The sequence below is a fragment of the Mugil cephalus genome, chromosome 7, assembly GCF_022458985.1.
Source record: "Mugil cephalus isolate CIBA_MC_2020 chromosome 7, CIBA_Mcephalus_1.1, whole genome shotgun sequence".
Taxonomy (NCBI): domain Eukaryota; kingdom Metazoa; phylum Chordata; class Actinopteri; order Mugiliformes; family Mugilidae; genus Mugil; species Mugil cephalus.
In genome coordinates this window covers 22,119,900-22,264,078 of record NC_061776.1, presented here as the reverse complement: position 1 = coordinate 22,264,078, position 144,179 = coordinate 22,119,900, and the positions used below count along the sequence as shown (strand labels likewise).

Sequence of the window (144,179 nt, the reverse complement as noted above, 5' to 3'; positions counted from 1 at the left end):
CCTCTGAATAATGTGCAGCCTTCACTGCTAAATGTTTTCCGTGCAGTTATTTGAATATGAAGGAAAAGCTCCTATGAATGTGTACTTTGTAGAGAACCACCCACATCCTTTGTGCAAAGATGTCATTGTTGAATTCAGAGCAAAACACTTTTACAGCTTTTCACATCATTCACACTTAAACATTCGGGACACAGACAGCAGATATACTTTGCCTTCAGTATGACAATACTAATTATGGCTGTAAATGAAGTCTTTCAACTTAAAGGCGTGTGCACTGATTTTCTTTTGCCCCAAAATGCTCCACTCTGGAACTGAAATTCAATTAAGTTAAACCATCTTAAAAATACTGGAAACGTTCCATTTGAGTGAATTACAATGAGAAGCATTAGCCAGTAGGTCATGTGACATCTCAGTTGCTGAGCCACAGGAAAGTTTGAGGCTCCGCATCCAGCCAAGGAACACATTTTCACCCTTTTGCAGCGGTCAGCATCAGCCCCTTTGAGACACGGACTGGATCTTTTTTATAGCCCCCCACTTATTGTGTATTCAGAAATTCCCCTCGATTTCATTTACTACCATTTAGTCATAGCACAACAGAGCCCGCACCTGAGCCTTTTTCCTACTTGATGTATCAGCAGCTATATTTGCAGAGATCACCAAATCTGTCCACTGGAGCTGCTTGATTTGTCCTCATGCACTGTACGCTGTTATCACTGCGCAGGGCAGGCCAGGCATCCAGAGCACTGCTCTCATTGCAGCTTCATTGCAAATGTAATTAACATAATTGATCTGACCTGTGATAATGAAGTGTATTTATCTCGTTAGCTGTTCTTCATCTGACCAAATTATTACCTGCTGGCACGACCTCCCCAACGCATCACGGATAAAAGTCGATATAAGATGGATAGATAGATCATCATATTACAGCAGCATAATCAACCAAGGATTAAAAACATGTAACAGTAGTATTGAAACAGTAATAATACTAGGTGTGCAAGATGGCAGTAGATAATTTGCCCTGTATATGCGTGATAAAGGCATTATGTAGAGGTGGTAGTGTAATAGTGTGTTCAACTGCCACACAGTAGTGAGCTGTTGTGGTGAAATGTAAGTTTTAAAATATTCAAGAGTCATGCGACAGTAGCATAGATTTTTGCGTAATGAAGACACCTCTGATAGCTACGGCTTAGTGCTGGTATCTCTGCCATGGATGCTGCTCCCCCCAGCAGACAACAGTACAGTGGATCGCACTACCCACCAGAGGATGTTAGAAGATCTCCTTCTTCCATACACTGATAGATCTGAACTTTCTTTTTCTTTTTTCAGCTCATCCTCTTCTTGCACACAGCCTTGTTGCTGGTCCTCTAGTCCAGTCTGTTCTTTACCCAAGTACTTGCAATATTCAGCAGTTTACTCGTCCTTAATGTTTAGGGTCTTGGTTGCGGCCCTTGCATTTCATAGTGGAATGGAAACAGTCACCCTGTGGTGCTGCTGTATCAGACGGAGAGATCCCCAGCTTCACAAACTGCTTCCTACTCGAGAGATAATAGTCGGCTCTCCAGGAGACAGTAGACATGTTAGGCCCCATCCTGAGCATCCTCTCAGTAGACCAGATAATGGATGGATGATATTCTTCTTAAATGATATTGCAGTTTTTATTTGATGAATGCAATTTCCTCTGTAGACACTTTTTGTAGTGTAGTCGTGTGTGAATAGTTTGTCGTGCCTGATGCTGCGTTTCTGTTTCTGCTCGGTGGGGCACAGCTGAGATGGCCCTGGCCTGCAGTGTTGTGGACTGGTGAACTGCTGCAAGTGCATGCATGTGTACAGCGCACACTTCAGTTTGAGTAGTGGGGCCTGAAGTTCAGGGCCACAGAGGCTTCTCATTGGCTGATTTGAAACAAGGGACGGGCCCTGCGCAGGCCTCGCTAGCTCGGCTAACGTACTATCATAACATACCAGTAGCTAATTTACGTTTCATTCAATCTCATACAGCTGTTTACATGTCTGTGGAGCTGAAATGGCTGTTCAGCTATGGTTTATTATGTATGGTGACTTTGTGTATTGATTGCTGTGTATTGGGTGTGCGCTATTCACGCTATGAGCCGTGCATTATATTTTTATTGTTGGCACGTTACAGTTTCAATTCTGAGTATTTGATACAGTGAGATCTTGAACACTCCCGTTTGGTGGGGCTATTGACATGTTAATATATATCATCAGATTGCCATTGTTTGTGTGATGCCATTATTCAGCTGCAATTTAGTCGTCAGGTGCAATTTTGTCATCACCTGTTTATTGTCAGGTGCTGTGGTTCCCTCTCACTTGCTACTGTGTTTTTGTCGTGAGGGTATTGATTATGATATTTCTGGATTTTCATTACAAGGTTTTCCTGCAAGGCACCACCAGACTTTCGAAGCAAAAATCAGCACTGGCAACATAGTATTTGTAAATTTCCGCTGGTTTAAATTAAGTAAAGTATATTTTTATTTTTCCTAGAAAAATAAGGGTGAGGAAAGGTTAACCTTCCTTCTCATCCTGTAGACTGTAAACACTAAGCCCAAGGCCTGGTTACCATCAGGTTACCCTTATTGGTACCGCCGCTGTTGTTCTTGGCAGTAAATTTTTTTTGCAGCATTCAAGCCAGGGTTTCCAGAAAAAAAAATGTTTCCTGTTTTTTCAATTGAAACAGGGTCTATTTTTCACCTTTAGTGTGAAAAATAGTGTTTTTTTTTCTCTACTATTTCCAGGGCCCTAAACCTTAATTATGCATAATTGTCATACACAGTGTATGTGTTACCAAAGTTCCAGTGTAACACAATCTACTCACACACACACACTTTCAACTCATCTGTCACTGCAACCCGTCAACACACAACCCTGATTCAGGGCGTGTGTGTGTGCACAGCTGCTCTCTCCCCAGGCAGGCAGGCCAGTTGAATGCAGAATGAATTAACTAGCCAGCTTCGTCAAAATGTCAGGGTAGGACAATGTTGGACTTAAAAAACAAAATACACTTTCCAGTTTAAGCCAAGTTTGACTAACCTGTCTCATTATTATATTTTCTAGTCAGTGGCCATGCCTTTTGCAAAAAAATGACCAGAACCAACATGTCAACGTTCATCACCAGAGAACAGACATGACGGAGGAGGTCAAGATTAATACCACCAGCAGCCTTCATAGAGAAAACGTGTTCACCTCTGCCACATATACTTTAGTTCCCTGTTCTTCAAAGACATGGTTCCCCATGGCAGCACACCCATCCAACTGACAAATTGCCACCTATCGTCAGCTGTAAAGTGAAATTCTGATCTAAGCTTAGTCCTTTGAATACATTTTTAAAGATAGGCAGCCCCTTAAGCCCTATAAAGCGTTTCGCCTGTCACCCATCACTTTGGAACTGACTGGCTACTAGTGGACGTTCCAGCTTCTGATCTCCTATAGGTAACCAACTTCGAATGATTCCATGTGAAGTGTATAGTATGGATGGAGCTAGCCCTTCTTGCCATCACCTCTATTTAAAAAGAGAATACAGTCAGCAACCCTTTACCTTAGATAAACATCTGGAAAAAGCTCTGTGCTTGTGTCAATTGTCAGTCACCCATATTAGATGCTCCCATTGGTCGTAGCTTCAATCACATCGGCTCAAAGTTGAGATTAGCTCTGTTTGGTACCTGTAAAAACTATTTTTACCCCATCACTACATCTCAGTGAATTTTAGATATTCCATGGTCTATTTGACACTTTGCTGCTAGTCTTTTCCTGTGTGCACCTCTTTAGGCAACAATGCTTAAATCCTAAAAACAAGCAATTCCTCAAATGGCCACTTTGGTGCTGGCTCTAAAAGTGAGTCAGACCTCTACGTTGGGATACTCAACCCAAATGTATTAACTTTGAGTGATATTATGGTGCCATCTCAAGTTGCTAGTTACTGGATCTCCCCCTTCATCACGTGACCTCTTAGCTCAACTGGAATACGGTGCTCAGTTCCTGTTTTTCGTAGAGACTTGGGGAATTTAGAGACCAGGTCAACTCCTTGTGCTTGTTTGTAAATGTGTGGGTAGATGCATCATCGAGGCTGTAAAATGCTTCCATACCAATAGGTATAAAGACACTTTATAAATACAGCACCATTTGCCATTACCATTCTAAAGGAGCCGATCCATCCATACATCTGCAGGCTCTACAGTTGACTGTGCTTTCATGTTGTTCCTGGTCCAGCCAGCACAACAGCATTGTACTGATGTCATTCATAATCATACGCTCGAAAAGGTCTGATCACACAACTATGAAGATGTTGGTTTTTATTTGGTAAGTGAAAAATATTCACAATATTCACAAAAACAACAACTTCAAGTTCATTTTCATTTCACCTTTACTTGTCACTTTTTTTAAACCAAACTTTTATCGATCTGTTTTGTCTTTTAATTCTACAAGGGCGAACTTTGTTTTCCAGTGTCAGCAAATTTCCATCAAAGCTACTCGGGATGAGACTGTGTCCCACTAGGCAGCTCAGAAACATTGCACTTTATATCATTCCTTAAACCCTGATAGACTTGATCATGGTCACCTTATATAACAACCAATATATCTCCACACCAGATGATTGATAGATCTCATCACAGATGCCTTCGATCCTCCAGTGTTTGCTTCATATGGCGGGAGGAGGGCAGAGGACATCTTCACGTACTCTGACCTTCTATGTTTAAGTTTGTGCTCTCCTGGGGATTTTTGTAACATCTCGTCACGCTTCAATCAGCAGACCATCAGTCTTGGAGCATGTGAGATGACGGGCAGTCCTCTTGTCCTAAGACCTCTTTAACCAACAGCATCCTTGGAGCATGCTGGTAACTGCACTGATTGCTTGTCATTCTATATTTATCACTGTCACCCATTTATTTATGGCTCCCCGTTAGCCAGCTGTGGGCTCAGACATTAGCCCTGTTCTTCTATCCACCACTCTTCAATTAGCCCTATTCCCTGTCCACCTCACATTTACCCCCTTCTCATCTCACTCCCTGACTTTTCTCGTGCTTTCACCTCCCTTTTTCCACACTTTTTGTGCACTCTTTCCCTCTGTCCTCATCATCCCCTGCACCTTTTCACCGACCACTTACCCCCCAACATCAATGAATCCTTCCTGCTCCTCTCCCATCGTCACAGCCAGAGGGGTTGCATTTAAGTGACCGATCTCTCCTCAAACTCAACCTAACATTGGACGGCAATTGTAGCTTTGGCTGACTTTGTAAAACTTTTGATAAATGGCAGAGCTGGTGGCTAGTGTTTTTTAAAGCTGACTCCTTTTAGTCTGTCATTGAGGCATCTGTCATTATGCAGCACTTTCTGAATGTCCACCAAGGATTTTAGCTCACTCCAGTCTACTGTATACTTGATTCTCAATTCTACATGAGAATGGAAACGGTGGAGGACTGATGGTTGCAGATGAGGGTTGGCAGTCTGGTTGCAAATACTTCACCCTGGAGAACCGTAAATCATATGTTGTGATTTAATATCGCGGATCCTTTAAATGCCTAGAGGGCATTAGCATTGATATATGACACCGACACTAGCACTGTAATCACATAAACTTAACGATAAGCCGGCCTTGTTTGTTAAGAAGACTAAACTATTTAAGGTCGTATCATTTCATATGTATTTCGGTCCACCAGTTTTGATTTAGCTAAGTAGCAAAATCAGGTGAAATTTGTTGTTGCTAACTAATTTTATGAATCAAATTTGATTAAAAGCCATATTAATATCCTGTTGAGCAAAAATGTTTTGTTGGGCTTCCATTATATTACTATACCACTATACAGTACAACTGGCAAACATTCTGATTAAGGGAATAGTTTGAGAACAGTATGAGGAATCAAAATCTCTGATGCTTTTTTTCTTCGGTAATGCAAAAACAGTATGTACTGGCAGAGTAGAAATGGAGAGACCTTAATTACTGATACTACTCTGTAGTAATCAGGCTACAGGACAATGGTTTCCAAAAAAAAAAATGTACAATTGCAAAAAATATAACTATTTGGCCAAATTACGTTGGCATTGGATCGTGCCAAGACCACATCCTAATAGCTACAGTTGAATTCATTAGAGAGTGGAAAACAAGAAATTTGTTATCCTCTAGAGGGTCGCAAGAGGCTGGAGCCTATCCCAGTTGTCATTGGGACAAGAGGCAGGACAGATCGCAAGCCTACAGGGCTAACACAGCCACTGGAATCACCAATTAACTTAACAAGCACGTCTTTGGACTGAAGGAGAAAGCTGGAGCATCTACTGTGCCTACGTACAGGGAGAAGATGAAGACCCAAGAATTTCAGATTACAGCAAAACAAAAAGCGAGTTAATAGCCAGTGAACAAGGCGGCGCGTTCAGCAGCTAAAAAGCCAGACGTTTCTCACCAAAGACAGTCAGTTCCTCATTCATACTTCCATTCACTGGGTAGCCAGACATGTGACTCCAGATGAATGTTGCTCTGTGTCTGATGGATGGTTCTGGGACTTGTTAACCTTTTATGGGGCAAGGAACCATATTTGGTAACTTCCACACACGTTTTAACTTGCGCCTTTTACTCTCAGGTCAAATGTGATTTATAAGGTACCATAACGTCCTAGGACACAGGTCTTCAACAGGGGGTCTGTGACCCCTAGGGGGTCTGTGGAGGTACTGCAGGGGGGTTGCAAAATCTTTGGTTGATTAGACATTTTTTAATTTTCACCAAATTTAAAGAGAGCCTATAGAGTCCCCATGTGAAAGCAGTATGTCAAGTATGCTGACATACTGTTGCACAGCAAAAAAAAATAATAAATAATATTTGAACCTGTGCATTTGAACCTGTGCATTATTTGAATAGCTTAATATCTATCTATCTATCTATCTATCTATCTATCTATCTATCTATCTATCTATCTATCTATCTATCTATCTATCTATGTACAGTGGGGGAAATAAGTATTTGATCCCCTGCTGAATTTGTAAGTTTGCCCACTTCCATAGAAATGATCAGACTCTGGTTTTTATGGTTGTTTACTGGTTATGGGTATAGACAGAATATCAGTCGAAAATGCATAAAAAACACACAATCTAAAAGTTATAAATTGTTATGTATTTTATTAAGGGAAATAAGTATTTGATCCCCAAGCACAACACAAGTCAGTACTTTGTAGAGAAACCTTTGTTGGCAAGCACAGCGATGAGACGTTTCTTGTAGTTGGTCACCAGGTTTGCACACAGCGCAGGAGGGATTTTGTCCCATTCATCTTTACAGACAGTCTCTAAATCCTTCAAGTTTCTTGGCTGCCTCTTGGAAACTCGGAGCTTCAGCTCCCTCCACAGGTTTTGGATCGGGTTAAGGTCTGGAGACTGACTAGGCCACTCCATGACCTTAATATGCTTCTTCTTGAGCCACTCCTTTGTTGTCCTGGCAGTATGTTTTGGGTCATTGTCATGTTGGAAAACCCACCCACGAGGCATCTTCAGTGTTCTTGCTGAGGAAAGAAGGTTTTTGTCCAAGATGTTACAGTACATGGCTGCATTCATTGGCCCCATAATGCGGTGAAGTTGCCCTGTACCCTTTGCTGAAAAACAGCCCCAAAACATGATGTTTCCACCTCCATGCTTAACCGTGGGTATGGTGTTCTTTGGGTCATACTCACGTTTTTTCATCCTCCAAACACGGCGGGTCGAGTTAATGCCAAATAGCTCAACTTTGGTTTCGTCAGACCACAGCACTTTCTCCCAAGCCTTCTCTGAGTCATTTAGATGTTCACTGGCAAACTTAAGGCGGGCCTGTACATGTGCCTTCTTGAGCAGGGGGACCTTGCGGGCACTGCGAGAGTTCAATCCATAACGGCGCAGTGTGTTGCAACTGTTTTCTTGGTGACGGAGGTCCCAACTGCTTCCAGATCATTAACAAGCTCCTGCCGTGTTGTTTTAGGCTGCTCCCTCACCTTTCTCATCATCATCCTCACTCCATGAGGCGAGATTTTGCGGGGAGCTCCAGACCGAGGACAGTTGATGGTCCTTTTATGGGTCTTCCACTTGCGAATAATGGCACCAATAGTTGTCACCTTCTCACCAAGCCTTTTGCTGATGGTTTTGTAACCTATACCAGCCTTGTGCAGGTCTACAATCTTGTCCCTGACATCTTTTGACAGCTCTTTGGTCTTGCCCATGGTGCTGTAGAAGTTGGAATGTAAGAAACTGATTCTTAGAGCAGGTGTGCTTTATATACATGACGAGTTAAGATCAGGAGTATTGGTAATTAGTTGACTGAGCACAGCTCCGTGCCACATGCGCACCAGCCAATCTGTAGGAGCCTGAATTCTAAGTGAATTGTTGGGGATCAAATACTTATTTCCCTTAATAAAATACATAACAATTTATAACTTTTAGATTGTGTGTTTTTTATGCATTTTCGATTGATATTCTGTCTATACCCATAACCAGTAAACAACCATAAAAACCAGAGTCTGATCATTTCTATGGAAGTGGGCAAACTTACAAATTCAGCAGGGGATCAAATACTTATTTCCCCCACTGTATATATATATATATATATATATATATATATATATATATAGATAGATAGATATAGATATACACATATATATATATATTCACTAGGCCGAGTTTAATATAGAACACATACAGTAGGTAGGGGGTCACTACTTAATCTCTCCATCAGTTTGGGGATCCATGTCCTGAAAAACATTGATGACCCCGGATCTAGAGTTGAAATTTTGTATTTCCAAGTATTTCAATGAGGTTTGTGATTTTCCAGTTTTGTTTTCCACTCTCACCAGGAAAAGTTCATTTTACTTTCCTGAGTGATCAATGAGAGATTTGTCATTTACCAGTAGAAACACTGTCACCTGCTATCACACCTCAAATTCTCTGAGGCGGTGAACCACCTCAAGATTGCAACAAACACTGTTGAGTTTGCCCTTTTCCGCTAATGCCTGTACTTTTATTAGTTTTCATTTATTTCCCAGACTAATCTATGTTTTCCAGCCCGGGGGTGTGGCGCTTTTGAATTCTCCCTGTCAGAACACCAATGGCTCATCTTTTAAATGGCTTGTGCAGAGAACACATAACGACATCAAGTTATTTTTGAGAGCTGATGACTTTTTGCCCTAAACCAAAATAGCGGCGAGTGATTCTGTTGCGTAACCAGACATACATCCTAGTACCAACAGTCTGCGTGGCAATCAGAGAGACAAGATGTACCCGCAAAGATGTTTTAGGATGAAAGGTTAGATCTGCTCATGTGCAGCCATTTACAATAGCACAGATTTGTTCACCTGTCAGTCAGGTAAATACAACCCACTCATTCATACATTTCTTCTTGTACGAAATAGAAAGTACTCAGAATGACTGTCCAGATAGAATCATACAATAACGTGTGATGGGTTCAAGGTAGATAGTGCCAGTGCAAGTATACAGTCTCACCACAGGGGAGTGCTGTTAGACCCACTGGTGACAGTTTACAAGCTCCTTCTGGTTTGCTTTGATCCAAGTGTGAGTCTCACACATATCTACAAGCAAATTACTGCCTGGCTTGAGTCCAAAGAAGAGATCAGAGCTTAAACCACACACTGAAAAAGCAATGATCACAGAACCGTTTAGACATTCTTTTTGATATTTGCCAAGAAACTAGACCGAGAATCATAAATGTTGCTAAACAGGACATAAAAAAAAAGAGGTCCAACTCTTTCCTTTTATTAGAATATTGATGATCTCTCAAATTCTTTGACCTTTTGCGCAAATCTGCAAGGAAGCAACCTGGTATGGAGAGAGGTTACAGTTATATGAAAGCATACAATGCTGAGTAGTGAGGTTAGAAAGTGGAGGGAGGGCTGAGGAAGGCTGTGGGTATGAATCACAGATATCAGGCCCTCTCACTCCCCTTGCTTCAGGCAGACAGCCTTTGAAAGCGTACAAATGACTACTATTAAGGAAGTTAGCTCTGTTTAAAGACATAATTTTACATTTGATTCCTCTGCAGGGCCTCATTTGCATTAATTGCCCTAACAGTTAGCAGCTATGTGACCGGTGGCTGCAGGCTAGAAGGCAGCAATCTCTGCAGTCTTGTGGATAAGAGGAGTCATTTTTGCGGGGTCAGCGTGGTGTAGGTGTACAGGCTTGAACCGCTGGTGTGGGTTTTTCAAGACAGCACCACTATTGACATTGCAATTGACCCAGCTATAACTGGACTGGCCTGGCTAACAGACATAATGATATTCCTCCTCTTCTTTTTCTCCAACACACGGTCTGGCATGAAAAATTGTTTCTATGAATATGATTACAGTGTCAAGTCGTTTGTAAGCTGTTAGGGAACATTTTCAATGCTTTGACTTTTGTTTTACCCCACAGTCGTCCTCGGCACTTTCACGTACAGCACATCGACTCGCTCATATGGTAACGTGTAACACCTCCTCTGACTGATGCACCCAGCAATCAAATTTAACTATAGTTAAAGAAGAGTCGAGAGGAAAATCTAAACATCACTGACTAAGAGCCAGTATGACAAAACTTTGCTTGTTGTACAGCCACTGCTACTGCTCCGGTGTTGTCCTTCTTCTCAACCGTAGATGGGAGCAACATAGTTTGTGTGATTTATTGGAGACGAGATGCGTGGCATTTGCCTAACATTTGAGTGGGGTGTTACAAAAAGGTCATTTGTATTTTTCTTTTTATAACTCTGCACATATGGACAGTGGCTACTGTCTACAAATCCCTATTAGAACAATACGTGTTTGTGAAGTACAAAAGAAAAATCAGATGAGATCAACCTGTCTAATTCCACTGTGAAACAATTCAAAGAAAATCTTAAAAATAAAAAAAATATATAGAATATACTATGAACACTTTAGTAGTTGGCTGTGTTCAGAATAGTGTTCAGCCACAACATTAAAACCACTGATGGGAGAACTAAATAACATTGACCGTCTTGTCACAATTCTTTGTTTTTCTGTGGATGTTACCTAGACATGTAGCACCCACCTAGACCAGACCAGACACCCCCACCCCATAGCAATGATACTCCTTGACGGCAGCAGCCATCACATGTGGGATGCAGCCTGACACAGACACACACACAAAAACAGTTTAGGAACAACTCAAAAAACGTAAAAAACAGACTAAGGTGTTGACCTGGCCTCCAAATTCATGAGGGGATGATCCACAGAGGCCCCTCCCCTCACAAAAGTTTGGAGGCACAAGGAAGACCTACACAACATTAGGAAGGTGGTCACAGTGCAATGGCTGATTGGTGTGTATACGTCTTCAACAGAAGCAGGTCTGATTAACCTCAAATGAAGCTGTGCTGCTTTTTGTTTTTCACTTTTTAGCATTTTTCTTCTACAAGGGTCGTGGGCTCATATGAAGGCTCCAAAAAATCAGATCAACTGAAAGACGATGAAGAGAGTCATCATGGAACAACAGTGACATTTAGAACAGGACGCACCCAAATTTGATGAGACAACTAACAGGTGCAGGGACGCTGTCAAGAGGCTGAAAGCAACGTTAAAGCTGCAGAGGCTCTTTCTGGCAAGCACTGGCTGCTCCTCACATGCGACAACTGTCTCTGTTCTGTCTGGGCTATGGGGCACGGTGGCAAGGCACAAGCTTGTCCTGATGAACAACACAGACAAGCCCAGTTAAAACACTTGTCTAGTCTTCTAAAACCGTGAGCTGACAACTTTTTGCTCAATATTGCAAAGATGTGTGAAGACATCCATTTATTCATTATCTGGGGTATCCAGAGGTGTCAAACTCATTTTAGTTCAAGGGCCGCATACAGCCCAGTGTGATGTCAACAGGGCCGGAACTACAAATGTTTCTCTTTGGTTTAGTACCAATAAGTACAACCTGAAAATGTTCACATTTACTGAACTATCCTTCTACAAACCTATTTGTGAACAACCTCAGATTTTGTAAGAAAAGAAGGTGCAATTTCAGCCCATTTGCTGTTTAGTTCTGGTTCTCAGCATTGTGTTACATCCACAACACTCACCAGAGCCACACATTAGAGAGTCTGGCCAACTAGGGAATGGACCGTCTGAGGTATCCTGCTTTGCTGATTGGTTCTGAGCTGGTCACATGTTTCATGGGCGCTATGTTAGATACATCTAACCAATATTCATCCATAGAGAGAGGGCAATAGCAAGGAGTAAAATTGGATTAAAAGCTAAAATATGTTACAGTGCTCAGCGTACAGCGCCAGCACCTTTTACATATTAACAGATGTTGGCAATAACATTCACAGGCCTGTTAATGGTGAAAATGAGACATTTATTTTAGCACAGCACATCCACCCCGTAGGGTCACACTGTAGAATCTTCCCTCCGTGGTAGCAAACATGCCGCCCATGAAAAGAGAGCGACCTCTAGTGGACGGAGTAGGACTAGCAGTTACTTCTATTGAAAAACTGCATTCCACATCTTCAGTGCAATTTTAACACAGGTTGGTCCCCACAGCTGGTTGATTTTGGCCCCCATCCCGTATATTGGCTGGAGAGGAGGGGCTGAAGTCTGTCCCAGCTATCATCACACGAGAGGTGCACCATCTGAACTCACCAGTCTATCGCAGGGCTAACGCAGAAAGACACGTCATGACTTGAACACAGAACCTTCTTGTTGTGTCACATCAGTGCTAGCCACTACGTCACTGTGCCGGCAATTGTAAATGATATGACATAACATATGGGCAAGAGAACATCATACACACATTTTGTACGTTAGTATTAGTTCATGGGCGGTACATACTTATGCAGTTAGGTTATTCTTCACTCCTTTTTTTTCTTAACTTTGTCACATTGGCCTTAAGACTTTTTTTTACCACTGTGTCTAGTGGAACAGCCAATCTCTTCATTTACTTTATTGTATTTCCCTGTAATCCCAGTACAGTTGAACCAATTACTAGAGTGTCATGTGGACCGTGAGACATGTTTTCAATAACCAGTGACCCGTCCAATGCTCAATGGGGACCATTAAACTCATTTCTGCCCGGCCAGTAGATTCACTTATTTCAAGTCGTTTCTCTCAAAAAAGCCTCTGCAGAAATACATCAGTGTGAATTAAAATGCCACGACACTATAGCCTACAGCTGGACTTTAAATGTTAATGCGTAATAAATATGAAGAACTGAGAGATCCTCCAACAGCATGACGCACTATCAGATCAATTAGCCTTCGGAGTGCATTTTAGAATAGTCACATGGCAAAATTGTTAACTGTGGCACTTCTGTACAGCTCAGATGTTTTACTTTGTGTGAAGTAAATGTAGTGCGGCTGAGCGGTCTAAGGCCACTGTGAAGTAGTTAAAGCAGTGAAGTGTTCTGCTAAAATAGTGAAGCAGCTTTGAGACCGAAGGGTCACAAGTTTGCATCCCACTCCATCCATGGTGCTTTGAGGAAGCTCCTAACCCCCAAAACTGATCCCTGTGTGCTGCACAGGTGGCGGCCCACTGCTCCAGGTGCATAGTACTAATGGAGGTCAAATGCAGGAAAAACCTTTCCCATCTGGGATCAGTGCATTATAACCGAAAAAAATAAAACAAAACCCCAAAACATAAATTATTCAGGCCTCCTACTTTAACGGGTGAACAGCTACAACAAATATAGTTGTTTCATTTGTTGTTTGGAACAAGTACACTGAATACAAAAAAGTCATATCTAGCAGGGCCTAGCAAAGATTGTCTTTCATTGCTTTGCTTTTGGACAGCTTTCCATCTGTAAGAGGTTATTTCCTTCCAAAGCCGTGATTTATGTCGTCACATAAATGAATATCAATGATCAAAAATCAACGTCCAATCAGTACATTCCCTCCTCCTTTATGCAGGGTTGATTTACAGCAAGAGCTAGCATGATTGAAATCCTACAGCCGCATCCCGAACGTTCCATGTATTTTCGCTGAGTCGTTCAGCGTGATTTAGTAGAAATGAAGGCTCATCAAACAATCTAATCAATACATGGCTTGTTTTCAGGCTTAATCAAAAGTTTTGCTGATTTGACCATGCTTCACAGCTCTTGAGCCACCGCCTCTCAGCTTCTTCATCCAAGTTTTTCTTTGCTCTCCGTCTTTGCCTCTAATGTAATGGCAGTCGATTCAGCATTAACGGAACCTCGCCGTCCTCTCTTTGTTCGTAATATAGAAAAATGTTTCCTGGAGGAAATCAAAGACGGTTGAGATAGAATACGTGTCTAAAAAGTCTTGGCTTGAAGCGAGGAGGTAGCGAGACTATTGATGATAAACTGCTCCCAGCAAACGTACCTCTTTATATGTGAATTAGATGGCAATTTGTACTCTGGTAAGGCATAACCAAGACGGCGCGTGGAATCCGCAGGTAAAGGGCTAAATAATAATCTCTGAAGTGTGCAGCTTTTGATCATTTGACAAAAACAGTGTTAAATGCTGATTCACTGTGATGTGTCCATGAAGCTGTCTGGCTACCAATTTCTCTCGGAGTGGATTAGCATCTAGTCCTGATTCCATATTACAGGCTTGGACAACACTAGCGTGATGTCAGTTGCAAGGAATGTTCAGCGGAACAACAAAACACTTATCACGCTGCGGACCTACTTCTGTACAAATCTCTGGCGTCAGAGCTGCAGCCGTCATCGTGATGTGCGTGTTTGGATGGGAGGGAAGCTTTGAGGCAACCTTAAGTACATGCAAGGCCTGTTATTGGAGCGTCTCGAGAGGGGAGATTGCGCTACTTTGCCCGCTTTTCTTGTCCTTGTGTGAACATTGTATCAATAAACCACGAGTGGTCTGCTACTTTATAGGCTTTGCAAAGTACAAAAACTTGCTGAATATCTGGCTTGCTGGCACAATGAACGGACAAGCAGAGCCGGCTTATCGCTTTCCTTACCAGACTGGATGTACAATCAATTCCTACCCTCGACAGAGACGTGCGGCCACAGTGGGATCCTTTAAAAGTGTTCTCTCAGTTTGTTAGGCACAAACAGAGATAAATAGAGCAGAGGCAAAAGAAAAAGCAAAGATCACAGTGAAAAAAAAAATAAAAAAATAGTATGCTTTTGGATAATAGTGTTGTGTTATAATGATACACTGATAATCAAATGAAGTTTGTACACCTAAAGATGGCCGAATGCTCCTCTAAATTGAGTATTGATCTGTCCCTGCGCTCGGAGCTCTACCGAACAGACGTACATGTGTGAAAGCAGGTGAAACTCTTTGTGTTCTGGTTTTCTTTCTGTTCCCTCGTTTAGCAGATTCTTCTCTGCCATCCACTCGTCTTGAGGCCACCTGCAGAGGCAAGCTCCAAATAGGAGTTTCTCATCCAGTGCAATATCCAACCACGATCAATTTAATGACATAAACCAACATTAATGACCCTGCCACTTCAGAAGCTAGTGAGTGCAAATGATGCCATCAACCTGGCCCACCAATCAAACCGGTTTTAATCCCGTATTCATCTCATGTGATGGGAAAAAAATTGATTAGAAGCTCAAGGTAAGCCCTGAATGGATGTTGCTCTAAATCTGCTGTATGACTTCAGGGAGTACACACAAGGCATGACAAATGGCGTGACGGCTCCACAGCAGCACTTATTCAGGATCCCATCATGTCCTGCCTCTGGATGTTGCGTCCTCCAGCTTCATGCATTTAATAGAAGTACCACTAACAACAAATGGAGGACCAGAGGAAAAAGATGGACGGCGGCATCTTCCTTTGCGGTACGGTGTGATGTAGCAGCAATTGGCCGAGTTAAACAGTATCTCACACCCCCTCATTGAGACGCTTCATTCTTCAGTCGTAGACCTGAGGCAAACGCGGCGCATCTCCTCGGCCTCACCACAGTGGTACTGAATAAATTAAAAGGGCATCACCATGAGAAATAAATTACTCTGCCTCCCTTCCCTAACACGTCCCAACAGGTATTCGTTATAGCTCATCCTGTCAGTGGCTGTCCACGGAAGACAATCCTGGTTGTGTTTGACTAAATTGCACAAGGACCGCTTCTGCGACTTTCCGCCGAGCGTACATCGATACCTTCCAAATGAATGCAGCTTTGCATGGAGAAGAGTAACATGTCTGAGCTTTAAAATCCAATACAGGAGTGCTGAACAAACAAATGAGGCTCACTTGGGAAAGCTGTGTCTCTGGTCGACTGCGTTAGTCTAATTTCATTGCATGTCACAGCATTACTGGGTATTGCTTACAAAAACAGTAAATCTACAGTACATATGGATGTATGTTAGTTACCTGTGAAGGTTCTCAGTCTTCCAGATCATAGTATATCCAAAAAAATAATAGCTTGGATGATTATTTTCCCTGTGGGAAAACCCTCCCTTGAGCCAGGGGATGTTCAAGCCTTGTTCAAGTCTTTCACATTAATGTCACTTCAATGAGGAAGGACAACGAGATCAAAACAGATTCCTCCAATCACAAGTGAGTATTCAGTAAAGTAGTTACAGACCCTAGTCGAATGAGCTTCTGGTGGACACCACCCACAGAAGCTACTTGGATGAGTGGTTGAACATCTTCTAGAAAGTCTAGCTGCCCTTATTCAAGCTTCCTTTTTGGACATGGTAGTTTTATGGTATATATATAGTTTTGTGCCATGAATTACACATTCATGTTTCCAATTCATAAAGGTGATTTTTTAAGTCAAGTCAAAGTTTGACATAAAAATAATAAAGTTGTACAAAAGTTGTATCTGTTTCTTCTCTCAAACTTGGTATTTGCGTTTGTAATTCCTTTGCATTTGGAACAGAACTTGGGCAGCATATGACAATGTTTCACAGCCCAGACAAGAATGCATATTGATAAATGTGTCTCTGTGGACATGGCTGTCTCACTTGCACCAGCTCCACTCGTGGCTGTCACACCTGTAGCTCATCGATCCATCACTGCCAGCAGTACTTAAACCCTGGTTCCTCCAGCACACCTTGCCAGATTCTTACCTCACCTCTAAATGTACTCCTGGTCTCTGTTCTAGTTCCTGCTGTCTGCCTTTGCTCTAATCATTTGTGTCCAATTTTCCTCATGTGCCAAGTCAGCCTTCAACAAGCTCTCCGTTTTTTCTGCTAGACCTGCCATCCTCCAGCCACCTGCATGCCCACTCATTACTGCCAAATTGACTCCACTCTTCAACTAACTTTGGAAACTCACTGCATCTCCAGCACAATTTTAAACTTTGAACAATAAACCACTGGAACTGCTCCCCTGTATCTGCATCTGGCTTCTTCTCGCACTAGAGCCAGACCCAACACTCTCATCTTGCAGAACCTGGAACATATCACTGGATTCTGCCAGAAAAGAGTGAAAGAAAACAAGAGAGTGAAAATGCTTATTATTAATCTGTACCATACCATCAAAGCATTACACAACAATACAAAAAACTGTGACTTTATTGACTGTGTGAAATTATTTTTTCAATTCAGCCGACAGACATGTAATTGGCTAATCCACTGTTTTTAGAGAAGAAAATATTATGTTTGGCAGCTATCTCTAGCAACAGCTTGAGGACAAGTGTTTAAGGGTAGTAATATATTAAAAATCTAATATATATAATAAAATCTCTGTCATCTACAATACTACTTTTGATGGCATTTGAAGGGTGGGAGTGCATGCAGGGGTGCTGGCTGCCACACCGTACACACGGTACCTTCGTAGGTTAACACACTCTCCTTGGTGCAGCAGTAAAATCTATTAGGAGAGGATGAGGGAGTCTCAGCGTTCTCAGAAAAAAGAGACACTTCTGGGCCTTTTTAATAAATGTCCAGCCCAAGTCCTCTGAGATGTGCAGGCCGAGGATTTTTAAGTCTGTTTCCCGCTCCACCACCTCAGCAGCATTGTCCTCAACCTCCTGAAATCAATGATGATCTCTTTGGTCTTTCTGGTATTGAGGATGAGGTGGTTATCACTGCACCAGGTCACTAGTGTCTGGACCTCCTTCCTGTGTGGAGCCTCATTGCCTCATTGATCAGTCGCATGATGATCATGTCATCAGATAATTTGATGAAGGTGTTAGTGTACAGCCGGCAGAGGGCGGGACTCAGGACACTGTCCTGCAGCACTCCGGTGTTGAGGACGATGATGGAGGATGTGGAGGAGCTCATCCTGACATGTTGAGGTCTGCCTGTCAGTAAGTACAGGGATCCACCGATAGAGGTGGCGGGGGTCCAGGCTGCAGTTTGTGCAGTTTGTTGACCAGTCGACTGGGGTTGTTGGAGTTGAATGCCAAACAGCATCCTGACTTATGCATCTGGGCTTTCAATGTGGCTGGGAGCGGTATGGAGGGCTATGGAGATGGACCTGTAGGCAAACTGGTCCAGTGGACTCAGGGCCATGATATATTGCAACGCCAATTTTCCATATATTTCATTATGACCGGTGTCAGGGCTACAGGCCGGTAGTCATTCACCCCTGTGATGGAGGAGGTTTTGGGTACAGGGATTATGGCAGCAGTTTTCTGGCAGCTGGGGACTGTGGCTTTCTGCAGCGACTGGTTAAAGATGTTGGTGAATGTTGTGATGGCGTTAACAGTATGCCCTCTGCCTGTCTGCTGTCCTCTTCAAAGCACGATTTACGTGTGTGTCTACATGATGAATGCAAAATCATCCAGCTGTCAAATTCTACGCTCAGCGGGAAGTCTCTAATGTTGTGTGCAGCTTGAGACTAGTAAGGCTAAATTGTAAGACCAAAAGAATTAAAAATGCAAACAGGATTACACCAATATAATGAACGGACGCTAAAAGGCCCTGTGGTGCTGTGGTCACCTGACTCACTCAATTGTAAAATTGTACCGAAACCGAAAAAAAAAAAAGAATTGTAACCATAGAAACAAAAAGTCATCCTGGGAGGCTGCTTGGAAAATGGAAGGCACCTTCAAAAAACACGATTGGCTTGTGATTGGCTGAACCATTTGCCAATCTAGCAGGTTAAACAGTTGGCTACTATCCAATTTGAGGAGTTGTGAATGCAGTTAGCAAGTAGGTATCTACTTGTTAACTAGTTTTACAGTAACCAAGTCAAAATGATCTACCTACATTAAAAATACAAATTATTTGGTTTCTTGCTTGGTCCACCACTCCCACTCTCTATTATATTTCTTCAGTATTATATTTCAGTATTATATTTTCTTCAATCAATTCTTCAATCCATCATTCTATTGTTCTGTACGTCAGTTAAGTGTCAAACGCTATAGTCAGGATAGATGATAGACTAACATCTAAAACATCTTTTTTGAATGGCATGCGATCTACAGGTCGATTGTGACTGACAGATCAGTGGTGTAGCAATTTCACAAAAACTAACTAGCAGTGATGTGTTGACAAGAGGCCATGGAGTTCTAATGACATTCATTGACTTGTAGAGATGACAAGTCAATGAATGACGGCGATAGTGAAGTGGACACATGCCAAACTGATAAAATCTCAATGGAATTAGCAGAGAATGGGAGTCATTTATACATGCCGTTGATTGGCAGATAACGAAAAGACATGTTTATTCTCGGTTCCTTGTGTCAAATTCACCATGCTGATAGCAGGCTAGGGGGTGAATACCAATGATGGCATTTTCTTTTGAAATGAAGAGCAATCACTGCAAGAACAGTTAGTTCCTGGCAATCCATCACCATCCATCATCCACCATGAATTTATATTTTGTTTATTTCAATTGAAAACATTTTGGGGTAAGAAATACATAAACTAGGTTACCTAGGCAACCAGTACCAGGAATGTCTACTGGTAACGAACAGCCACAGCACAGCAATTTGCGACAAGCAAAAAGCTTTATATGCAGTCAGGGTTTAAATGTTGGGCAAATCATCAACCAACAACTAAGACTGTCCCACAGACATGTCCAATTTATTCCCTGACTTTTTCTGGTGTTAGACTTGTGTAACTTTAGTCTCTGAGTCTTAGATTTTATGACTGAAGTTTACAGGGAGGGAATGCAGTTCTCATCTGCCCTTCACATTCAAAGGAGGAAAGGAAAACATTCACACTGTTGGCTTAAGAGCAGCCTCTGAACAGGATTCGACACCATGTACTAAAACTGAAAGCACCACACATATTTCACTCACATGCTCTTACCCAAGGGCAGCCATTAAAGTAACAAGCACAAGTGCTGCCTTTTTAAATTACAGTATCGGGGGTGGATACAGGAAAATGTAGGGAACCATTTAGTGGAGAAAACTGCCTGTGTACACTGTTGGGTACATGTGTGCACGAGAGTGTGCATAATTTCTTGTGTTGAATTTACCCCAGATTCTGCCTGGAGCCCTTCAAAGGCCAGACATGGCAGGCAGAAACATGGATGTTTTGCTTCTGAAACATGTCTTCTTTCAGATGGACGAAACGTCCAAAATGCATGCTGTTTCGCATCACCGTGAAACGTAGCGGGGAAATTAATATTATTATTACTATTATTTGCCTTGAAGAGTGATTGCCAAAGATAATGTAAGGCAATTTAAGTGCAGATCTTTAAAGGCCATAGTATCAAAAAGATTTTTTCCCCTTTTATATGAACTAAACTATTTTATATCTGTATTCTGAAAGTTTCATTCCTAGCCTGAATTATATAACATTTTATAACTAATAAAACACTAAATATCGATTTTTTTTTTCTTCTTCTGACTAACAGTATTTTCTGATTTATGAAGAGATAAAAAGATCTATCCAAAATCCCCTCAGTGAAAACCTTTGACTCTCACACGAAAAAAGCATTTTCAGCTCGAAATGAATTTTGAACTTTGCGTTGTCTATTCAGATTTCTTTGCTGGAATCGTATGCAAATTGGTGCATATTTGGTAAATGCATTTATGTAAGGCTCTTCTAGCTTAGTGGTACTCAGTGCAGCCCTAGTGGTCTCACAACATGGTGTTGCCATCCAGGTAGTGGTGATCCTAGGTTCTGCCCCCTATTAATGGCGCCACCTAATTCACCTGTAGTGTCTTTCCTTACAGCCCATTAGAAGCCAGTAGTGCAGGGTTCCCTGATCAGTGAGGTTGAGGCGGAGTATGAGGTGCTAGAATCTGTCAAAGTGAGGAATTATTAACATAAGTGGTTATTTGATTTCTGGTGTCTCCATATTTAGCCGACCAGCATGTAACAATTCAAAGACACGCACCACCCATGTACTTGTTCAGCAAGTTCATGTTGATGGTTATATCGGGGTCACAGTTATAAGCCGGTATTTTCCTCTGGAAACCCTGCCAGTTCTTTTGACAGCGCTCGGGGCATTTTGGCAGACATGCCCGAATTCTTCAAGGAATCTTTGAAACCTGCCTTTCCATAAAAAGAAAAATCCCCACTGCTGCACAGTAGATTATTTTTACTTCTTTCACAAGGTGCAGCTCCATTCCCTCACCCGGAAAAAAATTGAAGTGACATATCTTTAAACATCGGAATGTGCATGAACACAAACTGCCCCCTGCAGAAAAACAAAAGCATCCGACTGAATAGTATCAACACGTATTTGAAGTGATTCGCAGACACTGTCGGCGCTGATGATGGGATATTTACAGGAAATTCTAGCCACCGTGATCAGATTTTATTGCACATACCAGACATGCAGCACACATACACAGAGGTACTTGTTCTCAATTCAGTCCCCTCGTCAGATTTATTTTTCTACTGGTGATTAAAGTTTATTAGTTAGTGAGCTACGTGTCCCGGGTAATCAAACATGCTATTTGCTGCAAATACAGAAATGTTGTAGCTAAATCGGTTGCGCTGACACACAAACTCAGATTTCCCGATATACACGTGTACATAAATGTGAGGAGGTTTGCATGTGGCAGTCTTCAGTGTGAGTCACTCCGCTCATCATAATTGGTTGGGTTTGTTTTAATCAGCACCGTTACAGTTGACAAACCCCAAGATTGCTCCCGCAGACAAACAGGAAGAACCCAACACACTGTTTGAGTCTCAAGCAGACTTTTTCCAGTTAATTTACTGAAGATAATTAATTATGGCGACGAGAGAAGAAAAGAATGGGTATCAAGCCAAAAAAAAAAAAAAAGGGAGGGTGCTGCAGGTTTCTTACCCTCTTTCTTGGTGACACTCGGATCACTGCTCACGCAGCTCGAGAAGGAAGAGAAGAGCGGCTTCCACCTCATTTGATGATCGCTGTTAATTACACAATACCACCTTTGACCCTTCCTTTTTCAAAGAGGCACATGTTTTTTTTTCTTTTTTTCTTCTGATGCATTACCTCTATTCGCAACAGCTAATAAAAGCCATACATCTTAATTCCTTCTGCACCCGGCTTTTTCACTTCGGCAGCAGAACGGGTAGAAGCGCTTACGTGAAGGCAAAGTTTTTATTTGCTTGGCTGCCTGAATAAGCTTACATGCCAAAAGCTCTTTTGTAGCAAATAAGGGAAGGGTTGATTTATTGGCTCTGATTAATTCTAACCTGCCTCTTAACTAATTATGTTGGATATTTAATTACACATGAGAGCACGGCTCGCTCGACAATCGATTGTTTCTCCTGGCAGAGGTGGTGAAATGATTTGGACGCTGGTGTAGCAGCGCGGTCACAGAAAAGCTGTGGTTTTTCACTGTGACGAGGATGTAGGAACTGAACGGGGTGGAAGTCGGAGAAAGCAGCATTACACTTCTGCCCCTTTGCACCACTGATCGCAGGTCATGCACCCTCCAGAGTAGCTGTTCGATCGCTTTAGTCTGCTGCTTGTGCTGTTCTCAGTGGTGAGTATTGGTGTGGAAGGGCAACTGGTTCCTAACTAATGGTTTTCAGCCTCCAACCTGGCAGTGATGAATGGTGCTCTAGGCCGTGGCTGTGGTTTTAGGATTATGGTGGCGTACTTGGAGGATTTTAGGGCTAAAATGAGCTGAGTGGTACTCAAGCATGTACTCAGCCACCAAACCCTGCACAGTCCTCAGGGATTGTTCTCTGCCCTGCGTGACACGCTGGACAAACATGGCAAGGAGCCAGGCTCTCGTCACACTGTGGACTGTTAGCAGGACGGCTGCCCCGTGTCCCGTTGTGTTTCCATGCCAGTGACTGATTCAGGTGTTACGTTAAGAGTGTCTGCAGCACAAAAGAAGCACTTTACATTCGAGTATGGAACAGAACATGGGTCACAAGGTAGCCGCTTAGCCGTGCCAAAATCCTTCCTTTCGTCTCTTGCCAAAGAGTCACGATGAGAATAACCTCTCATCTTTTCATTCGTGCTCATTATCCTGACCTGTCCGTCACAGGATTTGTAACCTTAAGCAGTCCAATTAGAGAAGCAGCCTTTCGCTGTATTTCTCATTAAACTTTAAGCCTCCACAACTTCTGACACTGTGCCCCAGAGAGAAACAGAATGTCATACATACCAAGGAAATAAAGGTAATGCAAAGGATTACCTAAGAGGCATTAGCTGAGTTGCTAACATGTAGTGGCCCTTTTCTACCACAGGAGTATTTTTAGGAGACCGTTTTACAAATGTAGTTGCTTTTGGTTCATTTATCTGCTTTCCTTTTCATCCCAAATGGTTTCTGCTTGAAACAAGTGCTTCTCTGCTAAAGTCTGCAGAGCAACCATCATTGAGCTCTGGGTTTAACTTTTATCACAGTTAGGATTGGAGATGTGAATGTAATGTTCATTTCTGGGAACATGGTGCTCAACCCATTCATGGACTGCATGTAAAGTTGGATGTAGCAAGCCACAACATTAGTGTGCTTTGAAGCCTAACTGAAGCCTAGAGAGATGCCATTTTTTCCAGTTGGAGCTAAGTCCTTCCAAAGGTAGTTAGCAGAGTGGCGCAGAGGAGGGTCACCTGACACAGCTAACATATGCACCATCACTATGTAAGCGATGGGAAAGGCTTACTGTGCCTCAGTTTAATCTAACGATTAAATTTAATCTAACGATTAAATTCCACATACAAATCATTAAATTGTAAAACCATTAATAAAAGAAACAATTACGTAATGATTCTTTTGTAGGTCTGCTAGCATAATTGGCAGAAGAACATATTTAACCATATTTTCTGTGAACCAAAAACTGACTAACACCAGCTAACTGAATCAAAAGTGCAATTGGAGCTCACTGTGGAGTTACCCTCTTGTCATCTATCTAATATCGGCCTAATCTACTGTTCAAAGGGTGGATTTAGTTAATGACATTAAAAAGACTTGTGGAAAAAATAACTTAGTATTTTTAGAAGTTGACAAGTCTCACATCTTGTGGAGGCGCACATCATACGACTTTGGCCTGAAAACATCTCTCCGTCCTCTTGGAGGAAAACAGACGCTCTTTGTAGATTTTGAATTAAACTGCTGTAAATCCACAACCACCAGAAATAAATTAGATTACGAATGACCCAAAGACACCGTGTCAAGAATCTGTCAGTGTTCAAAAAATGCAGAAATACCAAAAAAATTGTCCAACAGGTCCAATGTGTTAGAATGAAAAATAAAGAAACGCATCTCTATTTAACATTATTTGCTGCATCATGGTTATGGTAGTTTTAACTGAATCATTATGAATCGAGAGAAATCGGCGCCAGCTGCTTGTTCCATGGGTAAAACTGAAAAGTACTCGGTATCAAAAGCCGGATTTCCGTACACGGCCTACCTCCACACTGCTCCACACCACCCACTTTAATTCACTATTTCCATTGCTAGAAGGTGGGCGGAACAAGGCCAAAGGGATATTTTTCTAGGTACTTTTTAGTACCTCCTCCAAAGTTGGTCTAAATAGGTGAATTGGGGCCAAAAAATGTGACGTAGAACACTGCTCACTACTAATTGGTCAGAAAAAATATCAGCGCCAGGTACAAAGCAGGATGTTTTGGTTGTGACTAGAGAGATGACTGTTTTTGACTAGTAGTAGTAAGCTGCTCACTTTCAACTTTCTGCTCCCGTGTCAGTACATTATAATAACTGGAAAAGTAATGTCGTTCTGGCCAACCTGGAGGTGAGGGCTGTTCTGACAAGGTTTTCCAGTGGATCGTGACTGAGATGGCCAAACTTGGGACGGTAAAACAAAAAAAAAAAAAATAAAAAAATTGAAGGTTGATTTTCAGGCAGCCATGGGGCACAATATGAATGGCAGCTCCCGAAATGGTATGAGGAGATGGACGTGATATATGGCCACAGACCAGGGAGTGCCGGCAGGGAAGCTTGTCTTGAGTCCATTACACCGTTGGTGCAGTCCTCCGCTAAGTTTTTATCTTTTATTATGTTCATTGTTATCTGCTTGAGAGACCATAACTGAAAAAGGTTGTTTTCTTTCGTTCACTGGTTGTGGGAACTTTACTGTGGAGCCCGGTGTTGCTAGTAGCAACGAGCGCGGGTGTGGCTAAAGCCCTCAAAACCGTGGGCACTCCTAAGCAGCTGGGGAGGTGTTGGGTGGTGAGGAGTGGGGCGGCGTAGTAGGCGGCCCCTGTTTGAATCCCACACTGGGTGCCCTTTCCTGCATGTTTCTGCCTCCTCATTTCCCGTTCTTCTTCACTTGACTTTCAGATAAAGGCTAAAATGCCCAAAAAATATACTTAAAAAAAAAAGAGTACTGACAAAAGGCTCCTACATCTTTGCTCAAGCAGAGCACACTAATGCATGCTGACACACACGCACATAAAAAGTAAATGCACTTTGATTTTTGTTCCATTCAACATCAAACAGTGTCAAAATGATCCCCAGAGGATGAGCCCAGATTTTGTTCATCCACCCAACTCTATTTTTACCTGCAGCAGAAAGTTTAAAACTGCCCCACGGACATCTGTGTTAATGACAATATTGCCGTCTGGTGTAAATGTAAAATATTGTAAGAAAGGCCAGAGCAGACTTTACCAGCTAAGGACACTTATGTCCTTTAGAGCACAGGGAGCCCGCCAAAGGAACTTTTACGACTCAGCCATCTACTATGGAGAGGGGCAGCATCTCAGCGGCAGACAAAAAGACATTAAACAGAAGAAGGCCGGCTCTGTTCAGGTCTGCCCTCTCGAGCCTGTGGATGTGGTGGCTGATGGGAAGATGATAGCAAAGCTGTCCTGATGGAAAACCAGTCCCACGCCCTCCATGGTGCTATAACAGCAACTTCAGCAGCCGACTGCTCCACCCGTGCTGTGTAAAGGAGGTCCTTCCTTCGTGCTTCTGTGAGGCTGTACAACCAAGCCAGCTCCCAGGAGACCACCAATGTATAATTTCTGTGTTTGATCTTTTTTTGTTTTTGCATTTATTCAATTATTTTTTACTTTGTTATCTCCTGTGTACGTTGTCTGTTGGACCGTGCGCTGCTGCAACACTGCAGATTTCCCCATTGTAGGATTAAAAAAAAAAAGCCATACAGAAACATCTTATCTTATCTTATCTTATCTTGTGCAAGTAAGATGATTTGTCTTTGCGTTAAGTCTACATGATGAAGGAACATAAGGGACTGATTTCAAACAATGACAAATGAGCAGCACAGCTGCTAACACAGCTCAGTAGCCAGGAGCCTCTCATTAGTGCGGCCTTCTTTGTCTTCTTGTCAATAATTCCATCTCTGCTGTGTCCAAGGACAAATGATTTTGTTTCATTTATGGATTTATGATTGGTGCAGCCAGCTAACTAAAAGGGGCATTTGATGCATAGGCTTCAGTTTTAAGATGTGGTGGCTGCCAGTGGCCACTCACCTCACCTGGTTGTCCAAGGAGGAAGCCCTCAAGATAGACGGTTTTTGACGCATTTAAAATTATGTGGAAATGCAAACAAGAAAATTAAACTAACTAAAAATTTTCAGGCATTGCATTAAGAGGATTAATTATGATCAGATGAGAAACTAAAGAATGTGCGTATTAAGTCGGTCGCAAAAACAGGCTGATGTTACCTAGAGAAATAAAGCTGCCTCTTCAGCAATGCTAGTAGCGTTTCATTCTTAACACTGTTTGAGGTCAGCTAACCGTGGAGGTCATCAACATGATTCATATGGTTTTCGTTCTCATTAAACCGGGCCTTTCATTTTCAAAACTAATGCACAAAACTACCCAACAGCATAGCACCTTGTTAAAGGTATATTTTACTTACCCCGCCGAAACTTCAAAAAAGCGCTCTCCGCCGTGCTGCATACATCATAATGATATCATCTACTGCATAAAAGATTATTTTAACTTTTGATAGTACATTCTGCTGATGGTACTTTATGTCCCTTTGCATTCGAATGTGGGCCTGAATATTTTTTCCACCTCTGCCTATAGCACATATTTAAGTTTCCACCTGATAACCCACGGCGCATTTCAGCTCCCATCTAACCTTATCTCCTGACAGCCAAAGCTTTCTGTTCGACTACATACAGTATCTGCTGAGTCACTTCCATGGTTAAAACATGCACATATCTAATAATATTTCCCGGAACTCGACACACTGTCAGACACACAGGTACTCAACAAGTTAACTTTGGGGTCTTTTTAACGTATGTAAATGGAAGATATGTTTATTTCAAATCTTTACGGTGCTATGCCTGTTAGAAATCTGACTGTCCAGAAATAATGACTGAATTTCCAACAAGTAGGAAGTCAGTGATGCATCATTTTTATTCTTTATCTCACAAAACAATAGCAGTAAATGTGCAGTTTTGTGTTTTCTCCAAAAGAGATCAGTGGATTTAGAGTTTATGTTTGAACGTGTTTATCGTGCATGTAGTTGGACACAGCACGCCTGCTCATTAACGGAGTTTCAGGTGTCTTTCTTTCTTTCTTTCAGATGATTTATTCGGAGAAGCTTTTTAGTTTATAGCCAGGTGTGCTCATGTTTCCCGGGAACTGGTGACAGCCCCATGCAGATTAAGCTACTCCTGCTTAGTCGGAGTACAGAAGCTGAGTCAGAAACTGTGCTGAACTTTGCTTGCGCTGACGAGTATCTTATTTAATCAGGAGTTCACCGCCGAAGCTGCGTACAGTACGTGCTCATCCTTTCCACATAGGCAGCGGTAACACGTCCTCGTAATGGTCAGGTATTGACTCGAAGTAAAACATTCCTGAGGTGTGACTCTTTGGGCAAAGTCAGTTGTCATGTTAAAGTGCATTCACAGGTCGCCAAGGCTAATGTGCTCTAATACGGCATTACGCTCCTAATTGATTTGTGTCAGTGACCTTCAGTAGACATTATGTATTGTGTGTGTGTGTGTAATTGTCTTTTGATCCCAGATGTTCCCAGTAACCGATGCTTAAAGAAACCGACACAAAAAAAAAGGATGATTTATGACCAGGTGAAAAGGTGAGATTAAGCTGTGGACAAGGTTTCATTCATGTTACCCGTACAGGTAAACACAATACGTACATAGCAATGAGGACAAAAGCATACAAACACTGCCCTATCTCAACGAATCGACAAGATATGATGTTGTGCACCACAAATGCACGTAAAAAATAAATAACGCATCTAGGCCTGATGTCACATGTGTCAAGAGAAGCCTGGAGAAAGAAGGATGGTGCAGATTCCCGAGGTCTGATATGAAGATGAAGACTTCTCCTCTGCAGTCTCTCCAAAAGGTTCCCAGCTCTCCAAACCGGTCAAGAGAACACGGTTAACTAAAACAGTGCACTTTTTTTCTATCTCTATGGGTTATTGTCCGGCTCTCTGATGTGGTGATCCGGTTCAGTGTCCTGAATTAAAGCGAGCCAGATGGTGTGTTGAGAACCCAGGGGTTCCTCTGACACGTTGTGTAAGTAGCCGAGGCCTTTGATGGATGACTCTTATTTTCTTGTCAACCTCAGACTACTTTTATGTTTATCTTGATATCTTCTTGATGGGCTTTCATTTATCCAGTAGAGACTGGACAGGATGGGAAAGGAAGGCAGGGCGAGCCAGAAAGAGGGAGTCAATCAAGGGAGGGAATGGTGCGCAGAGAGACAAACATGTGGCAGGTGGACAATAGGGAAAGTGACCAGAGAGGAGGCAGCCACAGAAACGGCTCTAAGTAAGGACGCAGTCAACACTGATTGGCCTTTTTTTTGTGCAAAAAATAATAAATCAGCTGGGTGCCAGTTTCTTTAAAGTGTGCTCCAGCATCTGGGTTGCATTGAATTTGGAAAATCATTCGACCGACCTTCACTCGACTCACTCACAGCATCGCTTTCCCTCTTCGCTGCTGGAATCCCTGCAGGCGAGAGATGCGAGTGTGCTTCACGCTTTCCCACCGTGTAGTCATTACTGGTTCACATTTGGCCAGCGTGCGACGTTAGAGGAGCCCTCATTTTCTCCAAGTAATTCCGCGGTATTCATTCAGGCCCTGTGGTTGTTAGTTACTTGATGAGCAGCACTCCACCGCGCCACCCAGGGGAAATTTAACCACACCACATTGATTTTCAAGACATTCCATCAACTGACCTTAAGAATATCTTGAGCATCCTCGCGAGCACTCGGAAAACACAGAGGTCGCATTTTTGTTTTTTTTCCCTTCCACTGTCTGTCAATATTTAACCAACACGTATACTCTCAGTTAGGACCACTGAAGTAGCTAGAACCCCACCTGAAGGATACTTTTTTGCGAGTGGCTCACAGTACAGTACATGTTTAAGTTGAGCAAAACATGCCTTTTCAATCAAAGTGTTATACTGGAAGTGCAATGGCCATATGAGAACAACCTGAAATTGTTTCATTAAAATTAAGCTTTGGATCCTTGAATCCTTCTGCAACCGAACACAGTTTCGGTTGACGCAAAACATGACGCATCTGAGATCATCTGGTATCTTTCTCTCTAATGAAAAATTCCAAAAGCTCATAGTGCGGCTCATAAGTTGTCATTGTTCAGAACAAAATCTAATAACGCCAAGGCTTTGTTTTTATACTGAAAGTACATTTGCTACAAGAATACTTTTGCCTCCACCACACTAGGTTTGCTTCATTCATTTAAGTTATTATAGCTTGAAAACTTCTGACATGTGGGGAAGTTGGGCCAAACAATATTGCAGGCGTCATCGTAAATGAAAGTTCCTCCTCTCTGATTTCATTAATGCCAAACTTCTCAGACCCTGACAGTGGCGGAAATTGTTTTGTTGTCTGTCATTTGGGAGCGTCATCCGCTGATGGAATGAGCCGTTGCTGTTGTCATGGCATCGACATTACAGGTTTCCCCCGTGCAGATCTCATTACCCTGGTGAGACGTTACCAAATGAGGAGACGACAATTGCAGTGCCCTCACGAAAAAAATCGCTTTTAATCACAGGTGATGAGATGCCGCGGGGGTCAGAATGACACAGACAACAGAAAAATTAGCAGGATTACTAAAAAAAAATGAAAGATCACTCACTCTCTGAAAGTAGGGAGGCTCACGAGACAGATTCAAAGACGAATTGTTAAAGTCCAAGTAGCAGAGTCTGAGACTTTTAGCTCAGAATATGCTGGATCTTAAATTACCTCTTCAGTTAGAAATGCTGCAGTAACCATCTCCCTTGAGGTTACTGCTGTATGTAAGGCCACCATATTCATAGAGCTGAGAAAAAATTTCCACTAAAACCCAAACATTAAGATTACGAGGTTATTTTTTTTCTGATACAGGAAAGAGTAACAGGGCATATGTGTGATTTCTGGTGTGAGTTTGTGTACTTAGCTACACCAATGAGACATAACATTATGACCACTGACATGAGAAGTAAATAACATTGACCATCTTGTGACAAAACAATGATCTACTGGGAAACTTTTGGATGTGGCATTCATATGGATGTTACCAGGCTCCCCCACCTCATAGCACTGACATTCCTTGATGGCAACAGCAGGATGCAGCCTGACATAGACACACAAAAAACAACAAACGGTTTAGAAACAACTCAAAAAACATGAAGAACAGCACAAGGTGTTGACCTGGCCTCTAAGTAGTATGATCCACAGAGGCCCCTCCCCTCATCCCATAGGACCCAAAGACTCCCACTAACAATATCCTGTTACCAGACACTGATGAGTCAGTTTTAGGGGAGACCTACACAATATTAGGACATTAGGTTATTAATATTATGCTTGATCTGTGTGTTCTTTTAGTTTATTCACCATTTTACTTTTCTTATATACAAAAGATGTTATTGTTAGCCTCTTATATACTTCTCTATCTATTGGTACACATCTACCTGCCCTTTAAATTACTTTCAAACTCCAATGTCAAGCTCAAGTACACTGTGGCACGTCATCCATGCACTGGAGATTGAAACGTTAACTGCTGGTTCATGGACATCCCGCTCTGTCTACTGAGCCACAGCAGCCTCAAGTCAAGTTCATCAAGTGACTGGAGGTCTAAGCACTGCCTTTGCAAGGAGTTATAAGGACTTTATTTTTTCAGGTGATTTAGACCTTCTCTGTTGTTGAAACCTTTATTCATACCGTTATGGGAATCTCTGTACAGTCACTTTCAGGTTTTTGTGAAGGCCCATGTCCATCCTCTGATGAGTCACAACTGTTTTAGAGGCACAAGGGAGACCTAGACAATATTAGGAAGGTGGTCATAATGTTATGTTTGATAGTCAGTGTATTACCAGTTAGATGGTGGTTGACAGAGACAGTAGTAGAGATCAACTACAGTGGATGTGGTTCACAGCAAAATGTGTTTAGTTGACCTATCCCTTGATCCCAGATGGACTTTAAACATGTCAATGACAATGAATCTCTAGACGAGAAACAAGATGTTGTTCTGTTTGGGGTGCAAGTACCATTGACCAATGATGTTTGAGTGGGCTTTGATGCATAGAGGGGAACAGTTAATGTGAAGGGCAGGGAGTCGCATGCAGTTAAATAGAAGCTCAAAACTTGATCAATATTACATTGATTTGCTAAGTAAATACCTGAGCAGGAATAGCTGAATTTGTGTGTCTCTGGATATCAGTTATCTCATCAGATAACAGGCAGTATGTTCCCAGGCTGTGTGAAGAGCAAACTGAACTTGAGCCACTTTAACACTTTTGTGTTTGTGATGATAGCATTATTGTTTCTTTATTTGACAGTGACACTCAAGATGGCACAAAGTTGCTGATAAGATTTTTAATTAAGACATTACTAGCTGAATGAGAACATGGCTACGACTTTTCCCTGACAACAGCTCCCCTGTGAAGACTGTTAAACTGATAAACAAATAAAGTGGATAAGTGATAAGAAGAACAGGATCGGACAGAATGAAAAGATTTGTTCCTAAGTGCTTGGTGGTGAGAATGTCCGTGAGTCATTTACAGAACAGACACATTTCCACTCTTCTTCGTATTCTTTATATGGAAATTCTACATGTAAATGCTCCACAGTAAACAACATAAAGTGCGCATTCACCAGCCTGTGTTATACTACCTGTATCCTGTATAAAAGCAATGACCAATGCAACTGCCACTGTGTAAAGAAAAAAAAAGTAAAATGATGAAATCATCAGATGTTTGAGGACACTGACATTGCACGGAAATCTCGACCTCGACAAAAAAGTCACACTTTACAGGATTATTGCTTTTATACCGAACTCAGCTTCTGCAGCCATTCGGCATACGAGGCAGATTTTACTGTAGCTGGTTGTCTCTGTGATGGAAGATTATTCTTTTATGTAACGCAGTGATAAAACAGGAAGAAAGGGACAGAATATGTGTAACAGGGTGAAATGAGCATGCATGTATATAGACTGTAGCTGTAGTACACGGGGCTCTAATTAGTGAGGCACACCTGGAACACACACGTTTCACATACGCTGTTTTAAAATAAATAAAATAAATCTACACATCCTGATCCACAGAGTCTGATTGACCGTCTTAAAACTTCTGCATTTGTTCCTTTGTCGTAGAACCGACTCTGAGGGATAACCTTATGTAATTTAAAGGATTAAATAAGGATTAATCTGCCAAATCCAGTGTGAGTGAGCAAATGAATTATGGAACAAAAATCGTCCTCCTGACTATATACGTAATGAGCATATCACGTAATAAAATAAATGTGTAAATGAGATGAATGAAATTAAAACTACTGCAGATATTCCCGTGTGAAAGTGGTAACTGTACAGCTGACTCTCTCTAGTGGGAATCAGTTCTAATTAGATTTTTCTTCAGATGAATTTTGCCTGTGCAGTAACTTGATTGTTTTAATTCACTCCACTCAATGAATACAAAACAGCACAGACTAAACAGATCTACACACACTGAGTAGACACGGAGCCACATTAGCATCTGTTTGGAGAAGGGGTTGTACAGAGCAGTCGACTAGTCAGTTTGTTGACTTCACGTTTTCAGCATCCTGTTGACTAGTCACTCAGTGCGTTAACATGCACGTGAAAAACACCCAGATAATGTGATTGGAATTCGATTTTCTCCGGCATGTATACACTGAACTAGTCTTTTTAATCGGATAATGCGTGTGCGCATGCTCCACAACCACTACGCTAACGTGTGACCCCGGAATAAAAACGTCGCAGAAGAAGAAAAAGCCAGTAAAAAAAAACATCTGAGGGATAGCGCGCATCTTACCTGCACCAGAAGTAGCGCAAACATTACGTACGAGATTAAAAGAGCTGTACTATTATCCCAATGGTTGTTGTCTGAAATGCCTGTCTGCCACATGGACGACTCTTGTTTATTTTATGACGTAATAGGTAAACTGGAAAGCGGGCCGTATTAACATGGTATTAACCCGCTGAAAAGACACATAGCACCAGCTAGTGTGGAGGAGGAGGACATGTTCCCGTGAGTTGTTTGATTGTTTCCGCTGTATGTAAAATGGCACAAGGACTGTAGTCAGAAAGTCGAATGTTGAGCATAGCTAGATTAAGCTCTGCATGTATACGCACTGAATGATCACGTGACATTAACAACATGGGCACCTCAGGTGAGATAGGTGAGGAACATCAACAATTTACTGGTGAGTGTCATGGCTGCTGTATCCCATCTTACAACATCCCGTGTAATACTATTAAATGCTAATATTGGTGCTGACTTGCAACCCGTTTTTATACAGGCTATACATATCTGCAGCACACGGTATATAGCACATGAGCTGTCTGTTCTCAGCACATGTATTCAAGTCATAATATAGATTACATTGTTGCAAAGCATTACTTTCTATTGTGCTTTTATTAGTCATCAGTGATTAGTCGGCATCAATTTGACTTTCACCGCATAACAACTGACTTCTGGAGTCATGCAACCCCTACTTTGGAGTGCTGTTTCTGAAAGTTCAAGGACCAGTCTCCCTTTACATGTCCTGGATGAGATGACATCTTTCTTATTTAAACGTTCAGCTGACATCAATTCATGTTCTCACTGTGTTTTTTTCTGTTGTTATGTACAGTATGTCTGCTCAACATCGTAAAACTTTTACCAATGTTTTAAATGTTTTGCCTCCACAGACTCTTGAGAAAATGCTGCCTGAGTCCGAGTTAGGTATTAGCCCTCTCTGCGTTTGACAGAAAGTGACTCCTTTCAGATAACATGTGGAGTGTTTATTTAGTGTTAACATAAAAATATGATTAATGCAGCTCTTAGTGGCCCTTGATGTTCGTTTGTTAGGGGAATTTTGCATGCAGACACTCGACTGTTTTCTGAGACATTAAGAAAAAAAAAAGCCAGACAGAGAGTCAATCAAAGGTTGAATGACTATCTACAAAGGCACAGAAGAATGCCCATTAATTCAAATAAAACAAAATGTCGGCAACTTCATGAGCCAATGACAGAGTGAATGTAAATTTAACAAAATTTATTCTTTTGTAGTATAACTACTATAACTTTATGGTTTTAGAAGGATTCTCAGCTTTTTCCTATCACCAGTGCGACCTCAGTCAGAATACATTCAAACATTATAATGAAGTGCATTTTTACTGCTCGTTTCCAACCCAGTAAATAGAAAGTCCACATAAAAACGGAGGCGCGTGGGTGTGCGTGAATTTGTGCTGGAGTCTCTGTTTAAGACGATCAGGTCTGTCTGTGATTCATGTCTTGAAGCTGTGAGAACAAACAGCTGTGACATCTATAACAACGCTGTCATCCTCAGCCAGTCTCTGCTAGCCCTCATCTGCCAGGCAGCTGGCGCATAAATCCCAGGAAACTGCCTTCTCCAGACGCCTGTGTGCTGATCAGCTGGAGGATCTAGGAGCTTTGCGCGTCCACAGAGGCCGTCCCTAGCTGCCAACTCCCCCTGGCATGGGCTGCGTGTCTGTGGCGGCATGGGATCTGACTGGAGAGCTGGCTGCTGCTTCAGACTGCTGCCTCAGTTTGGTTCAATTCGGCTGATATGAAGTGTAAGCCACAAAGAAGCAACAATGTATTCACAGACTAACCTTTTAGCATTCCTTTTCTTTCCCATCGTATTTCTCTTGGAACATGGTGCAGCAAATCAAAGAGCACAGTGGGCAGGAAGCAAAATGAACTCCCAGGACAGGACAGGACAGGCGCCCATCTCACGGCTAATACAGGTAGACAGACCTGTGGGCAATTTCAATGCCTGTTCATCTTGCGCGAGAAGTGAAGCGGCGCACACAAAGGAATCCCGAGCAGGAGAACATGCCAAGTGCATACAGAGGAGCACCGAGAATTGACCCAACCCTGCCCTCCTTCTGTCTCATTCTTACTGCATGCAGATTGGCTTTCCTGGGGAACAAAGGGCAATTTCGTCATCGCTGCGCCACTTTGTTGACATCGGCTGCTTGAAACCTCGCCGACATTTGCTGCAATGCATGTTTACAGTACTCTCAGAGTTGACTTAGAATTGATTTTCTGCTTTGTATTCCAAACCCCATCTCACCTTTGACATCCAAAATGACTCTGTGACCTTGAGCCGCTCGCCAATCACCGTGGCCTTCGGCGACTTTCTATGAGAGCGAAAAGACACCATTAATCTCATGTCTCACCTGCCAGACGAGCAGAGGGGTGCTTGTGATGCAGGTTATGCGGCCAACGCACTCTCCCTGTCTCCAAGGGCGAACATTATACTGCAGCTCTGACTTGTCTCCTGGTATTAGAACACAAGCTTTCATGTTACTGCTCAATAATTCTTCAACACCGACAATTAAGCTCACGCTGAGTATAACGGAGCGGGCGACAAGCAGACACTTCGCTGTGGATTTCTAAATCCTCCAAAGAACCTGCACTGAACAAAGACAGTTTGACAACTAATGCACAAGCATTATTAACTATTAAATACTATACATCCACAGGGATCAGGATGCTTCAGCCAGAAACAGATACTAGGGAAATACAAGAATACCGATCTTGATTACACGGGCAGTCACCAGAGTCACCTAGCCCGAGGCATCACCAGGAACATGGACTGTCTGCCAACAAAGTGACAACAAAGTAAAAATTTTTTGGTGCCTTTACATGATCTCTTTCATTCTGTTGGAAACAGACTGGAATACCAAGCATTACTGATATTAATTCCCTAGAGGGGTTTGCCCATTGGCAGCTCAAGTGTTATGACGATGCTGTTTAAAAATTAACTTTAACTCATGTTGTTGAGATTCACCAGTGTGATGGCTTAATGCTTCTTGTGATGCCTGGCGCCATATTGAGACCTGGCATGATAAAATGCTTCGAGGATGAGTGTGGCACTCTTCTCACCATGAGAAGTGGTTCAAGTACACCGAGGTGCAGTTTTCTTAGTGAGGATTAGATGAAGTGTGAAATCAACAGGTGGATTTTGTGCAGTGACCGCAGTAATGAAAATGCTAGACAGAACTATTGATGCTGAGCTTGAAGATCTCAAATGCTCAGTTTAATGACCTGTCTAATTTACAAACCAGTGGTCAATAGGTTTGAGTAATGCCGGAAAAAAATTAGACTGCAGACACAGGTGTCTGAAATGAGTTTACATGGTGGCTAGGAGGAGCTCAGACTCCTCCTCGGCACCCTGACGAAGGGGGCAGACGACTGAATGAACAGATGGAAGAATGAACAGATGGATGGCTGGGTGGATGGACGGACGGACGGCGCATAGAGAATGGGTGGAGTGTGTCGGTCAGCAGGGGCAACAAAGCTATTCTTGCCTTAGGGCAAACTAGTAGGTTAATGCATAACACTCAACAAAGAGGCAGACCTGAAACTCCCTCTTTCCCTTTTTTCTTCCAGCTTTGTTCATTATATCTGTGCAAGGGCCCAATCATGAGCAGTGTTTTATTTCTCAAAATAATAATAATAAAAAAAAGTTATACAGACTTGCAGCCTTGGCCTTTAAAGAAATCCTGCAGATAATTGAGTGGCCTCACCAAATAATGATCTCCCAGTACGAATGTGATTACCGTCTTCTGTGCTTTCATACACTCAACCACTGCAAGTTTTCTGTCCATCAAATCCAGCTCACGGGAATCCCTCCAGTTATTATTGCACACCTCTCTGGCTTTAAGTCAAATCTGGGACTGATGCAACATTGAAATGACATGATGAGACATTACTTCAAAGTTTTGCTCCTAAAATGTTGGTCTTCACTTGAGAGAAACAGACATTCAACTGCCTGTCTTTGCCAGGGAATGAACTAGCAGACGGTCACAGGGGTGAACCGAAGGCAAAGAAGGATTACTGTCAAACCTGCACATCCTGCAAACCACCTGTTCCAAAAGAAATCTTCTAAGAAACAATATAGGAGCAGACAGCTTTTTACTGGGAACTATCATTCTGCTTGAGCAGCAGCAGCTGTCCTGCAGCTCTTCCTCCAGACAGTCTTTCTTTTCCAAACCCAAACACTATTCCAGACCTACTGGGTATCTGCAAACCTTTACATGCATACATTTAAACTCTTTTTTTTTTGTGTTGAGACCTACTTTCTGGTAGTATTTGTATCCATACTCACTCCTATTCCTCTAACCATTTTTGCCTGTACATTCAAAATCTGAGATTGTCTAACAAAGAATTCCAGTAGGCAGCTGATTTATTTCTGTTTTTATGGCTTGTTTTGGCCTTTTCTATTGTTCTGTCTCTGTTTTCAAACAGATTTGAGGTTCTGGACGAGGCCAATCTTCTTGATTTCTGAGGTACCTCTGGCTGCGGTTAGATTGCTTGCCAAGTTTGGAAGTATTTTAGAACCATGTTTTATGCTTGAAAATAAACTGTAGAATTATTTGTTTCTCTCTCCTTCACGGCCTCCTTTGAGTCACATTTCAGCCAATTCTGAGAAAAGAAAAGCTGGTTCACTGGGACGATGTGATGGGCACATCATGCCCAGACCAGATAGTCTAACCCAGTAGAAGAGTTGATAATACATTTGCCAGAGAGGGTAATGCAGTGTAATGCAGTTTTGCTCAAGACTGAAAATGAGGCTGCCGTAAATGAAAATACGCTGTGAGTGGAAAAATGTGCACTTATGCTAAGAGTGTGGTTTTGTGGCTGCAATGTACATGTGTGCAGTTGCTTGTAGCAAATGAGTACGGATGGCAGTAGGTGCAATTAAATTTGCGTAAATAAGACAAGATGAAGATTCACCTTTGATCCACCCGAACATGGCATTACAACAAGAGCAGCAACCTGGAGTGGAGACAGGGGGGTGAAAGTAAGGACTGCGTACCTAGCTCTCAAGAGGATGAGAATTTTCTTTCACCTTTAAAAGCTTTTTCTAAAGTTAAAAACTAATTTTCCCGCGGTAAAATGAACCATGAATAAGAAGGCTGAGGCTAACTGTGAGTGACAGGCTTCACTGAGGCGCAACCTGGGCGGAAAAAATGGACGCAACAGTTCCTATTGCTCGTTTCAAACAGAGGACCTCGAGGGTAGTTAAGAGCAAGTTGGTCTTCTAGAAAAAGGAAGGGGGCGGAGACAAACCACTCACATTAACACAAAAGAACACAATGAGGAAATGCTAATAGAAAATGAACAGAAAGGAAGCCATCTGGTTTGAACCGACTAACAATGAGAATAAAGAATACTTCATGCCAAACAAAGAGCTGTAGTAAAACAACCAGCACTGAAGAGGAGAGTAAACAGAGAGAGGCAGGAGACAGAATCAGCAGCTGGGAGAATGAAAGACACATTTACTATCATCCTGCCCCGTCGACAATCAAACTGTGTTGTTTTGCACCCTGTTTTGGGATATGAATGGTGACTATCGCATCCCCTGGAGGGGGACTGGCTTTAAAACTACAATGGACAATAGATACCTGAGAGCAGGTTTTGGATTAACATGCACAATTGGCCAGGTACCTGCAGGATTTCTCTTTAAAGGCCACAGAAAATGAACAAGGAGGCCGTTGTGTCCCAGCAGGTGTCTTCCAGACCCTCTGAGGGACTGAGGGAAAAAGGTGCCTGAGAGGGAAATGTGTACACTCTCCGGTTTGTATTTTACAGCAACAAAAAACAATTTTCACACAGATTTGAAAAAAATGAGCTACATAATTTATCTCAACGTGAATCCTTGGCTTTGTCAAGTCTTACAATAACCCCAATCAAAACGTTTCACTCACCTCTGATGCGTTTGAGGTCAGAGTGATTCACCTCAATGTTGATTATACACCGATCAGGCATAACATTATGACCACCTTCCTAACATTGTCTAGGTCTTGCTTGTGGCTCCAAACAGCTGTGACTCATCAGAGAATGGACATGGGTCTTCTGAGGGTGTCCTGCGGTGTCTGGTAACAGGATGTTGTTAGTGGGGGCCTTTGGGTCCTGTGGGTTGAGGGGAGGGGCCTCTGTGGATCATCTCACAGATACTTGATCAGACTGGGAACTAGTAAATTTGGAGGTCTGGTTAACACCTTTTGTTTTTTTTTTTGAGTTGTTCCTAAACCGTTTGCGTGTATGTGTCTGTGTCAGGCTGCATCCTGCTGGGGTTTTAATGTTGTGGCTGATCGGTGTAAGTGTGATTCATAGCACGGTTGGAAAAAATAAATGTATAAAGACTCAACTAATATAACCGTTGAGAAATTAAATTCTAAGTATAATTCTAGATGCAATAATTCTTTGCTCAGTTTGGCTTTTGTGCAGAAATTCCTTTGTTTTTAATGTGACCCCAAGTCAGGTCAAGGCAAGATTATCACTTCAAACAACTTATCCAGGTGTGCGTCAGTCTCTGATGCACTGACTTTGTCTGGGGCTCAGGCTCCAAAACACAGCAGCTGGAACTGAATACCAGCAATCCATCACCAAATCAATGAAGGGAATGAAGGGAGTGACATTATGTGTGCTGTTGTAATATTAGGAGATTGCACAGTGCAGCCATATAACATTAAAGCCAGTTTGTCTCCTTGTTTCAGGTGAATACCAAAGGGATGGAACCGGCAAAGTGCGGTATTTTGAGTAAAAGTTTCTTTTTTAAACAACATATCTTTTCATTTTAGGCTTAGCGGAAGTATTTTCAAGTCGGAAAGCTCAAGTACAAGTGAAGTCACTGTTGTTTTCTTGATTTTGTGAAATCCAATATGAAATAAAAATCCAAACAAAAACAACTTTTCAGTTCATGATTTGTGATAACAATTCGGAAATATTGCTGTTGTAAAATGTTGACTCTGCAAGTGCTTATGTCATCAAATTTCTAACTGGTGCATTTAATCTCTGTTCCTATACTGTCGATATGTGTGAAAATTTAAAACATTATAGCCCCATTTAGTTCTGGGAACGTTTTTCATATCTTTAACTCCAATAGCCAAGACCAGTTTTCAAAAATTAAATTTAACGTAATCCATCGACTGGACTTGATGTGAGTTGAAAAGTGATGTGAAAGTGATGGTGAGAAGGAGGAGTGTTATTATTATTATACTGGGAAATAAAGAACTTCCCACCATTTTCACATTTTTTTAATTAGCCAGAGCTACTATTACAACATGGCTGTACCTTTCTGAAATAAGGAACCACAAAAGAAGATTGAACCACGGTATTACGACATCAGCAAAAATATTGGCACCATAAGCGTGATGGATGGGTGGAATTTTAGAACGTACCAGGAATGAATTCCAAATTGGCTGTCCTTGATGGATCACAATTAAGTGAGGGCGTTGTTTCAAATACCAATACCAACCTTTGTACGTCCTGTCAATATATTTTAAAGTAAATGTTAAAAATTTAAACAAACAAGATGTGAGTTGAATCTGACTGGAGTTTAGGTAAACTTTAAAACTTGCCATTAGTGGTCAAGATGAGAAATCTAAGAAGAAACCATCCTCCCAACATAAAATGGCAGATCATATGAATACAGTTTGCTTGTTTAGTTGAAATTGTGATGAATTGTGAGTGCATTTGACAAGATCACATGATAATGTAACTTAGTAATAACCTAGTTATAACTTAGCTTTTTGCGGTAAAAGAGATTTTCCTCAAGCTGTTTCTAAGTTTTACTGTTTTACCGACTTGGAATATATTACAGTGTACTACACCCCTTCATTATCACTGTGCGAACTGAAATTTGAAAGCTCCACAAAAAATGTCAGGAGGGATAATGTTGTCGGATGAATTGTGATTACTTAAATTCCACGCCTTCCTCGTCTGTCTTACAATATCTTCTGTGGCAAAGCTCACTCGAGTGCCGCTGTAATGATGTAACTCCACGCAAAGTGTTGCAACACTGCTCTGCAGTCCACGCAGATATGATTAATTTCATTGACTGGATTTGTACTTAATGACCGCACTTAAATGCTGCGACGTAACTTTAAGAGGGTTGCCAGATTTGACAAACGATTGGAGTTTGGTTGCAGAAAAACAGGGGTGAGTGCGGCATGGATTTCTTTAGGTTCCGGCGGCGCAGCCGACCGTATGATATATTTTGATTTAAAGAGAGGGAGAGACACAGAAATTAAAAGAGAAGGAGAAAAAACAGAATCCGAGGTGATTGCAGTGAAATACCTCTCCCTTGTCACACTGCATCTCAGCCTGGTGAAAGTGGTCGGGGGGGGAGAGACAATGCGGAGGGGGAAAGCCTGCAGGTGCTCCACCGATAAGTGTGAGGGTGTAGAGCAATCACACTCAGGAGGGGCAAATGTTCCATCTGCCAGACATTGCTGAGATGGTTGTCAGGGGTGTAAGGTAGAAAACTGGCACGGCATAACTTGAGAACAAATATTTAACAACTCTTCCAGCCACCCGGAGGTTTCTGACAAGGCCATTGGAGGGCCGGGGTGTGCTGACACTCGGCAATTCTACGCCGAACCTTCTGGAGGAAACACAGATTTTCTTTTCAATCATCACAGACAGACAGCGCTCTACAACTCACATTTGTTTCCTTGGCATCAACAGAGAATACAAAAGAACATCAGCTTGAGCCAAGCCATTGCTTTTTTCTTTTTTTTTTTTTTTTGTTCTCCTATCCAGCGCTTTCAATCCCTCTGCCCTAACCTTGGCAGCTTATTGCTAGGCAAAGCAACTCGAAATGGCCTGAGGGAGACTCTGGAGAGGTTTTCTGGGAGTTGGCGGTTTAGCGTGCATGTTTGCATGTGCTTTTGTGCATATGCTTAACGGCGAGGCTCTTCCTCCGGAGAAAGCATCGGAGAGCTGTCGGCGGTGGTGATGGATGGCTCGGCAACGTATGTCGATCTGGTTGAAGCGGCCCGCCGTTACTCATTTCGGCTGACTGGTCTGCATCGTGGAGGAGAAGCTAAGGAGGTGCAGCGGGAGCGGAGAAGCACGCAGAGAGAGAGAGAAGGTTGTTGGTAAAAAAAAAAAAAAAAAAAAAAGAGGTGAAAAAGGGCGCAACCCATCCATTTTTCCAATAACATGCCAGTGAATCCAACTGTCCACATGAGCACAGCAAATTAAAAAAAAAAATCAATGTGATGGAGATTTGACTGATTGACAAGGGAGTGAAGTGATGCAAGTCCATCATCTGGGTCCAATTGATTGGATGAGGTCAGAGGTTGATACCAGGCATCATTAAACGATCAATTACATGCAGATTACGTCAGCAGAATCAAGTCTGATTGTGTTGTCTGTCAAAGAGCTGAAAGGAATCCATCCAATCTGTTGTTTCTTCAAACCCGCTTCTCAGCGCAGAAACCCTCTACTGCACCGTCGCGCTTTTCTCTGACTTCTTTGACAGATCCAAAAGGTCATTGGTTCTGAAGAGATGTTTGAGATTAATGTGGATTGAATTGTGAGGAGAAGAGGGTCTCTGAGCTCCAGAAAGGTGACATTTTCAAGAGTGGCTATCATTTCACTCTGACTTTTGCCAGTTATACATTCCTATCTTTCCATCTATTAGATGCCATGGACTTTTCTCATCTAGCCGCTCTTTCGTTTTTTTCCCCCCATAGGGTGATTAAATGATTGATTGATTTAGATTGATTAGTTCTGCCAGCATGGCTGCAATTAACAGCAACAAGCCTTTAGTTAAAATGCACTGCTTATGTGAAGTGATGCCCAAAAAGCATTCACACTGTAATCTGCACAAATGTGCCCCCCCCTCTCCTCTGCAGCTGGTGATTGAGTGAATTGGTTTCATGTGGCTCATCAATGTCAGAAGGACAAAATCTGGGAGATGAGACACAGCCTGCTGCCACTGGGCATTAATCGGGCTTCCTGTGCTTTTGGTTTTTGAACTCGGCCCTTTTAGTCTTTCCAAGCTGTAGAGGGTTGTAAATCTTTTGTGGTATCTTTGTGGTTTATCTTCTGAATTGGTGGCCTGTGGTGGGTTGGATTGTAGTTGTTATTTGGTTATTTCATTTATCTGCACAATAAATAAATGACCACACTGTCAATTGGTTTCTCCTGCTTTTTTTTTTCATGTTGCAGTTCAGCTGCTACGTTAACATGGATGTTAGACTTCCACGAATAATCAGAATACTACAGCCTCGATCTGGTTAAAAATGCCCCAAGGGTCCACTTCAGACAGGTCAGCTGTGCATATATATAAAACATGATATTTACAACTACACAGGATAAGTTCTGATAAGTTAAAGAGCTACCCATAAAATGAATGAATGAATACTGTTATACATTGGTAGATTGGACTGTACAGGCTAATTGTAGGTATAGAACTAACTAAATTAAAGTGCACAGCGTTATTGTCATATACAGGATGAGCATTATTTTACTAGGATGGTTGATGATCCAGAGAGTAAAGAGTTCAGAATGCCACAGATGCATGTAGTGCAAAATACCATAAATACGCTTATAAAAACTGGACAAATAATTGCGCGAAACTTGTCATGCAAGTGTCCATCTTGGTTGAAAGTGGCTTGTGCAATGCTTGGGAGTGGGTTGTGGGAGAGTGTGTTCAAAGTTCTGACAGTCTGAGGGAGGAAGCTCTTGCTGAGTGTTCTGGCCCTGATGCCCTGCAACCATTTACCTGATGGCAGAAGGGAGAAAAGGCAGTGGAGGGGGAGGGACAGGTCACCCAGGACACTGGGAGCCTTTCTGATGCACCTCGACCTGTAGATATCCTGAAAGGGGAGCATGACCGTCTGCTGCTCGACAGAATGCTCTCCATGGTACGTCCGTAGAAGGTCGCCATGATGGATGCGGGTACACTTGCTCTCCTTAGCGTCCTCAAGTGTTATCAGTCCAGGAGACGTGCACCTCCAGATACTTTGACCCTTGTTACTTTGTAACAAAACTCTTGTTCATTCATCCTTTCTCTCTGGTTGGGATAAGGCCCTTGTCCTGAGGTCATGCGTTTACAACTAATGCTTTAACGTGGTGTTTTCTTCAGCAAGCACACCGGGAACAGACTCATGTTTAGGTTACAGTTGCTGCTTTTTTTTTTCTTTTTTTTTTTTTAAGTTCACTGATTTCTATTGTATTGTTAAAACCATTGACTGTACATACTAAATTAAATTAAACCCACTTAACCCCCTGTTTTTCTTCCTCTGTTCCTGCAGTTTGGTGAAACAGCGCCCCCTCTGGAGTGCATTTGTTGGTGAAATCCTTGAGTCGCTGCATTTAAGTACAGACATAAAGTAAAGGTGTGTGTGTGTGTGTGTGTGTGTGCGTGTGCGTGTGCGTGTGCAAGTGTGTGCAAGTCCGTGCGTTTGCAAGGTAAAAAAAAGAACGGCTCCAATTGCGACTCATTCCCGTGTTCCTTTTAAAGACCTGGTCAATACAGTCGGTTCGTTCGGACACAGCTCTAATAAAAGGTTAGTCAGAGCGGAACCAGTCACATGTGCTACGCCTAGCCCCTAGCCAGGTGAAGTGAATCACCTTCACTTAACATCCTAATGAGTTTATTCACCTTCACCAGCAGCAGTACAACTTGTAATGCGAGTGAAGGCAGTTTGCTGCTTCGTTCAAATGAAATGAAACAACCGACATAATTAGTTACATTTCCCCCAGTTTTACTAATGTCGTGGCATGATTTTGCTCCTGCTACTAAGCTAGTCGACATGTAGAGTAGTCACGTGTCGTTTTATTGAGCAACAACAACGGACCGAGGCTGGGACAGGACGCCTATAGCTAAAGGACGGACTGTCCGCTTTGGAGTTTTAATGACGCAACTGTTACTGGACACCTGGACGCCATGATGGATTCGTCTGCGTCCAAACCACGGGCCTTCTTCAAAAAACAAGTAGGTGGAGCACACACCGTCTCTATGTCTGCCAACTGTGTGGTTAATAGTGTTGATAAACAAATAACTAAATGAATAAATACATAGAGGGGTTAGGGGTCTGTCTGTTATCATAACTTATACACAAATGCAGGGAGGTTATGGTATTCAATATCTGTTTCGAAGAACTAAGAGAGCTGTGTTTGCATCATGGAGGCTGTGGTTTGTTATTTGTTGTGCTATTATTTTCCATTTTAGTCTGTAGGCTAGGCTAACACTTTAGCGTTCAATTTAATCCAGTTTAACAGTACCACAAATAACGTTCTCCAAAACGATCACATAAATCACCACCCTTTAAAACATTAACTGGATATCATAACAGCCATTAAGGAGGATTAAGTGCATGACTGTTTTATTAGAATGCACTTCACTGGTGTACCTAATGAACTGACTAGTGAATGTAGCCTTAATACATTTAGGACCATGGGTAGGAACTGAGGCTGGATTTGATCCACTTTCAGCTGGTAATATGTGTTGCTGGACGTCAGACCCGTTCAATTTTGGACCCTCTGAACCTGCTCCTAGTGATGTGATATAGAATACTGCTTGAGTTTTATTATCCCGTACATAAAGTCATTTATTTGATACATGCATTGACAGATTTCACTGTGAATGTTAAAAGGTAATGAATGAATTGACATGTGCAAGTAAGCAATGAGCCATTCATTGTAAGTTAAGTGCAAGAACTTGCAGTTTAAAATACTTTTTCAGTCTTGTTTTCTTGAGTGGGAACCATAAACAAAGAAAACAGAACAGGAGCACTTTGGAGCTGCTTTCTGACATCCTTGAGTATTTCTGGTCCGTTAGATGAAAGTGACTATACAGAGATTCCCATGACGGTATGAATAAAGGTTTCAGCTACAGCGGTCTAAATCACCTGAGTGAATTTAGTGAATGTAGCAATACACAATTTTTGTAAAAGGCCCAAAACTAATCCACAGTTCAGATTGTTATTTAAGGATCGAAAAAGAGTCCTCCTCGCAAAGGCAGTTCTTAGACCTCCAGTCACTTGATGAACTTGACTTGAGGCTGCTGTGGCTCAGTAGACAGAGCGGGATGTCCATGAACCAGCAGTTAACGTTTCAATCTCCAGTGCATGGATGACGTGCCACAGTGTACTTGAGCTTGACATTGGAGTGTGAAAGTAATTCTCGGGTAAAAGAGCAGGTAGATGTGTACCAAAAGGTAGAGAAGTATACAGTATAAGAGGCTAACAATAACATCTTTCGTAAGAAAAGTGAAATGCTAAATAAACTAAAAGAACACACCGATCAGTATATTAATAATCTAATATCCTAATATTGTGTAGGTCTCCCCTAAAACTGACTCATCAGAGAATGTACATTGGTCTTCTGAGGGTGTCCTGTGGTGTGTGGTAACAGGAGGTTGTTAGTGGGGGCCTTTGGGTCCTATGGGTTGAGGGGAGGGGCCTCTGTGGATCATCACACAGATACTTGATCAGTTTGAGATCTAGTGAATTTGGAGGCAAGGTCAACACTTTGTGCTGTTCTTCACGTTTTTTAGTTGATCCTAAAGTGTTTTTGTGTGTCGTTTTGTCAGGCTGCATCCTGCTGGGGATGTCTGCTACCATCAAGGAGTGTCATTGATATGGGGTGGGTGGTCTGGTCTAGGTGGGTGCTACATGTCTAAGTAACATCCACATGAATACCAGGTCCAAAAGTTTGCCAGCAAAACAATGTATTGTCACAAGATTGTCATAGATATTTAATTGTTATGTCAGTGCTGATATGTGTATTTCTCCATAAGGATCTCTATCAACACTCTAAACAGTGCTAATTAAGTACGTGAGTATCCTTGAATGTATCATTTTATCAATGGATTGTAGAGATAGTTCCTGGTCTGTAATGCAGATTTTCTGTTCCCACCACATCATTATTCCAAATGTTCAAGGTTATATCCGTTAGTACCAGATGTGTCACACTTTCCTGTGATATGTAAAGTAGCTGTGTGTAGATTTAGTGGTGCGTAAGACCATTCTTTTTTTAAAACTGTGCCGTTGCCTGTTTTGATGGAGGAGGAGAAGGAATGGAGGATCTGTGCGTCCCTCCGTCCCACCTTCCCGCTCTTCAGGATATATTTTCTGGACCCATTTTTCAGTGATTCATTACTGTTGTACCAGCTGCCGGCTCTTACATGCAAGTGACACCCAGTAATGTCACCCACTGATACATAGAGACATTCCGGATTTTGCATATTCAGCGAATGCTCTGTGCTAACGAATGTAATAAATGAGATGCCACCTTTTCGCCGCCTTTTCACGCTTTCCTGAGCCGATATTCCGCCGCCTTAAGGTGAGCGCTCGTCACAAGTGTCTCGTCTCCGCACGTCTTTTTATCCCTTTATCTCCAGTCCAGTCCCTCCATGCGGTGGATGGCAAATGGGAAAGAATGCATTGGTTACAGAGGAGGCGAAGAGTGTCCTCCCTCAGTTTGTCACTAATGCTTCATTAGATACCTGGCGGGGCCATTCATCGCTGTTATCGCACGGCCACAATGCACCCCTCCGCCACCTACTTTCCGCAGGCACTCGCGCACACACTCGTATTGGATTGTTGTGTATGTGAATTGTTTCACACACCTCTACGCAGCTGACACAGTCATGTACTGTACACCTCCGCACACACGTTCGTGGCTTTGCTTCATTATTGCCCGTTCAGCACTGCTGACACCTCCATCTGTTCCATAAATCTTGCGTTCTTTAATTCCTTTTTTTCAAAAATTTCAACATCCTCTGCAATTTTTGCGGCGGAGTAATTATTCAGCCGGCAAACATTCCCAAGCTTGGGGTCAGCGAAACATATGGATATGCATATTCTGTCACGGAGGTCGTGGAGTTTCAGCACATACTCGTGAACATACACTCCGGGGCTCTCGCCGCCTCTCTGGGCCTCTCTGTTGATTAATCATGTGCTAGTTGCGTCGGAGACAACGGTTCCATTACCTGGTTTTAGCAGTTCAATGCATTGATTAAGCCATTCGACTGATCAGGAGATGAAGTAAGCGCACTTAAGGTGCTTCTCTCATCACTCAATATCCCCTCCAGGCCTCTGGCTTGTGTTATAGACCCTTGCTACTAAGCTTGAAAATAAACTTCATTATGTGTGTGAACCATGTCTCGCTGTTCTCATTAAGGTGTTCTTCTCCCCCAAGGTAATTGTCATATGGACCACTGGTCCTACATTCCTTCTGGTAGTTGCCTGTAGATGAGGAAAACCTGAAAAAAAACAAAACAAACAAACATCTTTTGTCTGGTGCGCCAGCTAATTAAGATGTTAGCTGCTTTTGTCGAGGCAGTGTTTTTTCTTTTTTGCTTAGCTGTAGCTTATGTGTCCTCTCAATCTGAAATAAAGTAAACCAGGGGTCTTCAACGTTTTTAATGCTAAGGACCCCCTAACTGATGTAGGGACCCCCTACTATTATATATATTCTATATTAAACTCAGCCTAGTTCTATTTATAAATACATATTCTTATTATTATTGTTATTATCATTTTGCATTCAGTATTAAATTATCCCTGATCCCTTTACTAAAATATGTTGGATTCATGTTAATGTGTATTTAAAGAAATTTAAATTTGTGTGTATGTGTGTGTGTCTAATCCATCCTTTGGTGGAACACGTAGTACCTTCACGGACCCCCTGGGAGTCACAGACTCTCTGTTGAAGACCTATGAAGTATACTATTTTTATTTAACTTGGACATTACTGTGTATCGGCTTGCAAATGCTATGGATATTCTAAACCTTGGGATCTCTCTTGTGGGCCCTGTAAGTAACTCCTACTCTTAATTTGTCCATTGTTTTTATTTAGAGAATAAACAGGAGACAACAATGATCTGTAATTGCACTTATTTTTCTGAAGAAACTTCAGGTTGCTCATTAAATGTAAACATTTGCCTAATGTATTGTATTTCTTTGCACTAAAACAGGTATAAATGATTATTAATGGAAAAAGGTAGCGTGTCTTAAACAGGCCACGTCTATAAACTCTCTAATTAGGAGTTTTTTCTTCATGCTTTCAGCTTTAGTGTCCTTTGTCTTCAGGGATCACTGTTTCATATTACTGCTTCATTTGCTCTGAACTCCTTTCAGCTGCATTCATTAAAGTTACCAAATATCATTACTCCTACCCAGCGCTTGACACCTACTGTGTGTTGAGCGCCAGCACACAGTGACTTTTGGAAGCAAGAAAAAGTCAGTGGTGGGTGGAGGGGGATACACTTACAGTGCATAGTTGACAGTTTCAGTTTATGGTTTATTTGCCATAGGAGCGCAGCCTATTATATTAACTTTGAAGAAGTTATCAGTTGTAGATGGTGAAGTCAGTGTCTTGACACAGAGCTTCCCAGAGTTCACTTTTCAGTTAAAGAGGACTGAGACGTTCCTCCTGTTGAGGGAGTAGTAGGTATTTTCAGTCATATCATTTTTTTTTCAGTCATGGCGCATGTTTATTTTTAAAATTAATCAAGCTTATGCAGAATGGGATAATGACAATGGTACATTAGGCGTAAGACAGTCTAAACCAGTCCACATACATCTCCACCACATGCCCTGGCTGGGTCACAGTGTCCTCCCTCTGTTGCTATGTGCCACACTCTCTGACAGCTCCATATTTCAGCTCTGTGGGTATCCACCCTGCGCTCTGCAGGGCTACAGAATAAAAGTATGGCATGCACACAGCTTTTATTTACTTCCAATTTCTCCATGCATGCATAGTGCCAGTCATTCATGCTCCTGAAAGAGAACAGGGGCCTAGATTAGATTATGTGGAAGACATAATCAAAAAAACAAAAAAGAACAAAAAATACAAATAAATAAATACAAAAAAATTAGTTACTGTTTATAACAGTGACATTTCACACATTTGATATAATGCTCTCAGTCATCCAGGTCATGATATATTTAAAAAATGTTAAAGGAAAAAGTTGAATTTGTTGATGTCATTTCACCACTCATCCCAGAAGCGTTTTCAGGCTGGTGGGCAGTTGGGGTTTAAATAAGAGCATCTGTGGGTGTTAAGCGAGTTTCAGATGGGTAACACCCACAGATGTTCCTATTTAAACCCCAACTCACAAAATGAGAATGAATGGTGAATGTTCTTGGTGATATGTGTGAAGTACCCGCAAGATAAAAGTGGCAGCAGAGGGTAATATACCGTGCTAATGATATAATTGATTTACAGCAGGGGGGAAATATGGCAGTGTTTATCGCTATACAGTGATCTGTATGTAAATGGATTATTGATCTACATCCCCACATGTGTGGCTTAGTTTTCAGCATTTCTTTCAGACAGCTACATGCTCAATGAGCACACTTGCGTTCAGCGTCTAATTATAAAGAATTATTGTACCCGAGGTCCAATGTTGTCATTATGTGAGACACGATGAGACGGGAACAAACCGGTCTAACTAATTTGAAGCCCCTGTACTTAAAGAGGATGCATCTAACGAAGAGAGGATGAAGCGTGTCAGATACAAGTGGAAAGTGTGAGTTACAAGAACACGATATTGGATAAAGGAAAACGTAATATGATAGAAAATAGGAAACTGTAAACAAGAATTATGCGCTTGAGTTGATTCGTTTTGGCTATACAGCATTTCTATATATAGGGAGAAGGGAGAATCCCTGCTTCTGTAGGATTAAAGGGATTAATGTTTCTCACCACGAAATGGTTGTGTTTCTCTTGAGTAACAACATTTCTCTTCAGTCTTGGGGTGCGCTTACACTCGGGCCAGTTGTTCCGTACTGTACCAAAGCACAAATTAACCCCACCGACCCGCACTCACATTACCTGGAACCTGTGCTTCTCAAACTTTTTGGATTCCCTGTGGGGATCAATGAAGTGATTTTGAACAAGGTACACCTTGTTTCTTCCAAGCAGACCGTGCCAGGGAAGCGAGACCGTACTCAGGCACAGTATGGTTGCACTCACACTGGCCATAGAATCCAGACATTAGGGGGGAAGAGTGCTGGGGCATGGAACGACTGCCTAGTGTGAGTCCTCCCTTGTTGTTACTGTGTTGTGTCCTCTGTAAAAACTAGTTCCGGTGAAAATCTGCAGGTTGTAAGATTCGTAGTGACTAATTGTTACATTACTAAGTCACAATAAAATATAGCTTGTAGTCAGTACTTTTCTTTGAATGGAAAAAGACGGCTTATACTATGTAGTTTTAGTTTTTAACTTAGTTTTAGTTTTTAACTGTTATCACTCTTGTTCACAAATAATTCATAATGCATTAATTTCAGTGTAGTCATTCTCATGATTTGATCTACTTTAACTAGACAAATACACTAGACCATGTCATGTCCTTTTTAGTGATGATGTTCATTCAGTGTGAACAAATGGTAAAGTGTCGCTCCTACCTTTCTTGTATGTTGATGGTAATGTGCGTGGCCTTATCTGTGTAGATGTACACTTTGAATGTGCACTTCCAGGCAGGAGGAGGAGTTAGTGGACGCTGTATTATCTCCATCACTGGTGGCGGAGGTTGTTCCTGGAAAGGGCCGAGGGAGGACCTGTGGAAGGCTGTTTACGGACCAGCTGGCAATTCTAGGCTACTTGTACTGTGGACAAAGTCACATACTGCTCTGTGTACCATGTCAAACACAAGGCCCAAAGGACAGTCAAACGTGGGGCATGTTTATCTTGTTCACAGGAAGAATCCATATAAATGCCCCCTTCTTGTGGTATTTTTAACCTCAAACTTTAGTGATGGACATTTATAAGTTACAGTTTTTCACTAAACCTTTGCTTTTCCCACACTTGGATTACTAATGTAACTATTTACCGTCGTGGCTCCACTTGCACACTTGATTCTTTTAATTATTTTAGATGGAGATTTTTTTTTTATTATTGTTTTTTTGTAATGAAATTAGGGAAAATGATGCAACCAGACTTCCAAACTAAAAGCAAATATTTCCATGATATGTTTTATGTAAAGGGGCTAAAATTTTTCTACTCGTCACTCACTGGATATTATACATGTGTGAAAAATCTGCCGTGCAATTGTCTAGTTTTTACACTTTCTGAATCCTAATTTGGTGTTATTCTTGGTATTCAAATATTGTAGCGATAAAGGGAAAAGCACAGCTAGATCGCTTTTAAAAATATGTTAACCTTAAATTGTAGTATTTAAACATTTTGTTTTAGGGCTGAACTGTGTTTGCTGTTATGTTTGATGCATCAAACAAGTCTCACTTGAGCCCTCATTCACCTGCCATTTTTCCATCTTTTGCTCACTGCGGATCTTCCTCTAAATCCTGCAACCTTTACCTTCAGGGGACAGGGAAGTTAATTAAGTGTCTGAAAATGACAGTCTCTCTTTCTCCCACTTACAACAGCTGCAGACTGCTTTTTGTCAAGACCTCAGAAACGGTACATTGATTTCCCTACTGTCTAATTCTCTGCAGCATCCTTGGAATGCTTTTGGTGGTGTATAGGATGGATGAAATGGAAATATGAATGGGATGACATAAGGGCTGTTGAAAGGCCAGTGGTAATGCAGGTGTGTGTGTGTGTGTGTGTGTTAACAGTGGGTGCTTTGTGGAACTGTCAGTGGGTACCAACATAATTGTGCATCCGTGTGTCTGCTTCAACAAACAGACCGTGTCAGTTGTGAAGGCTGTTCATTAACTCTCTGCTCCGTTCCCTTGACAGTCCCCTCCCCTCACTTCTGTTTTAGTTGGATGGGTACAGTTCTGTGAAGAAGGTCACTCAGTGGAGAGAAACCTCCCACAGAGCATCATTAGCATATTGTCATGTATTATACATTATATATATATATGTGTGTATAAACTGCACTCCAGATATGTTTATATTGTATAACTTCTGTCCAACGACTGTGCCATACTAACACGGGGGTCACCCATCAACCAATGTCAGAAGACGAGTCTGCGGTGACTGTTTTTGGAGGTCACTGGCATTAGTCAGGTGAAAAAAAGTGAAGAAAAAAATAATAATCGGCATGATTCAAGGGAGCCAAGGTCCGTATGACCTTTTGGCCATCTGCAGTGCTAAATCTAAAGGTTTCCCTTTTGAATAATCTGTGCTGCTTCCAGCCACTGGTGTGGTGAGATTCTCTCATGTAAGTAGTAGGCGTTGCACGAGTTCAGATTTTTTAAAGTTGACTCTTATGTAGTGAAAGTCAAGTCAATGCCAGCCTTATAAAAACACAGATGAAAGTAATGCAACAATTAAATCTATATTTTAGACCTGAATAGATATGCGGTGCATGTGCTACATACTGTGCTCTGTAGATATGTTCAATCTATATAAAAGCTGGGTTGAAAATGCACTAGTAAAGCCTTTTCTGTGTACAGGAGCTAAAGGTCTAATAACTTTGACAATGAAATTAACCAGTAAATAGTTGATGTTCAGTCTCCTCGCTACAACAGGATGTTTGGTGAAGTTGTTAATTGAGTGGCGTTGAGAGGATTTGGGTTGTGCCTCTGCTAGTGTTAGTGAATGTGTTTTCAGATGAGTGTATATTGCAATAGTACTTGCTGTATTTCAGAACTGACACATCACAGTACTTTAATCAAGTATTTCCACACACTTGATGAAACACTGCTAGATTGCTGCAATGACCCACTGGGCTCCTCATCTGTCTTCTCAGAGGCGTTGTTAATGTCACATGATCAGTGATGAGTTGACAAGATGCTTAAAGCGTCATGGCACAGCAGTGAAGTTAACAAACAAACTGATTTACTAGTTTGTACAACCCCTGGTAGGCGCAGAGTTTATGTGCTAGTTGGCAAATAAGTGTAGTCACACATCAGTTCAACTTTATGCTCCAGAAAGAGGTGACATGAGGCTTTATTGCAACTGGTCATCAAAAAGGAAAGTCTACCATTACAGAAATAGAATATTTTCAATTATGTTATACATTTAAAGATCTAGACGTTTTCACTCAAATACTCAGGACGTAGGCATGTTTGAGATGCTATGGCTACCAGCAGAAGAAAGAACTCAGACTCTCTCTGTACTAACCTATATAACTGTACATAACTGTGACTGTCTATAGACATTGTAATCTCTAGTCCACAGCTGCTTTATACGGGATAAAACTCTAATTCAGTCATAAAACCTCTACAGCAACTGCAGCAACATTTTCATCTTATCTGAAGTCATGTTGCAGTGGTAACAGGCTAGGCATGGTATTCCAGATGTTCCATAGTGACACATCCTACATGATGAATCACAGGCCGGTCAAGATATGTAATCCCTCAAGCAAATTCTTTGTCTACCTTGGAGTCTCCTCCCAGATATCTGTGGCCAGCAAACCCCCAGAGGCATCCTAAACAGATCCTGATTCACCTCTAAAGTCCCACTCTGACACAGAGAAGCAACGGCTCAAAATAAACCCATAGAGATGTTGTGAAACTACAAAATTGCCTATCTTCCAACTTTCTTTTTTACAAAAGAAGAATTTCATGTCTTATTCCAAAATGTGACTATGGTGCAAATGTTGCTGTGTCACATTTTCTGACACATTGTTGCCATTTATTACATTCAGGACAACAGGCCAAATGCTGGTGAATTTCAGCAGTTGCAAGTAACGCAGCCACTCCCACTTTGGCTGGTTAAATTTTATATACATTTTTTAATTGTAGTTTTCTCAAACGTCATCTGAAATAATTAACGAAATGCAAAGTCAGACTATGACACTACAACTCCCATGAGCACTGTGCGCACAGTTTCTGCTCATTAGTCCATTCATGACCGTCGTCACTGTGGTCAGGCGTTGTCTTCACAACCACAAACGCGGTTACATTTAAAAAGTATTAAAAAGTCTTTTTTTTCTTTTTTTAAGATATTTTTGGGACTTTTGGACCTGTATTAGGGACAATTGCAGAAAGGCAGGAATCAAACCAACGCTGCATTGAGGACCATAATTTCCCAACAACAAAACTGCTGCGTGTGAAAACTCTGAGTGGAAAAAAACAAAACAAAAAAAACAATTAGCCACAGTGGCTGGTGAACAAAATAGTTAATATCAAGCCCTGAGTACATTCAATGTAAAACTCATTCTGTGACACTGATGTGACTTCATCAACATTTTTATTGTTAATTTCTAGTTTTTGCGCATTGAGACCAGACCTGTAACATTCAAAAAGTAATATCAGCTGACTAGTATATGATGAAAGTCAAGATATCCACAGTGCACATAAAAGCCAAGTTAAAAAATGCAGTATTTCTCTGAAGCCTTCTCTGTGTACAGGAGCTATAGGTCTAATAGATTTTACTGTAAATTGTTAATGTGCCGCCTCCTTCTCTCTACAACAGGATGTTTGAACCGCTGCTAGTTTGTTGCAATGACCCACTGAGCTCCTCACTTGTCTTCACAGAGGTGTCCATGTTATTGTCACATGATCAGTGGCTAGTGGACATTAAGCTTAAAGGCGTCATGGCACAGCAGTGACGTAAAATCATTAACCACCTCACCCTCAAATTGATATGGTTTGGTTTTGAAGCACGTTTGTAACACTGTGCTTTTGAGCAGCTTTCCTCTCATTGTGATACAATGCTTTTTGAAATATAGGTGTATTATAAAGAATTACAATTTATTTGTGTGTATTAAGTTTACGTTTATTTCATTTTATAGCACCTTAAAAGCAAAGAGCGTTTGCGTCAAAGTGCTTCACATTCAACATGTACAGCAGAGATCACATCAATGTATCAACAAATGAAAAGCTATTAACACCCACGGTGATCATAATAAAAACAGATCAAATGCTATTGAAAACCAAGGAATAAAGATTGGTCTTAAGGTTCTTCTTAAAAGCCTCAACAGAGCCAGAGCTCCTAATAGCTTCTGGCAGGCTGTTCCATGATATTAGTGATGCAACTGTAGAAAACTGTAAAATTCAGTCAATTAAATGATTCAACTGGAAGATTTCATATTTGCTCGACTTCATTCACCAGAATATCACAAAAGTTAAAATATATTCAGTTTACTCCCAAAGCTTTATCTGAAAAAGGATTTTTGTAACATAATGTGCATGTAAATCTCATGCTGTTTAGTCTTAGACAGATGGACAGGCTTTAATGATCCACGAGGGAAAGGAAGGAAGGGAAGGAAACCAAACCACTTACTACTTGACATAGAGAGTCTTATTTGAGTTCTTTCCCTGGGATAATTACAGATAAATGATAACACAGTGAGGCATCAACGTATTCACAGAGTGAGCATTATCAATTATTGTTGCAAACCTGCATTAGGATTGATGTTGATGTTGAACATTTGTGTTTGCATTAGGAATGAACTGACTGGTGTATTGTACTATGATCAAGTAATATAACATTGTAATGCAAGTTGTACTGTGTAACCTCATAAACTTTCCACTCCAACCAAGTTAGCTGATCTTGAATGCACTGCACACTTGCGCTATGTGGAATTCTATGCGCTATATGGTGAATTTCATGAAGTTGGATATTAGAGATCACACAGTGAACAGGAAAGATGGGCCTGACACTAAACAAGCCGTCTTTCATTCCTGGCAGAAATCAGACCAACACTGTAGGTAATTGGTTTGGTTCCCTCAGCAGACAGGACAAAATTACAACTCAATCCTTGTTCAGCTGACAGCTCTTATTCCCCTATAAACAGTCTTAACTTGAGTGCCTGTGATCACAACGCTGAATACTTTATAGATTTGTCTCAAGTGAAGGAAATGTTGGCCTGTCACCGCATCGTGTAGTGACTTTGACAAAATCCATTGGGCTTTAAAAAAATGTTGTTTGAATGAGTTTAGGAGCTGTGTAGTTATTTAGGAACACAAATGACTCCAGACATTAGAAACAGGCAATCATGCTTCTCAAACCTGCCTCCAAAGAGTTAGTACTCGACTACTCCAATAGTTTCACTGTCAAATGTTGGCTAGTAGTCTGTTAGGTTTGTAATTTAACAACACAAATGACAACCAATAGCAGATTCTGTTCATATATGTGATGTAAAGATTTTGTGGACAGCGCCTTATAAAAAAAAATAAGCAAATGAACAAACGCACACATGTATGAGCGCACAATTCATTAGAAATCAATTGAACTGAAATACATTTTCCATTGGGTAACATTTTGAGCTTTTCACGCTAAATCCAGAATGGCATTTTCATCAGAGGTGTTGCACAACCTGGCACAGCCATTCATCAACACATCCTCATTTCAGGACTAAACGGACCATATAATTAACCATTTGTTTTCTTAATTAACTCACGGTGACATCAAAAAGACCTTGGAGTAATGGCATCGATTATCAGAATGGAGAGAACATGTCACTGTGTAATTGATACATTGTGGGATCATTACACAATCTTTGACCCAATGTTCTCAGTGTCACTCTCCCCCTCTTCTGCTGAGACGTTTGATGCTGGAGGCGAAACGTTCCTGGTCTCCCGGTTTCTTTCTGCTCTCTTGTGTAATGTACCTGGGTATAAAACATAACAATAAAATAGGCAGCTTCCCTCAAAACGAAGGAAGGAAAACCAATCATACAAGATGAGAATCTTCGACAAAGCTTTTCTTTTGAATTTTGCTTGGTAAACATTCAGGTAAATACTGACTACTGACATTGTTTTTTGGGGTCAAATTCAAATCTTTGATTTTTCTGTGCAATAAGTATCACTTCACAAAATGTTTGGTTGTTGCAATGTTTTCATCCTCAGTGTTTGTCCCCTCACTGCCCAGCAGTGATCATTTAAAAAAAATATAAATTCTTAATGTTTGAAAGAATAATGCACATTATCATCCTGGTCACCCGCTGCATTTCCATTACCCCTAGAAATGTGCAAAACCTAAACATCGCAATAAAATTCTGGCAATGCAAACCCCTACAAAAAAAACCCCTCAAATATCACTAAAAGACTTTTTTCACATTTCCCCATCACCAGAGATGACACAGGGGGTCATGTGACCAGTTCATTTGAAGTCCGTCTTCCTCAAAGTGAAGTCTTGTGTGACGGGAATTTAAGAGAATCATGGGATATTTTGTGACGAGATTTTAGAGAGTTACATATAATACGCAAAAACACTGTTCAATGGAAACACAAAGTGAAATTTTTTCAAATTTTCTGAAATATTGCTTTTATTTTGTGAAAAACTGTAATGGAAGCGCAGCTACTGATGTCTGTGGCTGAGATATACTTTTAATGAAGAAAAAAATCTCAGTCGTCATTTTGTCTTGGGTTTGAGGGACAAAAAGATTTAAAATCTAAATAGCTGATAAAACTTTGTTAGTTCTGTGCACTGGTACGTCAGCATTGTCCTGTAGTTATGTCAGTGAAACGGCTGGTGAACCATCTTCCTCCAGTTTTTTTTTTAAATGCAGTGGAACAGACTGGTACCAGAACCCATATAATTCAGGCCTCATTGACTCTTGCTGTAGTCAAAAGCAGAAATGAACTATAATACATGAGACGGCTTTTCCACACAAGACAGAGGAAATGCAAACATTATTGTGAATTTAGGGGTTTGGTAACAAAATAAGGACAGCCTTGGTAAGTCCCAACTAAAGGACTACTAGGAAAATGTGTGGGCACGGAGTCCAAAGGGATGTCTTCAGAAGTAGTTCAGCAGCAAAACGTATCATTACAGCCATCATGATCAGCATTAATGTCGCCATGACCACCACTAACAGCACTTTGGTGATGCAGTTTTGTGGGTTACATCAAGAGTAATGATCTTTACATGATAAAGGAGCTCAGGTTCAGGGGTCTCCCAGAAGCCCTGATTCAATCCATCAAAGAGCCAGTTCCTGTGTATGCTGGACATCTGCACATCTTTGTTACAGATGAGGGTTAAAAGTGGGAAACAAGGAGGGAGAGGAGATAGGAAAGACAAAAGTGCTGCAATTGTGAAATTAGTTTTGTAAAAAACATTTTAATATTTAAAATGAATAATCCTGCATCTTTCATGTACTGTTCATGTTAATATGTGTCAGATTTTCCCAAATCATCTTTGAGCTGTAGCTCTTTTTATAAAGTCAACCATGCACCGTAAAATCCAAGATTTAAATGCATTGAGACATAGTTGCATTGAGATTATGACCAAATTATCCCCACTGTGGGATCAGTTAAAGGATTATCTGATTTTATACTGCTCTCATACTTAAATATTAATGGACAAAAATGCTAATATAGAATTTTCTCTTTCTCTGCTGTATCAAAAACACCCCAACTGTGACGCCAGAATTAAGGCGGCCCAGGCTTGGAATCCCACGGTCAGAGGTACTGTGGTAGAAACACAATGAAGTGAAGAGTGCGTGGGGAGGGAGAACAATGGGACAGAGGTGTTGAAAGGTAGACCAGATGAAGACAAAAGAAGGTGTATAAAATAAAAAGCGGCGGAAGAATGGAGGCAGACTCAGTATCCTTGCCTTTCCAATTTAAACTGGCTGTCATCCTGGCCGGTGATTAATGAACTGTGGAATTCCAGCTGTATTCCTGGGAATTTCTCCACTCTGAACTCAGAGATTGCTCTTCCTGATAGTTTTGCGGAATCCGTTTCTCCCGCCCTGTATCTTTCCTGACAGATTCTCTAACTTGGGATCACCCAGTTTATTGCTGATACCCGTGTACAGTAGTGGTAGCTAGCGACAAATTGGCAGTAGTTGGCAGAAAGAGTGGTGGGATGGAAAAAAGCAGTGGAAAAAGGGAAAGACACACACACTTATTTTAGGTTTATAAATATGTGTGTTATCCCACAAAGTTGAGGACCAAGGGGCACGAGGGGAACGCTGGGAAGATTGGCATCTATTGTAAACATTACTGTCATCACCATCCAAAGGGATTACTGAAGCAGTGAACTGTGATGAACAGTATAAAACACAGTCTGTTGGTTTTCACTGTAAAGACCATTTGGGGAATTTATCTCGCAGTTTGGAAAGCAAAATCATTTTTACGGACAAACGCAAAACACTAAAAAAGGAAGTGCAGTGTTCACGGCTCCGGTTTAAATGACAGGAACTGTTCATACATTATGTTCATCTTATACTCCTGACATTGATATTAACATTAACATTTTATTTGTCAGATGAAAATCAGCTGTTTGCAGTTTGGATACAGATTTATTCTATTATGTTAATTTGTAATAGATGGTGGAGGACGCTTTCTAGCTCTTGCTCATCTTTTGGTCAGGTTGCCATTGCTGTCTAGTGGAGTGGGATAAATGGCCCAGAACTGAGATATAATTGGTTCAATGGTTTGCTGAGTCATGGTTAAATATTAAATATGTACACTCCCCTGTTTTCATGAGGTTCCGAAAGGCTTTTATTAATAAAACGTATTATTATTATTATTGGGCCATTTCATTTTCAACCAATTGTCTAACAATGAACTAAGCATCTCTTTTTAAATGTTGGCAAGTAACATTAAAAAGAACACGGCATCATGTTTTCCACGTTAAATGTTGAAGTGTGCTATTCATTCCTGTGGGATTCTTTGAGTTTAGTTAGCCTTTAGCTCTTATATACAATCAAAACAAACTGCAGTCCACTGTCAAATGAAACATTGAATCACCAAAACACAGTCTTAGTGTAGTAGTCATACAAATATATCATAATTAAAATATAGACATGGAGATTAACTAGCTAATTTACTGTACTGTAAAAGAAGCGGAGCTAGGCGCAGTTTACTTCACAGGCTGCAAAGACAGCAGCAAGAGCTAAGGCTGATAATGCAGCATACTTTTCCAGACCATTCAGTCACTGGCCAGTTCACTGGCCCGGAGTATATCAGTCATAAGCACAAATGAACAAGTATTTATGCTGTGCATGCAATACAACTGTGTTGCTTTTATTATGAAAAGCCATGGTGTATTATTTACATCATGGCACTGTGAGAATCTGCTTTAGTTATTTCTTGAAAAAGGATGATTGAAACAGCTTCTTCCCATCTATTAAACATTTATTGAGATACAGAAAATAATTAATGTAGCTACATGGTCCCTCCTTTGTCCTCCGAAGCTTTCCAAACAGGACAAAGTTTCCTGTATTCCAATGCGTTATATCCAAAACTACGGATCGATTGTGTTTTATTTTCCTCTTAGACCTACATCTAAATTCATAAATATAAATAAATATTTACAGAATCTTCTTATACTTCTGATTACCAGTAGCAGCTTATCAAAATATATAATTTACTGCTTTTTACAACGGGAGAAAATTAATAATGAGCAGAATTAAGTTCAAGTTATCGTTTGGTTCGACCCTCCAACACAGTTCAGATTTTTCATGTGGCCCCCTGTAGAAATGAATTGCCCAGCCCTGGTCTAGTGCATGTACACTTTGTAAACCCAACAAGATGCTAAAATGGCATCATTTCTATTTGTTTGTGAGAGCACACCCCAGTGCAGACAGGGACCCTCTGCTGTGCAGGCTTTTTCCTCTGGAGGTGTGTTGTGTGGCACACACAACAGGCAGGGCAACCTATTTATTGAATGGACAGTTGAAAATGGCATTTTAAGTAAAAATAAATAAATAAATAAAATTAAATAAATACAAATAAAAACAATAAATAGTAATTTCTTGATGGGGCTGTAGAATCAGTGGCGAAGTTTGCACCCAGGCTCAGAGCAATTATTATTTTTTTTTTTTTTATAGGAGCGCTACCGAAGAGCTATAGAATGATTGCAAGTGTGAACACAATTTTTTACCTAACCATTTATGAGTCAGTAAAGGCTAATGATACCTGACTAGTGTCATATTCATCAGGGGCCTTTCTCTTCTTAGAGAAATATTTCAACAAGCTCATCTGAAATTTCAGTCAGCAGTTACATCATGCCGTGTACATATCAGCTTAATGCTATCAATTATACCGCTCTCACATCGAAAATCCCAGGTCGACTTGCTTTTGGTGCACTTTCACATTGGTACAAGTCCCGGGTCTGACCTCCCGCTGTGAGAGCTGCGTGCCTGTTTTTTTTCCCCCCTCATACATTGTAGATAACGTTGCAGTTTGTTGATGACCTGAAGAATGGACCGGTCAAACAACCACTCCTTCAAAAGGCTGCTGATATTAGAATAAATCACTGTGTCCTGCACAGAGCCCGATATCTGCCGCCAAATCTCCTGTTTTCCTTGGATGCAGAGCGCTGCCATAATTGTTAAAGTGTGGGAGATCGCTATACAAGCTGTATATAAACACAGTCCCACCAATGCGCTTCCATTAACGATGGTGTAACAACACATTTGATTTGTTTGATTGGAAAAAAATTTTCATCGAGATTTTTCGCTCGATGTGAAAGGGGCTTTAGTTCACTCACGTTAGTGATTTAATTAACTTAAGCTACCAATATGTTACGTAACGTTAGCTGGCCATCAGTATTTTGCAAATGTCTAGATACTGAGCAAGAGAGTTATCTGTTGTTTATCTTAGTGCTTGCGAGTACATCTACCTGACCAAAACAGCTGTAAAGGTGGACACATGCGGCTGTGGTGTATTTGTGACAATATAAAGAAAAACAAAAAACAATTTGAAGTAGCGTCAACTAGGATTTAGGAATGGCAGCCCGCCACTCCTAAATGAATGTAGAGGAAACACTGCAGTAGACCTGCTTTTTTTTTTTTTTTTCCATAAAACTGCCGCAGTGAGGCCAAGTATGGGCACAGAAAACAATCAATGGGTTATCTTTCAACCCTGAGCAGTAAAACTGAAAGAAAGACGGAAAGCATTGGCTATTAAAGCTCCCGAAGGAAGAATTCCCAAGAGTGTCACGCAATCTTTTCTACTTAATAGACATGAAGAATTAATTGAAGGGGTTGGGGTTACAGCATTAGCTTAATCATTCTCTGTAGTTATATCACATAGACAGTGACAATGCGCTATCCTGTAATTACTGTGTGTACAAGAGGCTCGACTTTCTTCAGCAGCTTTTAGGCAGCTGGTGTTCACGATGCTGAAGTTAGCTTCCAATTAACTCGCCTCTGATTCAGTCCGTAAGGGGAAAATTAAGGGGAAATTAACAGAACGTGCAGTGCGACTGTTTGCCCACTGTTGTTTTTTGTGACGCTTCTTGATGTGAAAGCATTTTAAACATTTTATGCAAGACGTTAACTTTGTCAGACACCCACTACTGTATTTGTGAAACTTGTATTTTATTTGTGAAAACACTAAAGAGGAGATTTCACCACGTTTGTTACGTCTAGACGTCATTAGACGAAGTCCAGATCAAAAACCCCTGTAACTAGACTTCTCAAATGTGGACTGGATTAATCTACAGATCCTGGAGATTCATTATAAGACAATCTCTGATTTGTGAAACGTTTATTCTATTTGTGAAATGTAATTAAGTCACGTTTTGTTTTTCCTCTGCATCAGGGGTCTTCGCATTTTCCAGGCCAACGACCCTCAAACTGATGAAGAGATTAAGTAGGGACCCCCTACCTACTATATGTGTTCTATATGAAACTCTGTCTTATTATTATATAAACATTACTATTGTCATTTTGTATTAAAATATTAAGATAAACATGACATAATTGACATAAACATACAGATAACACCTTCTGCCCCCATTTATCCCTTTACTAAAATACGTTAGATTCCTGTTAATGTGTATTTAAAGAAATTGAAATTCGTGGGGGAAAATTAAAAATAATATATACATATGTATATGCACATACACTCACTTCAACTTTACCTGTTCAATTGCTCGTTAACACGAATAGCTAAATCAGCCAATCACATGGCTACAATTCAATGTATTTACGCATGTAGAGGTGATCAAGACAACTCGCTGAAGTTCAAACAGCATCAGAATGGGGAAGAAAGGGGATTTAAGTGACTTTGAATGCGGTATGGTTGTTGGTGCTGACGGGCTGGTCTGAGTATTTCAGAAACTGCTGATAAATTGGACAATAGTTTGTAAAAACGTTGCCTGGTCTGACGAGTCTTGATTTCAGATGACAGGGTCAGAATTTGGTGTAAACGTCATGAAAGCATGGATCCATCCTGCCTTGTATCAACGGTTCAGGCTGGTGGTGGTGGTGGTGTGATGGTGTGGGGGATATTTTCTTGACACACTTTGGGTCCCTTAAGTACAAACTGAGTATGGTTTAAATGCCACAGCCTACCTGAGTATTGTTGCTGACCATGTCCATCCCTTTATGACCACAGTAGACCATCTTCTGACGGCTACTTCCAGCAGAATAATGCACCATGTCACAAAGCTCATATCATCTCTAAATGGTTTCTGGAACATGACAATGAGTTCACTGTACTCCAGGAGAAGAAGAGATTCACATCATAGATGTGCAGCCGACAAATCTGCAGCAACTGCGTGATGCTATCATGACAATATGGACCAAAATCTCTGAGGAATGTTTCCGACACCTTGTTGAAAGTATGGCACCAGTTTTTGAAGGCAAAAGAAGGTCCAACCTTTTACTAGCAAGGTGTACCTAACAAAGCGGCCGGTGAGAGTATATATAACAACGTATAAACAACCAAATATGTTGTAGCCCATAGTACCTCCACAGATGTGTCACGAAATCCCTGTTGAAGACCTATGCTCTACATGCTACAAAAAAAATAAGTAAAAAAAATGGTGAAATGAATCATGAATATAATATAGGTTTCACAAATCAGAAAATGTGTTATAATGATTCTTCAGGGTTTGTAGATGTAGTCCTGATTTGAGAAGTCTAGGTATAGTGGTTTTTGATTTTGGTTTTGAGTAGTTCAATGTCAGTTCAATACTTTTTTGCCATATCAACATGTTTGATGGAAATTTGTCTTAATAAAGTCGCCATAACACACACAAAAATCATAGAATCACTTCAGCGTGGAGAACATAATAAATTAAACGATCTAAAATAATCCAAAAAATAATAAAACCAGGAAGGATCACCTGCACCTGTGGGGGAATTATCATCATCATGAAATGAACAAACAGGGAGCTTCAGGGCATTAAAAACGCAACTGTATTGATCCTGCTGTATGTAGTTAACCCTCCAGGGCTAAGTTTAAAGACTGACAGCTTCACGATATGTTATTCAGTTACCTAGATGTTTTGGTCTTAATGTTTCTAAGGATTTCATGAGAGGAGAAGAAATTAAAAATGTTGTTGGCCAGGTGAGAGGGATCTTTTATAACATGACTTTAGAGCATCACAGATTTCTGCTACTCTATATACATCACATCCTAATTCTGGACGCACTATGCACCGCTTTGTTGTTACTGTGCAGGTAAAACACTCACTGATTCTCTAAAAGGTGCACCAACTCATTTCTGGATATGCCACATCTTTCATTTGTCTTGAAACTTCTTCATTGTGCCTTCTTGAGTAGAAGTAGCGTAGAGGTAGGGGTGGAAAAAAATATTGATATGCCAATGTATCGCGATGGAAATGGATTTGATTTGAATTGAATTATTATTGTTTGACTCAGTTTGTCCAATGAATTATCACTGTCATCTGATGTACAAATATACAACATGTATTTTAAGCTGGATTTAAAAAATTCTCATTGAACTATGTAGAATGTTGCAATATATGGCAATATCATAATGTATCATATTGTGACTCAGACTTCACGATACGATACGTATCACGATACTTAAGTCAAACTTGGAGTGGGTCACTGTGGCTCAGTCAGTACAGAGACTTAGCTGTTGGTTTGTATCCTGGTATGCATCACATAGGATTTATTTGAAATCTTAACTCTCATCACAACAATAACATGCTACGTTTAAATATTGAACCACAGTATTTAAATGTAGCATGTTTCAGTGCTCAGGGTCTATTGAACAATCCACTCAACAAGCTTTTCTGTGCAGTGTATTACAGTACCACTAATGTGAATATGTGCCTTTCATATTTATAAATACAACATTTAGAGCTGCCATAAATTACTGTGAAGTTTCACTCAACTGAGTTAATTTGATCTTGAGTGGAACTTGTAAACGCAGCTCCATCCACTTTATTGGAGAAAGTCACAAGTTAAATTGGGAGTTGTGGATTTTCTCATGGATGTCTGTAAAGCCAAATGGGACAATTAACACAACACCACGCGTAATTGCCTTCCATTTTTGTCACGTTCCCTCAGTTAATCTCCATCAACTGAGCTTGGCCTGTGCTCGTAGATGATTGCAAAGACAACATCAACATAAATCACTGTGACACATCCAAAGTAAACGGACTCATTTTACAGTTTAAATTGACTTTGTTTCAAGCATTTTAATCAGTCTTCAAATGCCTAGTCTGTTCCTCTGGCAGGCAAACTCAGTGGGAATTCCACTTGCACTAATGAAGAGAACATCAACTGAATATTGGATATATTTATAGGATAAGTATATGTATATGTGACTATATGTATGACAGGGATTCAAAGAGCTTCTTTGCACAGCAGAGACCTTGGTATGAGATCTATATACGGATAACCCCTTTTGACTTCACAGGAAAGATGACCTGATACTGTCCACTTGGCCTCCTTACGGAATCCCATGGTTCCAATTAAAACCTTATGATTGGGCTTAAGTGTGCCGCAAGCATGTCAAACTGACTACAGCACACAGCTGTGCTCTAATGACAGACGATTTGTCAAAGGAATGGCCTGAAAGATGCTGAATGGACCCCGTTTCATTCTGTCATGCTGAAACAGTAATGGCCCAATGTTTACCATCAATCATTACAATGGAGGATAAAGCTCAGAAGACATTTTTATTTTCATTTGACAAGTCGTACACGATCTTTAATGTCACTTCATCTAATATTTCGCCTCCTAACTGCGACTGCCAGTGCCTAAAATGTTAATTTCTGCAGAGTAAATAACATTTCCTTCATTTGGGGTATCCAGTGTTGCTAATGGCAGGAGCTACAGTAGGTTAATTGCATTTAATTGGACAGAAAACACTTTACTGCTTTCAGATACACAACATATACAACTAGAGTCTCTGTTTAATGTGCACAAAGTTTGACCATTGCTTTTGTTTAAGGTTGACTATTATAATGAACTTAGCATAAAAATTAACAATTTTGTTTTGTAGCTATATTCTGACAAATTCACTTAATTTTGTTGAACTTCATAATAAACCGCCTGCTCTGACTGTTGCTAGCTGGTTGCTGTTAATGTGAACTAACAGCAGCTTAACACCCATCTGGTATTGTGTAAAACTGAAGTTGACATCGTCACAAATACAGTATCTCAAGAGAAAACCTCATGCAGCTTTCTGACCTTATAAACAATGAGACAACAGTGTCAGTACTTGTGAGTGATTTTTGTCTGATGCTTGGTTGGTGGCTACAACCTGGGTGTCCCAGTTGTGTCCTTATCTGTCTTGTTTCAGAGCTTAATGAGGAATCAATGGGCAGATGCTAATCAATAGTACAGCAACACTGCACTACACTTTGTTTATCACATATAAGCTTAAAACGTAACATGGTGTAAGCCAGCGATTCTTAACCTTTTTAACATCTGGGCCCGATTTTCCCACTACACAGTGGTCCGGGCCCATTCAAATATTAACCCTTTGATTTTAATTGATCCAAATCAAGTCCACTCCTACTTTAACAAATTAAAACCTTGTGAAATAAATGATATGATACACTGTTATCTTCTCAGACAATTATTTATATGCACATATGAGAATACCGAACAGGCTAGCAATTATAACAAATCAAATTGCTACAAGAACAAATATAAACAAATATGAAGGAGAAATTCAAATAAACAGAATTATGTGCTGCTGATGAACAATTTAGCAACCTTTTTTTTTTTTTTTGCATGGCAAAACTAGAAGTTACTCTTCTTACAACTTAAAATTTATGACAAATGAACAATAACAAGTCACAACAGTCCATTTTTTTTACCGTGTGACTGGAATGGGGGAAAGGCTCACTCTCGAGGTTAGCCTCCAGTGATGCTCTGAGCCTGTTTTGAGCTTTGGTCTTAGTTGTGGCCACAATGGAGGAACCTAATTCACACAGGTATGTAGTCGTGAATGACAGAGGGAGTGTACTCCTTTGAGACAACATTCCAGAAGTAGCCTAGGTCCAAAAGTGCTACCAATGGAAACTTCACGAAGCTGTGATTCCAGATGTGAGGGCAAAGCAGCATCAGAAGGATTCACTAGTGTCCCTCTCTGGGATCATCAGGAAAATATTCATCAAATGTATCTGTCAGCTGTGAGAGGTGCTGAGAGACTGAATCTTTACCTGTTTTCCAGAATGTCAGACAAAAGTGGAAACATAGGTCTCTCTCTTCCTGGGCCCTCTTAGTCCACAAAGCAAGTTTCCTCCTGAAAGCTTGAACTTTGTCTGCAACAACAAATACAGTATGTTACTATTTCTCTCTTGAAGTGTTCAGCTGGTTCAGCAGTGAAAAAATGTCACAGAGGTGCACTCGTTTAGCTGTGAACTGAGTGTTGGTATAGTGATGTGCGAGCGGAGATTTTTTTTCTCAGTGAGAAGAGAGAAAACCTTATTCCTCAGCTTAAACATATGGGTGAGGACCAGTCAGCAACCTCCAGGTCTGATCGATGATTAATTGAGTGGCCGCTTGAGGCAAATCCTCATACACCCATGTTAAAATGCCCAACTATACAGCAATATTAAACATGTCTACAGCCTGGTACAAAAAAAAGATTTTGATATCAATAGTTCATTTTGTTGTTGTATTTTTTATTATGGTTTAAAATTCTACATGATTAAGGGCGTTCCTGCTTTCAGTGACAGGTGGTAGCCTGAGCTAACAGATAGCGTAGAGTTGGGTGGGCACCAACACGACCCCCATGTCCATATTTGGAGTATTTGTGTGTGGGCGGAGTAACGTTCATCCAACATGGTGACCGCAGGCGTCACAATGCATTTGTCCGTAGTATACACTCATCCAGTGGTGAGGATGAATCTTCTTGAGAGCCATCTCACCTCACATTGCTAGAGCACCTACACACAATCTGTTTACATGTCTTCACAGAGCTTATAAAAACATCCTGTTGATGGTTTTCACACTTATATCCATCACCTCGTCGAACTCTGGTGACATCTTTTTTGCTGCAAGGCTTTCACGGTGGAGAAAATAGTGGGTCCATTAAGCTTCTGGCACACGATCAAGTATCTGCCTGATGACGGCGTGATGTCTGCCAGTCACTGACGCTGCACTGTCACTGCACAATCCAGCACAGTTCTGCCAGTCCAGGCCCTTCTCAGTGAAGTGGTTATTCATGCAACGGAAACATTCCTTCCCTGTACCTCGTGTTGCTAGCTCTCCAAAAAACATTGTGTTTTCTTGCCAACTGCTGTCCCACCGATGGCGAACAGAAAACAGCAGCATTTGTGACATCCGTGGACTCATATAGCTGGAAAGAGAAAAATTGTCTATGATTTATTCTCTCCAGAAGCTGATGGTGTATGTCTGAGGTCAGGATGGGCATCAGCTTCTTTGCATCATCCCACTCATCCCAGTAGCAGGTAGAACCCATTCCTCTGCTTTGGTGAACGCTTTCTTACCACACGTAAGTGATGAGGTTACTGCCCTTCAACGCACATTTAGTGTTGCCAGTCAGTGATACAGTGAATCTTTTCTGTGGGCCCATTTCTTCTTAAAGCCTATTTTCCTTTTTCTTGAAAAAATACACCAGCTTTCCAGCTAAGATTGGATGTTTGGTTTCCAGATGCTACCTTAATTTTATAGGCTTCAGTGCTCCGTTTTATATATAAAAAACAAGGCCTGCCTTGCTACCTCCATTCACAAAAACGAGTTGTACCCTAATTAAGTCTTTGAGGAGGTGTTGGCATCACTTCCATCTTTATTTTTTCATTTAAAAAACTTCTCCATAACTTCAGCCCACAGGTGCAGAGCTGATGACGATATGTTTTTTATGTGTCCTGTACCCATGTTGTATATGTCTGTGTGTTGGCGTAGGCTCTTTTACCTTTATAAAATATATATAAAATATTTACATTTTACACACATTTGTTATGGTTGTTTTGGATGATATTGAGGTCACTATAGCATGCAATTTTATTATGTCAAAATAGCTTTAGGGCCCTAACTAGAGATGAGTACTGATACTTGGTGCCATAATGACTCTCTCAATGTGAGAATGTGTCTGAGATAGAGGACATTGTTGAGGAGGACCCTAATAATAAGACATCCTCCTCTGATGAGAATGAGACTCTCAGTTCTGACCCTCCTGTTGTCTCTCAACCACCAGTAAACACACTACCTTCCAAAAATGGAAAGATGTTATGGTCCAGCTCCATACTTGAACAGCAGGGCAGACTCACTGCTGCTAATCTCATCAAAATGGTTCCAGGTCCCAGCAGATATACTGTCAGCCAGGTTCGAGACATTGAATCATCCTTTGAGCTCTTTATAACACCATCGACCAAATTTAGAGGGAAGGTCAGTATATGGGGACGGTTGGATAGACTTGGATGTGAACCACTTGCAAGCTCATTTTGGCAGGAGTGTATGCGTCAAAAGCCGCTGGCACTGACACGGCTCACAAACATAACATGACTGATTATTCTTGATGGCAGAAATCGTTTTTCATACCAAATATTGTAAATAATAAGTTAAATCTCTTTAAAATTTTACGTCGGTCAGTGAGATGTTATGGTGATCTGCATATTTCTCCAGTCGCGTAACAGTCTTCTGGATGTATAAACAGGGTGGGGGGCTGTTTTATTTAAAGAGCTGTTTAGGTAGTCAACAAACTTGAAACAAACAAACTTGAAATTTGAAGTACCTGACCCATGGGCTTGGGTAATAATTGAGCCCAAGGATAAAAGGTGTTAGTAAATTTGAATGTAACATGAGGGTTATCTGTAGGTCTGAAACAGCTAGTTGACAACAGCGATGGGTGGAACACGTCAGTGCTGCCCAATATGGCTTCTAGTGCCAGAAATGCTGAAAATGGCAGAAAATACCTGAACCTGGATGCCACAAAAGTGGGAATTCTTTAAACCAGGTTTCAGTAAGTTGCCCTCCTGTGAAAAATGAAACTGCTACAAGCAGTACTTGGACTCGAAACAGCAAGACAGCTCTCTACCTGACTCACCACAACCTTTGGAGCAATCACAGACTTTGATCTCTCATCTCTCTTGCAGTCTAAACTTCGGTAAGAAGGAAGTGGAACAATTCCATATGAAGGAGTGTTATACTTCTGGGACTTCTTAGTTGTCAGGTATTATCTGGTCAAAGTACAGCTACTAGTGTGTGCTAGATAATCGTAAGCTCACTATTTCCTTGTCTTTGCACAGTCTCACCATATACTATAGTATGTCATATCTATATTTGAATTCAGTAGGTCATTTGTATTTCTTTTATGTAAGCATGCCATATTTAGTTTACTGCTCGCCCATTGACATTTATTCTCAATCATGTTTCATTATACAAAACCACTGATTCAAATCTGTTATGATTTTGGCTGTATAAAAGTGGAATATGGGCAGACCTCTTAACTGGTTAGTGGTTGACCAACACCTTTAATTAAGTCTACATTGAATAAACGTTTTTATCACTTTAAAGTGACTTACTTATGCTTAACCATATGTGATAATGGCAACAATAGTCCATATCAGAAATCAATGTCATTAAAGTCAAATTGATTCTAACTTTAAGCAGGATCAGTCACTTAAACGTAATTTTGCTTAAACCACCAAGAGATGAGAAGTGTACTATGTAATGTAGGAGGTTCAGCTTTTTCTTGGAGTGCACATTGTTCAGCAGGCAGTTTGTATTCCACCCTTCATTTAATTCATTTATGTGGGCTCAAGAGTGCACACTACACCCAAATCTTGAATTTCAATATGAAAAGCTGCGCATGTATGACAAATCCTGACCTTTAGACCGCTGTGAGTAGGCAGAATTTAACACAAAAAGATATGGTTGCTCTTGGCACCTGTCTGCCAATTGTTGCCAGACAGTCAAAACAAAGCCGCGAGGTAACAAAAAGCTTTAATGTTCTCTGAAAAAGGAATTTCTGGAGAGTGAATAGGCCCTTATCAGTTGCAGCTATGACCCATACTGGCTCAGGTTACCCCAACCTGCTATGAAAGGACATAGAAGAAAAGTGATCCTTGAGTGTGCATGTGCGGCATGATGTGCCATTGGAGCATTTTAGAAGTTAGGAAACCCAGTCTTGCTTGTGTAACTAGCAATACAGTAATTACCATAAATAAATCTGTTCTCACATTTTGGTGCACTTGGTGCACATTTACCAGCATTTCCTGCAGCAATTTATGGCAAGGTGGGCTGCCTTGCTGCTCGGTTAATATTTTATTGTTTTAATAAGTCTCATTTCAAAACTATCATCCAAGTTCTAAAGTTTAAGACAGTAATTAACCTTGACAAAGCTGGGTCAAAAAGTGTCTCCAAGTAGAGTGGAGCCTTCAGAACCCGGCAAGACAGCAAACAACATACAGCATGGATTCTCTATTTTTAATGGGTATGGGAATGTGTTGACATGTAAAACCACATAAGTAAAACAGTTTGATTCTTAATTATTGTTAATATTGCATTGATTGGTATTGCATTCGGACACCTACCAGTAAAAGTCAACATTAGTAAATTACACTTAAATATATCGAGAGCCCTTGAGATGCACCAGGAAGGTGCAGAAGCCAGGTGCCAAAAGCACAAGATCAGCGGACTTGAAATGAGCTGGCCTGGGGCTATCCCCAACCTTAGTGACAAAAATTAATTGGGTACATTTTTAGGAATGCACCCAAAGAAATAGGAAGGTTCAGAGTGGCACTTCGGTTTTAATTTGTATTTATAGAACCACACCATAGCTCACCCTGGGTGAGCAACTTGTTGGAACACTCAACTTGTGCATTGTCCAAAAGCATGTGTTGAGTGTATCCTTGGAGGATACAAAGTTGGTATTGCAAGGACGACACAGCAGCACATTTCTGTTTTGAAATATATCGTCATTCAGAATACAATATATGTATTCTGAATTTTTATGAACTTTGGCCTTGTCTTGTCTCTGGGTGTAATTTAGAAGACCTGTGAGACAATTCTGGGCGGGCGGCTTTAGGTGGCGGCAGAATTAATTACTCAACTAAGGAATCCCCTGTACTGTCTGAACTCATTCACAGTGTGCTTTATCATCAGAGTGCTGTCTTGGCCCTCCGGTCACAGGGCAGCCTGTCAGACATTACAATCACTTCAGTCTGGCTAATTTGGCAGGAGTGAAGCACAAATATTGTACCACCTGTTCTTGGAACCACAACACTGTCTGAAGCAGTGTGTCACTGCTTCAGACAGTGTTGTGGTGTTCGTCCAATTTGACTGACTCATATGGACATAACATAACATGGTCCCATGTTTACATTGTACCATTGATATCCTAAAACCAGCTTGGAAGGAAATTCTGATAATTTTGCAGTTCTTTTATGTTGAGACCCCTGATTATAATTTAGTTTCAAGGAAAACAAACAAAATAATTCTCCCTGACTATTTTGCAAGTGGTTTGGTTTTGTAATGCCTGGCGCACGACAGACCAGCATCTATCTGTGCTATCCAAAAGATCAAAACTGCACAACAAACCTGTGGCACGATCACTAAGAAAAATTCAACTGAAAAGCAGCACATTTTAGTGGCTTCCTTTTCCCCTCTCACCTGTAGTGCTGGGATTTCACTCAAGAACTGGTATGTTCTAAGGCCTAAAAGCCCGGAGTTATAAAGATGTTAAAAGCAGCCAGTGACAAGTATGAAGGCCTGACACAAGCCTGACTCAGTGATGGGCCATGTATTTTCCACCTGCAATGGCCTCCCAACTTCATTCATAACACCTGTTAATACGATCGTTATGACACTACTGCTACAGAACCAATAACATCACACATAGATGCAACAAAACAGAACATTGCGGAACAGAACGACAGGTGTCTCATATATGTGCTGCATCTGTGTCAAATCCAGCAGAAGCTTCAATGTTGACTCAATAAAATGGCAAAAACACACAATAAACATTTTTCTCACCAGAAGAAGAAACAATTTAGAGTTCTCCTCATAGTGCTCATAATTGCTGCCCTGAAAGTGGCAGACCTTTCCCCTGCAGGGTCAGACTAGCTAGTTCCAGGGTTCGGCGGCCTTTCCTCACAATATCCAGCTTTTCCTTCAGAGTCCGCCGTGAAAATGTCTTTCTAAGATTATTTACAACCAAATCGATGGCCACTTCTCCTGCCATCATGGGTTCAACAAATAACTATAAAAGGTTATTGGGAATGATTTGCTTGTGCAGCTCACAACAGGTGAACATGAACTGCTCGGCTCAAACGGATCGGCTCTCTGACCGTCCAATCAGAGGACGTGAAAACTCTGCCACTGCTGCCACAGAGAAGTCATAAGAAAACGAACTTCAATGTGGTTGCTTAAAGAAACCCCATTATTACAACGTCTTTCAAGCTTCAGCTGCCTGCAGTTTTAATTTTGAAGGCCCAGGCAGATTTCTTTAACTCACTCACATGTGTTGACTGAAATATTATTGGATAAAAGCTCTAATGCAAAGTTATGATGCCAGAAGCACCGCAGCTGAGAGACAGACAAGCCATAAAATGAAAAGAAGTGGTTATTGGGAATTATTTGACTGTAACTCTATTAAAATGTAAGTCAGTGAGTTTGATTAAGTTTAGGCCAGCAGAGAAGGCTTCGCTGGCCGTGACGGCCCACCACTAGCCTGACTGTTCCTCTTATGAACTAGAACTCAAAGTGATGCTGCTCTTCTGTTATTCTTTTGCTCAGCCGCTGAAAGAGAGCCTGGTGGCAATCTTTTTGATGAACTAATATTAAAAATATAACTTGTTAGTTGCAATTTTCATTGTAAAAGTCTCTCCACTGTTGCCTATGAGTGTCACTATTTTATTAAATACACATTGACAGCCTTGCAGTCTTTTTGTTATTGTACCATTTTGAAATAGATTTTCTTTACTTGAGTTTAGATAAACTGAAAAAAATGATTACTAGGATTGGGGAAACACTAAAAATAACAAAAATAAATAAATAAATGTAATTTTATTTTTGTGCTGGTAGCAATACAATCTGCAGCCTCTGCAGCAGAGACTCAAGACATTCCTGAATAACCCTGTTGGTGGTACTATTGGTGTAGGTTGGAGGACTTTGTTGGTAAAAACGAACTGAGTTATACCCTTGAGATGTCACAAAGGTCTTCCAGACAAAAAAAAAGCACAACTTCCCAGTGTTCAGAAACACTTTGAATTTTGTCAGTAGAGCAAATCACTGTGAGTTACGGTAATTCAAATGCTGCGCGTGCCAGATAGTTCAGGTTTTAAAGGGTTAAATACTCAGTAAACCCCCGTGTATATTAAATACGGTAATCTGATTACATGTTTTTCATGGTACTGTAACAGATTATAGTTACTGTTTTTTTTTTGTATCCTGATGACGTAAATGTTGTTACATGTAATCTGTTACTCCCCAAACCTGGCGACAGGAATCCCCAATATACAAGTATTATCACTGTCGCACTCGTACGATGCATGACATGGCTCCAGGCTGCCCCTAAGTGGTCGCATTTTGCCCCTAAAATTTGAGACATTGCAAGCACATTGCCGATTAAAAAAAAAAAAAAAATCATATTTTTTGTTGCTGACAAACTTCTGCTCCGCACTTCAGTCCAGTAGTTGGCGGTAATGCACCAAGTGAGCTGGTTTGCCAACCGCTATTAACTCCAAAAGAGGGAGACGGGCCAGTGTGTGTGTGTGCATGCATGTGCATGTGAATGTGAATGTGAGAGAGAGAGAGCGGGTCTTGGGGTTATCGCGCAAATCCACAGGTTTCACATCTTGTAAACAATGGCAAAGGGGACTGTCACTTCTTACTTTCTTCATAGCAAACCCAGAGTGACTGATGAGACAATTCCTCATAATGATTCCGACTCAGATCGTGAGGGAACAGTCGTGGTGGGAAAAAAAAACAGGAGTTCAACTGGCTGAAAGACGAATTCAATGAACTTTAAATTCTGCTGTCGACACCCACAACATGTGGAGAACACGAAATCTGCTCAAAATACTGGCACTACCCAGTTAAAACACGACACACTGGTCAAACACAATGCCATTGTGAAACATAAAATGTGTCGGCACCTGTGTAACAATAGTGCAACTAGAAGACAAGAGGCTACTAACCAGTGCGCCGAGGAGGTCGAATTGATGAAATTTAACACGGCCTATTTCATCACCAAAGAAGAACAGCCTTTTACAAAATTTAAAGGCCAAATCGATCTGCAAAGGAAGAATGGTGTAAAGCTGAACGCAACATACAATAATGACACAGCGTGCGCAGTTAGTTGGTGTCATCACAAATGCACTGAAATGGAAGACGTACGAGAAGATTAAGGACGCTCCTTATCTTACTACTATCAAAGTATTTGGCAGTAATAAAGTGAAAATGAGAGGAAATGTGAATATTTACTTTGCAAGTTGATTTACAGTGCGCCTATAAATTTTAAAGTTAGGGGCCACTGTGCCCCTAGTAAAGAAGTTAGTCTGGAGCCCTGTAAGAGGTGATATCTCTTTGAGATGCGTTTCCTAAGGTGTCTTCTCCTGATCCTTAGGTCACTCTGAGGTTAAGAGGGAGTTTTTTCTCTTCCTTCCAGAGCTTGGGCTGAAAAACTGATCTGGAGCTGAAACCTTTCTTCAGAACTCAGGGCCAAAACTATTAAATCTATTAAGTGAAACAAGTGAAGGGTTACGTAAAGATCTGCTAAGCTATCCGCACGGATTCATTTCAGAGACAAACCCATGTTGGAGACAGTCCAGAGACACAGTCACTGTGGCAACAGAAGGTACAAAGAACAAACCCATCAGAAGACAGTGTTGAAGAACACAAAGAACAGTTCCATGGATCAGCTCGGAGCACAGCTGGAAAAGACCAGTGTCAAGCTGAGCAAAGCTCAGAATGATCTGCAGACCCTTTGGGGAGAGAAGGAGGCCCTGAAAAATGAAGTAATGGCCTTTAACGTCCGCGCTCAGTGTTGAGAAACAGCTGAGAGCAGAAGCCGAGGACAATCTGGCACTGAAAACTGGATCTTTAAAGGTTCAGCTTTATAATAACGACAATGCAGAGTTGGAGGCTCGCGCAAAAGCAGACAATCTGGAAAATGATCTTGCTTTTGAGGAGGAAAATGAAGAACTCCCAGTAGCAGCAGCTGAAGGTTCAGCAGCTCCAGTGGCAGGAAGCGAAACATTCCCTCATTGCACTCATGGAAACATCAGAGGCCTCTTACATTGCCCAACTGGACAACAAGGAAAATAAAATCAAGAAGTATGAGGCTGATCTTCAGAAGCTTCAAGAGCAGCAGAGGAGTGACAATTTTAAATGGCAGCAGGAGAAAACCTCCCTGCTGGAAGAAATCCAAAGCTCTGTACGTGACTCAACTTCAAGTGCAGGAAACCGTCAACAGCAACCTTGCGACCTCTTTAAAGATCTTCGAGCAGCAGATGGAAAGTTGGGCGTATGGAATGGCAAGAGGAAAAGTCGACCCTCCTTCAGGCCACATTACACCTCAAGAAGCAGACTCTTGAATATAAAGAGCAGGAGAGGGAGAAGACAGAGAGCTTTATGATGTCCCTGCTAGAAGATCAGGGGAACAACATCCCCGAAATGAAGAAGAAATGGTACAGAAGACTGTTTTCATAATGCCCAGGTCCAGAATTCAGTACAGCACCCACACACAATGGTATTTGTATATGTCTGAGTTTTAATCAATTGAAACGGTCTTGATTTTACACCGGAGAAGTGAGGCTAAATCTCACCTCATATCACACAGCTCACCTTTAACAATACTAATAATGATAATAATAATGATAATAATAATGTATATGTGTGACGAGACTATCACATTGCTCGCATTATTGTTAATGAAACCTCACAATAAATATTGTTTTACATACACCTATGCATTTAATGCAGCATTTTTCATTCTCTATTTTTGTTCTTGTAATTCAAGATCACATGTCTGACTCATTTATCCTTTGTGACTGCACTGTATGAATGAGCTCATTTTGAGCATTTTGTTCAAAGTCACCCACTTTATCTTTGTTCAGAATAACACTTTTTTTTTTTTTTTTTTACATTTTTTAACAAATCTGACAAAACACTGTCTTTAACTCATGGACAATTTCCACCATTAGTTAGGAGGTGAGTTAGCATGGAGGCTAACGTGACATGTATTGAACAGAAGTATCTCTTCACATACTGCTTGGACTTTTCTGTTACTGCTGTGAAAAAAAAGAACTCTTATTCCCACTCACTATGAAAATGATACGTTTTCTTGCTTGTTTGACATTTCCTGTTGTTAAAACCCACATCCAGCTCCTTAACGTGGCCGTGCCCACTTCCATATATCGGTAAAAATGAAGATGGTGGTTTTATAGGATAATCACTGAAATGCTTGGAAGTTGTCATTAAAAAGAAAAAGTCATCCCTCATCACACAAATGGAAACATCCAGAATTCAGTTACACACCTACACACAGTGGTACTTGTATATTTGTGAGGTTAAACTGATGAAAGTCTTGGTTTTTCACTTACTTAAGTATCACAATATAAAAGTAATGTGCTTGATTATTTTTAGTTAGTTTTGGATTACTTCAATCCCAAACATGCAAATAAAGACAAAAGTACAAAAGATAGGTCAACAGCTCAGTGTATTTATTAGACAAACATATACACTCACCTGCCACTTTATTAGGTACACCTGTTCAATAGCTTATTAACGCAAATAGCTAATCAACCAATCACATGGCTGCCCTTCAATGCATTTAGGCATGAAGAGTTGATCAAGACAACTTGCTGAAGTTCAAACTGAGCATCAGAATGAGGAAGAAAGGAGATTTAAGTGACTTTGAACGTGGTATGGTTGTTGGTGCCAGACGGGCTGGTCTGAGTATTTCAGAAACTGCTGATCTCCCGGGTCGCTATGAAATCCATCGCTGCCGACTTTAAATCCAGGTGCGCTAAACATAATCATCTGCTGAAACTTTGCTACTATCATTCTGAAGACATGACTTGTTCCCCTCTCTAAGCCTACCCAAGAAGACCTGGTTCTACTTCACAGTAGAGCAGGTCAAACTTAAAACATACGAGACGGACAAAACACGTTTGTTTGTTTTCATACCTCTTAATGTTTCTTTAACTTTGAAGGCAAGTCTCTTAATGGAGACAGTATTTTCTTTGTCAGAAGGCATATCTTAACTTGGACTTCATCATGATGTGGTTGCCGTTATTTAATAACGGAAATAATTGAAAACTCAAAATACTGAATGCAGACACTGATTTGTTTTAAGTGTGTAGATGTAAAGATAGATTAGTGATAAATGAATATACGGCTTAACTAATAACATCATTTTGAAGTGCATTGGTGTAATTTCAATCTATGAGACAAGAAGTAAACCTTACACTTTGCGAGAGATCAACTTTTAATTCAGAGTCATCCGCCCTTGACATTATCCTTAGACAAAGATTATCTCAGACAAACACAGACGTGATGAAAGTGAGAAAGACGTGGAAATCAATTTGCATGCAGGTCCTTAGTGGGCAGTTGTTTATCAAGACCACTGACTGGCCTTTTTTGACAAAAGCTGAAAGAATTGATAACAAATGGCCATTTGGATTCTACTCATCCAGTCTTGAGGCTATTTAGCTGGTTAATCAGACATTAAGCCTCGAGTTGCTGGTTTAATGGAGTTCGTCTCCACAATACCGGCCTTCCAGCCATGTTGATTATTGGGGTATCTCTTATCTCTACCCACCAGAGGGTTTATAGTAAACAGTGTAGACCAAGTGCCAACCATTACACAAAAACAATTAGCGGAACATCCCTAAAGGTGCACCCAAGCCTGAAAGAGATTTAAAATCAGTACCAAGAACAGATTTGTTCAACCTGCCGTCTCACTACAAATTAAAGTTTAGCCTCCTTGGACAGGCTTATAGGGAGATGGTGCAGTTCCTCTAAATCTTTTGGTTGTTATCCACTGATAATGTAAGGATTACATTGAAGCAACTTCTCTCACAGTCAACATTGTAATATCCGCTCATCATATAACAGCAATATAATTTAATATATGTAATAAGGTTGTTAGTCCATTAATATATGATATATGTGGGCCACTCACATTGACTCCACAGCTGGTTCCAAAAGCTCAGTATGAAAGTTATTCACTTGGTGATCTCACTATGATGGCAGTATGTAATGAAATATTTTTAAAACTTTAGGCTAGATGAATATAATAAAGTTGAAATGGATTTATTAAGAGGCGCTGCTCATACTTGCGGCTTGTCACTCGCCTTTTAGCCACTTTATCTCCAGTTATCCTAGAGGACTACTGAGTCTGTATATGTGCTTGTTTCCATGTTGATTTGTAACCTTTCTCTCACTCTGGCCTGTAACTAAATGTACGTAATGTAGGAGACTGGAACAGTTGTATGTGACAGTCACAGAACTCCTGTTTTGGTTTTTCTGTGTGAATTTGAAATGTTGGGTGGCAAATGTCCTTAGAGGTTAGAATCCAGTGAGGCTATCTTAAGCAAAGGGGGAAAAAAAATGTCTTGTGATCAGTAAACCCATAAATTAAATCTGCCCCTCACAAAATGTAACTTCGTTAAATACTTGCCAGGTTTTACCCTAGCTGACCTTTATATGAGGTCTGCCTTGATGGTGTCTATTGGTGCCATTTTTTTCAAACATCAGAGTCAAATTTGGAAATAAGCATTCGTTACTCTGTAATGCAAAAGAATAAAAAACAAATCACAGTTGCGTCAGAGAGAACGCCACATGTCAGTAGGTCTACCCAACTCAAGACAACTAAGTTAACAAAATTTAAATAGGGGATTTTTCAATATGAACTGGAGAAGAACTAAATAATATGGCCGGCAGTAAGTCAAACAACGGCTTCATTATTGAATTGAGAATTTATTATTGGCCCAACAAAGCCTCTAAACACGAAAAGAGGCAATCTTCATTGAACAAGTATTAGGGGACTGCCACCTTTTAACCTTGAATGGTGATTCTTTACACAAAATATTTGTTTAAATCTTCTATTACTTGGCCTCTAAAGAAATCCACAATTATTGAAATTTTTGTTAAGTTTTGCAACTGCATTCTTGCAATTTCACAACAGCAATCTTGCCGAGCTTCAGCCATGTGCTTGCACCTGAATCACAGTGGTTCAATGACTGCTTGCTAGCATTAAAAGCTCCTCAGACCGGTTTGTGGTGTATGGCTGATGATACACTGTACCACTGACTATAAATAACAGATCAACAAACTTAGGCTAAAATTCCATCTGCCAATTGCTAGCCAATTTTATTAGCGGTTGCTAGACACCTTATTAAGCTAATGATAGGTCAATGAGTTGGTAGCTCCAGCTGACTCATTTTTAATCCCGGCAAAGATTCTTAAATATACACTTGGATGATATGCTAAAGGAAGGACGCTGAAGCAGAACAAAGACTCTGCCTCACCAGATACTGGGTTTAGCTTTTGTTGGGACTACCTTCTAAGAAGTGGGTAAATTCTTAATTTAGCACACAAATGAAATGCTGCATAAGAACTCATCTGCCATGGACACAGGGTGTACATTATAACAGCCCGATGTGCAGCCTGCTCCAAACACAGTCTGACAAGTCAGAGCTTAGCATATACATATGTTACACTTTACCACCATCTATCCGTCTTTTGTACTGAATGTCACTCTTTAACTACTCCTCTCTTCAAACAAGTAAAATTAAAACACAGCACACAAATTTAGATTTAAAAAAAAAAAAAAAAAAAGTTTAATGAAGAGCACCCTCTAAAAATATGAAATGCCTTTTGCTTTGGTATCATGTACCCATGTATATTAGATGTATACAAGTCCTTGAAAGCACAAATAAAGATATATTTTTTTTTTGTGCTAAAAGGGAATTCCATGTTGTATGCCGTAGCGAAAAGTACCATGCCACTTACACCTTAGACATTCACTGACAACACAGCATCTGCTCTCAATAACTCCACTGTTGTCTTTGCATTGTAAGAGGGGAGAAAGATCCAAGTCAGCTATCAAAAAAATGTGACAAGATGTTAATAAGTAAATGGCAAACATATATACATACCAAACTTATTCTTATCTTATTCCAACAGATATTTGTCTTATGTGGAGACTTTTGTTATATTTTGGGAGACACTGAAGAAGAAGTCACTTGTTACATATCTATAAGACTCTCTAACATAATGCCTAACGACTGTAAAACATTGGACTGACACATAGAGATACTGAAGCAGTTGCTCGCTGAGCAAAAATAGTAGAAGCTGACATCTGCCCACACATTTCTGACAACATGTCATGAACAAGATGCTAAAACACTAGTGTCAGGAATCTTAAGATATTACATTATAGGGCACAAAGAGCTCCCTGCACTTTGGATGCATGACTACGCATGAAAGCCTGCAATAAACAAAACTAAATTAATGAGACAAATACATTCAGAATTTTGCCAAAATTAAGATCCTTTGTCTTGATATGCTGCCTACTGTCTCATTTCTTTAAACCCCTTTTTGCATTATACCTAATGGTCCACATGCATAGTCACTTTACAGTGACTTTCCAACATGCACTTATTTCTTTGACTCTAAATTCACTATTCCTGAAAAGACTTGTGTCGCTAGCATGCTAGCAGTGCAAAGTGTACAACAAGTCAATCAAAGAGATAGGGGATGAATTGCTGAAATAAAATCACTTGCAAGGAATAAAAGCTAAAAAGATTGAAACTTTAAAATCCTTACTATTACAGTTTCTCTGCTCCCACCCCTTTTTTTCTTATTATTTTTTTCTTTAAATCTCATCTGCTCTAAGAAAGACTTCAATACTCTTGGAACAGTAACTTGCGTTCAGCTTTAGTCTGTAATAAATCAATACAAAAATACATTGGGTCCTCCCTTCTCAACTTTAAATACATTTCTGTGAATTTACGAGAATACTCTACCAAACTTATAGATACCGCACAAAAAAATGATCCCTACAATTCCTCTTTATTTCAATCGCAATCTGACATTGCTTTCTTTGAAAAATGTCACAACATCCCTTAAATGTTCTCTGTAGAGAAAGAGATTCCTCAGGTTTACTCCTGATTCTTCAGATTGTCCAGAGGCAGTCCACGTTTTCCCTTTGTTAATAACACATCATGTGTTTTAGAGAAAGAGCTGTGTTAAATCCACCTGGACAGGCTGGCTGCTGCTGTCCAAGCCTTAGTAACACCACCACTCTTATTATAAATGACTTCCTTGCTGGAGACTTAGAGATTTTAGAGTTAAAGCCAGTCATCAGTCGTCGAAGTGGGCCACTAGTGACATTACAACGGGTTTATTGTCTGAAGACGGGGCTTTGGTGATATCCATGGTGGGTTCACGGGAGGGTCCCAGTTGGGGGATTGTGACAGCTGGTTCACCCAATGAGGCTACCATAAATAGGAAATCATTGCTACGGCGGACACCGGTAACTGCTGCGCCCCTCATGGCCTTGGTTGCAACCTTGGAGGAGCTCTTCATGCTGGAGCCCCGTCGAGGAGTGTCACAGCGCAGCAGGGCTTGGAAACATCTGTAAAACTGGGGCAAGCATATGACAAGAACACATGATCAGAAATGTACTGAGCTGCAAAGTTACACAAGAGGCCGCGGAGGATGAAATTGGAGAGTAGCCATGGAGAGTCTTATATTTTTAGTTTCTGTCTCAATACACTAACTATTCATGTGCTCCGCTGGCGTTCTGAGGTATCCTGTTTATTCACAAAAACTTAAGTTTTAGTTTTTTTTTGAAAGCTTTTATATATTTATTTCTCAAGATAACGCATTACACGTTAATAGACTCTTTCTCTTTCTCCCCCGCCCTCCTCTGCATCCCTGCATGCTGCATCATCATTGGGTTAATGTGTCGCTTGCCGTCTCTTACGAAACAATTAACCAAAGGACACAAAATATGTATAAAATTTCTAAAATAAATAGTCAGCTGATAACTTTCTCTAACACAGTTGTGGACTATCACTGATTTTAATTGGATGAGTGATTTTGCTAGAGGCAAAACAAAGGAATGCAGCTTATTATTTTCTCCTAATTATCTCTTGAGAAAGCAAACTTAATAGTCAGTGTAATAAGTCTTTTACAAGGCTAGGTGCAAATCTATTCTTACCTTAACATATAAAAGAACAATGTATAGTCTACTAAATGTTGATAAAGGAGGGAAGAGGAAATTTGCTCATTTGGCACGGTGCTTATCTGTGGTTATTTTCAGTTCCACCCATTAAAGTATCCAAGTGTGTGGCGTGGGCCGCAATTCAGTTCTTGCTAACTAGTTGTCAATCAAAACAGGAAGTGGTCTACATGCCCAAATTATACACGGTGGAGAGAGCAAGAAGTGTGAAAAGGATCCAGAGTTCTCGGGTAGACAGAAGTTGCCCAACATTGTCTGTTGTCTCAAAAAACTTAACTGAGAGAAGTTTAACTCGGTAATCTCCTAACTGGCTGTAGGGATTTTTAACACATGCACACGCACGCACGCACACACACACACACATATTCAGATTCACACCTGGAAGCTGCCTAATGCACCTACAGTTACTATAGAACACACTGGGAGCTGCTGCTTTAATGAATCATTAGGTACAGTAGGGACTGTGCTTCTAAAAATAATCAGTCTGCTATGGAGAGCAAAGTTTACGGGCCTTGCTGAAGGTGTTTTTTTCTTCTTTGTCTTCATATCAGTGATCCAGAAATGAAACCGTTGGTCACTTGCACTTTATGCTGCCATCACCCCCAGCATTGGTGTCTGCTCTCTAGACACAGGCAAGGCAATTTAACTGGCACAACAGTGTTGAGTCAGTCAGGACATAATGCCAACAGGGGCCACGGTGAAACTTTTAATCAAATTGGATTTATGTCATGAAAATAAACAAAGTTTGCTTCAAGGCTGACTTGAATTATTTACGTGATGCATTTACTTCGTTTACAATAGGTGTACGTTCCCATTTGTTAGTCGTGAGGCAGCAGTAGTGGGAGCTGTCAAAGTCTCCACGGTTCTTCATTTTGGTAGGAGGCAGCTTTGGTTAAACCTAACAATCATTTGGGGATGAGAATTCAGTCTCACCGAAGAGGCAATAAAGGAAGAGAAAAGTCTCACTGTGTCATTCTGGACTTTTAATTATATTAACCTAATGAAACAAAAACAAAGACTCCTGCTGGATTTTAGCCAATCAAAGTGGGCCACTGGGGGTCTACTGCACTTAAGTTACAGGCTGAGGGCTGACTTGGGGGTAAGAATGCACAGTAGCTTAGCAGACGGTGGTAATTTACAGCTGTAAGAAATCAAAGACTTGGCCAAACATTACATGTATCCAATCCCTCCTTGTACCAGCATAACAAAACACATACCCACCACTGGATTTCAGCCTTAGTAAAGGCTGTAGTGGTATACATTAAGCAGCAACGCAAGCAATACATATGAGCTGCAATAATGGAAAAAAAAAAAAAATCATCCAAAGAGACAATGTTTTCATCTAACCATGATCTTTGGTGAAAATGTTTGCAGCACCATACATCAACTCTGGATGTAAGTACACTTGGAGTACATTTAGAGTGGACATTTATGTACACTGGGTGGGAATGGGACTTCCTCGACCAACCCAGCACTTCTTGCTAGCACTGTAAACAGATAAATGCAGATACCTTACATTAGTCAGCCACTTAGGGTTGTGATCTGTGACATGTGTGCTCTGTTCACCAGGCTATGGCCTCTTCACTGACCTGCTCATCAGTGTGACTGCTAGTTTCTATTTGTTCATGTTCGCTTGAGAGATTTCTTTCCCTCATGAAGGCTTCTGAGGCAACCACATCAGCAGTATTCTTCTCAGTGTTTCATTTCACAGTCATTTCTCCCAAGTACTTAATTATGTATATTATTACTGTGTGTATTATATTGTTAAGTGTTACCAGTTTTAGTTATACTTCTGTGTTGACTGTTCAGCATAACTAGAACCATTATTTATGTGCCATAACCGCCATCTCTCTTCACAGTTGTGTAGTCAGTGCGAAAACTCCATAAAACATAATCCTCTTTTGGACTTTAGGATCTGTGGACTCGGCCACTAATAACATTTGTGTTTGTTACAAGGCTACACCTGAGCTCACAGAGCTAGGGTTCCGAGTTATCGTCATTGTGTAATCCTTCAGCTTTCTGGCATCATTTACGCTGCTGAATCCCCTCAGTACTTCTATCCTCCTACAGCCCTCACACCGCTGAGTTATAGCAGTCATTAGCCATAGTTTATAATAATAATAATGCATTGGTTTTATATTGCGCTTTTCCATTTTTAGATGCTCAAAGCGCTTACAATTTCATGCATTATTCATTCGCTCACACAGTCACACCCTGGTGGTGGTAAACTACCTCAGTAGTCACAGCTGCCCTGGGGCAGACTGACGGAAACGTGGCTGCCAGTTTGCGCCTACGGCCTCTCCAACCACCACAAAACATCACTCACTCGCAATCATACACCAGGGAGCACACATATCCTGCTATAATATAGTTTCTATTAACCGTAGTTTTATGCTCTTAATATCCTACTTGTGCTTTGAAACGTATTGCATTTTGTTGCCTTGTACAAAATCATGTGCAATGACAATAAAACTGAATCTAATCTAATTTTAAATGAGAATGCCAGTGTCTAGTTTACACAGTCGTGGTCTTGTAATGAATCAGAAATATTTTGAAGCTTTTTGTGTTGTTCCCTAATAAAAATGTAAATTGCCATCACTTTTAAAATCCAGTGTTTGTGCTCTCTTTTTTAAACCATGGACATTTGCAAATTATTTAAGAGTAGGTCAAAACCCGTAAGAAACGACTTCAAACGCAACATGAACTAGCCTAACTTCATATATATATATATCAGATTGAAAGTCAACAAGCATGTCTTTGGACAGTGGGAGGAAACCAGAGTACCCAGAAAGAATCAACACAGACACAGGGAGAACATGCAGACCTCAAAAAGGAAAGACTGCGGTTGGCTGTCATTTCATATACGGTACAAATGTAGCATCATAATTTGATGCTTTTATTAAGACAATAAAGAGGTGTTCATTTGAAGTCCATAACAAATGGCCCCTCCACAAGCTTGTAAGTGGAATTTTTCAGTGATGCCCATATGGATGAATTGCGATATTTTTGCTTATGTTTTTAGGAATAGCTGAGATGGATGATAATTTAATCTTGGAATTTAGTCACATAGACTTTTTCTTCATAATTTCATAATATGTCTGATAAAAATCCCTCAATTTATTTCACCTTTGCATTTCTTACATTAAGCTATCCAGCTTTCAAAATTGTTAGTCTCTGTGATTTCTAGATGCCAACCAATGCTGAGTGTTGAGCTTCTCTGTCTTTAAGTGTATGTCGCTTGTTGGACCAAATCACACGAGAATCCTTATTCTCTGCTCTTTGTTTTTTTTTTTTTTAAATGGTTTCTAACCATGTAGTTTATTGTGTCCTATTCATCAACAATAACATTTTAATCAATGATTAAAACAAAACAGATGTTTCTACTTAGCAATTCTGCTGTGCGTGCTTTGTGCTGGCAAAGAACAAAAGATGTTACTATAAACATATTGCCTCAAACACATGAAATGTTACCTCCAGAAATACTTTATTTTAAGCAGCGTCAAAGCTCGGAACACATGGAAATATTTGGTTGGAAGAAAGGACAGGCTGTCTCCAAGGTACAGAGAAAGGCATTGAAATGTATACACTGCATTTTCAGTCCAAGAAACAGATCTGGAAGTCTCCATATTATCATTTCATGCAGATTTTCCTGTTTCATACCAATCTCTAGCCACTGTGTAACCCAGCTCAAATCAGGCTATCTCACATACAGGGCTGATGGACAGATAGGAAGATTATGAATAATTGAGCATCTCAGCAGAAGGTTGAAAGCATAACAATGCATTCAGGGTATTTGGCAACACTTGATATTCTAGGCATTTCCACACCCGTGACATATGCTCAATGCTGTGGCTTGTATTAAACCACAATTTAAAATATTTTCTAGTCCTCTTCCTGAGTTCTTGTTAATGTTAAGAAGCTTCTCTTGAGTAAACGTAGTATACTTAGTATACTTTCAGAGTTTCATGTATACTTATAGTCTACTACATTTTCTCATGAGCGCAAAACATAATGGAACTCTTTCACACCATCTGGTTCAATTGGAGATACCAACACAGTCAAATGCCCACAATTGCAGCATTTCAGCTATGAACATAATGTATTATGTATTGACAGATATTAATATATCAAGAAAAATAGTTGAAACTTTAGTTACTTATTTCAAAGGGCATTTATTAAATTAAAAGTTTCAAAGTGAATTACAGAGCAAGATAAAAACTATGCTACACATACACAATATAAAACAACTTTCAAGAAAAGAAAGTGTGAGATCATAAAAAAGTAAAAATACAAGAAAAGCAAAATACTGTAGTAAAGGGTGAAGCCATGTAGCACTTTAAAAATGATTATAACATTTAAAATCAATTGTACACCCAACAGCAAGTTGGCATAGACTGGCAAGGACAGGAGTAGTAGAGTCTTGTCCTGTGTAATTTGTATAGTCTTGCAACTGAGGCCTGAACAAACTGCAGAGAGGAGATGGCCAATAGTTCAAGTGTGATGGGATAAATGTATGGATGATCTTTTTTTTCCAGATTCATTTAACATTTTAAAAAATCGAAGTTCTGTTTAAAAAAATTACACCTAGATTGTGGACAGAATGCTTGACATTGGGGGACAGATTCCCACAAGTCTTATTTAAATCAGAGGTATGGAATCCAGCATTTTATGTCAAACCAGGCAAACCATTACATGAGATTACCAGCAGCTGCATGTAAAGGTGTTTGTCATCAGCATAACAATAAAGATTGAGCTATGTCTGGGGATTATCCAACCCTAAGGAAACATATAAATGGAAAGTAAAATAGGGCCCAGAATTGATCCATGAGGAACACCAAAATGAAAGGAGGGAAGGGGGGTGGCTGAGGAAAACAACATACTGCATATTAGTTGTCATGGACTTTTATCAGTGCTGAAAACCTAACCAAACCATATAAAAAGACAAGGTTCAGAAAGATTGTGTAATAAAAATGATTTCTGTCTGTTTTACAGTCTAAATATTTCATAATGTAAATTATGTCCATTGGTGAACTTGAGAGGGGCTAGAATGAAGTTCACTGAAATGGTGTAACACAATTTGATCATTTTAACTTCATGCGTTCTACACAGTTTTGGTACAGAGGTACAAAAATCGTATCAGGATTAAAAGTTGCTGTATTTTTAGCCTATTAAAGAAAGAAAGCAGCTTGTTACAAGTGTTATTTGTGTATGATGACATTTTGGTGAAGTAGTAAAGCTTGAACTTTGATCAAATTTGGTCATTTTGAGTTTTTAGAAGTTATAGTTATTTGACACGACTTTGAACTTATCCCGCAAAAGATTGTAAGGGAGTGAAAGAGAGAAATTCCCAAGAATATAACCAAAAATTCTACTTGTGCCGTATCTTTAAGCAACCCTCTAGTCCCTCTTGTGAGTCAGTTCATAACCTTCAGGTCAACTAAGAGTGAAGGCTGACGAGGAGATGTAAAGAAACAAGATGATCAGCAACTCTCTGTGGTGTTGATGCACTCTCTTCGCTTCCCTTAGCTGTCCAAACATCACACTGAAGAGGACAAGACAGATGGAAGAAAGAGGGCTGGAGACAACAGACAAATGGCAGAGGATGAAGTTAGTTCAGAAGCACAGGCATCAAGTCTAAGGTAAAGGAAAAGGTGAATGCAATGTCATAAATAGACAAAGTGTGACAGGAAGATGGAACAACATGCACTGACAAGTATTTTGGAGAGGGTTGTAGGTGACTCGTCATCTGTGGACTGAAGTCATCTCGTAGTGGTCACATAAGGTTTAGATGATGCTTTCTGTGAACTGGGCGGATGTAGAGGATGACAACTCAGAGGGTCAAATGTCAGGCGTCATCTTAGACATTGAGGAGTTCATCTATTTTTCAAAGCGTGAGACCCTACTTTAGTGCGAGTTGTATGTGACACCAAAGTCCGAGACGTGTTCCAAGTGCAGACAGTTACTTCACTACTTTATAGGGGCTCTAAATTTAATGAGACAATGCCAGGAAGTGTTTAGCTTCTTGTGTAGCATCAGCACAGAACTCACTAGTTCCTTTGACAATCGCGCAACTTAATTTGATCTCATAAAGTCCCCAGTGTTAAAAAGTTTTATGCTGATCACAGAATGTGACGAAAAAAAAAAAGAATTAATAGTTCTGAGGGCTCTGGCTTGAAAAATGATTGTCACACAGGAATGTGCGAAGAGAATAACAATTGTCTGATTTTCTCTTGGGATTTCCAGGCACATTCTCAATTTAGCATAGGCGGAACAGTGTTTATATTGTAAATCAATCATTTCCTTGCACTGGAGTGTCTGGCTGGAACGAGTTTCACACGTTAGTTTTCCTGCAAATTCTCATTTCTGTGATGGAAGAGCCCCAGACTAACTTATAGATGGCCGGCTTGTCTTAAACATTTTTTTAGAAAACAAATCTATCTAATGTCTGTTTGTACTTTTACTGAAAGAATGCAAAGTTTGGACTCAAAACTGGATTGATTACGGACTGGGTCAGACAGCAGTTTCCAAACTTTACTTTAGCATTGGTTCAGTTTGAGTTCATTTGGTTTCTTTTAAGTGAAAAATATATGTATCTTTAGAGAATGCTTACAACACACAGGTACAATGTGAAAATAGTGTGACAATGCAGGCAATAGTGCACACATGTGTAATACCAAGAGAGGAATTTAAAAATAGTTCTGTTGAAAAATTGCAATTAAAAGGTTGATTATAATTTATATATGGCATTATAGCTTTCAGGTAAATCAGGGTAAAGGCTCTGAAAACACAGATCAGAAGCTAGTTGTGCATTTAAATAAGCCCCAGCCTCCCTCTTACTAGTTTACCATGAAAACAAAGTGGAAAGAGGTCATTCCTCTCAGAAAAGAAACAGTTCTCTTTGAAGGAATAGATATTATTTGTACTTGACCTCATCTCATCTTATTTAGAAATCAGTTCCCTCTCTAATCTTGTCATTGGAATATAATGAAGTGCAAAACAAATGATGTAATGGATCCTCAATTCAGACATAATTCTTGTCAGAATATGAGCCTGGTAACAAAGTATTAGGATTTCATTATGGGGCGTTTTGCAGCTGATATGAAGAAAAAAAAAATGCACACTGTTGGATAGCCCTACAACCAATTAGAGCCTGTTTGTTGTGAACAAAATCAAGATGACATCCCTCCCCCACCCCTCATCCCTCGCTCCAAACTGCCTCCCTACCCCAACTCCCACCCCAAACCATGTCAATGATTGAATTAGGAATGGAAAGCGTCCAGATTCAAATGTCTATTTTAATTATTTATTTATTTTAATATCCTTTTCCTGAACGGAAAATTCAATTACCAAAACATACAGTGATCTTCCAGGCTACCGTTTTGTTGTATAGAGCCATACAAGATACAATACAGTGTACATTTATTGATCCCTGTTTGCGAAATTCATGTTGACACTGCAGTACAGGGAGTCAGTATTAAGAGAGACATTTCCAGAAACTACATGTACTTCAAAGGTTGTGTACAAAATACGAAAAAAAGGTGCCAGAATACAGGGCAAAATCTGTAATATTTATGCAGATGTATACACCGATCAGCCACAACATTAAAACCGCTGACAGGTGAAGTACATAGCATTGATCATCTTGTGACAATGTTCAGTATTCTGCTGGCAAACTTTTGGAGCTGCCATTCATGCGAATGTTACTTAGATATGTAGCACCCACCTAGACCAGACCTGGAACACCCACCCCATAGCAATGACACTCCTTGATCCCCAGCAGGATGCAGCCTGATACAGACACACACACACGGTTTAGAAATAATAAAAAGGAACATGAAGAAGTCTTCATGTGTTTGCTGCTGTCTGAGTGACGAGCTGTACATAGGCCATGTGCAACAGATCATATACTTATTTTATTGCTATGAAACATTTAATTGTCAAAGCAATGAAGAATATAACCTTTATATCTTAATTACCATCCTGATGAATCGAGTCTGGGGTTTTTCAATCTTAATCACGAGCCCAACCTTGCTCTGAGCTCCTCATGAATGACAAGCTAGAATTATTGCTGTTTTTATTGCATTATTTTATATTTTATTACCTTTTATTGCTTCCTTATTGTACTGCTTATGTTTTAGTTATTTATTTTTACCAACAGTGGAGAAGATCAGTCAGAAGTTCACAGCGCCTGTCAAAATACCAGTCGTGATGTAGTAATTCACAGGAGTACAAATTAAATCTGCCGAGATGAAACCACCAGTCAGTTTGTGTAACATGTTGTTTGCCACTCAACACACAAACAATATTAGCCTTTAGAGCTCAGGCTGTTTGCTAAAATTTTCCTTGGAAAGTCATGACTTGATTAATACATTATTTAGTGTGCAGTACTTCAACAGCAGGTTTTTTTTGACTGTTTTTAGATATTTTGAGAAACACATTTATTGACTTTCTTGTAAAAACTCTGGGCCGAGTCTCATGTCTGTCCTAATTGTGGAGCAACACCCAACTGGCTGGGCTCATAAAAAAGACTTGATTAAGGGGAAAGAAAAAGAGGAATTTGTTATGTTTTCCCTCATTTACAAGCTAACTGGGATGTAGTTTCATGTCTAGTTGACAGGTCTGACGAATTTTTAAAACAAAATGACAATTATAGTATTTCCAAATACATTAGACTTTAATGACTGCACTTTACTCGAATTATATTTAGATTAGTTCCGTTTCTATATAAATTATATTTCTTTTTATTATTTATTATTCTTTTTACTATATGCAACTCTGCATTGGGCAGTTAAAAAAGTAATGAAGTCCCCCAATAAACCCTCTGCTCCATTAACTTTAAAATTCTCCTAAAATGTTGGACTGTTTATTCACTTAACCCAGAGGTGTTTGTGTGGAACTAATAAGCTGTGAGCTGTAGTAGTAATCCTCTCAGAAGCTGCAAATGTACCAAGTTTATGGTGCAACAATAAAACCTTTAATATGTCCCCCATTTGCCCTTTAAAGTTCCACCTTGGCTCCAGCTTTCACAACACGACTCTTGTCCACAGACTGCAGACACCACGATGTGTTCACATGAAATGAAACAAAAACACAACATCAGCATAAACTCACCCGTAGCTCCTGGGTTGTGTGACGGCCACCGCGGGCTGCTTGGCTGTGAGCGCCGCCGATCGTCGATGGGACAAACACACACCAGCTGCTACTTGTATCTGTACAGCATTTTTAGTCTTCAACTCGCCTCAACTCACAGTTTCCATAGTAACGGGCTGGGAGGAATTGAAGACTGAAAATGACATACAGGACATTTGGTGTCCCTCTCTCCAACTTTTGCTCCCGCTGTCTCACGTTGCCATGAGGTGTCGACGGTGTGCGGGGCTGAAAGGGTCAGTTAGTTGTAGGCGGTGGGGTTTCAGTGTTAGATGGAAGTAGAAGTAGAAGAATGCAGTACTTTCACACCAATGCAACATCTGGAACCTGTGACTTTTTTTACTTGCTTTCAACAATAAAATCACCCACGACAGGTGAGAGACAGTACCTCTGTGAGAAAAACTTAAACCTCAACACAAAATATTAGATTTGAATGGCTTTTGAGGCGGTGATAAGATATTGCAGCACACAGCACGGTGTATACATCTCCTGACGGATTCTAAAGGGAATATTCCCAAAAACCTTACGCTGCATTTTGTGCCTCATTTAATAGACCAGAATGAGATGATTAAGATAGCACGAGGAAAATGATTTATCAGTCTGGCCCAGTGGGACAGTCTTGGTTATCTTCTGTTATTTTTCATAGCATGATGAAGTGTGTTTCAGAAAAGAACCAAACATCCTAAATCTTGAGTATAATTGTATTGTTTTGTAAAAAGGGTCCTACTAGAGAGAGGAATTCGATAAGGAAGAAAGAACAAAGTGAACCAGAATTTCAAACAAGCAACTCTTGGACCACTATCAAAAAACATTATAAATTCTAAATCAAAGTAACAGCTGTTAAATGTCATGCATTATGAGGTAATGAATCTGTTATAATGTTACTAGCATCCATCAAGCAAGGACAATAGGCACTTGTAGTCATTCTCTATTGGTTTATGTTGCTAATTATATTATTATAGGTGTAAAGGATGCCCATATAATTCATCTATCGACTCATCTCTCCTAAAGTTACACCTGAATTCTAATACAATAATGGGCAAATATAGTTAGAAGCTAATGCTTCTAAGTATAAGTTTGACATATGAAATTTAATTTTCAACGAGGCCCTTGTTGTGGATCCAGTTCACCATCTGATTTTACTGCAGAGATTCAAGTACCGCTTCTGCTTCCACCAGCAATACCGCTATACACAACACAACTAGAAACACAAAAAGCAATCTGTTTTTAATTTGAATATGCGGTGGCAGGTACTGTAGCCTGCTAGTGTACACTGACGCTGCCGTCATGTTATATTGAATGTTGTCTAAATACAATCTGTCGCCAAGGAAGAACTTCCTTCAGGGGATTGCAGGGAGGACATGAGCAGATTTTGAAGCTGCTCTTATCTTAGCACTGGTAAATTGCTGTAGAAATGCTTGTTTTAGAGAATTTATATGGATTCATTGTGAATTGAAGTGCTTCAGTGCTAAAGCAAAATGAGCCTAACCAGTGCAAAGGGACAAATATGCCTTATATTCCATTCTATGTGCATTCATTAACAAATACAAACTGGCTGGTTGCAATTTGAGATAATGTCAAACTCACACGTGCTATGCACCTGCAAGCTGTTTTACAAATCATCATTAATCAAACAGAAGTGATTTTAACACTTAATTATAATCATACAAAAATCCTGAAAATGGGGCCAAGTTCAAAGTGACTGGAATTATCAATTAAACAATATCTGCATTTTCACGGTATACTTTTGGGGCGAAATTGCATTAGTATTCCTACTGGTTGGGGAATGTGGCTCATTACATTTGATTTAAAGTCACCCACAGACTTTTGCTGGAAATAGCTTAATCTAATTTTCAGAGAGGAGAATCTTGGATCAGTTTCAACCATTGTTCTGGGCTCCAAGCTCTATCTTGGCTGAACCTAGAATTGCTAAACAAAAAGTTCCAACTGAATGATTCAACAAAAACATGTTTGTTTCTATGGTCCTGTAGATTGAATTAAATAACACAAGTGAGAGTTGCATGGCAAATGTGACACTACTTTTAAGGTCTGCCGTTTTAATTATTTGGATATGAAGCTTTGTGCCCCGTAGTCTGATACTGATCTATTATGCATGTACAGCTAGTTTATAATCAGACATGGTTCCTCACATGTGCGCCAATGGAGTCATGATGCAAGGAGTGACTGATAAAACATGTCTGATGTGGGAGTGTGCTGCCCAATGCTGGCTTTTATCCTGTCTCCTGTCTCTCTGGCCTTCCAGCCATAAAAGCACGAGTGGGGACCCTTGTTGGCTGGTTTAGTCGCCGATGGCCCGAAAAGTTTGTCTTTTCTCTCAAACTTCTGACAGATGTGAACACTACTGCTGTTCTAACCTTGAACTTCAATGTGACCACAGATTAAAAGAACCTAGAATTATATTTTCTCAGTCAACTTCTTGCTGCAAGTGATTTTATATTGTCTGTATACCTCAAATTTTTAGGAAAACTAAAATTATATGGTTGCATAATTGTGCACAACTTCCTACAACTGGGGTGGGGGGTGGGATGTGGCTGTGTTCAGAATTAACTAATTCAGATTCATCTTAAATAGGAGTCAGTACACACCTGCCATCATTTAATGTGCTTCCGCTTAACCCCAAATAAAGTTCAGCAGTACGAGTAAACTTTACCTGATATTTCCTTAGTCACATCTTACAGTAGTAGTCCTGGTCCACAGAGAGCTTCCAGAGCATCAGAGGGATCTTATTGTTAAAAGGTATCAGCCAGGAGAAGGGTACCAAATCATTTCCAAAGCATTAGATATACCATGGAACACAGTGAAGATAGTCATCATCAAGTGGAGAAACTACTATACGACACAACTGTGACCTTACCACGAACTGGGCATCCTTCCAAAGTAGTTAAAAAGATGAGGAGAAAACTGGCCAGCAAGGCTGTTAAGAGGCCTACAGTAACAAGGAATTTTTGGCAAGAACTGGCTGCGTTTTACATGTGACAGCAATCTGCCATATGTACTCAGCCATAACTCCAAAAGGTATATTTGGCACAAAAGCAACACTACACATCATGACACTGTGAAGCATGGTGGTGGCAGCATCATGCTTTAGGGCTTTTTTTTTTTTTTTTTTTTTTTTTTTTTTTAACTGAGGCCTTAGTCAAAGCAGAGGGGATTTTTAACAGTTCCAAATACCAGTCAGTGACTGCACAGAACCTTCAGGCTTCTGTTAGAAAGCTGAAGATAAAGATAAATTCATCTTTCAGCACAACGACCCAAAGTATACTCCCACATCAACAAAAGAATGGCTTCACCAGAAGAAGATTAACGTTTTGGAATGGCCCAAGCATGGCTCCAACCTGAATCCTATTGAAAATCTGTGGGGTGATATGAAGAGGCCTGTGCACAGGAGTTGTCTTCACAATCCCACAGGCTTGGAGCAATTTTGCAAAGGAGAGTGGGCTAATAATGCAAAAGACTGAGTGCTGCAATAAAAATAAATAAATAAAAAACTAGGAAAAGTTCTGAAATTATTGATTTTGATCTTGCATCACAAAAACCTGCCATTTAACAGTAGTGTGTAGACTTTTTATATCCACTGTAAGTGAAATTCTAGATAAAGACAACAATTACTAATCACATAAAAATATTACTTTACATCTTCCATTTTTCTTATGTGCTCTAGGTTGTTTAAATTTGCCTCGTCAGACCACGACAAAGCAGTCCTGAAATTTTAGTGTTAAACTTTTGGTAATTGACCCTTTAATTTTGATTGGTGAATCCCAAGATCCCATTCATTATTTTAGGGGATGGTTTATATATATTACCTTCTTATTCACCTTCCACACACAAGTACATTATTTATATTATTCTGTGTCACGAAGGCACTGGAATAACACCTGAAAGCAATGTAAACAGTGACTCATTTCCATTCTATCAAACCACCTTGAGAACAATCAAGATGACTGGCCTCAGTGAGTGGACACCATGACCTTGCCTTGCCATCTTGTGACAGCAAAAGATAAAAGGCACTGACGCCAGCTGCAGTCCTCCACCCCCCCAACTCTCTCACCTGTTTATTCATGAAGACATAGATGACTGGGTTGACAACCGTGCTCGTCTTAGCCAGGACTGAGGGGATGATGCTCGCCTCGGGTGACACCAGTCCTGGCGGCCCAAAGGTAGCCAGCAGGGCCATGATGCCGTACGGCAACCAGCACAACAGGTAGCAGATCACCATGACCACCACCATGAATAACACACGCTGCTCACGTCTCCTGCTCATCGATGCATTGATCCCGCTCACCTGGAGACAGTGATAGAAAAGAGGGGGAGGAAGATAAATAAGAGCTTAATGAGTTGGCAATCTCACATGATGACACGGAGTGTTCAGACACACCTTTTCAAAGCTGAATTTTCCCCTGTGGGCACTCTTAGAAGAGAAGATGAGTCTGAGAAATAAAAGACTTGAGTGACAAAAGAGCAGGTCAGATGGGTTGGTGTAAGGCAGAGAGGTTTACAATGAGGTGGAGAGAGTGGGAACCAGACAGAACAAGAGGAGCGGCTTTTCAGGGAATAAGTCATCTCAAGATCAACAGAACAACTCTAATCAGAGATGAGGCGGTTGTAGGAGAAAAGGGAACCAGACGGAGGTAGTAAAGGAAGAAAATGGCAGAGACTCATTTGTTCTTCCAGATTATTGGATTACCTTGAACGGTTTAGTGACAACAACACAAGAGCTGTGTCCGAAATTACCCACTTTATCACTCCTCCACGACTCCCTTTATACTGGTCTTGGGGTATTTTTCACAATCTTTAATGATAAATAGACAGATTTCAGACACTTACTAATCATTGTCATTTTCCATCGTCATTGTCGGCTGAATGCAGCACATTTCATTGCGGCTTGTTAGCAGTCAGTACTGCACATGCCATGTTTTCTGCCAACAGTGGAATTTTTGACAGCGTTACATAGTCAGATGAATCGATTGATTGAACTTTGGGGAAGAACTGTTTTTTTTGTTTTTGTATATATATGACAGTTTATGGCTTATGATTAAGGGTCCACTTGTTTTATGTTTGGCCATTTAATGTTTTTTTTGTTATTATAATGTCTGCTTAATGGAACAATAATCCTATGGAGCGTTACATTGCTATTCCCATGTGTCTTTGACATTCTATTAGTTAGATATGCTGTACTTAGCTTAGTGCAGAGCAGAGACCAGGACTCTCTGCATGAAAGCAAAAAGCAGTCATTGCTGAAACATTGCTAAATTTCAAAATATACTGCAGATTCAATCTCAGCTTTTAATTTTTGTGAAGACATACTGTATGTTTACGATAAATGACCTAACTGTATAAAGTCTCATTCACAGTCCACCCTATCATCTGACTATTTCTGTTTTTGTGGCCTTGTCAAACTGTGGCAACAGTGTTTCCATGTCCTTACATCACACAAATTTTTGGGGTTACCGAGTGTAATCTTATCTCATATAGACAATTGCCAAAATTATGGATAATTATGATCATTGGATCAAAGTTTTACACACAACACACACCTTTTAACCGTCCACAAACTGAACTGTCTCTTTTTGTGGCTCTGCCTGATGGCCATATGTCTTCCGCTGTCAGTAATGACTCCAACAGTGGCAGGTTTCATTTTTCCTGATTTAGGTTGTGGCAAACAGTCTTAAATCTCACTTAGATCTGCTGTGTACATGTTCATGTATACACGCGTTCAATATACATGCATATGTTCAGGTAAAACAGAAACAGACACAACGAATGGTTGGTCTTCTCTCATGGCAGCTTAACACATGGAGGAAAGTATACTTGGTTGAATCTCACTCTTCTTACTCCTTAATCAGTCATCAATATGACGCCATAATTATTTACGCTTAACCACTGATACATTCATTGCTATATTTACATGGTATACATGTGTCTATGCATGGTATGAGGGTTTATACAATATGGTGAATGGTGAATGAATAGGCACTCTCCTCCTGCATTATTCAGTTTACACTACACTGACCTCAGTGTAAACTCACACAGCTCTTTATGCTGTCACATATATTGTGGCATTTGCATGCATATTTGCACCAATATGTGTCAAATAAATGCTTTTCCATTCTGGCCTACTGGCTGTCACTGACAGCCTCTTTACATTTTGCTCATTTAGCTCCAAGAGGCTTCCACAAGAGGAGACTGTGTTCATACAAACATGTTTAGACCACAGACCGTACAATGATGGGCAACAGCTCCTCAAAAGTGAAGCCAAAGCAAGTAGAGCTGTAGTATAGGTCATGAGTTCCACCCCCTCCATGTTAGTGGATGGGACACAAAGTACACGTCAAATTTCAAATAATGTTTTTTGTGATTTTAGGTTGTTAATATAACGTTGATGCAATGTTAAACTGTCCATTTTTGTTTCACTTTAGTTTAGTTATTTGACGCTATAGAAATAGGATGTGACTACAAAATGCGAATGAACCTGTCAAGTGGGTTATTGATAACGCGGTCTCCTCTCTCAGCCCGTACTGCACAGGCTCTTGCTCCAAACTTGAAAGATGCCGCTGCCCATATCCCCGGGACAATCAGGACAATAGCGTCAGTTTGGCCAGTGCAAGGAAGTGGGTACGTGGTATTTATTTACAGTCTATGGTTTAGAGCCTTTCATACAAACTCTGAAGTGTTTACACTCTCACTGTAGATACGTTCAGGCAAACTGCGTCATATGTCTTCAGCTTCTGGCTTTGTAATTTTTTTTAACAATAATCCTATATTTTGAGACACAGTTAACCAAAAACAGGCTTCACATTTTTTTTTGTTGACAGCTGTTCATATTTGCTTGTAATTTGTCAGCTATAGTTAGCTCGTAATGTTGGCTCCGTGAGTCAGGGACTTTTAAAGGTTTTAAACGGCAGTAACAAAGCATACATTTTAAATAATCACTTACATGTATGGGGGTATCCGATTAGACAAATACTAAAAACATGCTGAGCTACAACAAAGTGTCAGTTACTTCATGGACAAACAACAACACCAGCTGACAGATCACTATGTGACACAAGGTTGTGTCTGTTGGATGTAGATTATTTTTTTTGTTGTTGTTTTTGAGATACCTTGTGGGGTGTGGTCCACAACAATTCAATGCCACATTTTAAATAAAATAAATAATAATAATCACTTCAGCTCTTTATTCTCTGTCCTCTCTGTGGCCACCGTTTTCTAACAAACTGCAACGTTATGTTTGTGTTCCCCTCACAACAAACATTGTAGTCAGGTTTTTCATTACAATCAGAACGTCTGATTGTCTTTCTGGTTGTAGAACTCAACTATGTTGAGGCATCACTGTGACAATAAGGTATATAACAACAACCATGCAGAGAAACCAGAAACCTCTGGTGTAACCTGCTGTCTAGATTATTTTATTATAACACATCTCACTGTTGGTGAGATGTGTTATAATACACATCTTAATAGGTGATTAAGAAAAACACGTAAACAGTGACACACAGGGAACAGTTACGTTCTCAGGTCTAGACAACTGATATGAGCAGGATAGAGCAGCTATCCTAGGGTCTTAAATTAGCCTAAATTGCTAAATTACCGTAGCATGTCCAAAGCTTAATGCCCCTATTAATAATGTCAATGTTCTTAGCTCTCAACATTAGGGCAAGCAATTAATGAAACGTTTAATAGTTTCTTACACTTTCCTTGTGTCCTCAGATAAACATCTGTTGTTGTTGCTGTTTTTTTTTTTGGTTTGCATAAAAGCAACTAATGTAAACCAGAAAATATAAGGGTGGCAAATAACTGAAGGTGCCTGCAACTAATGTATCTACAAACTGCTCTAGTCAGTATTTCCTCCCAGCATGTTCAGTGGCAATACAAAAACGAATAATGTGGGTTTTTATACTGTCTTCTCACGCTGAGTCAAAGTTTTTTTTTTTTTTTTTTTTTTTGCTCTAAAAAGTTCACCTGTCATTTTGTCTCCGGAAACTTTCTGCTTTATTTCCAGTTTGGCTCTCTTGCCACCCTGCAGACGTTCTCACATTGTCGGCTCTGGAGAATAGGTGGCTAATAGCTTCAGTCTAAGCTCTGATTAAATAAATGAAGTGCCAGAGATCACAGACGAATTGGGGAAATTAAGAGCAAGTGCTGAATGATTGCAATCAAAGACTGACTGCGTCGCTGGTGAAAGAAGCTAGCTTACTAATTGACTGCCCTCACAGAAAAAAAAGCAGTTTCATATGCTAAGCAGCAATCCACAAAGCTGTGTAATTAATATTTATGTGTTGTGGCCATCCAGTGGCACAAACCACCTCAGCCTTGTGTCAAAATGGTGAAAACGACACCATTGCTTGGTAATGAGCGTCAAAATAATAGCAGGCTTTAGATGATGGACAACACAATGTTGCGCTAAGCAGACACACAGTTAACTGAGAACCGACGCTGCTTCCTTTTAAGCTCAGCGTTGTGACAGTTTGAAATAGAGTTGTAGATTATGGACAATGGTCCAGTGCGGCATCTATACTCACAAAGTGTGGATTGACATGTGGGAAAAAATTCATCAAGATGTGTTTGACAGGAAGTGCTTGTCAGGAGAGTATATCTTTACAGTCTTTGTCGACTTAATTAAATATCCCATGGCTGATTTGTCTCTGCGACGACAGAAGGAGAATTGTCTTCCCTTGAGTCCCCGGCGGGCTGTCACTTACCCAGATAAATCATCTGGCCAGTGTGCTGCGATGTTAAAATTAGTTTTCTAACCAAACTAAAGCAATTACCTTGGATGTAAAATGTCTGCAGGCTTTCATTTAGTCCATATTTGTAGTTTGCTTGTCCTGGTCCTGTCAAACATACAAGTACCTTCAAATTTAAACCCAAATGTGTGTCCATTTACCAGACAAATGAAAACTTGTGCAAATGATAACAGTGCACAGTGAAAAGAAATGGTGGAAATGGTCTGGTCTGTATTACAGTGTCTAGGAATGCAGTTGTAATGTATGGCTATGAGTTCAAGTCATTTCAAGTTGCCAACGTAAACTGGTGTTTGCATTTTGAGTGGGCGAACCATATTTAAATCGTCAGTATCGGGGTCATCGGGGCTGGTATAATAGTCGATCTATTGGAGCAGTTTATTTTAGCTTCGCCTTAAACCAAAACCACGTCCCTGTAGCATCAAAACAGCATCTTTTTGTTTTTTAATGGCGATGAAGAGTAAGACTTCTTCTATAGTAGAGGACACAGGTTTTCACTGTCTCAAAGAGTTTCTGGAGCTAAGGTATGAGCTACCCTCTCAACACTTAATGTCAGCCACGGCTCTAACAGAAGTTTGGGTTAAGGTGTAAACATTGTGTTAACTTTGGCAGCCCTATTTATTGTTGCACGGTGCACACGTGATCTAGAAGAATACAAGCAAGACAAGACTTTCTGAATCTCCAGGGCAGGAAATTTGGATTATTTAACATCGTATCAGAACTGGGATCAGCTCATACACAATATTAAATGATTGTGACGGGATCAGTGGCACAAAAAATAATTGATAGGGACATCCCTAGTTAGCATTTCTGTAATAACAATAAATGTAACAGTGACAATTGAATCAGTTGACAGATCAGAAAATACTTATTATTTTTCTGATGCTGGTTTGTTTTTGTATTTTAGTCATAATAAAAATGCATTGGCATCAGGGGACCATGTTTGCTGGTATATTTCAGCCACCATGGACGAGTCACACGAGCCTGCATTGTATAGGATGCATTTTACACTGAACGAGACTGCTCACTTGGAAAGTCACAATTACTTGTGTTCTTGATTGGAATGAAAGTAATGATCGGTGGAGCAGCTGCTCCTCATGTGCCCTGCATTTCAGTCGATAATCCTCATAGAAAAAAAGAAGAAATGGCATGGCCAGTGTAAAAAAAAAAAAACAGCTGCGTATAAAAACACGAAGCCTAGAAGATGGACTTGATATGCTGTAGGTCAAGAGAACAGTAGCATGATGTAGAGAAGGTTGTTCCGCAGGCAATGTATAAGTAATGGCATGTAGTATCTTTGGAAATTAGAATCACAAATCTGATGGTTGAACAAAAACATCTAGTGAAAAGCACACAAGATGGCCAAAACAGAGCATAGAACAAAGTTAACAGCTTACTGTTTACACTGCTCTAACACATGTTACAGTGTGCCTGCTGGAAAAGCAAAGGTGTCTATGCACATCACTATCTTCATTATGAGGCTTTATTGCCTCAATTTACCGTCATTGACATTTCTGTAACTGTTGCTTTAACCTACATTTTACTTCACAGTGGCTTGTTTAGCACCATGAAATGCCACAGTAAATACTTAATATCCTCCTGCCTGTTGGACCACTGTCAGATTGTCACCGTCACAGTGTTGGCAAGAGAAGCGGTGAATGAAGATGTTCAGATAATGAGGGGATATACAACATGTCCCAATGTTAGCAGAACAACTTATCTGGATTTCCTGTGGAGGCTCAGCAATAGTTGCACAAGGGATGTCTGTACGAGCGAACAATGACCAAGCACACTGTTCAAAATGTCGAATTTGATGATAGGGGATCAGAGCCACTTCCTTGGTTGAGATTTTTGGCTGTATTTATTAGCGTCTATGGTGTGAGTCGCCCCACTGTATGTGCTGGGAAATTGGCATCTTTTTTAGATGCTAAAGTATGTTCATTTCTGTCAACATAAAATGACAGCTCTATTTCTTCATTGTTCCAGAAGTGAGAGGCTTTAATTTCCAGTGTTGTTTCTGTTTATCTGCCATGTCACTTGGCAGTAACTGAATTCGTACATGTAGTCCCAAGCAGTATAAGATGTATGCATGCAACAGTCTGGTTCCTTTTGAAGTACACCAGTGATTCAGAAAATTAAGTATTTCAGAAACATGATTCTCAGTTCTGTGGGTTTTACTTCTTTGTGCATGCCTAAACGCTGCCATGCATGTTACTGACATTTCACCATCGTCACTGACGTTGACATTAAGAACCTGCTTTCAGTGTGTGTCAGCCGTGGTGTCCCTCTTGAGGGAAAGGCAATCACTCTGTAGCCTTGTGCTGTCACACTGACGTCCACTATAGAAATGCCCTGCCTGTAGGCAAAGCCATCTATTCTAATCACGGCACGTCACATGTAAGAAGATGAATAATGGCGTCTGAAGCGAGGGAGAAAGACGAACTGAATAATGTGTTGTGCCATTTGAGATCTTTGACAGTTCCACTTCACTGGAGGCATTTAGCTGTTCATGTCCAGAAGATGATCTCACAATGATTGAATGGTACAATATATTCCTGCGTAAGCCTTCAATAATTATTAAACAATGAAGTGTACAACATGTGCCTTCTGATTTTTGAAAAAAACACCTGATTTGCTACGTTGAGTGAAAACAGAAGGTCATTTCACAGTGGAAAAACAAAAACAAATGGAAACAAGCGAATGGACTAATGATGCCGCTGTATCACAGCATACCAAATTATCAGCCTTGTTCAAGGTGGAAATAGTGGAAGGACGTGCACGGCTTGGGGAACTCATATCTGAATTTAAACCAATATTTCAGCAGCCTGGTTGCAGGTGGTGCTGCAGTGGTGTTGGCTGGTGGTGATTAAACTTTGAACAAAGGTGATGGATTATAGAGAAAGAGAAGCTCTGCGCTCAGGTTGTGGCTGCAATGTGGGCTTTGTATGACAGTGCCTTGTCTAGGTCTAGGCAAGTCAGAACTCATGCAGTTTCAGGCAGGAGTCATTACAGTGTTGTCAGTGGTGATGGAAAGGTTTGTCGGAGGGGGAAATCGCAGCACAGTCCTGGATTCCACTCTTCACATTTTTCTAGTGTTAGTTTTCAAGGATATTCTTGGCATATTCGGTTTTCTGCCCTTATTGAATTATTGGGGAAAGCTGTAAAAGGGAAATTAAATGCTTTGGATTGTGTTGCAGTCCCTTGCTGCATTGAGCAGTGCCTGACTGACAAACAGTGCTCTTAATTTTGAAAGAAATTTCTTGCATTCAAATGAAACCGAGAATATACTCATATTATACTGGGTCTAATTTGCCTGGAAAGCTAAATCAGTAAGCAAAAACAAGCAAGAAGCAAGATGTTGGCTCAGCTGGATTTCTTCCCTACTGTTTTCTCCACTGCCTGGAAAGCTATCTGAAATTGAAAATATGACTTCTAAACATGAACAGTGTTGCCTTCTCTACATGGAATAATAAGTCTACAACAAGTGACACAGTCTTACCTTCATATCCTGATCATCTTTGTTTCTGAGTCAAATCTTATCACCTTTCTAACATCCTACTTTCATTTTACATTGTTTTATTTAACACCTCAAGAAATTCAACTACTGTCAGTGATGGCGTGTCAGCAGGCAATTTTATGGCTCTCACTTTTTGATTCTTTTACTGAGGGTCCATTTGATTACATTTTAACCAACATCCCAACTCCTTCTCATCCTTACACTTCAAATGATGCTTCATCTGTACAGCTGTGTCAGGACTCATTTGACACCATCTGATTACCTTTGACTGACATTTCACTCCATGGACCTAAACTTTAAATGAATCTTCTCTTTCACTTCAGTGTAGTCAAAGGCCGTCATCATTTAAATAGACACATCTGAAACTTCTTTCAGGGCATAATTTTTAACTGGCATTTCAACTCAAATCAGGTTTAGATGTAGATTTACTACAACATTTTTTTTGTTTTGTTTTGTTTCAAAACAGCAAAACTCTGAGTAAAGCGAGCACAGTTTCTGAACAAACTCCTGCTCTGCACCAAATGAACCCTTCAATCTGTATTTCCGTCACGATACCGTGTCATGGTTCAGAAATGAATTTTTTAGGTTTCAGCACCAGACAGTTTTTATTTTGAGGCATGTGGCAAAAAGGAAAACAGCAGCGGTTTATTTCAAAGCATGCATGAAAAACTCAAATTATGGGCTTGCATGTAATAAGGTGGGTGAAGCTGCAGGCCTGGGATCTGTTTATGTCCTCCTGTGCTCGCGATGCGCTATTGGGATCGGCTGCTTCACGCTGTATATCAAACAGTCTGCTTAATATCTATGTTAATAATTAATATCTATTAATACAGAACTTCTTCAAGAATTAAAACTCTCCCAAAGAAGTCGGAGACTTAGTTGTATTTAATAAAAATGAATAAAATGAGAGTCACAAAGGACCCTTACATATCATATCTGTCTTCCAAATATCAAATTATGCCTTTTTAATTTACATAACCTTTTGTTTGGAGCTTTTTATTTTTGGAGCAGAATTATTCCAGAATGCAAATTTGTGCTTGATGCCAGGTGTGGAGGTCCCCACTGTACCCAGGAAGTCCCCTCCAATATGTTCAAACAAATTGATCTGCAAGTGAACGGGAGGAGACAATCTGTCAGCCACGTTGACAACGGTGCTCGGACAAGGCAGCAATAAATCAACACACAACTTTGTGTTTCCGAAACAAGAACTGTAGAGTCATTACAAACCTCGTTTCTGTACGCCCTAACCATTTTCTCTGCATTTCTGCTTCATCAGCTCTCTGCTCTCTTTAATTTCTCTCCTCAAGGCTTCATCAATCCAAACCCAGATGTGCCTCGTCTCCTCTGTTTCCCCTTAAAGAAGTCTTTTCTTTTTTTTCGTCGTGAAAAGCAGAGCCAAACAAAACCACATTTAACAAGACAAAAGTTCTCCATAGTCAAGAAGCTGCACAGACACACAAACTTCGTAATGATTGCTGGTGACCCAGAACTACACCAGTCATACCAGATGCTCCCACCTCCTGTGCTGCCTCAAACATGCAACCATATTAACACGCCGTAACGGTTTTAAATTAATTCAGGGTCTTCAAGCTGGCTAAGTTGATCACAGGGATGGAGCGGGCTCATGCCAGCCTCGGCCCCGGAGTTGGTCAGTACATCTCCTGTGCTTTCCCAGCTGCTGCTTGCCCTCATGCCCGCCTGCAGCAGCACCAGACACTGGCCTAATAGACTGCGAGGGTGGCGGCGGTGTCAGCGCGACAGAAAGCAGGCGGCATGAGCCAGACATGAGAAGAGACAGACGGCGGAGTGAGATGTAGCAAGAAGAGGTTATTTGAGAGGTGTGGCAGGAAAGAGTGGGACTGGTGGAAAACGAGAGGGAAGCAGTGGGAAAGTGAATCTGCCAGATGGGGGTAAATGGAGGCATACGAGGAGGAGCTGTGTGCAGGTGGATGTATCACTGATTTCTCCGTGTGCGAGTCCAATTTTGATGTCAAATTAGCAGAGACTAAAGTGCCGTCGGTGGAGAGAGTCCCTCACCCCCCTCGTCCTTGTCTTTCTGTCCTAATAATAGGCTGTTGTGGTGTTTTTTTCCCCCACTGAAACCAGCGCGGGAGGCTTCCAGCTTGGCCAGCTCTGCTTGGCTAGAGAGAAAAGTGTGGCAGCTGCTGCCATGTTAGAATTGCCAGTTACACAAACGTGTGCTCAACCTTACGTGACGGGGCTGTCACGTAGGTACACTTCACTAAGCAAGCCTGACGTCTTTAAGAGCACACACCCTTACGGACCTTCTGGAAAACAGAGACCCAAGCCAAATCATTCGAAGCAATTAGAATCCACCATGGCAGGAGATTTTTCTCTTACAAGAATGCACTGTCAACATGCATCCAACTCCAGGGAGAGGTGAGCTGGAACCACTTTGGAAATAAAGATTAGAAGCAATTTTCTGAGGTCCTTTACTGTAGGTTCAGACTCCACATCTCCATCTATCTTTTACAGAAGCCCTTTTCCCATTTCCAAGTCTGTAAGTTAGTGGAATCTAAAGGCTCCTTTATAGTACTTTGGGACCTAAGACAGATAACCTACTCACATGGCCTGCATTGGTGCGAGACATACTTGTGCGCTCTGCAACAACACTACCCAAACGCTAGTCGGCGCTGTGTCTTTTTTTGGCAGTCGGGTTCATTTTTGTTTCTACTTCTTACTTCACTTTCAACAATGGCGACTGAAACTTCCGTCAAAATTTCGCCGAACACGAGTCATACAAAAGTTTGCATCTCTGAATCTCCTCACTTAACCTTTCCCTGATGTGTTCCTTCTGTATTGATCCAAAACAATCAGTTTGATTTTGGAGATGGAGAAATAGCCGGAAATACTAAAGCGCAAACATGCAGCAACCAAGCGGACCAATCACAGCTCTTACCCTCTGAGCCGCCGCAGCGTGCAGTTACATTTTTGGGGAGGTGCACATCAGTCTGCGATGTTGCCATAGATTCTGAATTATTGTTATTATTGTAGTTAACTGAATTGGGACAATGCACATAAGTCATTAGTCATCAGTGTGAATGCGCCAGATTTAGCACAAATGCTAATTTCCAGAGAAGACTTTAAAACAACAATCATACAACAGACAATTACAGAACCAGACACACATAGACAAAACAAAACCAAAGAGGACACAGACAGACAATATCGAAACAAACAATATTATGACAAGACATTTGACCCACAATTATAAAAAGAGTATGCATCAGATTAAGAAAACTATTAAGGCTAAGTGAGTACATGTCTTATTTATTTTTAACCAGTGCTTGAGTTTTTTTTTTTTTTAAAGGGTCAGTAATTGTCACAGTTTTAGATGTGTGGTGGTCACTTGTTCCAGGAATGTGTTTCTCTTACAGATAAGACCATTTGAGAGAACTTAAGAGCTTAAGTATAAACTGCCTATAACTTTGAAATGCTGAGAGCCAGAAAGTTATGTTGTGACTCCTTTATGTGGTTAAATGTATGTGGAGAGGAGCAAAGTAGGAGATTTATGTTGATCTTGGTTCATTTAATGAGGAAGAAACTCTAGAACTCCTAATGTCACAGCTCTCGTCTCTGGCATCTCGCCCTCACTGACAGTTTTCTTGTCTGATCATTTATTAAACACAAGCGTATCATGCGTCTGTATCAAAACACGGCTGACTCCCGACTGCGAGGCTCGGCTTTCGCGAAGCCTACCGTACTGGGATCGGAAAAGTCATAAAAGTGTCTGCTTTCGTTCGAGGCGTTGTCGTAATTGCAGGAAATTTGCTAGTTAAGAAGTACAACCTTGTTGGTGCTTTGCTTCCCTGTGATTATTTCCCCTCCCCTTAAGGAGGGCTTTGACAGCTGAAACTGCATGACCATATCAAAGCAAAGTCAAATCCTGGCACCAGAACGAGAGCGCCTCAGAACCCTACACCCTCACCAATCTAATCACACTTTTCGCCCTTCCATCATCTTTCCCCACCCCTGCTCTGCCAGAGGGGGGGAAAGTGCAGCCACTGAGGAAAGATGTTCAACTAATTCTGAGAGTCACATGAAAACACGTCAGTGATTGTGACATTTCTCCTCTGGAAAACTTGGAGTGGGTGAAAGAAGAGGGGTGTGAAAGGCTCTCGAAGCCAATCAGCTGTACCCAACTCCAGGCTTCTGCTGACGGCGCTTTGTGACTCGTGTTGTACTGTACAGAAATATACACCCAACACTCAAATGTGCTCTCAAAAACTTTCTCGCATTAAAATAGACACGTAGGTACACCCACGCCTAAAAAACACAAACACAAGGCACACACATAATCTTATATTTAAAGACACACCTGGGCATCTAGACAAACATTCGGAAAGCACACAAAGAAACAGCCAGAAGGAGGAGGAAAAGAAATAGGCGCAGCACTTTCAGCTAGCTTGTTTTGCCTCAGCATTCTAGCTCATGAGTCGACCTGTGTGTTCTGCCAGCGCGGTTGTCGGCTGCTAAACATGATTGATCGCAGGATTTGTGTCTTCTGCATTAGTCCTGTACACCACGAGCCTCCTGTGGCCTGCCAAACACTACGCCCGCCTGTCGCCCATCAAAGGCCCTCTCTCAGCAAGAATCCTGAACGCTCCACTGACTTTACAAACACCCCCCTCCCCCCTCGTCTTTCTATATCCTGCCTCCACACCCCCCTTCGGCGTTACATCGAGGCGTCAGCAAGGTCTCGCTGAAAAAAAAGAAAAATAAAGGAACATGATTGTAACTTTTATTGAATGAGGGAGAGTCGAGTAAATCTGTCGAGTGCGGAGGAATAACCGTCGCCAACCTGCTTTTTATAGACAAACAACTTGTAAGGGAGGGAATCAGGAGTCGAATTGAGGGTGAGGCCCCGTTGGGCCGCTCGGGGGAATTCAGGAGAAGATGCGGTGAATGGAAGTTTGGTCCCGTTTCATTCGCGTGTATGCCGAGGTCAAGTCCTGGGACATTCATTTTCATTTGGAGTAATAACGCTCCGAGGGCTAAAAGGACAGGGGAGCATTGTAACAGCGATGTGGAATTGAGTTGCTGAATTGAAGACCTAAAGGGCCTTTTCTTTTCACCATTAGATTGCTTTTGGTAACGTCTGGAGTTTCTGCCTCCTGTCCAACCTCTAAAGGGACTCTAGACTCAGAATGGGGGGAAAAAATCAAGTGACTGAGGTTGTCTCCAGTGTCAACAATCTTTATAGAGTTCACCGAATGCAGAGAACAAAATGAATCGTATCCGCCGGCTGGGAGGAAGGTGTCAAAGATGAGTTCATAGCTGTCCTTGCACATGCCTCCTCAGGAAGCACAAGTGACATCTCTGACACCAGAAACGCCTTGAATCCTGAAATATTCCCTGTGAGCCTCTACCTGCATTCAAATGAAGAAAGGAACCCCATCAGAAAATAAATTGAATTTAAGGTGGAAATCTGCAGGGAAATTGTCCCTTCGAAAATTGGGCCATTGAAGGCTTTTATTTGTGTGACAGCCTTATTGAAAAAGAGTGTTTCCTTCCAACTCATTTGACGGATGTGTCCTGTTTGTCAATAGCTGACTGGCTTCATCAAACTCACCGACACACTGAAGAAGTGACACACGCACAAACTAGCACAGAGACAGATTCAGAGTCGCATGGACGGTCACTCAAAACGTCACCGCGCAACCGAATAAAGTGGGGAAATTGCTCAGCATTTGCTGCCTTTTATTTTGCCGAGACCCCGCGGATGCAGCTTGGATGTTAATATTTGCGGTGCTGTCGGTTTTGAAATGTGTCAATGACAAAACTGTCATCAGTAAGAAATAAGTAGGTAGTATTAATGGAAATCTTTTGGCTTTTTCTCACGCTGCAGAGGTCTACAATTTACAGACAAAGGTCTGTATTCACGCACAATTATCCAAAGACAAGCTCTACAGAAGATTGACAGCACTTGTTAAATAGAGGAGGGGGTTTTCAAGGAGATCAATCTAATAGTCACTCCCCCGAGCACCGGACGAACACTGTTTTCAGAATTGTGGTAGCAAAACTGAAACTGAAGGACATTTATTTAGTGAGAATTTGACAGTGTGGTTCCAAAGCTCAAAAATTTAGCGTCTTTCTCAAGAGAAAAAAAAAAACATACAGTAAGTAAGTTAGCATGGATATTATCGGCACATTTCGCATAATGCAACCAACTGTGGTTCTCATTATAACTGTATAATTGATTGAGGAATCTTGGCAGGCCTCCTCCAGTAAGACTTGGCAAACAACAATGTTTTGGCAAGAGAAAGGAAGTGATGAGGGGAGGGAAATGAGATGACCACGGCATAGGGCGCAAAGACATCGTATCGAAAACAAAAGCGAACCACATTTTAGAGAGAGAGATTTTATAGAGTTAATCAGCTATTTAATATTTAAGTGCAAATGTAGATGCGCTGCTTCATATGGAACTTGTGGTTGTAACGTGGGGTAACATCAACTTCAAGCTTTGAGGACAGCACTGTGCCTAGAAAGAAGTTAACAAAATACCAAGTTGGAAATACACAGTGGAATATTTGACTCTGGCCTTTATGAAAATGTCATCAAACATGTCGCAATTAACGAACTGTTGCTAGATTTTGGGAAAATTCCGGACTCTTCTAAATAAAAATAAAAACACGGACCTATTTAAGGGCGCCAACTCATTTTACTGTAACAATTTTGCTATCTGTTAAAAAACAGATGGCTAACCCTGTGGAGCACCAGATGGATATGTATTGTAACGTTGAAACCAATTACAACTGAGTCATGATCTCAGTAGAGTACCGTACAGTACGATGCTATCACATGTGAACCATTTCGTATGCTGGAGGGTTTCACCGTATACTTCATTAGCACTTACAAATCGAAACTTAATCTAAAATGGAACCCATAACTACTCTCAGAAAAGTTTTTGTAGTTCATTTGGTGTAGGTAAAACATACAATGTGATTCAGATAATAATCAGAAGCTCCATCTGTCACCTTGATTTAACGATCCTAGACAATGAAACTCGCTGGCTTCCACGTGCCATATGCTGTTAAGCGTTAATTTATCAAACACACACCCACAGACGTGGTCATAGAGAACAACTGTTTGTTATGTCCTTGTGCGTCGCCTGTTGGCGGCAGGGGGCCAGCAGCTAATCACTCAGTTTGCCCTGGAACTGCCTAAGACACCAGCACACATAACGCTCACATCAACACCTTACCTGGAGGATTCTGCTCTGTGTGGTTTTAAACACATTCAGAAGGAATATTATTGATTGGCTCAGCATGGCTCCGGCTTTATACATCAGGGAGACATTAAATTCCAGCAGCAAATTAATTGTCTGCATGAATATTTCATTTTATGTAATGGAGGAAACGGCAATTAGCCAAGGTGTACCACTTCAGATGTGAAGATTTTCATCTCTTCCAACGTCAGAACTAAAGCACAGATACTTTTGTAACATGAATTTCATACCCTTTTTTACTGCAAGTGCGCTCTTATGTCTCCTTTGTTGTTGTGTTGCCAACAATGAATGAGGTGCACCTTGAAATGAGTAAGAAAATAACAATGTGGATGATCTGAGTGAAGTTGAATAGAGGCATAATGTTGTGTAATCGACCGCATCATGTGAGCTGTTGTTAAAAAATGGGAAATGCTTTCACAAAAGATGTTAGTTTCCATTCTTTTTTGTTGCTAAATTCCCCTAGCTAATATGTTTATAAGTTTATTTTTACTGTTAGAAAGGAAGCAGCGTTGTTATGAATGAATGAATAAATCAACAGTGATTGGAGAGCAGCAGTAGGTGGGTGACTGTAATCACTAGAAATGACTTAGATTTTGAATTTGATGCTGTGCTGTGACATGTCGTCTCATTTGACAGTTCACTGTAATACACCAAGAAACGTTGCACTATACACTGAGCGGTTATGTTCAGGTTCTTTAAGGAAGACATAAAGTTGATGAGGACGACACAGATAAAAGCCCCGTTGATGCAGATCACCATGCTGTGAGCCCAGATGTTTCTGCAGCTTCTCTTTAACCACATGTGGGACCTTTCTCCGCTCAGTGTTTTAAATGTTGAACCTTAAAAGCTTCTTAAAGGTCAATGGTGTGATCCCAATCACAGGGGACACTCTTTAAGCAAGGAAGGACAGTTGTGTTTGAAATAAATGTCTTCTATAAAAATAAACATCTAAGGAAATAAATACACAAAAATAAGTCAGATTAAAGAACTTCCAATTACAGAGCAGCATCCACCAGCATTCTACTGTCAACATTCCCATAAGCATTACAGAAATTAGAAAGGAGGGCCAAGAAAAGAGTGAACACATGAAAATAGGTCAGGAAGAACCCAAATCAAAGTGATAATATATCTGTGGTCGCTGCTCTATTTCCAATGTAGTATTCTCAAGAGGTTTCTTAGATTTATATCCTTAGGAAAAAGACAGATGGGGTGGAGCCGGGCAGCCACACACTGTGACAATCACATTCAGTCGTCCTCAGTAAACCTGGCCTACAAAATTTGGCAAAGAAGGGAAATTCAAAGGTATGCATCAATGTTCTGCCGCTTTGCTGAAAGAATGAGTGTCAGTTTGTCTTAGCCAGCAATGAAATGCTACTACGTTCTACAGACAGATGGCTGCAGAAGCAGGCGACGCCAGACAAGAGGCTGTCGCACATTCAGATAGTCCAATTAGAACGTGGCTTCCTGGGTCAGGGTAAGAGAGGAGCGGAGGATGCGAGGAATGGGTCAAGCAGCAGCCACTCAAACACATCTGTGCCTCTTTTTTTTTTTCCAAAAAAACAAGTAAATGGATAGACTGAGGTTTCTCATTTTTAGAGATCTATTAGCTACTACCAGTTTTGTCAGATGATAACAATTGCCGGAGAGTTTTTATCATCTTGACTGAATGAATTCCTTCAGCTGGTCAAATTGCATTTCTGTTTGTTGTCTGCATGCCAGTGTCTGTACCACTTAAGCTCAGCCAAAGACAAGGAGCACAAAGGCTAACAGAGTCGTGAGCCGTGACTTGGATGTGGAACTACATGAAATAACGACGCGTGTTGTTTTGATTCAATCAAATCCAATCGCAGTTAAGTATTTTAGGCCAGTGATACATCTTTACATGTTGCCAGTGGACATATTACAGACGCTCTTTTACTTTCGGCGCAAACCAAGTTTTCAGTGAGCAGAAATTCATCAGAGCTCCGTTTAGATGTGTGACCGAACCAGAGATCAGATGGTTGTGTAACAACCAGTGGCAAGAAGCTGGTGGGGTTGAAAGCCACCCTGCCAGCTGGCTGGGTGGAGTTTGCATGTTTGCCCTGTGTCTGCTTGGGTCTACTCCAGGTGCTTTGGCTTCCTACCACAGTCCAAAGACATGCCTTTTAGGTTCACAAGTAATTCTCAATAATCCACAGGTGCGTATGAGAGCATGAGCAGTTGTTTGTCTTTCTGTGTTAGCACTCTTGCCCTATGAGAGCTGGGATAGGCTCCAGCCCACCCGTGCTGATATCTGGAGATGGTAGATAATGAATGAATGCATGACAATCATCTGTAGTGCGTTGAGTTTGGTATGAAATCAAAAACAACGCCATTAGCTCTGTGTGATGAAACAGAAGAGTTAGTATTTTCTTCCCCCACGGTTTACACCCTTTCGCTAGCTTTCATGCCCGGACTCTGACTTGAAAGCTTTAGCATGATTTAAATCTGGGTTGATATTTTCAGATTTTTCTGTCCCACTTTGGTTTGGGGGCCAGTGTGATGGGAACATGCATTCAATGTATATGGCATTTTCACTACAGACATTAAGACGGTGCCTCTTAACGGGACGAGTGTCAATAATTAATGTGGCAATAATGAATATTTGAATCAGTTTTACCCATGTGGTAGATGTGGCCTGAGTTACTGGGTCAGCAATGCACACAGGAAAGCCTTATAGTTATAGTTTTAATAATATGGACATTTGAGATTTGTGTAACTGCTTTACTTTCAAGTAAAGTTGCACTGGAACACTTGAAACAACTTCATAATGCAGTTACCTTAAGTATAACCATTATGCTAGATAACCTTTCATTATGTAGGTTTCAATAGAGGATCAATTAAAAGTTCCTCATGGGAGCTGAGATACAGAGGACTTATAACTTCTACCCGCAAATACCTTGAGTTTCTCTATCAGCTCTATCAGCTTTTTTAATATACATTATTATTCTGGCAGCCAGAAAACCCTTTAGCTCTTTCAAATAACTGCACTGCACATTTCAGTTGTGAACTGAACTATCAATACATCCTCCTGCTGGCACTAAAATAGCTCTCAGGAGGAGAGCTCTGAGGAGGTTCCGTGGTACCTGCACTTTTAAAGGCTTGCACATGCTTTTTTTGTAAATTGCTTCACGTGCAACAAATTTTGTTATCTGAAATTTCTCTGAGTGAATGCAGTACAAGGTTGAAATGTAATTACGGTGTCGCTTACACACAGACAGATATGGAGGGGCCTGATATAGAAGCATGCAGATTTGGGAGCACTCTAAAGGTCTGACATTAGTTATGTGTGTGTTCATTACTGTAAGTACTTTAAAATATATTCATTCCAAATACACCTTTAAAAATCGCATTAGAGCTTTGGATTGCTTGGATTTCCGTAATACGGTATTCTAGCAAACAGATACATTCACTGTAAATATAAGTACTTTGTGGATGGTAGAAAGAGTCTTGTATTTTGCAGATGGTCATTTTACTCGTGTTGAGCTGTTTGTGTGTATTGTTGTTTGACTGTCCCTGTGGGGACTAGTTTGAGATTGCAAAGTGAGGATATTTTGTCTGGCTCTCGCTTTGGGACTGCTTCAATGGGCTGTTTGAGGATTAAACTTGATGAAAGTGTTCAGTTGTCTGAAGGTTAACCTAAGGGACTAGAGTTAATATGGTCATTTAAGTGAGTTACCTTCAGTCTGCTATGAGGTCATATAGATGATGTACAGATACTAGATAATTCAGAGAAATGTGTTCCCTCAGTGAAAGATCATTTCTGAGATTAGATAAAAGTCCTACGTTACTAATCCACGTCCATTACAAATATACATATAACAGGCATCGGTTAAACAAAGCTGGTGATTGAAAACAGAAAGTTAAACATCATTTTAAAAATCAACTTGAGTCACGATTCCCTACAACTCTTTCCTAATTGCCCTTTGGGGATAAGTGAAGTTTGTTCTGATTCTGATTCAGCCAGATGTGTCCCTGTCTAAATTTTAACACTTTTTCAAAAGCCCATTTGGCACGTAATGAACCCAGTGAAGACTTACAAAATGACCTTCCATACTAAATAAGAAATAGATTAAGTAGATTCAACTGTGCTAAATGATGCAAAATACAGTGTTACGAGGCTCTGTCCCTTGTGCTGAACATTAATATAAAAATGTCTGGGCGACTTGCTAGCGTGTCAGAGCAGTCTGTGACTTCGGTGACCTCTTTGGAAGAGCTGGATTATCTGATGGCTGTCTGTGGTCTTATTCTGAAGCTGTTTACGTCTCCAGGGACATGAGAGCCGACCCTTTGTTTACACGAGCACTGCTGTGACACTAAATGTCGGTTACTACCATGATTGTCTCCTCTCTGCTGATTTCTGTCTGCATATAAGTGGATCTTAATTATTACTAGTGATGACAACATTATCAATGTTACTCAAAAAATCAGATAAAGGCTTCCCTTTCACCAGACTCAGATTTCTTTATAGTTCCCAAATGGATTTTAGGCCTTGGCAGCCCTTTTGGCCATCATTTAGAGGAGGCATGTCTCAATTAAATTGTCATTTAAACTGTCAATAGGGTCCATCTGATTGGCGTCTCACAGCTTGGTGCTACAGATAAGTGCACGCTGCACATGTTCTCCACATGTCCACAGATTGGCAGTGAGGAGCTGGCAGATGTCAGGGATCTCAAAGCTACAGTCCTCGTAATGGGCCGCTCTGTACGTGCTGGTACAGACGCTGCTATTACTGCAGCATTCATCAGGTCAAAGTAGCTCTATAGGAGTACTCTGACCTATTTTGTTTCAAAATTCAATATTCCCCAAGGAGTCAACAGATTGTCTCCGGTTTGTTTTCTCTGGATGTAGAAAATTCAACCATGATTAAAAAAAAAAATGCACATAAATTCTTAGGCTGGTTCTGTTGTGGTCGTCTTTCTGCAGAGGAGATGAGGGGTAGAGATGGAATGGAAATGATAATGGCAGCTAAGGCAACCAAGGTGATAAAGATGGATGATAATGGCAACGTGAAAGGGAAGGAATGTGTGGAGAGGGCACACGGAGAGCTTAGAGATGGAGGAAATAAAAGTAAGGGGGCTTAGAGGAGAGTTAAAACAGCGAGTGCGGGAGCTCGGATTGAAGCAGTCGCTGCAGAAAATGAAATGAGCCGTGGTTGGGCTCTGTGTGCGCTCAAAGATTCAGAAAGGTAAGGCACTCACGGGGACAATCAAAGTGCGAATGTGTGGAGATGTGAGAGTAAGAATGATAAACACACACATGTAAGATAACCATAACGGTCCAGAGACGTTTCAGAGGAGCGGGAACAGAGTTGGAGTTGGACGCGAAGAAGGTAGAGGCAATACAGGGAAAACAAGTAAACAGATCAAGGACACAGCAAGACAATGAGACACTTGAGCACACATACAAACAGCATGGGCTTCATCCTGGTACCCATCTGTCAGAGAACTAATTTGTGTTATAATCTCCCAGCCGGGTCTCAACCCCCCTCACCTCGTCCTCCACAAAGCTCATCTCAAGCAGAAGTGCAAGTCATTTTCATCCCAAGTGTTCCCTCTTTCTATCTGGCTGTGCCGGTGCTTGAGCGTATAGTGTGTGTGTGTGTGTGTGTGTGTGTGTGTGTGTGTCTATGTGTGTGGCTTGAAGAACATCGGAGGTCATAATGTGAACCAAGAAATAAACACAGGCATGAGTTTGTAGCAGCAGTGTGCTTGGATGTGACCGGCAGGTTTTTTTTATACTACGTGACCAGGAATCCAGAGCAGATATTATAGCAGTCTACTGGTCCGGGAGTTTTGGTGAGCGCTACATTGGACCTTTTCTATTCGTTATACAAAAAAAATAAACTGAAACAAGGGCAACCGAACTTGAAGAGTTTCTTGAAGATGTCTTTAATCACTCTTCCAAGGAGAGTCTTCGCTTGTAAAGGACTGGTGAGGAGATGACTGGAGAAATTTAAAGTTTTCTTTCCTCAATGAATCCTCATCTAACAACATATTCATGACCAGAGACTCACTTTTAAATTGTGAACGGTGGAACTGATTTCTGTTTGTTTTTCTTGGACTTTTTTTTTCCTGCTGTTCCCCTGGAGAGAGTGGAAGTCAAGCCCCAGCCCAAATGGTTCGATAACAACACACTGCTGGTAAACATTTGCTGCCTTCTGGTGAAAAGAGTTACCGCTCCCACGGGACGCAGAAAACAGACGAAATGGAAGATTCTGAATAATGAGCGTCACTCGAGTCGGGGGTCTCAGGACAGATGCTGTACAGATGTTGTGCAGATTGTTAAGCCTCTCAAGGCAAATTTGTGATATTGGACTGTATGAAAAACATGTGATCAGGGTTCACAAGGAAGCATTGCTGCAAAGTTTTGGAACCAGGGGTGTAAATAGACACGATTTGTTGACTTATTGTGTCTCTGATACACATTCAGTATGTGCAGCAGTTTCTTTTCTGCACTCTAGTCCCTTTCAAAAGACGCTGAAACAAATAACAACAATAGGTGTAAAATAAAACAGCTAATGTCATGTATAAAAATAAAAGAAGAATGCTATTCCTATCAAGTAACCTGCTGATCATGGCCTCAGTGAGCTAATTAAACATCAAGTCTATCATTTTAGATTTGTATCTTTGTCAGACTGGCTAATCAAAATACATTAAAATTACAGGGAAAACAAGTCCTCACATTTGAAAAGCTCAAATCATGTCATGCCTGAAGTGATGAATTATTTATAAAAGCTAATTAGTGTTCTGTCACGTGAGTTCAAGTGCTTGTCTGCGTCACGTTGTCATACCTTTAAAAAATGTGACTACATACCTGTTAATCCCACAAAAGCTGCCACCATCTTCCAAGATGCATTATTTCCTTCAACGCTGCGGTTAAATAAGTTTGTGAGTAAATAGTACTGGGAACTGGCGCAGTGAGACGTCACTGGAGCCAGTTCCCAGTACTGCAGTAACACTCGAAATAATACTATTAGTGGAAAACGTCGACGCTGCCAAGCTGTGATTCAATGCAGGTCACGTAATGCCAAGAGTTTGCATCAGCTTCATGTTGCCAGCTTCCATGTAGCCGGATGTTTTTGTTCACCCATAGTCTGATTCCTTCACAGTTTGTTTCGGCACTAGAGAAAACAGCAATAAGTGCTGCTGGCTTAATGTCAGTCGTTTTAACGGAGAGGAATTAAATCTGGTATTTTAAAATGGTGCTGCTTTGAAGAAATGGGGGAATTTGAACAATGCTGCATCTCTGCAACGATCAAATCAGCCTAGTATCTTTATGGATGTCTTATAAGTGGGTGGAGGCTCAAGTGGCTATTTTGTAATAAATTCCCCCCACAGGTGCACTCTCGGCCTATTTTTTGTGAAATGTGAAGCGTGTCACAAAATTCCCAAATGGATTAAGGTGGGGGACAAATACAATCAACTTGTAGCTGAGGACGTTAGCACTTGATCGGCACAAGGTCACTACATATCTGATGTAGGCCAGCGCAAAATTAGGACCCCAGCAGTCACAGTCTCTCACTCCCCCCTCCCCCACGCATCTTCTCTTCTTCTTGATATCTTCATTGCCCTCCCTGTCTCCATGTCTGCCGCCATGTCCGCTGCCTACAGGGTGTTGGAAAAATGTTGTAGCACTTGAGAGAGAACGAGTAGATACCCACAGGGACACATGAGTCACCTAATGAATTTAGACCAAGGGTAAAGACGCTGAGGCAAGGAAGTGAGCCGCTTGTTATCTCACCAAAGACCACTCCATGCGCGCGTATGTGTGCGTCTGCATATTTAGTCCTGCTTTTCCGTTTTCATCCAGGTCATTTCAAGTGTCACGGATCTACGAGAAGCTGTTTTCGGTTGTTATGATAAAAACACCTGGTGTTGCCGAGGAAAGGTTCTGTCAGAAAGGCTTTGGTTAGGAAATGATGAACTGGACTGGTTGAATCATCTCTTCTGTTGTAAAGCAGATTTTTGTAAATATAGAATTTCAATATTCTACTAAGTGTACATATGTAAGTGCACATACCAGTGTGCATACGTGAATTTAGTTTTTATAGATTATTTATACCCCCTTTCGTGGTAGTATTATTTTTACAGCAGCTCCTCATGTTTGACTGTTGAGCTTTGTGTGAGTATACAAATGGGATCTTCAGACAAGCTTATCTCTGAGGTCTTTACACGTTATTTTGCAGCATTTTGGCTTGAGTGGAGGAGATATTTAAACACTGAAAGAATCCTTAAAAATGTGGAGCCTCCCAGAATTACTCCCAAATATATATTAGTAGAGTAGTATTACAAGTACAACAAGTTTCATTGTGATTTCAGTCTAATTGGGTGTAAAATTATTGAAGTTCTATAAACTGTCAGAACATGTTGCTGTTGCTGAAAAAGTATCCGTGAGCTCTCAATTGAAATGAAAGGGTCAAGAGAGCACACAGTTCATTCCTCCTAATCTCAACCCAAGTCATTTTCAGCTACATCAGTACACGCTGTCCCTTTGGAAATGATGATATCAAAAACTCTGTCACCATCCCCCGCGCAGTGCTTCATGTTCCTTCACTCCCTGAACCGGTCGGCAAATACTAGAAACAGAGCGTTCAAGGTTTAAACACATTAACATATCCTGAACTGGAATCCAGCGATAACACAGCCACTGATTAATTAATTAACTGATAATTAACAGTACAGCACATGCCAGGGCCAACAAACTGCTTCGGTGACATTTGCTGTGTTTGCGGTTGTTGAAAATACTACTCCATCAGTCACTGCTGGTCAGTCCCATCAGTCCTCATGCTTTATTTGCATATTGCTGTTTAAGGAGGATTCCCAAGTGTCCATGCCTGACATATTTAGGCAAATAGAGTCTTTGGGGATTTCAGCTAAGAGGGGCTGTGTTTCACAACCCCTATTTATACCTTGGACTCATTTTAGAGACCTATTTTTACACTGTTAATATCAACCTGCACAGCTATTGAGAAAAAGACAGAAGAACTAAATATGAAGAAATGTGAAGGTTAATGGTGATTTCAAAACTTAATGTTGTCTCCAGATATATTTTTCCTACTTAGCATTATTCTGCAAACAGAACATGATGACAAGGAAATAAATTGCACACATAACTGTCCAGCGTTTTCCGTTTAGTCCCTGTAGAAATATACTGGAAGACTATTTGAATATGATCTGTGACAGGAGCATATTTTTTCGACACCGATAAAGACCTCAGTTTCCCATTACAGGGAGAGACGAAAGATGTCTGTAATGATGGAGCAAGCAAGTAGAGCCGGGCTCTTTGAGTCTGCCTGCCTGCCTCTCTTCTTTCTTTTCTTGTTTTTTTTTTTTCTTAAAAATCCAGAGAGCATTTGATGAGTGATGCTTAGTTTAATGTTGAACAAGAGGTAAAGTAAAATATTCGTACTCTCTCCCTATGTGCCGTCCTTTACATCAGACAGCTGGCTAGACCGAGCACGAGGATGAAATCACATCAACCTAGACTAAACCCAAGCTTGATTCAGTCTTTTCCATGTGGACTGCTCCAGTGAGCCTCACATTATTAGACCAGGGAGTTCAGCTCTTTTAACTTTTACTGGACAAGTTGCTTAACTTCCTTTATCTGCCCCTGCTGATGTTACAGTACCCCAAGTGACCTGACAGGGAGAACTATAGCTTCTGTCTAACGTATACCATTGTCAGTGGGAGAAGCTATTAAAACAAGCAAAGATTAGGAATACATGCATAACCCTGCACAAAGAAGGGACAAAGTGTAAGAAAAAGAAACAAAGAAGCTAAAGCTGAAGCAGAGTAGATATATGAGAGAGAAAGGAAAGTAGGGAAAAGCCAAGACAAAGACAGATAGAGAAAGCGAACTAAACACTATTACTTTCCCTAGCTGCCTTCTTCTTCATCAGTACAAAGAACTTGGTGCAATTCATAGTGAGGAACGACAGTAAATAGATAAGGAGTGCAAAAGAGAAAGAACATGGTAAAAGAAAAAAAAACTGGTAAAGTTTGTATAACGCAAAATTGGAAAGGGAAGGAAAACATACAATGAGGAGGAGGACCAGGTGGTTGTTGTTAGATTATTATTCAGCTCTGTTTAGGGCGGTGTCAGTGTCACACACCAGGCTGCTGAGCAATTTGTCAGGGCAGACAGAGCACGAGCAAACACACATGCACAACAGACTGTATCTGAGGAAAGATGGTTCAGATTCTGAATGAGTTGTAATCTTGAAAAAGAAAAAAAAAAAATGGATCAGAGAACAAACTGTGTTTCTGTTGTTTCTGTGTGTGTGTCTGCACACATGTTTGCGTTCCCCAGAGTGGGAGTGCCATGGGGGTGAGAGAAGGAAATCCAAGCAAACTCAGTCTCCTGTCCTCCTCATCCCACAGGAGACAGCCACTGCTGAATATTTATTAATCTCAATCAGGGCCAATATATTATTGTTATAAAGGGAGTTCCCCCAGGTTCTGTCCTTGGTCCAGTTGTATTTGCTGTTTAAATAAACAGTATTGCTTCTTAATTTTTCAATTTCAGCTTTTAACTGTATGCAAATTAAATCATCCTCTACTCCAGCTGCAGATTGTATTGCTAATCAAAATGTACAAATGTATTGGTTTCATTTTGTGGCCTTTCTTTTAATTTATTTACATTTGTCTACATGTGATTTCTGGCCCATTTTTAAGAAACTAACTGAATTCATTTGCATTTAGTGTATTGTTTTGTATTAGTGCTGCATTTTGCGTAAAACCTAGGAATAAAATAAAAAAAAAACCAAGGCAACAGTTAACTAAGCTACATTTAGGACTCACTTTTTAGGACACACTGCTCCAGTTGGAAGCATGTATCCTCTCTAAAGTAGCTAAACTGAACACCGTCCCTGGAGGTAGTAGCAGTGACAATGGCGCTTTATGGTTCCTGGGTAATTTATTCTAAAAGTCATAATCTTCATCATTTGAAGAAAATGGAAGAAAATTGGATCATTGGAAGAAAATGTTACCTTGTTCCCTATATGTGATCATGTGTAGCCATGACATTCTTTGAACAGGCTTTAAATTCAGTTTGCAGATGTTCCTGTGCCTAATGTTTTGAGAAATATATAATGCGTGTGACAGTGTCTAATCAGGTCCAGTTCAGTCGCAGCGTGTGACGATGTGTGTAATGCACAAGACGGAAAAGTGAGATGTAGTGGATTTATAGAGTACTTAGAGTACTTAGAGGGAACATGCAGTACAACGATCTGCTCACTAAAAACACTGGCTCATATGGATTTACAGTAACTGCACCCATGGTAATTTCAGCGTATTATGCCCACAGTTTATGGTTTGGAACCATAGTTAGCTCTGCTTTCAAACTGCAGCTTCATGGCGAAAGAATAGTTCATAAACCATCTGTAGGTATTGCTCCACTGATTTGTGAGAAGTCATTTGAAGTTACTAACTTGATTTAACATCCAGAAACCAGTTGTGGGCAAGTCACTGTGGTGTATGCTTTTAAGGTATGGATGTTGATGCTGACCACTAAAGGAGGGTTTTCAAGGTGCACATATTCAGCATAGAAATGATACTGAATCTAACCTAACTCACTTTAAAGATGATGCAGCAGCTTTAAGTCTGAGACATTAAATAATCAATGTCATTACATAATCCATGAGTAGCTTACTGTATAGTGTAACCATTATGGTAAATGGTCTGCACTTACACTTGACATCGCTCTTTAAAACTTTTAAAAAGCATAAAGTGTTTCGTCAGTGTTTTCCGTTCTCACAGACAAAATGTTCACTGCTGTGTCACTGGTCCAATGTCTTTGTCCATTTCATTGCATAATTTTTATTTACGCGGGTACAGTGCAGTTTTTATGTTCTCTATCTAATTAGAGTCCAGGATACACATTCTGTTCTATTTAGGTGACAGTCCAAAGCGCCTGTCCTAATAGAAACACAAAGGCGCTGTCTCTTGTGGGATTTTACACTGCAGGAGTCAATATTGTAGTTTTTACTTGTTTTAATATATATCATTTATAGCTGGGGCAAGTGTCTAGAGGCTTTGATATAATTATGTCTTCCCGTTCCTCTGAGTTTCCCCACATCTGCTGAATCGGCTGGCAGAGAAGTAATGATGCGTCCCTTGGTTATTATATTTTGTGTGATAGAAGTTATTCAACTTTCATAACACTTATGTTACCTCTTAGGTGGTTACAGTAACAAACTGTTACTGAGATACACTGTGGGGCCAAAAAGAAGTCACCACCTGGACTTAACTAAGCAAATAGGTACTTGTCTCCTATTTGATAATAACTGCATGGGCAATTATCTTTCAGCTAGCAATTATTTAACTCCAACTGATACAATGAGTAGCTTCTCGTTTCTTAAACAACCATGTCAAAAGACACATCCGTGGTCGTGGAAAAGATGTTGTTTGAGAAGGGTAAAACCACTGGCATTATTAAAAACTGCAAGGACAGTGGGGAACTATCATGTTTGACATGTGGTCGGAAAGAAATTCTAGTTGATTGTGACTGGTGATCACTTAAACATTTGGTGAAATCAAATCAAAGAAAAACAACAGGAGAACTCAGGGCTGTTTAATAGTGAAAGTAAGAGCATTTCCACTCAAGGGATTGGGACTGAAAGGCTGTGTAGTCAGTGAGGCTAACTGGAAAAAAGGCTTCAGTTTCCTAGGGAGCATAAATATTGGACTCTGGGAGAAGGTCATGTGGTCTGATGAGTCCAGATTTACCCCCGTTCCAGAGTGATGGGGCACCAGGCATCAGAAGAGAGGCAGATGAATTGATGCACCCAACATCAAATAGCAGCATGTGTTTTGTATCACTTCATCTTTAAATTACCATAAGCGGATATTGGATTTTGCAGCAAATAGCAGCAGCTTGTCCAGTGATACTAAACATAAGCTGTTGAAATGTGGTAATAATATAATAATATGAACAAATGTAGGTAAGATTAAATCAGCCAATAAAATTTGAAATTTTATTAGCGGACGACACAAATAGCTTCACGTGCTACGTGAGTGCTGCTTTCTCTGTCAAGTTAAATTACAGCCACCGGTGTACTGGGGCTAATTTCGTCACGTGACTAATAATGTCATGTGAACATGACCTTTAACAAATCAGAAAATGTAGACAGGAGACCCAGGCTCCCCTGTGTCTTCCCCCATCCCTACACTGACTCACCTGTCTGATGGCATACAGCAGCTTCCCATAACAGAACACGATCACCAGGAAGGGCACAATGAGGCAGAAGACAAACAGGCAGATGATGTAAGATATGTTATTTGCTGTTTTGGCCTTCCAGTCAACAGAGCAGGTGGTCCCAGGGCCCTCCGGACCGTAGTGACTCCAGCCAAAGAGTGGTGGCATGGTCCAGATTAGCGAGTACACCCAGGACAGAATGATGCCCAGGGAGATCTTGCAGTAGTTGGAGGAGTCTGCCTCAGTGGGGGTCATCATGGTGCTGTAGCGTTCGTAGGAGAGGACAGCCAGAGAGATCAGGGACACAATACCTATGGGACAGATGGGACACACACACATACATAGGAAACCATTATATGTGTGCGTCCAATGTAGTCGGACGCACAAATTCTGGGTTAATATGCAATGTGAAGAGTAAACACAGAATAAAATCCAGCATATAAGCAAACACATGATTCTGGTCAGCATGGTGTTGTCTGACTTTGTTATTTCACATTTAATAGGACCATAAAATAGAGACAGGAGAGGAGTGTGCTCTGCCTCAGTATTTATCTTCTGTAGTGAGGAAAGCACGCACAGTCACTGTGATGAAAAGCCTTACATCTCATTCTGAAATCAGAAGTGCAACTAAAAGGAGCTTTATGGTTTATCAGTTCACAGGGACGGTGTGATTTAAAACATAATTGCTAGAGAGAAGTAAAACTGAGCAAACAGAATCATCAAATATTTCAGATCACACTCTGGAACCTACAGCGGATCCACTGTGGTAAATTATTAACGGCGGCATGTCAGAGACAATAAAATGAAATTGAATGCAGATATTTTGAGAAGCTTTCTTTCCTTTCTGCAACCTCTCAGTGAACATCTCTCTGAGTGTATGAGAGGCTGAGCAGCACGAGGCTGGAGATAAGTGTTTGTGCTGACTCCCTCTGCTTTTTTCTTTTACCCTGTTTGTTCTTAGTTTGGAAGTCCACATGATCCATGAGGCCCTCCTTAATGTGCATTGATTTACAGAGACAATGGAGGTACCTGAACTAGAAGCTTCTTAAAGCTTCTTTTTTTTTTTTTTTAGGATAAATCTTTAAGCCGATGACTAAAAGGGGGGCATGATATATTCTTCCAGTACATGGCAATGAGGCATTTTGAATGAACAAGGCAAAGATTTATCAATTTGATTTCATGAGGTTTTAGGGAAAGATTTCCAGGGTAGAGGCCCAAGATACAGAATTTGGGAGAGATAGGAGGGGTATGGAATTTTCCCACGTTCCCAACTACAATGGGAGAGGGTACCTTTATGAGTCTAGTCAATATAAGTCAAGTGTCTAGAATGTCTGGATTGAATTTATTCATTTTTTCTGGGGTAATATTGGTCCTCATTATCCAGTTACATTGTGTCAGCTACAGTTAAGAGTTAACTGAAAGGCTCTGTGCTTTTGAGCATGTTTGACTCCATTCTTCACCCCATGACCTCCTTATTGAGTCGGATGACTTCAGAATGAGAAGAGAATATATTTTAAAGTGTAGAGATTTGGCCTTTGCTTCACTGATGTTGGGTTGCAATCCGTTCTGACACCGTTAAAGGGGGACACTGATATGAATGACTTAGAGTGAATAAAACTACGCAGCTGTAGGTATTAAAAAAAAAATGCGAGATTGTGGAATGTTGAATTTATCTTTGATTTCATTAAACACATCAGTGTTTCACCAATAAAAAAGGTCCACGATTCTTCTAATACCTTTGTGTGACCATAGTTTGAGTCCTAAGTCATTAGTAGCAGTCTTAAATCCTGTGTGTCCCCAGACCTACACAAGACAAAGGTTGAATGTCACCTACAGCATGATGAGGTTCTGACAAATGGGTTTAGTGTTTTTCTTCAGGTTCTGAAAGGAGTCAGAATATAGATGTGAGTTTAACGATAGCCTCCTTCTTAAAGCTTCTCATAGAAGCTTTCAGTGACTGCTCAGCATGGTGAATGCATGTAAAGGTGAGGAGGGCAAAATGTGAGAGGCATTAGAAGAACAGATAAATGTAAACTGCCATGGTTTTGCAGAAGAGTTATGTGTCTGTGTGCTTGTGTTGTGCAACTACGGTGTATACGCCCCTAACTACTGAACCCATTTGCATTTTACTTTTCCTGCACAGAATCCCAAGCACCAGACTTTTATTACCTCTGCTACTGAAAAAATATCGTCACCACACTTTATGTGTTTCTGTTTGATCTGAGCTGACTCAGAGCACCCAGTCCCCAAATACTGTATGTTTACAACAGATTTTTATTTTATTTTATTTTTTATTATATTTTTTTATTTTTTTTTGCAGAAGATGCCCAACTCTGCTTATCTGTGCTGCACTTTTATCCTCTGTTACTGTCTGTCTGCAATCTGTGAGAGTCGAAATGAAACACTAGGCTAACTGACATCAGCCAGGAGGTTCTGTAAAGTGTCTTGGGACAATTTTAATTTTTATTGAAGTGAACTAAAATGTCGTCTTTATCTGTATAATAGCTGGGTGTCATTGGTACACACTGGTGTGGTGTTGCACAGAATAATGCGACAACAATACAAACACATGCACCTAAGAAATATATTAATAAATCATGGATTGTTAAATGAGAGAAGCATATACACTCACTGGCCACTTTATTGGGTACACCTGTTCAATTGCTTGATAACACATGGTTGCAATTCAATGCATTTAGGCATGTAGAGGTGATCAAGACAACTTGCTGAAGTTCAAACAGAGCATCAGAATGAGGAAGATGGACAGACTGGTTGGAGATGATAGAAAGGCAAGTGACAGGGCCAGAATTTGACGTAAACAACATGAAAGCATGGATCCATCCATTTTTTTTACAGAAAAAATAACTATATCAGACACAAATTATTATTTAAAGCAGAATATTTTCATGTACCATTGAACACAGCCGGCAGTGGGCTTTAAACCACATCTTAAAAGAAAAACAAAATGTATCTTTAATAACAGAGAATGAAGTTTTCTTGTTGTGTCTCTGTTTTGCACATGATTGGTTAATGAATGATGAAACAATAGATACTGACTGGGTGCTTTAGTTGCACCATTACAGCAAACTAGGGGTTCAAAACTTTAAAGTCGACTAATGTGTGCTGAAAGTCAAGTTGACATCACACATAAAAACACAATAGAAAGTAATGAAATACATCTTCTTGACTTGGATACATATTATAGCATGTCATACAAAGGAAGCTTTTCTACAAGTTCATTGAAGCTTGAACTTGGGCTAATAATGGCCGTCGACCACATCAACACCATTAATCCAACTTTCTGAAAAGAAAACTGATGCCTTTCTTGTGGATTGAAACGCCTAATGTTTTGTGAGTGGTTACTCATGTCTGATGTAAGAGCTGAAGTTTTACATCATTGTCAGTGAGGAGAAATGGGAAGAGTTTGACCACAAGCTGCTTTCTCTCTTGTTATTACTTCTGATAATCTCATTCTAATCTCAGGTTTCTTTTTAACCATGACTGTCTGTGCCAAGTACAGTAAAATATGATAATGTCTGAATTTAATAACATCAGTGGACCTTTTTTTCCCCCCCAAACCACAAATGGTCGTAAGCATGTCAGGCTGTAGTTAGGAACGTTTATCTCCCCCTTCTGGTGGGAGTAACGATGTCGATGCCAGTGTACAATGATATATATCCTCTCATAATGTTTTATATTGACGTTCCCGTGCCAGTTTCCTTACTTCATTACCATGTGGGAGAGTTTACGCCACCTAAAATTACATCTGGGCTTTTAATTTATTCAGTGTTCGAGATCCCTCCAGCACTAACAACTCCTCTGGCAACCTGATGCGAATGTAACAAAAAGAAAAGCTTTTAAAAATCACACAAATAAACTGTAATTAATGCAGATCAGTCACATCTGGTAAATACCCGAACCGCATGTGTTAGTTTCCCTGATGCACTGTGGGGAACAAATGCTTCAGTGCAGAGAACATAAATTCTGAACTAAACTGTGTGAGTTCCTGCCTCTCGACTCAGGTTAAAAGCATGTGTAGCAGTGAATCTGCAGGATGAAAGATGCCAACAAAGGTCTCCTGTGTCTATTAACCAGATTTAAAAGACTGCCAAAATAAATCCCACTTTCACTTTGATAAAGCTAATTAGCTTTGGTCTATGGCAGACATACAGGGGCATGTCATTTTAATACCGGTTACTGAAACCTTCTGGCCACGGGCTTTTCAAAATCATTAGTGATTATAATTCTTAACTTTTAACATGAAAACTTAATTGTAAAGGCAGATCTGCTATAATTTCCACTGGTTAAACTTGCTATAGATAAGGATCAATGTAATTGGTGACGTAAAATCCCATCATCTGAATTAAATCATCACCCTCTATCTGCTTTCTAATCCTCTGGCAGGACAAAACGCAGCATCTCAATCTAATATTTCAGGATGAAACATCTCGCGATGTGACATTTGAAAAGCTCAATCTTTGTTCTGCGGTCTCTGTGATGTTCCCTCAGTGGTTCAGCATCGCTCCTCTGATATTCTATATCCAGGAAAAGACGGTTTGAATGAAAAGCACAGGATTGAGCAGAGCCGCGCGTTCGCTCTTAAAGTCATCATCATCTTTTCCTCATTCGCCACCGGTGCTTAAGCCTTCTTTGAAGACTGGTGAAGGTTCTGTCTCCCAGCAAAATGGACAGGTTTAATTGACACTAATAATAATAATAATCATAATAATAATACGATGGCTATCATCCCCCGAAAAAAAACATATTTTTTTATCTCTGCTTTATTCAGTATTTATCACCCGGGCTCATTAGCTGGTTCGCTCACTCTGACCTTTATCGTGGAGCGGCATTGTTCTGCTTTCCTTGTCCCTGCTGGGACTTCTACATGCCGTCGTAACAAATTAACATCACTCAGGTCAGGTGTTGCCTGTGCAGGCGCGATGCACATTTCATCTCCTTAGCCCAAGATCATCTGTTTTCTTTGCCCGCATCTGCGTTGCCTGCGAGTGTGTGCCTGTGCAGGAGGTTAATTTCACTTCAATATGCGGTGAGTGGGCCCGTCAATGCAGTGTTAATCCAGTGACTTGGTGCCACTTGTGGCAGGAGGCAGGCGGTAGCCTTCCCCCACAGCATAATGGAAGACAATAAAAAGAGGCAGGGAAATGCAAGGAAGTGGGAGAGAAGAGGTGCAGTGGCTAAGTGAGTGCCAGGAGGCTGATGGCAGAGGAGAAAGTACAGAGTGTGAGTTTGCACGCGGGAGCACGCGCGTCTCCGCAAATTGTCTTGAGTTGGCGCTCTTGGCGTGAAGTCAAAGCGGTGGGTCTTCAGCCGTTGAGTCAGTCAAAAAATCTGAGGCGTGATAAACTTAAAGCAGGAGACTGTGAGCGAAAAGTAGAAATCGATGATGGAGAGGGAGCGGGAATGCGACGTCTTAACACCATGCTAACTATGTCCGTTGTCAGTGACAGTGATGTCCCCTAATTTGAAGGAACATCGATCGTTCAGAATGGCTTTATAGAGGGTTAGGTGAAGACAGACACCATCGCTTTGTCAGAGTTGCCTCCAGCATTATTCATCTGAACAATCAATTTGACTTTTCCTGTCTCTGATCCTCCCTCATTCTTTCTTTTCTCTGTTTTTATGAGTCCATTGAGGAATTACTCATCTATAACCAATGGAGGCTCTAATGATGTCTGTGAGCCCCCTCTCTGTCTCTGTCTCTCTCGTACACATGAGTCAGTCTTCCAGCGATGTTTTAGTTCATAGAAGCCAAAGTCCTGTCAGACAGGTTTTAATAAATTGGCTCCTTGTGGATGTCAGCGTTACATATCTTCAGATGACGCTTAATCTCACTATAACACTTGAGTTAGCGCGGCACTGGATATATATACAGACAGAGTGCATCCAGATTCTGAGGGATGACAGAGGCTTGCTCTTTTTTCACTTGAAATAAAGTAATCCTGTTCTGGAAATTGCCAACTTATCTCACAGAAAGTGAAAATAGCGCTCAGGAGTGTGTTTTGAATTTAAAACTTTGTCAGTTTCCAGTAGTTTTTAAGGAAAGAAAATTGTGTTTTGTTAAGTCGACTGTACATTGTGAAGATTGTAGAAGGAGATCAAAGAACGTAGCATGGTGGGCTGGTTAAAAACACACACTAGACTTTATGATGCATGGGGTCTGACTAAAAGAGAAACAAATCTACCATAGAAACATCAAACCAAACTGTGGGACTTCATCAAAGTAACTCCAAAAGAGAGACAAGGCTACCACAAAGATTTGATCTCAAGGAGAAACAAAACCACCAAGTGACTGTTAAGATACGTCCTTAAATATTGCAAATCACTACAGAAAGACTACAAGTGAATCAAATTATCCATAGTGACGTTTTTTCTAAGCAACAAACAATTGCTGTGTTTCCATTACCCCTAGGAATGTGCAAAACCTAAATGTGGCAATAAAAACCTGGTAATGGTAACACCTACATCTCAAAAAACCTCTCAAATATCACTGAAACACTTTTACACTCTCGTGAGGCGATTTTGCAGATGTATTGGTATAAAAGTGTATTGCAAAAGTACAATGAACCCCCCCCCCTTTTTTTTCCTGCAATTTCCCATCACTGGCATCAACAGAGATGAGGCAGGGCCTGCGTCCACCTCAACGTCTTGCATGACTAGAATTTGAGAGAATCATGGGCTATTGCAAGACGAGACTCTACGAGAGTTACAGCTTATTCGCAAAACACCTTTCAATGGAAACACGTGTACCTGCAAAGCACAATTGTACTTTATCGAAATTTCAGAAAAACTGTTTTTATTTTGCGAAAAACTAAAAACTAAACGCAGCTACTTATACTTGAAAGTTATGCACAGACAGGTGGCCAAGTCAGCCATAACCTTGCTCTGGCAAATACCTGAAATCCTTAATTCCACTGGGTATCAGAAGCCTTGATGTTTGGCCTGTGTGTTGCTGTAAGATTGTGGGTGGTTACCAGTGGCTGCCCCACTTACAGCAATGCTGTACACATCAGGAGATAAGCTGCACTGAACTGAATGTGAGGGAATCCTTTGTGAAAGATTTATGAGCCCTTTATCCAAATTTATCAGCGGATTACTAATGTTCAATCAATTTTCAGCTGTACAGGGAGGACAAGGTCTCGCTCAATGGCTCTTCATATTTCATCGAACGTACCTTTTTTTAATCTTGTGAAAGGCAATAATATCACTTGATGACCAGCGGACAGATTTTAAAAGAAGATGAACGTGTTTCTAGGCTTCTAGAGGCTACATTCAGCGTAATCAAACACACCTCTGAGGGCTTTTGAATCTGACTGCAAACAAAAAATGGCCCCATTTGAGGGCTAAAACATCTTTAATACCAACTGCATCTTCTCTACAGTATCAGTCAGTCTAAGAGCTTGGCTTCAAATCACAACCTGCCGACACATGCTTTGACTGGACTACGAGAGAGCTTGTTTCACAAACGCCAAAGACAGACAAAATGAACACTTTAAAATCCAAATCTCTCGGGCTCTGTGATATTCAAAGGTTGCTTGGATGCCATGCAAAGCTTTTAAAGCAATAAGCTGGACCAACAGCAAGAAAGCATGTTCATTAAAAAAACTTTAAATCAGAACCAGCAGAAGACTTTTTATTATGCTTGATGCACAGATTAATTTTGTTTCCTAAATTTGGTTCCAAACTACGTGTGTCCAAGTGACTGAAACACATTCAGTGAAGTTTGATTAACGTAATGATTAGATTTTAATTTGACTTTAATGTGATGTAGCACCCCTGATTCTTACAGAAATGGGCCCTTGACTTTTAATGGCATTCGAGCTTGGGCCACTTCCAGCTGAATGAGTGTGCACCTTAATCCCAGTTGTATCATTCTGCAGACATTTGCATTGATATCAGCACTCCTGGGCAAGGGTAAAACCTCCGTTCCCTTTCTCATTACACAATTTAGCCTGGGTGATGTTATTCTGCAAGGAGCGCTGATGCCTCGGCGGTAGCCTGGACCTAGACTGTGTCCCCGCAGCCCACAGAGACGCACTGCTGAATGAACAGCGAGGAGGCTTCCTTTGCCTCAGGCAACCACTCAACTATATAACAAGCATTCATTGGTCATTTAATAGCAGACTGCACACCGCTTCCTATACAGTACGTGCAGCGCCCAAATCACCAGCTGACACTGCTGTGACACTATTTTGGACCTCATAATGACATTTGAATAAATGACTAAGCGTCTGCGTTGGAGCGCCAAGCACACCAGATGCTCCCATAAATACCCTCAGACATCATATGGTATGAATATACACATACAGCTTCAGACATTTGTGGAAGTGATTCAACACTCACGCAGTCCCACTGGGAGATAATGACCAGTGCCGCACCACCAAGAGCTGCACAAGACAATATTTAACGCGTCACCTGGACGAAACCCGGCGCATCTGCACGGGAAGGCATCACCAGGACCATGGATGTGTACTCTATGCATTAATGAGGAGCAACATGGGAATTCTGGCTCCGAATTAGTCTGCTCCTCGCAAACAGTAAGATAGAATAAGATGATCTGCACTTTGAACAAGATGTTAACGATCGCTGCTGTAACGATCTGCCACTGCTGGATGATTGCACCCAAAATTAATGACAAGAAAATACATCGATGGGGTCAGAAATGGCACATGTAAGCGAAAGAATAAAAGATTTTACGGATTCACATTTTGCTTATTAGCAACTTTACGGGAAAACGTGTATTTCACGCCTGCTGCCAGGATTTCCAGGTTTTCCCGTGGAAGTTTGATATACCGGTAAAACTCAAATATTTTGTCTCATTTTTCCAAAACCTCCTTTTCGACGGCAGCATTGAAGCTTAACACCGTAAGAGCTCGTTTGCTTTGGAAAAGACCCTTACACACCGCGCACAATCACTCGCAGCCACATCTGAAATAAACAAACATGTATAGAGAGCAGCCTAAATATAGAAAAAAAGACAAATACCGTCACCTCCCGCATTGCTACTCACCAAAGAGGGAGTTGGCGAAGCCGTACCACACGCATCCTCTTTCTCCTATGAGCCACCTTCCCTGTGTGCTGGCCGCAAAGCTGAACGGAGTCCCCAGTACGCACACGAGCAGGTCGCTGATGGAAATGTTAATCAGGAGCAGGTTGATGGGGGACCGCAGCATCTTGTAGCGGCAGAAGAGCACAATCACAGTCAGGTTGTTCATAAGTCCGAAAGTGCCGATGAAGCCGAGGCACACGGCCACGACCAGGTTCCCTGTCGGGGAAAGGGTCGTTCGGTATGATCCGCCCCCCAGGTGCCCTTCCCCGGCGCCGGCACACAGAGCGCTGTTGACCCCCGCGCAGCCGCTCAGGCTCACGTTGGACACGATCATGGCAGTCCGGTGTCACTGCGGTGGTACACTGAGCGGCATTTGTTTTCTGTTTTATATATATATACACTTTGTTGTCGTGTGGAAAAAAAAGAAAGACAAGGTATGTCTTGTAGCGAGCAACACGTGTTGCTTTGAAAATGTCAATGTAGAAAAAGTACCGCCAAGCAGAAATGCGGGATAGTAAATAGTTTGTTGGGGTTGTCAAAACTTTGTGTCTCAGTTCAGAGGGAGTGGGGTGTTCGAGATTTGCCAGCAGCAGAAAAAAAAAAAAAAAAAAGTTTGGTTGGGCTTTGCTCCACCGTGTGGCTGTCTACAATGCGCACTGTCTCGCACACAGACAGCTTCCCTCTCTGCCCGTGTTTAAACCGCTGTTGCGCGCTCTCCGGCGGCTGACGTTCAGAGTGGAGCGCGGTGGAGTGTGGAGGAGGGGTTAGCGCAGCAGCACGCAGGCGGTCGGATTGGAAAGTTGAGAGCCGCGTAACAATCTAGCGGCAATCAGACGATATTCGCGCGTCTCGAGGAGAATACCAAAAAAAAAAAAAAAAAATTAAACTGCACTAACGCCAGCCCGCTGTGTTCAGAGCGTGATCCTCCTGAAGTCCGCCTCAAACTCGGAGCTGCTCTCCCTCCTATGGTGCGTCCACTCAGCACGTATGGATGCGTGGCGCTGTCCGGGGTGCTGAACGCGATGTCAGCCCCAGCCGCACCGATTGATTCTTCCTCAATTATCACTTTAACAGCAAATAAAAGAATTAACTAGAACAAAGCGATCATTTAATGAGATTTTAATTATTGTAATTTATTTGATTTGGGTCACAAAAACAGCTTTTATATATGAGACATTTACCATTGAATTAAGTTTATTAAATACCTGGTAGAGTTTGAGGTAATGATGTGCTCTCGCCTCAAAATAAAAGTTGGCAAAATCTTCTGCAGATTTTCTAAGTTAGACAGAGGAGGAAGGTAAGGAAATGAGCCTCCGACTCATTTTCTAGTTGTAGCCGCGCACAATAGGCTGAATTACTACCGTGTTATTTTCAGGAGATTTAATTTGGTTCTTATTGGTTCTCTCTAGACTGTAATACTATAACAAGGTCACTGTTTAACTCCTGGGTAAATAGAAAGTGTAGAAGCAATTGGTGACACCATTTTGCTGTATCCACTCTGCGCAGAGGAAATCAATTTAAGTACATTTTCCACAGTTCAATAACTTTAACTTTTTTGCGAAAGATACACTTTTCCATCTGTCAAGCCCTGAAATCACAGAGCCCACTTCAGGGATTGCAGTTTGACGATGGAATAATGAGGAGCAGTGAAATGCTTAAGCATGATGAGTGTCAGGCATCCTCCCTCCTGGTGTCCATGTGTTCTCCCACAAGCCCACAGAAAGTGTTGTCTATGTATACAGATAGCAAACCCTGTGAACCTTGGCTCCCCTCTGGGTCCAGCGAGCATTATCTTGTCCTCTGCAGTGCTGCTCTAACCCCTCAGCTGTTACCTGCTCTACACGCCTGGCAGATAAAGTGCCGCAAAATGCAGTCGCTTTCTTCTTTGCGGAGGGAACAGCATGTCCTGTTTTAATTAGTTTCAAATGAATATCGTGTTCAAGTAACAGCGAGCAGATATAAAGGCGCTCTAATGACATCCTAAGAGAACAGTTTGCATCTGGCTGCAGGGACCGCAGAAGTTGGATTCTGTGTGCGTGTGAATCTGCACAGAAAACAACTTGCAGCCTGCTCCTGATTAACGTTTCAGTCAATATGAGCCACCGAAAAAGTCAAACGCAGGTTAAAAATGTCAGCAATTAGTTGGTAATTAAAAGCCAGTCCTCGTGGTCAAACGCTGGCATTTGGTGTAAAAGGAGTGTGTGCCCTCTGCAACTCTTGGCCCTGCATGCAGATGGAAAGTTTGAGAATCAGATGGGGAAACTTGTTCTTCCCCTTTATGGTTCGTTCTAACCCCATCACGCCAAACAGACCCCCTGTCGCACTGGAGCAAGGTAATTACCCGTGAAAACTGTACAGCGACATTTATTCTGACAACATTTCCCCCACACGCAGGCCTAATTGACTTGAATTAAGACACTCGGGCTCCTTTGTGAATACCACCCTCGTTTAATCGGCACAGTGGGAACGGGCAGTTGGTATTTAGTCGTATTTCTGGGTCAACTCGGTGGCTGCACTCTGAGGAGATGTCCAGGAAGATAAAGTGCAAATGGGGTTAGAAGGTCATAACACAGCATCTATGTTATGAGTAAATCTGAGGGAAGGTGCCCCCAGGAAGCAATTTTATGGCTGTTTTCCCATTTATTTGATCTTTTATGGTCTCCTGTTATCGCATTATCACATTAATACTACACTGGCCTAAACAATTGCACAATTTTATCTGCTCACCTCAATCTGAGATAGATACTGCTGCATACAGTAATAACAAGTACTAAATGGAAAAAAACAAAAGTTCATTTAATCCTGCACCAAAATATCTGATGTTGTGTGACCATGTGCACAGACATGTCTGTCCTAGGCCGACTTATTCTTACATTTAGAGGTACATTTAAACAGTTACGAAATAAATTGGCACCCAAAGCTGACCAGTCAGCCGTGTTATTAAATTGCATCATGTTTCTGCATTTATTACCAGTTTATTGTGATTATGTTCTCTCCTGTGCTTTCCCACAAGCCAAATGTACAAATTACACAACAAGATTTGAACCTGAAATTAAGTTAGAAGATAGTCACGGATTCAGCAGTCGACTGAGGCTCCCAGATGACCGACACCAGTGAAGCTCATCATTTCTCATTTAGGAAATATAACAAATTTTCCTGCTGCAAATTATCCTGTCTAACAGCAGAACTGTGTATTTTTCCATTTCTGCCCATTTCTGTGCATCTTAGCATGCTAACAGTTGCTGATTAACACTACAAACAAAGCAAAGCAAAAAATAAAAAATAAATAGCTGAAGCTGATCTTGGAATTGGAATTTGGTCACATACAAAAACACCCACCAATTAAACTTGTTATGTGATCGTGGTGGTACATATTATTAGAAATCAACCTGAAAAGGCTATTAATGAATATCAAACCACTGTTGTGGTACTGGAAGTCTCTGGATCCTGGACTCAGTTTGATTCTAATCTCACAGAACATGTCTACCCTTCTAGAGATGTACATTTACTGGATAAGTGAGATTCTACCCTGCTGGTGGGTGGTACTGGAAGAAATATCAAGTGATCCCAAAGTCAGTAGGCTTATCAGGGCAGTCCATGCAATGAGCAGCCACCTCTGGTTGTAAGAGAAATGCTAGAAAATGGACACACTCAAATGTCCTCATCACAAGTAAAATGTTTACAGGAGCAAAAACCAGTTTGGATCTCTAAAGTAAATTTATAGTATATACTGTAGAAACTATAGTAGATATATGGATATGCTGTTACAGCCAGGAAGGAACCACCACACAGAGCCTCAGGGCTTCTTTTCTGGACACCTCTGGATGACCTCATAGAGAGTTTGTCCATTTTCATATGCAATCAATAAATCTAGAGCAAACTGTTGGATTTATTGACTGATCATTCAATAACGATCAGATTCCTCAACCCACAACCCACGTGCGGCTGAAAGGTTTGTGTATTTCTGCAGGGGGCATCACGACGTAAAACCCCACCTCACTGCACTATGATAACACTGTTTGTGTTATAATAGTATTTGCAGTCGTAGATGCTAATAGTACCGGTGGTGGCAGCCCGAGTACTTGGGGACTTGACATAAATCTCTCAGACGTCACAGTTTCGGTCTGAGGCCTGGCTGGAATCAGGTGTTTTGTTTGTGCTGATATACTGCCGGCTCCAAAGACTACACAACTCAAGGTAAAAGGCAAAACGTGTACCACAGAGAGCGGGCTTTACTGCTGTGTGTCCTACAGTGATACACGTTGCGTAGCACAATATGTTTCATCGGTGAAGCTGTGTTTTAAAACCCAAAAAAAAAACCCATTGGCACTTTTTGTCCTCCCTTTTCTTAGCCCTGTACCTCTTACTCGCTCCGTCCTCCCATCCCTCTCCTTGCTTCTCCTCCTACATCCCTGCCGTCCTCCCCTCTGACATTGGCCTTGGCAGAGCGGCCGGTGCCGCTGTGCAATTTAATACACCCGAGGCTTTAAAGAAAGCTCAGATGAGGTGCGACGTCGTGGATCACATAAATTTATTGTCCACGGGTCTGATACATGAGTCCGCCGGAGCCCCTAGTTTATCTGGACACGTGTGTCACACGAGCCTCGTGCTTTAAATGCTGGACACACAGCCTGTCAGGACGTGATACAGGACGGGAGAATATATCTTGGGTGATGGGTGGGGAGAGGTGGGAAGGAAGCGTTGTCTGAGAGAAGACTGAGAGAGGCGGTTCATGATGCAGCGGAGCATTGTGTGGCAGACTGACAGGTGTCAAATCAAGTGCAGGTCCGTGCAGCTGTTCCCAGCTTTAGGACACTGAAGCAAAAGACAATGTGGTTGTGTCTTTAAGTTAACACTGTGAAGCTCTTTACCTCCGGGTTTAAGCTTTTTCATTAACATTTTTAACAACCGAGCAAACAACATCCCCAAAGAATAAAGTATATAATAGAAAGAGCTCCACAAAATGTTAGGTAGTGGACATTACGTTTTAATGTTTCAGGACAAATGCAGTCTTATGATAGTTGTCAGTTGTGGTTGTTGTCTTGAAAATCATTTGGAAATGTGTGTTGCTCATTTTTGTGGATGGTTAATTGTGTCAGTGCTGTATCACATTGTCACACCTGAGATAATATATTTCTGTCTGAGCAGGTTATTAGCTGACGTTGCACTAAGTAGTTGTTTTTTGTTTTTGTTTTTACAGCACCAAGCTTCTTCACCATTTGTTAATGTTCAATTATCAAAGTTGTCAATATTTCAACATAATGATTAGTGCATATTTAGGAATGAACACAGTTGTGTGTTCACAATCAATCCCACAGGGTGATTTTACTTGCATCTGTGAAGGTCAACTACCACATGGTTAGGGTTAGGGCCCAATTAAGAAAGACAAGGACATAATAGACTTAAAGGTCTTGACCACATTGGTTTTCCTTGTGGATTCATTCATTTTCCAATCAATGAATCGGTCGACCCTCTCGCAGAGGATTAAGAGAGTGTGACGTATAAACACGGGAAAGATAGATGTTAAACACAACGCTGACCCTTTGTTCCTGCTGTTAAGGAGCACCTCACTCCCTGTGGTGAAACGGTCACACCTGCCACAGGTGCAGACCCCTGAGGTGCAGCCAGCAGGCTGATTCAGTTAACGCAAACAAGTGGCTCTGGCTCTGCATGCTGTCACTAAACATCCCAAATGTTTTATCAAGACTCGCTGCAAAAGCGAGTGCAGTGGGTTGCTCGGTTCTTGTTTGTCCCACTGAGATCAGCGTCTCTTTGGAAAGGGAGACCTCATCAAGAGTGGCAGCAACTCAGTTTCAACAAGAAATAACATAAAAACATAAAATGTCAATCATTTGTCTCTTTTTTCTAAGCGACTTTGGTAATAAAGTTAACTGGTTATAGGGAGACTGTCCGTGTTAACTTTTCCAGTTAGTGTAGACAGTCTTAAAGAGGTAATCCTGATCCCACAGTCTCACAAGGCAAGAAACTGCTGCTGCACTGCCGCTCAAATATGTGTCTGTCATCATTCTGTGTCCGTGTCTTTTTCCATGATCATGTTTAGAGTTTCCTGTTTTATTTTGGTAAATCCCGTGGTTTCCTGTTTTGTGTTTCTCCCTGTATTTTCCCATAACGTCTTTATTGGTTTCTCCCTTTGTGCTCTGCCCTGATTACTTTCACCTGTGTCTCTCACCCCTCTGTCCATGTGTATATATAGCCCTGCCTTTCCCTTTGTTCTCTGTCATGTTTGTTATCCTCCCCCACATGTTTCTTCTGTCCTCCTCTGTTTTACAGTTCTTTCCTATTTTTTTGGATTTGAGTTATTATATTACCCTGCCCCATGTGCAGTGCTTTCAGTTTCCTGTCATTGTCGGCTTTTATTTAAGCCGTTTTCATTGCCAACTCCTGTCTCACTCCACTCCGATCACATAAGACTGAGTTCATATTGATTAAATTAGCTGGGTTTATCTTTATAGAGCTCAGTGAAAGTTAAGTGACAATTAGATGCCCCAGGGTTGCCCTGACTCTGATTTACCATCCAGCAGCCAGGACGAGGAAAGAATTCAGTACGAGTTGTGTAAGAAAGTGGGAAGTTGGATTTCAGCGGACCCATGCTCAATATTTGTACAAACGTAGCATTATAATGAAAGATTAGCCTTAGCTGGCCATGGAGACTGTCTCAGTAAACAGACTTTACTCTAATTGGTGTGATGTTATTCTTTTAGTAATCTCCTGTTATGGTAATCCATGCATTTGTGTTCTAGGAAGGTGCAAATTCTCTTTTATATTCACAAAAGTCTCTGCTTTTACTGTGGCTGTTTCACTGAACACATGTTCTGAACTGTAGGACTGGACGCACACACAGTCACGGAGGCTTGTACACCAGGGACCAGGTTGTCTTGAGGTGCTCCCTGCGCCATTTCAATGTAATAATGAGATGAAATGTACCATCAACCGCTATCAGTTTGTACAGCACATCAGGATGTTATTGCAATATCTAGTGGGCTCAAGAATGAGCCAAGTGTCAAAGGCTCACGACAAAGCCAGGCACTTTCAAGGCGGTTTGTTATTGAAAAATGATGAGCTCTTTAATTTTAAATCAGCTTGACTGAAGGAAAGAGGAGGGCAGAATGTGAACGCCTTCCTGGCTAATGAAACTCGGACCTCGGGGACGGATGAATATAAATGATTCGCAAAAACATTCTCACTATATAAAACCGGACAGCTTAATGGTTACTCACGTCATTATTTCCAGCGCTGCGAGGACACAAACAGGAGATAAAGATACACCTGTGACAAAGTCTAAGAATTGATGGGTCAGATAATTGAATGCACACTGACGGGCACTGTAATTTCAGTCGTGGAGTGTTATGCAAAGTGCTGGAGTGGACATCATTTGTGAAGTGACACACCGTTGATTGTTCTTGTCTTTCCTCAGAAAGAATGGATAGAAAAAAAAAACATTAAGAGCAACTTGGAGTCCTCACACTTGCCACCGTCACCTTCATCCTTGCTCTGGGGGTTGCAGGTCAGGATTTTTGTCAGCGAACACTCTATATGTATATTTGTCACAACTTTTTATTGTCATGGTGATGGTGGCATCAAGGGGACATAGACCTGGGTCATTTATTAAACAGTGATTATTAAAAAGCCAAATCCTCTTGAGCGCCTGTCGGGGTATTTAAATGAGATGAATTATCAATGGCTTCTGTAGTTAGCTTCAGATTGGCTCTGCTCTCAGGTTTTATGTGGAAGTGGGTTTGAGCTTTTCAACAACCCAAAATATGATTCTCAGGAATCAGAGCATGTTTGAAGATATAAACACAAACGAGCACATTTTAGTTTGCTTTTAGTTCCCCCCCTCTCTGCTTTTAGGCAGCTTAAGTGCAGTCGTCGCGCCTTTTACCACGAGAAAATGTTCCCTGTCAGTCCCCTGCCCACCCAGACCTTTTGGGAGATCACATTTATGAAGTGTCTCGTAAATCTTGTGTCAGCTGAACTCTTTTCTTCCAGGTCAGCAACAGCCAAATGAAGGAAGTGTGAGAGGGGCACGGCGCCCTAGGCACTAAACGCTGAGACGTGCCACTTGACGGAAATCGGAGGAAATATATGTTCAACCTAAATGAAAGTTTTAAAAATATATATATATATATATTTTCTGTGTGTTTTCAAGTGCTACCATCGCATTACAGTTATCATTCCTTTTTGTACATGTAATCACTACTTAGACGGCGGTAATGTTTTGAGTTTCATTTCTTTTCTAAAGCGGCATCCAGCCTCCTGCTCTTTGAGTGAGCTCTTTTTGACGGGAGCTATAGCAGATGTGGCTGCGCATGTCTCCTCTAGGATGTTGACATAAATAAGCTGGATTTAAAATCATCCTTTAACATGAAGTCCCCTCAAAAATTGCATGAATCCCTTTGATAGACAAGGCTGACGGGGGGAAAATATATTACTTTAATAGGACAGCTCTATTCATGAAAGCCAGAAAAACATTTTCTTACCATAAGTATAATCTACTGTTATTTGTCGAGGCAACAATTTAAGAGGAGGTACATTTAGTGGCTGAAGTCAACTTGCAATTACTGTGCTCTTGCGTTAACATGAGGCAATTTCTCTTGTGTTAGTGACGACAGCGTAAGATTTCCCTATTAACACTGTGGATAGGTCATCAGTTGAGAAGGTTCTGAG

The 144,179-nt window shown here is 40.9% G+C and overlaps 1 protein-coding gene and 1 long non-coding RNA gene across 2 annotated transcripts; one reads left to right on the top strand and one right to left on the bottom strand.

Moving 5' to 3' along the window:
- Positions 1–44,855: 44,855 nt before the first annotated feature.
- On the top strand, positions 44,856–92,793 carry LOC125010139. Its single transcript, XR_007113019.1, has 3 exons — positions 44,856–45,329; positions 90,061–90,173; positions 92,693–92,793. It is a non-coding gene; the product is annotated as an uncharacterized LOC125010139 (long non-coding RNA).
- Positions 79,131–136,262, bottom strand: LOC125010138 (vertebrate ancient opsin-like). Its single transcript, XM_047588511.1, has 4 exons — positions 135,453–136,262; positions 126,407–126,735; positions 97,751–97,984; positions 79,131–83,933 (listed from the first exon to the last, which is right to left on the bottom strand). Exons 1-4 carry the CDS (start codon positions 135,823–135,825, stop codon positions 83,652–83,654), a joined length of 1,218 nt encoding a protein of 405 aa, XP_047444467.1. The 5' UTR covers positions 135,826–136,262; the 3' UTR covers positions 79,131–83,651.
- Positions 136,263–144,179: the final 7,917 nt, after the last annotated feature.

Excerpts from the sequence above, each read along its gene's own strand:
- LOC125010138 (XM_047588511.1), bottom strand. The coding sequence starts at position 135,825 with ATGATCGTGTCCAACGTGAGCCTGAGCGGCTGCGCGGGGGTCAACAGC. Across the intron at positions 126,736-135,452 it reads CTTCGCCAACTCCCTCTTTG|GTATTGTGTCCCTGATCTCT; the intron begins GTGAGTAGCAAT and ends TCTGTCCCATAG. Across the intron at positions 97,985-126,406 it reads TGCTGTATGCCATCAGACAG|GTGAGCGGGATCAATGCATC; the intron begins GTGAGTCAGTGT and ends CACTGTCTCCAG.